We start from the raw sequence: 144,179 nt of genomic DNA on the forward strand, positions 1-144,179 counted from the left end.
AAAACAAAAATTCGTTTTTACTCTCAGATAAGCGAATTTATTTTTGTTTGTTGTTACTTACGATTTGAATAATCGTATAGTCTTGGAATATATTTCCTCTTAAAGTTTTTTTTTTGAAACAAGAAGGCTTTTGAATGTATATATGGTTTGGAGAACCATGGAATAGAAAGGCACTTGATTTTGGATTGTTAAACATGGAGATTTTTTTGAATATGTTATACATGCACCATGTGCCATCTTTTGCCTTGTGAGTTGTTGGAATCTGAAAGCAGGTTTTCAGGTGAACAAGAGACATTTTGAAATGATGGAATTGGCATTATATGGTACATATGATGTGAATGGACACATGTATATGAGAATCTTTTGATGTTTGTGCTATGCTTACATGTGATAAGTTTGAAGCATTTGGAAAAAGAATCAGAAGATCTATGCTTAGAACTGGACATGCTCTTGACACACAATTTACGTGCAAACATCAAGCTGAATGTGGGAATAAATTGAAGTGATTTGGCACATGTACATGTCAACAACAATGGTGATGTCTTATGCTCCTTGAAGAGCTATCTGTTTTGATTCCTTGCTGGGATTTTGGAAGCTACTCTCACAGCTAGAAGTCTCGCACTTTCCCAGCGACACCGCCCACGTCACGACAGCGTGCTGCACTTTCCTCTTACATTGGGTGTTTTGTGTGGGTGTTTATGTAGATGTTGGTCTCAAGGTGTTGTTGTATCAAAAAGAACTATTTCTTTTGTGTTTTTGCCTCCACGTCCGAATGGGTTAGTTACTCGAGGTCAAGATCATAGATGTATGGTGGTTGAGGGGGACTATAGTGCCATTGGGAGAGATTTCTCCCTAGGTCTCAAGAACCGAGTCTACATAGAGATCCATGAACATGTTTTAAGGCATGTTGGTGCGGGTGTACGAGCAGAGAAGAAAGGTAGATCTGTCTCTTGGGCAGTGGATTTGATTTTTCTTCATCTTCCATTCGGGGGTGTACATGTTGGGATATGTTGAGAGAGGACCATGTTAGGTACGACTGTGAAATGGCTTCTTCTTCACTATCGAACTCCGGATGGCTCTTGATTGTTGCATCTTCTTCGAGTATTGCTATTGAGAAACTATTCTTCATTTATGTTTTCTTGAATGTTGCTTGGATTACAAATAGAGTTTGGTAGTGTTGCTTTGTTTGGTAGGTTTGGGGATTGGGTTGATTGATAGATATTGTCAAGTTTTCGGCTTGCAAATTTGGCATCGAGTAACTGTGGTTCATCACTTGCCTTACAATTATGTAGATATTGCCGACATGAGGACTGAGGTCACCGATGCTTACAAAAGACTAGATGAAGGATGTGGATGACCCATTTCTTCTGTGATTGATGGGATACAAAGAGAACTTGGGTGATTGGTGGGATATAAAGAGAACATGTCATCATGATATAATTGAGTGCTAAGTTACAAAGTCAGATGTTACCTTGAGGTGAGAACTAATATCATTAGGATGAATGTGACTGCAAAAAGGATAGTTTTCTTAATATTATTTGTTTTTATAGTTGGATAATTTATTACTCAGTGTGACAAGCTCAAAAAAATAAAATAAAAATCATGTATATATATATTAGGGATAGGGAAATGCTCAACCTAGCTTAAAAGGATTGCCTTGGGTGTGTGAGTTACAGTCTGCTAGGATCTAAATTATGCACTTTGCATTTTGGAATTTTGTAAATATCTATAGCATAAGTATTGTTGTGCTTTTGTACAATAGCTCAAAAGTGATGACATACTCTCGTTCCTTTCCTTCACTTGACTTCAAAGGTTTCTGTAGACAGATGAAAGCCTATGAATGGTGTGCTGGCTTGATACAAAATGGTTATGGAGTTGTGTATAGGACTGGCCAGGATTATCCCATTTGAAACACTCTTGTGGGCTAGCTCTAATGTGGAAGAAAATGGCCATGCGAACAAGCGCTTTTAACTTAGGATCACAAAATTAATTATTAAGGCTTATACCTTAGAAGAAATGCTTTTATAACTCCATGGGGATGATTTTGTTTTATAAATGTATGCCCTTTGGTCTTTCAAATGCTCGTGCACATTATCAACGAATGGGTGAACCAAGTTCTATCACCCTACTTGGGGAGGTTTTTACAGGATTTCATAGATGATTTTTGTATTCTTAGCAGCAGGGCTAATCATTGCAAGCAACAAGCTTTCTCTAACTTTCAAAAAGTATGATGAAAGTGGAGGTCGATTGAATCCTAAAAAATGTCATTTAACTCAACAAAGGGTGAAGTTGTTCCGCCACATTGTATTAGAAAATGGGATTGAAGTGGATCTTAACAAGGTTAGAGATTTGGTGTTGTTGCCATCTCCCAAAGATACCAAACAGTTGGCAACCTTTATCCAAAAGGTAAAATATATGTCTCGTTTTATATCTCTGGTTTCACAATTATTGTATCCTTTGCAAAAAGCAACAAGAGTTGATCCTTTGGATTGGACCGAAGAGTGTGCAGAAAATTTTCTTTAGATAAAGGAGGTATTGGGAGCTTTGCCAGCTCTGCCATGCCAGATAAAGGAGGTATTGGGAGCTTTGCCAGCTCTGCCATGCCAGATTTTGAGTAAACATTCTATGTAAACCCTTCCATGCGTGAGGATGCCATTGGTGCTATGTTGCTGCAAAAGGGAAAAAATTCGCATTACATGAGGCCTATCCATTGTGCGAGTAGAGTCAAGATGGTTGTCGAAAGGAAATCATTAGGAACTCAATGGAGTCTTCTTGGGTCCTTTAATTTGGACGTTTAGTGAAATGCTTAAAATGCTAATCTATCTTTGACCAAGCCTAGAGGCCTAGTCCTAAAAGCATATATTTGATTTTTCACAAAAACAAAAAATAATAAAAAAAAGGAGATATTCTTAGATCTGGCAACCTAGGTGACTTTAAAGCTCTGTAATGGGCTGTCAGTCAGTTATCATAGCCTTCTCTACCTTTTCGAACTCCAAACATTCCAAAAATTCGTCACTTTCTTCCCCCCTTTTTTGTGTGTGCACCAGATCTCTTTCTCTCTCTAAAACCTCTCTCTAAAACGCCCTGCACTCCTTCTCCATGGAAAAAAGCGTCTTTCTCTACTCCAAAAGCCATAGCTAGCAGATCTGTACTCCTAAATGAGCCTTCTCTCTCCAAATCCACAGTAGTAGCCATGGCTTGCAAGGAAGAAGCTTACCATGAGCATTCTCTCTACAATACTTGGTGCTCTCTCCATAGCTAGCAGGTCTGTACTCCTAAATGAGCCTTCTCTCTCCAAACCCACAGTAGTAGCCATGGCTTGCAAGGAAGAAGCTTACCAGGAGCATTTTCTCTACAACACTTGGTTCTCTCTCCAAACCCACAGTAGTAGCCATGACTTGCACAGAAGAACCTTTTCATGATGTATTCTCTCTCTATATTGCTTAGCAGCCATAGCTTGCACTAAAGAAGCTTCCCATGATGCATTCTCTCCTTTGCATTTTCGTCTCACCATTGCCAACCCTCTCTATGTTTCTTTGGCTCCCTTTCTGGCTTCTTTCTCTATCCACAATGCAGCTCTAGAGAAGCAACCCTCATCTCCATTCTTCCCATTATTTTTTGATACCATATCCTGCTCCTTCCACTCCTATTCAACCCAAGCTTACAAGCCTACTTTCTTGTAGATGGCACTACAAGACATCACCAATAAGCCTTCTAAGATCTGCCTTCAGGTTGATTTGGAGACAGAATATGCAACCCTACGCAGTAGGCATGTTGCACCCAATATTTCATACGATCAGCTTCGAATGCAAGGAGCAAAGGCCATTGATCTTTGGATTGATGAAAATCTTTATCCACCAGATCCAATATCTGGTGCCCCTCCACCATTCAAAAGCATTACAAGTTTTTTTAAGTTTGTTGGTGATGGTTTCAATGGGCTTCTTGGCTATTGTAGGAGATTACACATGTTGTGGCTAGATAAGGCAGCTGAAAAGAGGCAAACACAATTTGCCTTCGACCAGCTTCAAGCGGCATCGACTAAGCAAATCAATAGTTTGATGCAGAGGCTTAAAGAGCTCTCAGAGGAGCTTGAGGTGCAGAAGAATAATCTAGCGGATCGTGTGCGCACAATAAATCAATTTACCGATAATTATGTTCGTCTTCAACACTCCACACGTAATCTTCGGCGTCGTGTTCACCATTTCACTCACCTTCCCGTTGGATATCACGCAAGGCAAAGAAAACGTAAAGCTGTTGGGTTACTTTCTAAGACAGCAGGCGCATGCAAGAGGCGTAAACAAACAACCAGGTAAAATTTTTTGTAGGAATTATAGCAACTTTGAGAAGCAATTAATGAATAAAGCATCTCTCATGGGTGACTCTCTTGCGATTGTAGGGCATGTGCAACAGCTATACTAGGATGTAAGAACGCTGAGGACAATGTTAATGTCTCCCTTCTTCAGCATGTCCTTCAGGAGAAGGATATCATGGAAATGATAACAGGTTCTGGTAATGATAAGCTGCGGGAGACCCTTCGTCAACATTTCTTGAAGGAAATCAAAGAAATTGTCACACCCAAAGAGATGCTTGATATGTGTGACTCAGCAGGTATTAGCCAGAAAGGTTACAGAGCAATGTACAGGTCAATCACTGTAGGGTTGCGAGCAAAGGGAGTTACGCAATCCTTGCTTCCAACACTTTATAGCTTACAGATGGCAAAGAAGTGTGCTAATGGTGATATTGCATCCATGTTTAATGGTGGGTACAAGTGGGTTGAGGATATTATGCCAATGCCAACAATCAAACCCTTTGAATACAATGCATATAACATGTCTACATTGACATGGAAGTGCTACAAAAAGCAATGATTCAGTACTATGGCCTCACACTTGAAGAGACAGGTGGAAATGCCGTGTTTGTCTTGAAGCTGGATGAATGTCAAGTGGTTAAAGGTCAAAGACTGGAGCGTGTTAGTTTAACCTTGATGAGCCGAGCACTTAGAGGAAAGCCTTTAGAGACCCAAGAGTTGGATGCAACTGAAGACAGCAACAATAGGGGTCAAGGGCATAAGCAAGACTACTACGGCATTCAATCAGAGAAGAACATCTGGTGGCAAGCAGCATGGGTCCTCCCAAAAGAGAACCATGATACCTTGAGGTGGTATTTTGAACGGTCTAGCATTCAACATGTCGTCTCTTGTCAGGTCAATGGTCAAAAGCTTGATGTTCCCGAAATAGGCTGCTTTAACATTGAATGGCACTTGGGTGGCGATCTAAAAACCTTAAAGTGTATGTTGGGTTGTAAAACAGGTGCGAATACTATATTCTCATGTGTTTACTGTTGTCATTCCAAGACAGCAGTAGACTCAAGAGTAAAAGGGAAACAACCTAGCAAAGGCAAAAGTCAAAAACAGGTGGGTGCAAAAAAAGCAGTCGTTTTTAGTGCTGAACAGAGGAAAGGATCAAAGGTATGGCATAATGGCATATTAAGTTGTGACCAGAGCAAGCCACCTAGTCGTGACCAGGAGGACAATGCTTGGAACCCAATCTTGGACATTCCACTATGTCAAGTGCATGTGTGCACATTACATGCAAGACTCAGGATTTTGGATAAGCTATTGATGCTCCACATAAACTATGTCTAGAACATGGAGCGTGAAGATGGACGAGAAGAGTCAATATGTGCACTAGAGGGTGTACTTTCCTCTATGGGATTACATGCTGGAGCAGTGGTCTTGACAAAGGACAAAAAATCAAACCCTACACAAGACAACCCTAATAAAATTTGCATGGGTGGATCAAAGGCAAGACACTTGCTATCAAACCACTTGGGTTCTCATAGCCACACTGACTTTGAAATTTGGAAGAAGATATGTGATGTTACAACATATCGAGGAAATGATGCCAGGCTTGGCCTAAAACGTGCACATGTATGGGAGGCGTGTAATAAAATGGTCGATCTTCTAGAGCGACCTCACTTGGATGACCATGGTATTGAGGCACTTAAACAAGCCACTTGTAGATTTACAGAAGAAATGGTCGAGGCATGGGGAGAAACACACATTACTCACTACATGGTAATGTTATATTTCTTGTGTCCTTGTAGTATGTTCTTCATACTGTTTGTTGACTTTTTGTAATTTTCTATATGCAGCATATATTGTATGCACATGGGCCATACTTTCTCGATAGATATGGCTCTTTAGCACTTTGGAGCAATCAAGGCATGGAGAAATCACATTACCAAGCAAAGGCCGTGTATTTTAAGGGCACTCGCCATGGTGGTGGCAAAGTCAAGAGTAATGCGCTCCATGAAATGTTCAACTGGTTCTATCGCGTTTTGGTTGGCAAAAAAAGGCAGAAAAGTCGCGGTAATTTGTCTCTTAGGCGTCAAATAATGAAAACTGTTAATGCAAGAAGAACTGAAGGATACAACAGATCAAATGCTAGGGAGAGACTATGGCAGTGGGTAGCAAGCAAGCGTCGGTGTGGTTCCTCATGGGCTTAAACTCTCTGATTATAATCTTTTTGTGTTTTTAAATTTTCTAAAAGTTTTAAAAAATTATATTTATAGACATATTTAAGTCATTTTTCATTTATAGCCACCACATTTCAATTTCTTCTTTGTGCTCTACTCTCTCTTGCCCTCCCACTATCTCTTGCACTCGTACATACCTAGGCCATGCCAGAAGAACAGGAGCAAGACTTGCGGTTTTTCGATCAACTCGGCCCACTACCTGCTCTACAGCAAAAAGGACAAATCTACCTATAGTAACAGAGCAAGAGGCAAAGGAGATGAGAGAAGAAGAGCGCAGGAAGGAGGCTGAAGAAGCGCAACGCAGGAAGGAAGCTGAAGAAGCAGAGCCTAGTAGAGAAGCAGAAGAAGAGCAACGTCGAAAAGAAGCCGAGGAAGGTCAAGGGCAACCACGGGAGATTGTTATTGAGGCCGACACCCTAGAACAGCTAGAGGTTATCTTACAGAACAGGGAGGTCGAGCTCTTGTCCTATGGCATCACGAAAGATACCATTGACAAAGAGTTTGCTCTTGTGAGGGCGGCTTGGGAGACAGAAATGCAAAAGAGACAGCAGCCCAAAGAGGACGCAAGGAGGGCAAGCCAAGCATAGCCACAAGCAGCCACAACATCTAGACGTCCAGTCAAGAAGTGTGGCAAAAGAATGGAGGGCAAGTTTCGGGACCAGCAAGAAGAGGAAGAGCGTGCACAAAAGAAAAAGAAGTTCAGGTTTGAACGACCACCGTGGGAGAATCAAAGACCACCACCGCCTCCACCAGTTACAAAGAAGAAGAGAAAATGGAGGCCAGGGACAGTCGCGCTACGAGAGATTAGGAAATATCAGAAAAGCATAGATCTTCTCATTCCCAAGGCACCATTCTCTCGACTGGTGAGAGAAACAATAAGTTAGGAAGCGTGAAATGATACAACTAAAAATAATTTGCTTTACAACTAAGAAGTTAGGACATACCTCAGTTGCATCATCACTTGCAACTAGTTGCTCATTTGTTAAGTTTATGCTTCCTTGGTCTTGAGCATCGCCAGCAACCAAGGGCATGTGTGGTTCAAAGGCAGCTACGCTCTCATAGAATTGCACATCTTGCTTTATTTCAACAAGCGCTTTGGCCACTACATCTTCCAAGGAACTGCTACCAATATCGTATGCAAGCGCTTTTGTGAGGTTGTCATCTTCAAAAGAGATTTTCACTTTCCCTTTGTCTTGACCCCCAGCATTCACGGCAATAATAGACAGTGCCTCATCCTCGCGAAACCCGAGTGTCTTGGCAATGTCATCCAAAAACAAAAATTCTTTCCCATCAATAATGATTGGATGCAAAGCCATGATAACAAGGTCTGGGACCTCCTCAAGTACTTCATCCCCCTCTAGAACTAGGTCCGGAACCTCCTCGGGGACATTCTCTTGTAGAGCCACCAATGCCATTGAGGCCTCCCATTGTTCTGTAACATTCTCTTCCTCAGCATGGGCCTCTTGGACCTGCTCCATTAGCTTTACTTTGCCCTTTTCTTTTTCCTTGCCACTTTCTTTCGCCACACCCTCTTGTAACAGAAGGACCAAAACCATGTCCCAGCTCAGGAAAGAAGTGCCGATGTTGCCCATTTGTAGATCCAAGAGTAAGTCTTCCTCCTCATTCCTGTAGTCCTTTTCTGTGAGGGATTTTAAAAACCTTGTTAGGCGAAATCTAAAATTCTTGTCTTCCCTGAATATGTACTTGTTGATGAGGTCAACTGGAACCCATAGGCCCTCATCACCCTCAAACATGATGGAGCACGTGTTTATGTGTTCATCCATATACTGAATGATATCTGTAAAAGCATCCATATACTGAATGATATCTGTAAAAGCATCCGCGTGTAGATGCATTGTTGCACGCACATCAATTGCTCCCTCAAACATAGGGACGATCTCATTAACCCTATGAAGTAACTCAAGCTTTCCTAGCTGTGCAATAAGTGCGTCAAGTAGAGGTGCCATGACTATGAGTGATTGCAAGAAATAGAGAGTGTGTGATACAGAAAGGTGTGCGAAATTGAGAGCAAGTGTTAGGAGAGAACGATAATTGTCAATTGATGAAAATGAGTAAAGTATCGTTTATAAATGGGCGACCTTGTTATAAAAATTTTAAAAACTTTTAAAATTTTTAAGTACCAAAATTTTTTTAAAAAATGGTATGCGAAAGCAAGAACGTATCCTTCCATCGCAAGGTCATTTCTAATTTACTAGTGGCTCTCAAGCCACAGATGCTTGTGTGACCAACCTTACACTATCACAAAAAAATAAAACCTGCACAAGACAATTGAAAAACCTTAATAAGACAGTGAGGCAAAAAAATTGAAATTGTATTTACTTCAATTCAAGATTACATATCCAGTGGTTATTTGATACCTACACAGCCAGGGAAAGTAATTTCTCTACAAAGAAAAGATCGTTCCTGCTTTTTGCACACTACTCTACCATTGATTATCAAAGAAAAATCACCACTCAGTGAGAATCGAAGAACTAAGTAGTCACGTAAGTTGGCAAGGGACCAGTCATCATTCACAGCAACATCTTCTACATCCCCACCTTGCATGGATATATGTAGCACACCCTGTTCTGTAGAGGTTGTGTCGGAGTCTAACGCCTCTCATTCTCCATTTGTAAGCTTCCATCGCCTGTAAGGAAACGCAATGGACAATTGTTGCTTGGCAATATGGTAGCGCATCACAACCTTCTCAACTATTACTCCGCATCTGATGGTGTCTGCATTGTGTTGAACAACTTTTTTATCCCATGCAGGTGATAAGAAACAAGTCAGAGCTCTCTCCCCCTTTGCAATCCATAAAGTTGGGGTACGATGTGTGTCACTTGTACGGAATAGGTACACAAAGAGGTGTAGAGGTATGAAGCAGGTTATGGTTGCTTTGTGAGATCCATATGTGCACTTCATAGCATTTTGCACCTTGCTTTCGATCTGCAAACAAGCCATGGCCACTGAAGCATTGTCTGGAATTGGCCATTCAATAGATGTGAGAGTTGGTGTAGGTTTTGGAACTAATTTTCCAGTACCATTTGCTGTCGTGGGAACCACATATGTATCCTCATAGAAGAAGATGTTTCGTGCAAGAAGTTGTGCAGCTGGACACCCTCCAAAGATTAAACTACCAAGCTCCACATGGTATGCTTCGAAGGTTCCTGAAATTGCCTCCATAGGCTCCCACTCACTATAGTTTGAGGGAAAAATATCTACGCAGAGGAACCCAAGAACAATCAAAGCAGTGCTCAATATACCATGATTAGCACACAATTGATTTAAAAACAAGAATATAAAGTGGTGAAATAACTTATAATTTGCAGGAAATCGTTGACGTTGGTCATGGTCTGCTAGTTTCAGCTCTGTTGCCTTGTAAACATGTTGGACCTTGGCTAGCTTTTTTCCATCACGATCTTGTTTGAGCTCCAATATCCGCCCTTTCCAATGGTGACTTTGTATATCAACGTATCGCTTTGACACCTTGTGGGTTCCTCTCTTGTACTAGGCTGCATCGTAATCCAATTCCACTTCTCGTACTATTTGATGTTCCAATGTCCATCTTCATCTTGACCACTGCTACAAGAGAGAGATTGAATACTAATCGGAGGCCTTCGAGCTCTAAAAGAAGACATCAGATGTATATATTAGGGAGATTATAAACCTTGATGGCAAAGGAAAATAGAATGGTGAGAAAAAAACTTAGACTAGGGAGATGTACAATAGAGAAGGAGTTGTAGAGCAAGTTCCAAGGGCTTGGCTGTGCTATTACTGCACTTTGAAAGAGGATATTAGAGGGGGTGAGAGGAGACAATGAGTAAGATTATGAGAGCCAAAGCATTTGTAAGTCAAGCTTCTATAGCTTGGCTCCACTGTTACACTCTGTAAAAGGAGGTTGGACAAGGTAGAAGGATGAAGTAAGGAAATGTAAGTGAGGATCAAACTTCCATAGCTTTTGAGAGGAGGTTGCAGATCAAGCTTCCATAGCTAAGCTCTGCTGTTACACTCTATAAAAGGAGGTTGGACAAGGAAGAAGGATGAAGTAAGGAAATGTAAGTGAGGATCAAACTTTCATAGCTTCTGAGAGGAGGTTGCAGATCAAGCTTCCATAGCTAAGCTCTACTATTACCCTCTGTAAAAGGAGGTTGGACAAGGAAGAAGGATGAAGGAAGGAAATGTAAGTGAGGATCAAGCTTCCATAGCTTCTGAGAGGAGGTTGCAGATCAAGCTTCCATAGCTATAGATCTAGGCTTCTGAGTGAAGAGAGAGGTAGATAGCTAAAAGAAGTAGTCTAGAGAGTAAAAAACGCCTTGCTATGAGAAAGGGGGAAGAGAGAGCGTTTTGGAGGGAACGTGGGAGAGAGGGATAGTGGAAAGTGAAGGGGAATGTGCATTGATGAATGCATGGGAACTCGTTTTTGGGCCTCTATCACTTTAGAGACCTTACTTAACGATGGCTGCAGGCTGCAGCTATCCTTTTCTATAAAAAATAGGGGAAAAATTCATATACGTATAAAATTTTTGAGTTTTAGTTGATTTTGAAAATTAAAAAAGAGCCTATTTAGCCTATTATTCTAAGTTTGACCACTACCTTCTAGGCTCTTACAAACCATTGGTTTCAGTCCACATGTAATCTCCCTATTTGTCTATTTCTTAATCACCTCCATTAGGCAATGGCAAATTAAAGGGCCCAAAAAGACTCCATTGAGTTCCTAATGATTCGGAAGCTGAACTTGTGATGGCCCAGTGTGGTTTATGCATGTAAATAATTTAGGCATTATCTCTTGCCTAGGCCCTTTGTATTTCTCACTAGTTATATCTCTTCCTCAGTTGATAAATGAAGTGCATATGTCAAAAGCTTTTATGAAGTGGGTCTTCAAGAGTTCCAGTTTTCTTTCCTTGTGGAAGAAAGCACATGACATTAGGAAAAAACGGAGCTCATTTTGGGGCCCTGTAAGAAATTCACTATTTTTTGATTTATTTCTCTCCTAAAAGATCTCAAAAATAATAAAATATGGAAACGTGGCTCAGAACTGTCAGTAAGGACCACTGAACTGTCAGTTCAGAAAAGAATAAGATAATCTTTTGTCTAACTAACACGATTTTGCATTAAATATCTCCTTAATTTTTTTTGTTTCTCGAAGATTTCGCATCTCTTTTGACGACGTGTGCAGGCCTCTCATAAAGAATCCATCACTGAACTTAATGATTGTATGGATACCGCCACACTTCCACAATTCATTTTACAAAAAGACTATGAGATTGACAAGCCAACTTTGCAACCTCAGAAGCACAAAAATGGCCGATACTAGTGAGTTACAATCTCAGAAGAAACGATTATATCATCTTCACATCGACTTAGAAGAACAATATGCTCCAGCACAAAAAAGACGAAAGGATACGGTGCTAAATGCTCAACAACGGGAAAATATGAGAAGAGAAGGGCTCCAACATATTGACTTATGGTGTGATGGAAGTATATATCCAAAATGTCTAGTACAAAACTCTACATCTCCATTTGTCAATCCAACCACACTATTGAGGTTTGCGGGCGATGGACAAAATGGACTTCTTGGTTATATTTCAGCACAGTCTGCATTTGCAGAAACATATAAAACAATGTACCTACAAGAAAAGGGAGCCAGGATTCAAGAGATAGCTATTCGTGCAAAATTGGAGCAGCAGTTGTTGCAGAATGAAATTGAGGAGCATTCAAAGAGTAAAAAAGAGTTAACAAGATCAAGAAGGAAGAGAACCATGCTTGGAGACAGACAACGAAGTAGGAAGATTAAAAACATTGTAAATTTGAAGGCTGGGACTGGTGGATGCAAGCGAAGAATTCAGGAAGCAAGGTTAGTTTGTAATTTTTTATTTTTTAAACTAAAAAATGCTCTCAAATGACTATATCTATTTTGTCCATTAATGCAAAACAGGATTGGAAGTGTTGAATAATATAGGCATATTGTGTTGTTACTATATTGTTACTATAGGAAATTATTGGAGCTTGCAAAAGAAAATATGGATCCCAACCTTCTTCCAGTTAAACAAATGAAAGGATTGCTTTCTTGTGGTGTAGCAAAAGGTTTGATTGAAGAAAAAAAATACAAAACAATCAAACGCAATGTTGTAGAGGACTTTATATCCAATAATCAAGTTGATGGTACTATAATCCAAGAGGCTCTTGATGTTAGTGGAGTTAGCAGGAAGGGATATAGTTCGATTTTCCATGCGATATCCTCAACTTTGAGAGATCAAAGGATTAAACGAGTTTTACTGCCAAATCCAGCAAACAGTGTGGAAGATAAGAGGTCATTTGAATGAAAGTATAGATGAGTTTATTGGACCATATATCCATATTGAAGAAATATTTCATGGTGCTAAAGGAACCACTGTGTATGACCCTTGGAACAATATATTTGTAGATCTACAACAACTTCAAAGAAGAATGGTCGAGTTTTATGGAATAACATTTGAAGAGTGCAAAGGCATTTTGAAATTTGTTATCAAACTGGATGAGTGTGAGGTTGTAAAGGAAAAGAAAATGGAAAGGATTACTATCACATTGATGAATGGAGCACTTGATACATCATTGAATGAAGCGAGTTTGAAGTATTTTAGTGTGCAGTCGGAGAAACACATATGGTGGTTGGGCTCATTTCAGGTATGATCATTTTTTATTTCGTACTTGATTTTAGTCAATGTTTTCAAATCTTTTATAGTAAGACTTTTGTTTTGTATAATCACAGGTAAAGACAGAAGACCATGAAACACTAGATTGGGTGTTTCACCACACGGAAATACCAAGAATAATTAAAAGACAAGTGCAAGGAGAGAATCTCCATGTTGCAGGAAAAGGTGATTTTCAAGTAGAGTGGCACATGGCGGGGGATCTTAAAACACTTAAGTGCATGTATAACGTTAGTAAAGGAGGTAACTCAAAGTCTCCTTGTCTTTACTGCAAAGAATCAGCGCAAGTAATGGATTCTAAATGGTGGAAGAGAGCACCTAATAGAGATAAAGTTGACCCTGACTTCAAGGCCATTCTTGACATTCCACTATGTAATGTTCACATATGCACATTGCATGCTCTATGTCGAATTATTGAGAAATTGGTATTTTTGTATATTGGATTTGCTTGGAAACTCCGTCCTGAAAGAAATAGAAAGGATGCTCTTCATGCATTGGAAAAAGTGTTATCCGATATAGGTCTTCATGGAGGTGATGTTCATATCACAAAGGATTTTAAAAAGTCTACCAATGGCAAGGAGGTACCAATCAAGCCCTCTATTGGTGGTGTTAAGGCAAGAAGATTCTTGTCTCGACCCAAACACAATAGTAAGCAAGTAAGGCAAGGTAGAACAGTTTCAAGGATTAGTTATGGATTGTGGAAGCAAGTCCATAATGCCGTGAAAGATCATGAGGCAGATGGGGAAGTACGAAATGTGAAGGCAGAGGTGTGGAGGTCTCTTGATCAACTCTTCATGTTCTGTGACAATGTAACATGGACAAAGAGTGATTACAAGAACTTTGAAGAGGCAATAAAACATTTTGGGAAGTCAATGAAAGACGCATGGACAGCCTGCAATATAACTCACTACATGGTAAAGTGATGTCTTCTTCTTTTGCTTAAGTGTGATCCTCTTTTCTTTTATAACTTACTATGCATTCTTATGTCTTTGTGAAAACAGCATATCATCTACAACCACCTTCCCTATTTTGTCAAAAAGTATGGATGCCCAGCAATTTGGTCTACCCAAGGCATGGAGAAGTCTCACTACATGGCACATAATGCATTTTTCAGACACACACAACACTATGGAGGGAGTCAAAAGGCAAATAGTCTGAAGGAAGTCTTCCAATGGTTTTACCGAGGCATTCTACAAAGGCTGCATGCTAAAAGAAAAGTTGCTAGCTCCAAAGTCAAGCTTGCTTTTATTCTAGCCCAAAAGCAAAGACGAAGACAAACTTTGGACAATTCAATGGCAGCAGAGAGACATAGACAGTGGAGGGATTCGAAGATATTTAGAAACCATAAATGGAAAAGTAAACATGAATAGCAGTTTGTAACTTATTGGTGTTATGTCCACATGTTTTCAAACTCAATCAATAGATTTTTATTCTGTGGAACAAGTGACTCTTGGTGTAATGCCTATATGTTTTGAGACTCCATCAAAAGTATTTCTTTTGTGAAACATGTGATCTATATTAACAAGCATCAATACATCCATATATTAACACACAAAAAATTCAATCAATACTACTTAATTATGCTAGACATACTGTTGATCCTTACCAATAAAGTACTGAGTGTCAAACACTTTTAGAAGCTTTTGAGTGTGGGAAGAGTACTGAAGTGTCGTACGGTGATGGGACAAATGCAAAAGGGTACTGATCGTCCGTACGGACAAGGAACTGATGAGGATCAAAGACTTTATAAATCAGTTCAACTTCAACATAATGTTTGTGCTATATTTGATGACTAAATCCTATTACTCCCAAGGCTTGCGAGTCGGAACTCTCTTTTTGAACTTGATTGGACTCTTTTTCTTCCTTATTGGCTTGATGTTGACTTTCTGTTCATCAATGCTTGCCTCTGTTGCTTGTCTGAGAGGGGTATCCTTGTCTTCAGCTATCTCCACGTGTTCTTCTTCTTGGATTGTGTGGCCTGATGCAATCATGGGTGGCTCTCGAAACCTTATGAGCTTGTGTTTTCCATAGCCCTCTAGACATTTGGGCTCCTTAACACCACATGCTAATGCATAAGAAGTGTAAGACAAAAAGTAAGAGGCCCTAGAGGCCTGCTTATTCACATAATCCCCAAATATATCTATGGCGGACAACCTCTCTATTAAAATGATCTTTTCCTTTTGCCATGGAAGATCATGTCCACCTAAAACCCTAGACAAACATTTAAAGAAGTAAATAATGGCTTCTCCATTGTTGCTCAACTGCCTATGGTAAATCAAGATCTTAGCACTGCCTAGATCATGAATATAATGAGCTAGGCTTGACATTTTGCCAAACCTAGCCGGCCTGCTTCCACTTGATCTCTGGAGGAATGTGTCATCCTCAATTTGTAGCTGCCATGTATCAAAAGATTATAGTGAGACAATGATACATAACTACAAAACATTTAAACACAAGATAAAGTATTTGATTTGAAGTAATAATATCATACCCTCTCATTTTCATCAGCAACAAGAAGTTCATCTTTCCAAAGATTTATTCCTCTCCCCTCTAGTCCAGCCTCTTCTTTAAGTTTTTCCTTATGAAGTGATGAGAGATTCATAGCTTCCTGGGTGAGCTGGAAGGCAGCTTCATCTGGCTCTTGGAAACTTTCAGCCTCTTTGAAAAAAATAGTAAGGGCCTCTGCAGGATCAAAGGTTGTTTCCAAAGCTAGCAGTGAATGGTCATCCTCTATGCCAACCTCCTTGTCAAGCCTTGAAGCCTGGGCAATAAGGGAAATGGCATAGTCCTCCCTCAAATTGAACATACACTCTATATCATGGAGGAAAACATAATCTTTACCACCAATCAAGACACCTGGAAGCATGGGCACTGCATAGTTGCTGCTCTGAACATACAAATCTTCAACTGGCTGTGCTGCCCTAAGAGTTTCAGTCCTCAGTTGAACAAGGTCAAGAGCAGCCACTTGCAGCCCCTCATCCTCGAGGTTGATATCTTCTTCCTGCTCTGCCATATCTGTTGCCATAGGAATATCCTCTTTTACCTCTGCTACAGATATATCTTCTTCTTCTCAGTCTCCTGCCCTTGCTCTTCTAGAGATTGCTGTTGAAAGACAATGTACATAAGGAATGCCATGTTTTCCTCAAGCACTCTACACTTTCTGGTGTGCAAGTTACAGCTGAATTTATATTCCTCAGGCAGGCTGTCAAACCTTCTATTCACATGGTACCTCAGCTTGTCAATGGAGACAATATGATTTAAATGCACAAAAACCTTTTCACCTTCCACAATCCTTCCTGCCTCTGTCAGTTGTTTGAAGGTATCCCAATGGTCTGAAAGGAAATCTCTGTGATGGTCCAAAAGAGAGCTCATAGTGAACTCCCTGTTGAAAATACTGTGGTATATGTGGAAGTTCCTCTGAGCCTTGCACTTGTGAAGAAATTCAAATAGGAGCAAATCTGGAGATTTGTCCTCTTCTGGTTCCCTTTGTTTTGAAAGGGAAGACTCACCTTTCTGCTCTAGTCTCTTGCTTTTGCCTGAACCAAAATTTATATAACATGAATTCTATATGCTCACATATGCAATCAGATAATGTATAGGATATCACCAAACAAAACTCTTCATAAGCACATATGAATCACCTGGTGATTGCTGTGGTCTGAGTATAGCAGCAGAAAAGTCCAGCTTCCTCTTGAAAGGAGGGCCCTGAGGATCAACTGTTCCAAAGCAAAAACCTTTCTCATCATCAAGAAAGACATCCCCATGGACATAGAAAGCAAAACAATGAGCAAACAGTAAAAATCAAAAGAGACACAAGACTTTGCAACAAAACACGATGCAGATCCATTTGAAAAATGTCAAGTGCTCTCCTCGCATTTTGTTGCAAATTCTAACTTTCTATTGACATCCATTTCCAATCAAATGCTAGGGATATCTCACAATGTTCAGGACAGTAAATGATACCAGGAGGAATTCCCCAGGGCAAAAGAGATTAAAAGAAGGAGGAAAAAATAAAAACTAAAACAAATATCAAAATTTGCAGGAAAACGCGATTTGGAGCATTTGGAAAATGTAAACCACTATAATCGCATTTTGTTGCAAAATTCTAAATCCTACTCATATCCATCTCTAATCAAATCCTAGGGTGATCTGCTAGATTTCTAGGCACTGAGATTCAAGAATTCTACAGATGGAAGAAATATATATCAGAAAACATTGGAAAGGGTATAGATCTCTGACCTTTCTTTTCCTCTTCCATACTGTTGGAATAGCCCTGGAGATTCTCCTGCTCTCTTCCAAAACTGAGCTGTAGCACTGGTAACCTGGAGATCTGGTAATGGTAGTAGTCTTCAGACAGGTTGCAGAGTGGATGGAGTGTGTTGGGTAGAAAGTGATCAAAGTGGGGAAGAAAAGGATGATGGGAGGGTGCTGGCAGGGATGGAATACGGGGAGGGAAAAGTGTTAATGGATCTAATTATGAAATCATGATTGGCACAATTTCCAAGGCAAAAAGTGACCCACAAATTTCAAATTCCAAAAGATCTGGTGGGACCACACGTGTTAAAAAACGACTATATTTCACACGTGTGGTATTTAATAACTCCTTTATTTGTATTTTGTAATAATCTACTCTCCTAACTCAGTTCTCTTGCATCTCTACCTCCCTACTCTACACCATCAGCATCCAGACCAGCAGAGCAGAGGTTCATACCCAGCACAGGATACTCATCATCAGCACAGCACACTTGCAGATAGCTTCCAGGTTAGTAAGAAAATCTTTCTCCTTTTCTTCTTGTTTAATAGTATATTAGAGTAAGGAACTGATTGATGTGATGTAGGTTACATATTATGATAAATATTATATGCATTTTTTAGATTTTCTCCACTGCATGTAGAAGCAGGAAGACTTTTTATTTGGGCCTGTTGAATGAGAGTTTGATCACTTCTTGATGTCCATAGGCTCAATCCATGTTGCACCAAGCTCTGCATACACACTGAAATGACTAAAGGCATGCTGAAGTATGCTGTCTCTAGAATTTGCAGCAAAACGCGAGGAGAGGATTTTAGAAATCTCAAAATAGTCCAAATCGCATTTTGTTGCAAATTTTAAAATGCTTCTTCATCCACCCATTTCATTGTGATTTTGTAAGTTTCTAGGCTATTCAAGGCTGCATAGTTCTTCTATAAACTCAATACATATGGTTTATAGTTGAAAAGATAGAGAATTCATTATAGGGATGCAATAGCATGTTGTTTCAAGTATTTGCAGAAAAACGCGATTTTGAGCTGTTAAAAATTTCAAATCATCATAATCGCGTTTTGTTGCAAATTGTTCAATTTTGCTTTATCCATTTTGTCATCACCTTCTTTTATCATTCTATGTTCTCCATGTTTCTAATCTTTTTCTATTGCTTTGTATGGACCTTTTCAGAGTGATGGCAAGAACCAAGGCAACTGCAAGGAGGTCTGGTAAGGGGCCAGGGCTTGCACAGCAGCAGCAGCTGGGGCTGATGTCAAGGAATCTAGTGTGCCTCCAAAAGGAAGAGTTGCACATGGCAGGAAGGGGAAGCCAATGAGCATGCTGCAGCAAAAGTCCAAGAGGTTAAAGCATTCTGCTGGTGTGCTAAAGGAGATCAGGAAACATCAAAAAGCTATAGGCTTTGCAATCCCCAAGGCACCTTTTCAGAGGCTAGTGAGAGAAATTTGTGATAGCTGGCACCTTGGTTTCAGGTGGAACAGGACTGCCATTCTTTCCTTACAGGAAATGGCAGAGGATTACTTGGAGAAGTACTTTGAAGATGCAATGCTTGTAGCAGCCCATGCTCACAGGGTAACTCTGATGGCCAAAGACTTCAACACATTGTCCAGAGTGAGGTGGAGGTATGACAAGCTGGTCCATCCTGTGGAATGGCGGCAGGACATTAAAATGAGAGATATTATTAATTCCACCTACAAGGAAATTGAAGTCAGACAAGGTGAAGGTTGTTGAAGTGACCCACTCAATGAGCACACCAGAGGGAAAGCTGCTTATGAGGAGTCACTGAAGCAACAAATAGAAGAATCCAAATCTGCTATAGATGTGGAGACTGTACAGATGGAGCTACATATACAGAGAAGGTTGTAGGAGCTGGGCCCTAACATAGTTGTCCATATTGAAGATGATTTTTCAGAGAATAATTTTGACTTGACAAAAGCATGCTTGGCAGCATTGGCTCATAAGAATGAGTATTGCTCAGATACTATCATTCTTGCAATGCTCTACTAAGTGTCTTTTATTTTACATTTGTTTGCAAAACAATCCTTATTGTACCTCCTCCCTTACACCTTACCTTAATTATTGTTTTGTCCAATGTAGCATGATGAGAAGCTGGCTGAACCATGCTGTACAGCATACAGTTTATATTATTGATCCTGCAATTTCCTTCAAGTTAAGAGATCCAAAGGAAACTCCCATGGATATTTCCAATTGGTTCAGACACTGTGATTTTGATCATGTTGATATTTTGCTACTTCCATACCATAACAAGTATGTGTGTGGCTGCTTCTTTTTGGATTTTCCTTCAAGATTGAGTACTCTTGTAGCCTTTGATTTCTTAATACTTTTTTCCTTATGCAGTGACCACTGGAGCTTTGCTTCTATTGACATCCAGCAGAAGCAATGCTTTTTATTCAACTCTCTTAGAAACACACACAGAGAGGTTAAATTGTAAGTGGTTTGTGTGCTATTTTTAACTTTAAACTTCATTATTTGGATTTAATGCACACTAACTGAATTATATGTATTGCAGTTGTATTAGAAGACTTCTAGATGCATTGGATCAGTGTCCTCCTAATGTCAATCTTGTGGATTCAATAGAGCCAATAGATTTAGAGGTAGAAAGTTGTTCCCTCTACTGATGTCTATTTCATGCTATGCCTTTGAACTTATTGAATAATTTTATTTTGTTTAGACATTAACAGTTTCTAACATATCTTTCCAACTATCCAGACACCACAACAAGATGATTCAAGTAGCTGTGGGCTGGAGAGTGCTGATTAGTGCCAAATATATACTTTCAAGCTATTTTGAGATAGGACAGCCAGAGCTTGTAAGAAAAAATAATTTTCATTTAGCTTCAAAAAATTTGATATTGGTACAAAGTGTTCTAAATCATCATATCTCATTGCAGATGAGAGAAGATAGCTTCAACTCGAGCTATGTGTATAGTTTCAGAGCTGATATAATTTGGAAGTTTTTGAAGTATGCCTTCCCCAAACCTATTGTACCAGCTACTGTCGAGTTAGGTGAGAGCTCTAAAGTCCGAGAAGGTGTCATACACCTTGATGACACAGATGATGCAGATGTGGTGCCACAAGAACAAGGACCTAGTGCTGATGAGGAGAAGCCACAAGAACAAGGACCTGCTGCTCTGCTGATGTTATTGAGGAAATGATGGAGCAGCAGCAAACAGATGCTCCAGGGGCAGTAGAGGAGACAATGGAGCAGCACCAAGAGACTGTACACGACAAGATGGAGCAACAGAAAGTAGATTCTCCAAATAAAGATGATACGGTGAGCTTGGACCATGTAGAGCAACCTCTAGATCAGCCTGTAGATAAATAGAAAATTGTTGTCAAGAATATGTTCTACATATGTAATTAAACACTTCTGTACAGAATTTTACATTTCTGAATATAATACCTTTGTTTATGGAGTCTGTGTTATCTCAATTTTCAAATTTTCAATGTCTTTGCATTTTATTGATCTCTCTCTTCTTTTGAGCACCTGCAAAAAAGCAATATGAAACAATAGGGTAAAGTAAACTAATAGCAGTGCTTAATGAGACTAGGATAAGTCACATGGTATACCTTCTTATTCTTGTAGATAAATAAAAAGTCCTTTGAAATAGAACCTTCTGTCTCAAATAGAATGTCATTGCGCAATTGAGCTAGGGAGCAACATTGTCTTAATGTGATATTGACTAGCACATCACCATTCTCAACAACATCAATATCAAGAAGTTTATTTTCTGCACCAAAAGAATCTTCATCTTGATCCATTGGGACTAGTTTTGTACCTAGCATTCGACTGCGCTTATAATAAAAAGAAAAAATGAAATTTTGTGATGCAACCATGTACTTCAGTTGCATAGAAGGTTGGACAACCTCACAAAACACTGAACTACGTATGTCTTCTTATCCCAACCTTTATCCAAAAATTGTGGCATGCATGCCAGACTTGTTGCTTTAACTGTGAACATTGTTTTTGAAACCTTCACTGGAAAGGTATTAAACAAGTCTACAAAAACTGTGAGAGGCATGCACAAAGAAATTTTTATTATCCTTGTGGCAATATTGGGTCTCAGAGCTTTCTGTACTTCTTTGAAAAGCTTGGCTCTATATGCCTCTGTAACACTAAAATGTGGGAGAGGCCAATCCACAGAATTCCATGTTGGAAGGTCTTGTTTTCTTAACACACCATGTGTGTTTGCATTGTCCAGCAAACTGATAAAAATGATCAGTAAAAAATATACCGGATTGAGCTAGCTCTGTTGCACATCGACCTTCGTATTGTTGTTCTCCTATCGATCCATGCAAAACATCTATAAATCCCAGAATACAATCGATGTTTTGCCATGTCTCATACGATGAAGGGTATAAATCTAAAATAAAATAACACAAGAATATCAATAAGCAAAGAAAGAAAGCTTTGTCTTAAAAATCCATGCACCTCATAAAGAACAAAACCACAATAGAAAAATATACAATTAGGCCTGTGTTGCGGAAGATCATTTGGATAGTCTCGCAAGACAAGTTCTTTATGCATGTACACATGCTGAATCAAAACTTCTTTCACCGATATCTTTCCTCTGGTGATTTTAAAATCTCGTACTCTTCCCTTCCATGATGCCAAGAAAATATTTTTTGTCTGGGGTCTCTTTCTTTTACTAGGTTGCATGAGCACCCATGCTCCTTTCGAAACAGTAAACCTTTCCCAAGTTCCTTCCGTTTTGACTGTACTTGAATTCTCTATCGAAGAAATAGAAGAAGCAGGTCGACGGGGTAAGGATGTGTGGTATAATTCTGCCTTCATAGCATTATCATCCACCACAGAGCGTCTTCCCACAAGAACGACCATAGTTTTTATTCACCATGGATACCTTGTGAATTTGTAACCACAGCAAAGTAATGTAAACAAGATAACAAAGTGAAGTTTCAAGAAAGAGAAAGTAGGCAGACAGATAGTTGACAAGAAACATCTTACTCTAAGCCAAACTGGATCAAGGGAGCAGTTTTGGAAAAGAAGAGGTTGCTGCACAATGAGGCAGTGGTGTAGAATGTTAGACCTTTCGAAGGAAAGGCAGCACAACAATTCAAAGTTCAAAGGGAGGTGGAAGCGGGAAGGCCCTTGTCAGAGAAAATGTCAGACTAGATTCTATCTTCATGTCCAAAGATCTTGTGAGAATAAAAAACCAATCTCCACATTAATGTAGCACGCTTGTACCTACATAAAATATTGTTTCTTTTATCTATTTTCTTTTATTTTTGTGAATTTCCAATGTTACGTTGGCCCTCTGTTCATTGGTTGAGAGCTTATTTTTCCAAACCGTAAAAGGCCCCAAAATGAGCTCCCTTTTTCCCTAATGGCTACATTGGCTGACTTGCTTACTTACAAGGAGAGTCCTTTGCTTATAAAAGAAGAAGTAGTAAAAGGACCCAAGGTAGAAGAATCAGAAATCACTAATGCATATCTCTTGTTCTTTGATGGCTCTTACAGGAAGAGTCATAATGCTGCATTGGGGGGGGGAGGGGAGTTGTTAAATATGACTCACAACTTACAAGGTGGCCTAATGAAGAAGAAAGGGCTCAAATTGAATGTACAAAGCAATAATGAAGTGGAATATAGAACTCTTGAAGCAGCCTTACGAATGTGTCTTCAGCTTAGTATTCAAAGACTTCGAATTCGAGGGGATGCACACTTGTGGTTGTAAAGCAAATGTTTGGTGTTTGGCAAAGCAAGAATACTAAATTGAGGAGTTTATGCTCTTAGGTATGGGCTCTACTTGAGAAATTTGAAGCCTGGAGTATAAGGCACATTAGGGACTCCAACGAAGAAGTGCATGTTGTAGCCCAGGACATGATTACTCAGACCTTTGTAATTAAGACTGACACGCCGTTATATTTGAGTAGAGAAACTCTGTCCAAGAAAGAAGAGTTCTTGTAAATAGGTGAAATTCCAAAGGAACTAGATAAATCCAGAAGGTATGCTTTTGTAAGGAAAGCTAGCAACAACAAGTATAAGCTTTTGCTGCAAGATGTGTTGTTTATGAAGGGTGCAGATCTGATTCTCATAAGAATACCATGGAAGGAGAAATTTATCGAATCTTAGAGCAGAATCATGAAGGTGCATGCGGAGGGCACTTTGCTATAAAAACAACACTGCATAAAATTATGCAGGAAGGCTATGTCTGGCCAATTATTCAAAAGGATGTGCATCATTGGTGCAAATCTTGTCCCTCGTGTCAATCTATGGGAAAGAAAGTCCTGAAGGCTGAAGCAAGAGGTAAATAGCTTTTGATGTCTTTGAAAAATGGGGGATTGATGCTGTTGGGCCTCTACTTATCACAGGAAGAGGAAAATGCTACATACTTACCACGGTAGACTACCTCTTGCACTGGTAGAAGCCAAGGCGGTTAAGCACATAACCAGTAAAGATGTAGCTAAGTTCATTTATGAAGATATATATTGCAAATTTGGAAGTTTCTTTTAGATAGGGGGCCAGGTTTTCGAGGTGACATTGTGAAGTATTTGTGTGAAAAGTTATCCACAATGTAATGGCTTAAACAAGAGGTTCAATGGTGAGCTTCTCCAAATTCTCACCAAAATGACTCAAAAATATGGGAAGACTTGGGACTTGGAGTTGCCTTGTGCATTTTGGGCATATAGGACTGCAGCAGCAGCAGCAAAGACAATTACATGTTTCTCCCCTTTTCACTTACTATATGGCAAGGAAGCTATTTTACCTATTGAGGTAGAATTACCGTCTTTGAGGATGATGACAAAGCTAACAGAAGAAGTGACCGATGCATTGCAAGAAAGGTTATTGTATTTGCATCACAACTATAACTGGATCGGGTCGTAGCTTTGGAGTATTATGATCGTGTACAAAGGAAAAGGCAAGAAAAGGTTAATCAGGACATCGAGGGTAAAGACATCAAAAAAGGAGACTTAGTGCTTCATTACAATAGCAGATTGGACCACACATTTCAAAAGAAATTCCAAATCAAATGGGAAGGGCCGTTCAGGGTGAGTGGTTTCCCAATGGCACTTATCAATTGGCTGATTTAGATGGAACTTGGCACAAAACCAGTGTTAATGGTTATCGTTTGAAGAAGTACCTTGCTCGGCTAATGACAGTGGTTAAAGAAGATATGCTTAGAACTAAAGAAGATTGGGAATCAGCAGAAGAAGAGGAAGAAGACTTTGGTCTCACATTGAACCAACTTCTTTGCTGCTCCTAAGCATAAATGCTCTAGTAGGCTGAGGGGTGGGCAAAATATGACAGGCTCAAAATAAAATAAACAAAAATCATGTATATATATATTAGGGATAGGGAAATGCTTAACCTAGCTTAAAAGGATTGCCTTGGGTGTGTGAGTTATAGTTTGCTAGGATCTGAGTTATGCACTTTGCATTTTGGCATTCTGTAAATATCTATAGCATAAGTCTTGTTGTGCTTGTGTATAATAGCTGGGAAGTGATGACATACTCTGCTTCCTTTCCTTCACTAGACTTCAAAGGTTTCTGCAGACAAATGAGATCCTATGAATGGTGTGCTAGCTTGATACAAAATGGTTATGGAGTTGCGGACAGGATTGGCTAGGATTACTCCGTGTGACACTCTTGTGGGGTAGCTCTAATGTGGAGGAAAATGGCCATGGGAACATGAGCTTTTAACGAAGGATCAAAAAAATTAATTAGTAAGGCTTATACCTTAGAAGAAATGGGAATTAGAAGCTTTAAAAAGTCGGCTGCATGGGGCGACGTGTGGACAAGAGTAAAGCTGGCCATTTTTAATGGATCATGAATAGTAGAGAACTGTGATGTTGTGATCAAAGTGATAGAGAAGCTAATATAGAGAGGCAGTGTGAGCTCTCCCACGAAAACCTATCATCGGCAAACATTATGTATGTATTTCAGGTGCATAAGATAGAGGCTCTTAATTGGTGATTGGTTGGGTATTCGGAAAGCATATGGTGGTCTACCCACCAGTAATGTGGGGATATGATCCAATAATCTCTCCCATTTTAAGCACTACAAATACCATCAGAAAAAGCCACATCCTGCCACATTTATATTCTACCCATGCACCATCCCTATGGGCATCACCAAGTGTCATGGGGTGCTAATCCACCATTTTTTCTAGAAATGGTGCATGCCAAATATCTATAATCCCAAGGGTTTCATTGCTTTAGACAAGATATTTACTCTTGACCCTATCCAACAATGCCCTTGGCATTGATTAGGAGAGATTCCACTAGCTTTTCAGGGGAAATAATCTTCCACAACAATTGTTGCATGTTAAAGAGAGAAATCGATCCAATGTGGTGTTCAATTTTATTTCTTTCATATCTTCCCACAATTCATATGCAGGGTTGGTTTTCTCACCCTCCTTCTTTTACTAGAGTGTGCTTCTATACGTTCTTCTATCCATTATCTTGCTTTACTAGAGTTTCCTAATGCACAACCTTCCTTTGGAATGTACATAACATCCTTCTCTTGTCCTTGCTTGGAATACAAAATTTTGTGACCACGCTCCATGCCGAATCTCCTTAACACAGCCAATGTGTTCTAATTTTTGTTTTCTATAAAATGAAAAATGATGCTATGCCTTGTTGGAAAGGCTTTCCCCCTCTCTTCATTCTTGAATTTAGCCTTTCTTTATCCTAGATGTGTAATCAAATTGTTAGAATTAAACTTTTCATATTCAGCATTGTCAACACTGCCACTAGTCTACCCTTGACTATTTCTTTGGACTTATGGATTTTCTTCTTTTGGGTCATGCACTTGGATTCCAAATTCAAATCTGAATTTGGGACTTTTTTGTTTGAAAAATCATCCTCTTGGTCTGAATCGAAGGAATCCGTGTTTTTCTTTTTCTTATGTTTCTTAGACTTCTTCAGTATCAAACTTCATTCCAACCTTTAGGTGGCTTCAACCCATCAAAACCATTAATTACAACATTCTCCTAGGTAACTTTTGATTTCAAACTCTTTTGAAGGCCCCGAACAAACCACTCTCCCAAAATAGTCTCTAATGGCTAGTCTACATGGTCCACTCGAACCGAAAGGGTCTAAAATTTTCTCAAAATTTTGATGCATAATCTTCCATCGCCAAATATTTTTTGCTTTAAGATTTGCAGTCTTCCCAACACTTGAGAAGAGGTTTTTTCCTTCTAGAAGCAATGGAGGAAAGCATCGCACATGGTAACATATATGGAAGTGGTTGGGTGCATACTGTGCAAGGAGCTAGTTTGTTGCTTGGCCATCAAAGGCTTCAAAAAAGGCATTATGCTTTTGAGTTGTGTGAACATTCGGTGGCATGCCATTGGCCAACCATATATTTTTAAAATTGGCTATGTGGATATTTTTGCCATAAAAATTGGCCATGTGGATGTTGGGGTCATTCTTCATTTTTGCATAAAGATTAGGAGACACTTGTTACACCATGATTGTCAGCTTTGGAGGAGGAGGAAGTGGACCCACCCCCAAACCTTGGGGAACTGGACAGGGAACTAGACGCTAAAGTAACGCTGATTAAGTACCTAGTCCGATTTGATGAGAAGCAGTCCAAGTAATCAAAATTTGTGTACTACCATCATTGTCTCCAAGCAGATCAATAGGGTCTTGGATCTAGACTACTAGCATCCTTCTCATGGAAATCTTCCTCCTAAAAGTTTTTCCAAACCCAAGTCACAACGCTTGTTGTCCGCCGCTAGCATAGCAAGGTGATGATGCTCCCACCAAGCCTCATAATTTCATTCTTGTTCCATCATAGTAGGAAGCATCTTGCCAAGATGTTGGAGCTTAATAGCAGTTGTTGCCATGCTCACATCAGCTAAAAGAAAAAGATTTAATACCTCTGTCAGAGGAAATGCTAGAAATATGTGAAGAGAAACCTGCACAATAGAGAAAGAAATGACTGAAAACAAGAGAATGCTGATAAAATTAATAAATGAGGCCCAAAATAGGATCACCAAAAATGTAGATAAATGAAACAAAAAGAAAAAAAGAAAGGCAAAACATCATGTAGTCATAGTGCAATTCTCTCCATCTCATCTATTATCAGATTGCCTATTTGGTTACAAACATAATCCATCATAAGCACACAAAACTACAAATAGGCATTTAGAATGTGAATCATTTGGAATCCTAACATAGAATACTATTCCTATGCCAAGGTAAAGATAATCCATCATAAGTGCATAGAGGTACAAATAGGCATTTAGAATGTGAATGTGAATCAAAGAGACACCTCTACTTTGATGACCTTTGGAATCCTAGCAGAGAATACTATCAATACGTATGGTAGTATTTCAGAGTTAACACCAGTCTAATGTCTAATTGAGCCATTCATTAAGCATTTGGTTTCTCTAAAGCCTTTCTCACATTGTCCTCCAAGATGCAAGGCAATTAGCAAGAATTGAGTCACTTTACAGACTTTTGCTCATATAACCAGGTTTACCACAAACAACACTTGTTCTCCACAACGGATGTAAAATTTACTTTACTCAAAATGGGAACCTCGATGGGGAGGCATATGTGGAACAACCACCTTTGTTTGTGGTTCTTGATTCTGAAAGCAAAGTTTATAGGTTATGGAAGGCACTCTATAGGATGAAAAATAAACCCCATGAGCATGGTACTAGAGGATTGATGCTTACGTTTTAGGTTATGGAAACACTCTATGGGATGAAAAATAGGCCCCACAAACATGGAACTAGAGGATTGATGTGAGTATTGGTGTCTTCTGTAGCCTTCCTTCTTTAGATGAAAATTTATATGTCTTTCTATGAGTAGGGAATGTATATGGTCATTGTTCTTTATGTAGATGACCTTAGCTTAATAGGGGATCACCAGAAAAAGATCTCATAAACATAAGAGCAGATGATAAGTGTAGAGCTTGAGAAGACATGTCTTGGGCTCATGCATTATTGTTTGGGAATTGAGGTCTGGGAGGAGGAGTAGGGATAACATTTTCATCTCTTGGTAGAAATATGTAGGTGAGATACTCAAGGCATATGGCATGTGACTAAATGCAAGCTAGTTGGTACCTCAATGGAGAAGCTGTTAGTCAAAGACACTTTATACGTTGTGGAGGAAATCTTACAATGGAAATTGGTTATGGTAGTCTAGTTATATTCTTGTGTAATACTAGACCAGACATTAGTTTTGTTGAGCACGTTCTTTGACAAGTCACAAATCCCAAGACAATCATTGAAAAGAAAATGTGTAGGTGCTGTGATACATCTAAGGTATTAGAAGCACTAATCACAAATCCCAAGCCAATAATTGAAAAGAAAATATGTAGGTGATGTGATACATCTAAGATACTTAGAAGTACTACTTGGAGATATAGCATCACCTATGTTGTGGGCAAGACCCTACATGGATTTTGTAATTCGGACACTAGGAGAACAACAACATGATGTTATTTTTCTCTTGGTTTAGGATGCATTTCTTTGATCGATTAAGAAGCATTTCTTGGACCAATTAAGAAGTAGCCCATAATTACACTTTCATCATCAAAGGATGAGCATGAAGCTACATGCTTTACATCATACGAGGCATTATGGCTGAGGAGGATTCCACAGGATATGGGAGTGGTGAAAAAATATAGCCTATAATATAATAATTTGACAACCAAAGTTACATGGCCATTGCTTAGAATCACGTGTTTCATGCTTGCACAAATCATTGAGATTCATTATCGCTTTGTGTACGAGCTCATCATGTGACAACGTGCATGACCATTACTTGGAATCCTATATTTCATGCTTGCACAAAAACACATTAACATCCTTTATCACTTTGTGCATGAGCTCATCATGTTCAGGGAGGTCGAGATGGTGTACTACCTAACGATAGAGAATTGTGCAAACATCTTCACAAAGGCTATTAGCAAGGACTATATGGAGAGACATCTTCATTGACTCAGAATTAGACCATAGTGGTAGTTCAGGGCCATTGAAGTCTTTGCTAGTATGTCTTTGCTAGTATGTCTTCAGATCCTCTAGTTGATGTGAAGGAATTTTGCCTAGCCCTCTGGATTCACCTCCTCAGAATCCACTTGCTTCAAATGTATCATTTGGCTTTTTGTTTAGCAAGGCATCAAGTCGACATTCATGATTAATTAGAAGCTTGAATTATTCTATATATCCAACACGCATATATTCCGTGAGCTACTTGATTCGGGCCTCATTAGAATCCACATCATTAGCTATTAGCTCATAGACCTCGAGATATTCAGCTGCATCCATGCATCTATCCAGATTTATAAGATTTGAGTCTTGCCTCGATTAACTTTACATACAGGCTTATGTTGATTCTTCATGGTAAAACGATGATGGGTCAATAGATGTTGACATTCATGGGGTAAAACGATGATGGGTCAATAGATGTTGACATTCCAGCTCTGAGCTTGTGTACTTTTACTAGAAATCTAGAATTTCTTCTTGCATCCTAGCTTTATCTGCATTGGACTATGCTAATTCTCTCTGAGAACTTCTACTGTCTACCGCCTCAAGGTTTCCTGTCCAACTACTAAGGCTACTACCTTGTTTTGGATGTAGACTTTTTTGCTAGTTTTGCTTTGGATTTCGTTAGCTCTAGCTCTGGACATATTAAGCGCATTCTATAGAGTATCTTTTTGTGCTATCAATGATGCAAACACACTAGTTGCTTTTATTACACAGTTTGAAATGTATTTATAGGCAACTTGCAACAAGATTGTATCCACTACCTCCACCTCATCCGAAAACCGCTAGTGGATTTAAACTACCTGCCACATAAGGATTTTTCTAGATGGGCTCTCCAATTCCCCATCTGCACTTTTACTTTAAGCTTTCTCTCTAGGGTTCTCTCTTTGGTTGTTTCCTTATGGGGCCCCTCCTTCTTATCTTGAAACTTCTTTACTTTCTTCCAAAAGTGTGGTGTACCTTTTGCTCCTTAGGTAGCTATAATCAAGGTTTGCATAGTGGTTGAGTCCCATGATGGAGAGAGTGTAAATATTGACCAATTTTTATCTTTGAGTTAGGGCCTATACTCTTAATCTCTACTTGAGCTGATTAAGTAATATCATTAACCAACATCAAAGACAAATTTATCTCTTCCATAGGTTGTCTCTTCTAAATTCCTAACAATGCTTCATGATGGCAATGCTTGATACTAGCACTATCATCCAATATCATTGGGATTTCTTATTTATTATGCACTATTCATAGAAATCACAAGATTGCAAGATGTCCCAATCAAGGAAATAGTCATGTGTGGAGACTGTGGAATCAACCATCTCTATCAAAACTACCCATGGTTTCTGGTTGAGTACCTTGCCTTACCCTACCCTCATAGAAATGTCTTCATAGTCTACTCATTGTAGAACACATCGATGCGGGCTACAATGGAGAGGTTACAAGCATTGTTTTTGCAAGAAAAAGTTACAAGTGTCGGTAGTGTTAGAGGAGAAAATCAAGTTATAAATCTGATCTACATGCTAAAGGTCTCAAGGTTATCACTATTATCAAAAAAGAGAATCTAGACTTTGTATCACTATTTGATATTTAAGTAGAAAGGATACTATGATATCACTATTTGATATTGGTGTAGAATTGAATAAAACCCTCTCTTTTTTATTGAATAAAACCGTTTATTTTTTGCATTTTAATGGAATTATGGTGATTTGGCCTAATTTTCTTAGTCATTGATGGGCTACAATAGAGAATTTGTTTTTGCATTTTGATGAAATTAAACCATCTTATTCTGGCATTTTGGATGGAATTTTGGCGAAATGAAAGAGAATTAACATTGCCAATATGGACCGTGCTAGCATGGGCTATCAAAGGCACTTTGTTTTCTCTTTCTAATAGAATAAACACTCTCTTTTTGTCTTTTTAATGGAATTATGTTGTGTGTTTTGGTGAAATTTAATATGGCCAATATGGACACAGTGCCGACATGGGCTATCAAATGGACCTTATTTTTATATTTTTTAAAGAATTAAACCCTCTTTGTTTGGCATTTTGATGGAATTTTATTGTTTGTGTTGTTGAGATTCCAAACTCGGTGATAGCTAGAGCCAGGCACGATATGTGCTGGCATGGTAGACAATGGTAGACAGTAGCATGTGTGTGGCGATAAATGGCCATGTCTAACTAACCACAATGTGTGGACATTAGTTAGGGTTAGGGTTATTTGGTGTGTGAACACAACACATGTAGTGTGTGTTTGTGTATTCTTCTTCTATTATGCATTATGTGAGTGTAGATATGGCTTCCCTCTATGGTTAGGATTACATCAATCTACTAGGGTTTTCTCTTGTGTGTGTGCTCTCTCTCTATATCTGTTTCTTATCATGGTATCAGAGCCTGGTGCTCTCTATTAGGGTGGCCCTACTAGCATGGGAAGAGTGTAGGGTGCAACCACATGCCATGGGGCTTTGCCCTTATGCACTCGAGAGAACAATAGCTCAACTAATAAACCAACAAGTCCTGCCTAGCATATAAATGTACGGTTGGGGTGTGTCACTCACCTCGTGAGCGCAGGTTGCCTGGGATTCTAGTACGTAGCATCACCATGTAGGAGCACCTAAGAACTCCACTCGGTTGTTATCGCCATTACACTCTAATAGAAGCTCGACTCTCTCTCTCTCTCTCTCTCTCTCTCTCTCTCTCTCACTCACTCACTCACTCACTCACTCACTCACACAATGGAGCACATAAGAGCTCAACACACACAAGAGATAAGTAAGGGAGAAAAGGAAAAGAGCACTCACTTAGATTATGCATAAGAGAATGAGTGGTGAGAGTTACATTTTGCCTTTTAGATGTGGCTTTTAGGGTTTACAATCTTGGGAAGCCAAAGTTAAAAATTACATCCTAGGGCCCATTCGGCCATTCTAGCTTCTGTAATCACGTATTCCACAACTAGTACTCTCCACCTAAGATCGTATGGTGCACCTTTAATAGACAAGCGATGATGACATGCAAAATAATAAAATATAAGTACATTTCAATGAAATTTGACATTTCTCTTGCCATATATATAGGCAGTGATGTGTGTGAACACACTTAGGACCGTCGGGGCACTTTTTCCCTCTTTAGGAGGTTTTTTCCCCCGGCTTGTATATACGCCCATCATTCTAGGGCTAACTTATCTTTGTACATTGACACAATCTAATACACTGTGTGTTGTGTGCATTCTTGCTTCTTCTTCTCCAAGATTTGTGTGCTTTCCTGCAACCCTAATTCCAACAATTGGTATCAGAGCAGGCATAGGCTCCCAGGGCTACGACGCTAGCACCCTCCGCCGACTCACATTCTCCGATTGAGGTGAGCTTTCACGAGCACTTGTAGGTCCCTATACTCTGCAAATATACCCGTAGGGCTTTGCGTTCTCAGAAATTACATCTGAGGTCATTTCGGGCTCCGTTTTTGCATTACAAGTTCTGTACAGGTGTTTTCGTCATTTTGTGTAGAAATTTTGACAGTGCAGTTTTTTGCAAAACAGGCATACGTATTCTATTGTGGACCATGCTACATAGCACGAGTTATTTTCTGTTCAATCTTTGCTTCATTACAGGTAGCTTTTGCATCAGTTTTAGTTAGTGGCCATGGTTGATAACAGCAATGATGTATTTTACATGTTGTCTACTGATGACAAATTGGATGGAGATAGCAACTACCCACTTTGGGCATACATGATGTAGCATGTTTTGGTTGCAAAAGGAGTGTGAAACATTGTGCAGGGTATGGATGTACGTCCAGGTTTTGTGGATGTAGGATCTGTTGAGGATGTTGCAGGTTCTAGTAGCTCTACTATTGTTGCTGTTTTACCCACTGCTAAACAAGCTTGTTGGGATGGTAAAGATGCGCAGGCTCATGCCTTGATTGCACTTTCTGTCAAATGTAACATCACTCCACATATTCGTTCAGCTAAAACAGCAAAACAGGCTTGGGATATTGTAGCTGGTTTGTATGTAGGTCGTAACGAGGCAAAAATCTCTTACCTGCGTAAAGAGATAGAATCGAAGATTATGCAGGAAGATGATGACATGAATGTTTTTCTTGCTGAGATTAAAGATCTCAAGGAGTAGTTGATTTCTGCAGGTGAGACTATTCCTGATCACTCTCTTGTGCAGACTATTCTTGATGTTTTACTTGAGTCATATCAAACTTTTGCTTCCACGTGAAGACTTGTTACTGAGGACAGACCTGATGTTGTCAAGTATGATACTTGATGTTTTACTTGAGTCATATCAGACTTTTGCTTCCACGTGGAGACTTGTTACTGAGGACAGACCTAATGTTGTCAAGTATGATACTTTAGTCAACAAGCTCTTGTAAGAAGCATAATCCAGGCAAAATAGGGCTAGGCAGTATGCAGTTGATCAGGCATTTGTTGCTGCCCACCAGAGAAGAAGGTTTGTATGCAGGTCGTAAAACGAGGCAAAAATCTCTTACCTGCATTAAAGAGATAGAATCGAAGATTATGCAGGAAGATGATGACATGAATGTTTTTCTTGCTGAGATTAAAGATCTCAAGGAACAGTTGATTTTTGCAGGTGAGATTATTCCTAATCATTCTCTTGTGCTGCAGACTGTTCTTGATGCTTTACTTGAGTCATATCAAACTTTTGCTTCCACGTGTACTGAGGAAAGACCTGATGTTGTCAAGTATGATACTTTAGTCAACAAGCTCTTGCAAGAAGCACATTCCAGGCAAAACAGGGCTAGGCAGCGTGCAGTTGATCAGGCATTTGTTACTACTACCCAGCAGAGAAGAAGTGGTAAGGCAGCCCCTTCCATTGTTTCTTCTCCTATTAGTAGGTCTGCAACTTCTTCTCCTTCCATAGGTAGCAACAATAGGTCTGAGAAGGCTCTTGATAAAGGTTGGCTAGTCATGGGATAAAACACCAATGTACAGTGCCGTATACCCCTCAGCAAAATGGTGTTGCTGAGAGAAAAACAGGTCAATTATGGAGATGGCACGATGTATGGTCAAGAGTCAAGCTTTGCCACATGCGTTTTGGCTTGAGGTTGTCATGTGTGCTGCATATGTACTCAACAGGTGTCCCACTAAGGCCTTGCAGTCTGTTACTCCATACGAAGCTTGGCATGGCAAGAAGCCTTCTATTGGTCACTTGCGTGTCTTTGGTTGCTTGGCCTATGCTTTAGTGCCGGTGCAACAACATAGAAAATTGGATGATAAGACTGTCAAATGAATTTTTGTTGGTTACAGTGCTGAGAGCAAGGGTTACAGATTGTATCATCCGCAGTCAAAGCATATCTTGATTAGTCGGGATGTTATTTTTGTGGAAGACGTTGTGCAGCCTTTGTTATCATGTACCAAAGAGACAGGTGTGAGCTCACGGGATGTATTTGATACGTTGTTGCCTCTGTTTACAGGTGGAAATTCAAATGTAAGTCCTGATGAGGTAAATATTCAGCCTATGTAGATTTCAAACGACATCATAGATCAGCCTATTTCTGATGCAGATTTACAGGATGTAATTTATGAGGATAGGGCTGAAAATGAGCAGGCTAGAGGTATGCCTAAATGGCTGGTGCCAACCTTGCGTGATAGTAAAATTGATGCACCTATTTCTAGTCGTACTCGTTCAGGTTTTCAGCATGCCTCTTATGCATCAGATTGTTATGCTTTGGCTGTGTCTAGTATGTGTGAAGAGGAAGAACTTCTTTCATTTGTTGATGAGGCACAAAAATCAAAAAATCGGTTGGCTGGTACATGGTCTTTGTGTGATTTGCCTATTGGTAAAAAGGTCATTGGATGTAAGTGGGTTTTTAAGTTGAAACGAAAGCCAGATGGTAGTGTTGATCGCTATAAGGCTAGACTTGTTATGCTCAAGAAAAGGGCATTGATTTTGATGAGACCTTTGCTCCCACTTGTTGTATGATTACCATTCGTAGCATTTGTGCATTGGTAGCTCATAATGGTTGGAATGTACATCAGTTGGACATAAAGACTGTGTTCTTGAATGGAGATTTGCATGAGGAGGTGTATGTATCGCAGCCTCGTGGTTTTGTTCAAAGAGGGTAGGAAAACAAAGTGTGCAGGTTGAAAAAGGCTTTGTATGGTTTAAAGCAAGCTCCACGAGCTTGGTATGAAAAGATACATGCATATTTGACTGCACATGGTTTTCAGAATAGTCCAACAGAAAGCACTTTGTATGTTAAACGTGTGTATGATGTACATCTAATCATTGCTCTCTATGTCGATGACATACTGCTCACAGGACCAAATGAGAGTCATATTACTGATTTAAGGCTGATTTGAATGCCTCTTTTGAGATGTCAGATTTGGGATATTTGCATTATTATTTGGGGATATAATTTAAGCAGTGTGATGGAGGTATTGCTTTGTGTCAGACAAAGTATATTGAGACATTGTTGCAGAGATTTGGCCTTGCAGACTGCAAGCCTATTGCTACTCCAATGGAGACACGTTTGAAGTTGAGTCTTCATGATGCTGGAGATCACTTTGATGTCACACTCTATCAGCTGTTGGTTGCCTCATTTATGTATGCATTACGAGGCCAGACATTCAGTTTGCAGTCTCACACGTGAGCAGGTTTATGCATAGCCTAGGGTCTCAGCATTGGAAGGCAGTTAAACGCATCTTTTTTTCACTACTTAAGTGGCACCATCCACCAGATTTACATGCTTTTTCGGACTCAAATTGGGCTGGTTGCTATGACACAAGAGTGTCCACAAGTGGTTTTTGTTTCATGCTCTCGGTAGTTCATGCATATCTTGGTTGAGCAAGAAACAACCTACTGTGGCCACTTCTAGTTGTGAAGCTGAGTACAAGGCAGCTTTCACAGCTACGGTTGAGTGTGTGTGGCTCTCAGACGGCTTATGGCTAACTTGGGTGTTGACAGGAGTCTGCCACCTCTATCTACACTGACAGTTAGAGCACATTGGCAGTTGCAAGAAACCCATTTTTTCATGCTCGCACAAAGCACATTGAGGTGCATTATCACTATGTCAGGGAGAGACTCTTAGCAGGAGAGATCAGCTTGGCATATGTGCCAACACAGGACAACCTCATCGATCTTTTCACAAAGGCGCTTCCTCATGAGAAGTTTAAAGTTTTTTGCAAAGCTTTGGGTTTGCTCCCCTTTGTGGATTGATCTACTTCGGGCATGGCACTTCCCTATACATGAGTGCCAGCTCTCGTTCACACCATCACTCCCTCCCAGGGGGGATTTGTTGCCATATATATAGGCAGTGATGTGTGTGAACACACTTAGGACCGTCGGGGCACTTTTTCCCTCTTTAGGAGGTTTTTTCCCCCGGCTTGTATATACGCCCATCATTCTAGGGCTAACTTATCTTTGTACATTACACAATCTAATACACTGTGTGTTGTGTGCATTCTTGCTTCTTCTTCTCCAAGCTTTGTGTGCTTTCCTGCAACCCTAATTCCAACAATTTTTTACTTTAGCCAAAAATGTTGAATAGAGTAAGATGACTGGCATCGATGTTATGGATGTCCCTACTGGTAGCCAATTTAACATGCTCCTTTCTTGATGTAAATTCTGATGTCAATGAAGATAAGTCAATGCCATGAGGAAAGAAACAAGGGGATGATCTAGAAAAAATAATTTGCAACAATTCTACATCCCTAGGTTAATTTCCTCTTTTGTGCACCTTGGCTTTCTTGTTGGAAAATCATATAGATCTTGCTATAAAAAGTCCAAGGTTCTCTATTCTATTTGACCTTTCACTCCTTGGATATCAAGGAGGAGTCCTCAAAGACCTTGGTAGAGAATCAAGGTCTAGTCCATTTTTATAAAACACTTTCACTTCCTAGATATTGAGGAAGAGTCCCTAAAGACCCTAGTAGAGAATCAAGGTCTAGTCAATTTTTACAAGACACTTTCACTCCCTAGATATCAAGGAAGAGTCCCCAAAGACCTTGTCAGAGAATCAAGGTCTACTTTTTTTTTTGTAAGATACTAGAAGTGAAGTGGCATTAATAATAGATGGAATTTAGTTAGAGGTAGAGATCTAGGAGTAATACATTGCCAAAGGTATTTTGGGTTTAGATCTTCCAGCTATTAAAAAAACCAAAAGGACAAGATTATGGTGTTTAGGATCTAGGTAAGGAAAACAAGCAAATTTTACTTTTGAGAATATATGCAATACGTAGGAGGAGATATTTCTTTTGTCTCATTGAAATGATTCTTAATCAAATCATTATCACCAACAAAGTCCTTATTTTTAGTATCTCCCTTGCTAATGGATCTAGTCTTAGAGTTAGGAACAATTAATATTTTGTGATCGTACTTTGATATGGTAGATAGAGGTGCTAATATATTAGGCATCGGCATCTTTAATGGTCCCAATACTTCATCTATCCCTTATTGAGTTTTCCTTACCAACTCTTGAGTTTCCACTTTTAGCCACAGATTGGTTAACACATTCCTATGACACCTATGTCCGCACACTTATGTAATGGACATCGGCACTATATATTGTAAATCCCATCATTTGATGAGGAAAATGCCCTAAATACACTCACAGGTATTGAGCTTTGATGGACAAATAAGAGGATCTTGATGAGTTGGCCAAATTATAGAGAAAAGCCTTGTAACTATGTTTTGGGCGTCTCGGGTCACTTACTCTCGGGTGGCCTAGTGGGAAAAGGCTTGGAACTATAAAAGCCAATAGAAGTGGAGTGTTCTCTCTCTCCCTCTCTCTTGAAACTCTAATCTAGCATGTGTGGTGTGCTTAGGGTTAGGTTTTGGAAATGATTAGTGTTAATCACTTGGTCTCTTATGCTTCCCTTTTGCTTGCTCTCTCTCTCTCTCTCTCTCTCTCTCTCTCTCTTGCTTGAGTGATTATTTTACCAATGTGATCCTCTTCCGCGGAGATTCCACATGATCTTTGCGAGAGAGCTTTTATTACACATTGGATTAGAGCAACCGCCTCGGGGTGACAACGAGTGCGGTGTGACGAGTGGCTACGGTGGAGCTCTTGAGCATAGGTCAAGCTCCGCGGTAGGAAGCTTCCCATGATACGTTAGGGTAGGGTTTCCTTAACATCTTTGGTGATGCTGCCAACAAGGAGCACCAATCCAATACTTACCTATGTAATCTTTGATTTGAATCTGATGGAGTCTCCATAACCCGGTGCCAGGAAAGCTCTTTGGCATGCGATTTTTTTATTTTTTGATGTATTTTGATCATGGTTTTTATTCATGTTTTTGTTATGATTCATGTATAGCTTTGTGTTTAGAGTAGGATTATTACTTCTTTGAGTGGAAAAACTTGGGATTTGGGTGATTAGAGAGCCTAATCAAGAGGGTTTTTGCTCAAATCTAGACTATGTTTCTTAATTTTTAGCTTAATCTTGTTTCTTTTTCCTGATTCCTTTGCATATGTAGGTTAGAATTATTAAATAGAACCCTGTTCCATTTACCCCCAAAAAACCATAAACTATCTCTTAATTTTTACTAATTACCACTAATCTATTGGTTAGTGTGATTAGTGGACTTAAAGAGAGCAAAAAACCAAAAAATTGAACCTAATTGCTTGTAATTAATTAGACTAATTAGAGTGGCATTAGTGTTTTAAACACTTGCCTTGACCTAAATCCATGTTTAGTCCACTCTCATTAGGCCTTAAAATTAGCAAGAATTAGCACTAATTTGGTCTCTTTTGTCTAATTTTTTCTCTTTTGAGTGGGTTAATTAGAGACCTAATTAGTGATTATTTAGGGAGTAATCACATCTTTAGATTAGCCTAAACATTACTAATCCACTTTTCAAATTCCCTTGCATAAACTTCTCATAATTAGGAGTAATTAGAGGGAAAAGAAGAGGGTTAAGGAGTGATTAACATTGGGATTAAGAAGATTAATCATTAGTTAAGTTAGAGTGCCTCTAAATTAGTCAAAATCAACTAATTTAGAGATAGCCTCTAACTTTAGCCTTTTTCCACCTACCTAAAGGGGGTCTTAGTTTTCTCCCACTCACTTCCCTCCAAATTTGAAATTCAAATTCAAATTTAAAAATCCAAATTCAAATTTCAACTCGCCTCGGTCGTTCACACCTAAGGCCATGGGAGTATGCTTCTAAGCATACAATGGTACTACGAAGCTAAATTTTTTTTACCACCACTGGCATACCATCCTAAGCATACACCCGTACCATCCTTAGCCATGCCCGTACCAACCTAAGTGTACTACTATACCAATCCAAAAAAAAAGGACAGGAGCGTATGATCCTAAGCGTACACTTGTACCAACCTATGCGTATGGCCATACCAAGCCGTACCATTCTCAAAAATGTTTTTTATATTTTTTTTGCCATGGACATACCATCCTAAGCATACACCCGTACCAACCTTAGCCATGCCTATACACCAACCTAAGTGTACGGCCATACCATCCTCGAGTTTTTTTAAAAAATGCCATGGGCGTACCATCCCGAGCATATGCCCATACTAACCTTAGCCACGTGCATACCAACCTAAGTGTATGGACATCCCATTCTCAAAAAAAAAATTAAATTAAATTTTTTAAATTTCAAATCTTTAGAGGTGCTTTTGGTCTATGTTCCCGACTCACTAGGGTCATTTTTACACTCATAAAATGTCTCAAAAGACCACTTTTAACCTTAAGGGTGCTTTCGGCAAAAGAGAGCTAAAACTCCTATTTTAGGTCCGCATGTGCACTGGTGAAGCTTTTCTAAGTTTCTCCGCACACCATGGACACCTTTCGGTCATGATTACATGCCCCCAATGCCTCCATTCCATTCAGCGGCAACACGACCTCAATTGCACATTCACATGTGGTCGCACGCCACACATGCTTGGCCATGAGGGTGAAACAATTTTTGAAGAGTCCTCATTTGGTGGGGCCCCTCCATACATGCACCCTTGTGTGGATAGATGCCCCATGCATACTCACGTACCTTCTTCTCTATCCACGGATCTATTCCCACCCCCCACCCTTGCGCCACAACTTGACATTCCGAGCTTAGCATGAGCTCTAGGGGAAGGGGATTGTCACAACACCCACAAACATCACATACAAAACCTATGTGGGCAAAAATTTTCAAACTTCTACCAAAATTCCACGGAGTTGGAGACATTGCATACCACATCGAGGTCTTTAACCAAATCTGTTTAGGCATTTGAAAATTTTGATGATGCAACCAAAGTCCATCTCCTTGGACTCAACCTTAAGGTAAGGCCATGAAATGGTTCCAATCCTTGGACCCTTAGCACAAAGGTGCTTTCAAAGCAGTGAGAAAGGCCTTCATAGTTGGGTTTGCACCCTACAGGCCCAAATGGAGCCCCATTATCCAACTGTTCCAATTGGAACAAAAACCAGAGGAAACATTACACGATTACATCACACACATTAAGTACCTTGATTCACGTTGCGAAGAGTGGGAAAAATTGAGTGACAAACACTTAATGGATCGTTTCCTCTTAGGGTTGCACAATCCAAGGCTACACGACCACATCAAAGTTGGTCGAGGACCCCTCCACCTTTGATCAGGCCTGCAAAATGGAAGATCTTTCTCGATGATAACATGCGAGAAAGCTATTCCATGCAATTGGCTGCCGCATCAATAACAACCCAAAGCTCATTTGTAACATTACCTTCCTCTCCTCTCAAGCTCCAAGCCTTACTAGTTGCACCACCCTAAACTAACTACTCACACCCCCAATGCCACCACGTCCTTATCCAGTACCAATATTTCCATTCAACTGTTACCTCTCCAAGCACACCCTATTGCTCATAGAAAGATCCCAATCAGGCCCATTGCTAAACCTATGGAGCCCATGTGTAATATGATCTCTGAGGCACCCCTTGTAAGATTCCTCCCCCAACCCCTTTTTGATGTCTAGTATCTTCCCCTGTAATCAACCCTCTTCAGAAATATAAAGACCTTGTTTCTATCTGTTTTAGCCTAGAGAGAGAAAAATATTCTAGAGAGAGAATATTCAGATTTTGAATATTTTTGGATAGAAAAATATCTCTTATAATTCAGATGAGTTCCCCTAAAATAGAAATTCAAAAAGAATTTTCCAATGTGCAATTGGAATTAATTGGAAATAGGTATAAAGAACCTTAGTCTAAGGGTCTAGATTTTCAGAAATCTTTAGACTATGGTCCAATTAAGGTTCCTATGGGCCAATAGCATCAATCCATGTGTAGGGAGGAGATAAATCCAATTTGAAAAAGAAGATACCCAAAAATGAGTAAATACTCACATAAGATGAAGAGTTGAAAATGTACAAGGTTTATTAGTAAAAAATTATGAGCAATATTAAAAGTATGACATATGTAAGGAAGAGGAGTTCTTTAAAGGAGGTGCATATTTCACATAAGATGAAGAGTTGAAAATGTACAAGGTTTATTAGTAAAAAATTATGAGCAATATTAAAAGTATGACATATGTAAGGAAGAGGAGTTCTTTAAAGGAGGTGCATATTTCACATAAGATGAAGAGTTGAAAATGTACAAGGTTTATTAGTAAACAATTATGAGCAATATTAAAAGTATGACATATGTAAGGAAGGGGAGTTCTTTAAAGGAGGTGCATATTTCACATAAGATGAAGAGTTGAAAATGTACAAGGTTTATTAGTAAAAAACTATGAGCAATATTAAAAATATGACATATGTAAGGAAGGGGAGTTCTTTAAAGGAGGTGCATATTTCACATGCTTGAATGAGTTTTAAACTCATAAAAATTGAGATATTTCATCTCTCCTCTCTCCTCATTCAAGTCTAGTTCCAAAAAGTTAGCCTAACTGACCTAAAAATGGTCAAATATTGACCAAACTGATTTAGAAAATTCTAGAATCAGTTTGTTTGGTTAAGAGCTCAATTTTTCCTATAAATAGAAGCCTCACCCTTGTTGAAAAATATATAGTGTTTATGCATCGTTACTCTACTCCACCTAAGCCAAGAACTGTGAATTCATTTAATAATTCACTAGTTTTTGGAGCTTCCCTCTTTCTTCAATCCCCATTAGTGGCTCCATCAACATACTTAACCAATTCATTGGTTGGGGGCCTCTACCGTGAACAAAGAATCAAGCAAGTTGTAAGGTAATTAGTGAATATTCATCTTTCTATAATTTCTCAATGTTTCTCTCTTCTCAACCCCTCTCAAGCTTGAGAAGTTTAATTGGTATGGTTTTTTTTAAATGCTATTGAAGTTTGAATAGTAGTGAAGAGTTACATAATTTAATAAATGCTATTGAAGTTAATTTTCATTTATGTTTAAATTCTAATGATTCTTATGTAAATTCTCTCTCTCACTCAAGAAATGGTCATACTCATGACCCATTCTCAATCCAAATCAAGCTTTTCATAAAGCTTTTCCTTAACCCAAGATTAAGCTATGCTTGAGGCCAAATTAATGGCTTTTTCTTATGCTTTTAGTTTATGTATATTGATGATTCAATCCATTATGGATTAAGGATTCAATTAGAGAATCATTTTAATTATTTCCTTAATGATAAGCTTTATCCCTTAGAAAAATTGAGATTTATCAGTCATAGCAGCGGAGCTATGGTAAAATTTTTATAAAAATTATGCATAAAAAATTTTCATTCAAAGCATAAAAAGAGGACTTCCTACCATATTCTAGGAATCATCATCCTAGATTAATTGAAAGAATTTCATTATAATCATGGAGAAATTGAATTTTAATATTATGCATAAAGGATAAAATTTTATATCAAAAGTGTTATTTTTACCATTTTTATTTTCATGCATAGAAGTATGCATAATGGATAAATTTTTATATCAAAAGTGTTACTTTTATCATTTTTACTTTCATGCATAGAAGTATGCATAAAGGATAAATTTTTATATCAAAAGTATTATTTTTACCATTTTTATTTTCATGCATAGAAGTATGCATAATGGATAAATTTTTATATCAAAAGTGTTACTTTTATCATTTTTATTTCATACATAAAAGTATGCATAAAAGAAAATTTTTATATCAAAAGTGTTACTTTTATCATTTTTAATTTTCATGCATAGAAGTATGCATAAAGGAAAATTTTTATATCAAAAGTGTTACTTTTATCATTTTTAATTTTCATGCATAGAAGTATGCATAAAGGAAAAATTTTTATATCAAAAGTGTTACTTTTATCATATTGGATTTCATGCATATAGGTATGCATAAAAGATATTCTTTTTATACTAAAAGTATGATTTTCCTCATAAATGGATTTTATGCTTAACTTAGATGCATAAGAGAAATTCTTTTATTCTAAAAGTATAATTCCCTACCAAATTGAAATCATGCATAAGAAGATGCATAAAAGATTGATTTTAATTTCGAAAGTGTTAGTCTCCTTAAATGGAATTTATGTATAAATAAATGTGTAGAGAAATCTTATATCAAATAAAAGAATTCTCTTTAAAAAAAAAAAGATATGAAATGTGATAAGATGTGATAAGAGGTGTATGAGATGTGATAAGAATTGATAAGATGCGTATGGAAAGTGATAGGATGTGATAAGAGGTGATAAGATGCTTATGAAATAAGTTAGGATGTGATAAGATGAATTAAGATGTGTATGGGGGGATGAGGTAAGAAGTGTATGTGATAGGATAAGATGTATATGGGTTGTGATAGGGCGAGAATGGATGTGATGTAAAAGATTAGATGTGAAGGTATATGGGGTTATATAAATGGAATGTGGATGTGGATGTATGTATGTATGTGGATGTAGATGTGGATGTATAGATGTGAATGGAAATGGGGATGTGGATGTATGTGAATGTGAATGTAGATGTGGATGTATGTGAATGTGAATGTAGATGTGAATGTGGAATGTGGATGTATAGATGTGGATGTATGGGAATGTGGATGTGGATGTATGTGAATGTGAATGTAGATGTGGATGTATAGATGTGAATGTGGAATGTGGATGTGGATGTATGTATGTATGTGGATGTAGATGTGGATGTATGGATGTGTATGTATGAATGTGGATATGGGATGTGGATGTATAAATGAGGATGTGAAAATGGAGGTAAGCATGTAGATGTGGATGCATGTATGTGAATGTGAATGTAGATGTGAATGTGGAATGTGAATGTATAGATGTGGATGTATGGGAATGTGGATGTGGATGTATGTGAATGTGAATGTAGATGTGGATGTATAGATGTGAATGTGGAATGTGGATGTGGATGTATGTATGTATGTGGATGTAGATGTGGATGTATGGATGAGTATGTATGAATGTGGATATGGGATGTGGATGTATAAATGAGGATGTGAAAATGGAGGTAAGCATGTAGATGTGGATGCGTGGATGTGAATGTGGATGTGGATGTGGATGTGGATATGGATGTGTATGTATGAATGTGGATATGGGATGTGGATGTATAAATGAGGATGTAAAAATGGAGATAAGCATGTAGATGTGGATGTATGGATGTGAATGTGGATGTGGATGTGGATGTATGGATGTGGATATGGATGTGAATATATGATATGTGATGTGAAGGAATCTGAAGTGAAGAGATGGAAAAGGAGGTGATTGGATGAGTACACATATACATGGAATGTGGAATAAGTAATGTGGATTAATGAGGGATAATGTGGAAAAATGAGAGTTAATATAGAAACTGTATTTGTAAACTGTTTGTAAATGCTGTTTGTAAATGGCTGTTTTATGTCAAGAATGCTGGGGAAGCATTTTGACCGTCTTGTGATTAATGTCGTGGAGACCTAACTGATAAAGTTGCAACTGCTGACGGAGAGTCAATGGAGGACGTCTCGCGTAGCAAGGTCGACCGAGGTCTTGACCAGCCTCGGTTCGATTAAAATGGTGAGCTTCCGGTACGGTGGATGAGGGACCAAGGAAGCGGCCTATGAGTGAAGCGCTAGGTCACCTGCGAAGGATCCTAGAGGGTGCTGACCATACGGTGCTCGGGCTCTGGGTCGCCTAGGATACCCACGCGTGCGTCGAGGAAGATATTGGAACAAGGAGTAAGAGTTGTTTTCTGGAACCGGGCATGGATCTGGTTGACTGACCTTGCTGGTCCTCAACGGATGAGTCCATGGCTCTTTTATATGGATCTGTTGGTTGATCTTGCTGATCTTCAACGAGAGTCCATCTTGATAAGTGATTATATTGTTGAGTATTATGGGCTAGGAACTATTGAAACGGCCCCTGTGTGGACAGGTGGTGAGCGTTCTAGTTGCCAATGATGCCATAGATACTCTGATGAAGGAATGATGGGAAATTATGAATCAACTGGATAATTTGGGAGATTGTGATCAGTGGTACTATGGTTTCATTAAAGGATTGTTTTAAAGTTAGCTGATGCTAAGAAAAAGGCAATTTTCATATTGGGTGTGTAAGTGGTGTGGCTAGTTTTATGTTTGCATGAAATTCCGGCTAGGGGGCCTTGGAACTCTTTTCCTTGGTACCCGGGACAAAACCTAACCAAATTCCAAATTGAATCCCATCACTACAGTGGTTGGGCGGTTGGCTAACCCATGGGATCGGATGGGGTTAGGCTGGACTGATGGATCCGTAAATCGAGACTCAATTTCTGTTATTACGATAGATAAAGTAAATCCCGGATAGTAATTGTTCTATGGATAGGAATCAACGGCTGTGCCTCCTTGGTGGGGAAAAAAGCGTTGATCCCAATGATCCAAGTGCAAGTTTCTTCCTTGATCTGACCAAGTATCTTTATAGATGCAGTCGGATCTGTTTGATCAGTAAGAGTTTTGACTACGTTAGAGTAAAAATTATCCTGGTGGAATCGCCCGTGCTTTCCGGATAAGGGAAGTTTTTCCGGGTCTGGTTTTGGAAAAACCGACGAATTAGTCTTTTGTCCGGATATCCGTGGACGAGGCCCCGAGTGTGGGACCCTGCCTCGCGCAAGAAGTGCTACATTTTCAACTCTTCATCTTATGTGAAATATGCACCTCCTTTAAAGAACTCCTCTTCCTTACATATGTCATACTTTTAATATTGCTCATAATTTTTTACTAATAAACCTTGTACATTTTCAACTCTTCATCTTATGTGAAATATGCACCTCCTTTAAAGAACTCCTCTTCCTTACATATGTCATACTTTTAATATTGCTCATAATTTTTTACTAATAAACCTTGTACATTTTCAACTCTTCATCTTATGTGAAATATGCACCTCCTTTAAAGAATTCCCCTTCCTTACATATGTCATATTGCTCATAGTTTTTTACTAATAATCCTTGTACATTTTCAACTCTTCACCTCATGTGAGCATTTACTCATTTTTGGGTATTTTCTTTTTACAAGTTGGATTTATCTCCTCCCTACACATGGATTGATGCTATTGGTCCATAGGAACCTTAATTGGACCATAGTCTAAAGATTTCTGAAAATCTAGACCCTTAGACTAAGGTTCTTTATACCTATTTCCAATTAATTCCAATTGCACATTGGAAAATTCTTTTTGAATTTCTGTTTCAGGGGAACTCATCTGAATTATAAGAGATATTTTTCTATCCAAAAATATTCAAAATCTGAATATTCTCTCTCTAGAATAATTTTTCTCACCAACTGTAAGATCCCCCTGTTCCCACCGAGCAACGGTTTCGGGTACTAGCAGCGGAAGTAGCACTTCTCGCACGGGACAGGGGTCCCACATTCGGGGCCTCGCCCACGGATATCCGGACAAGAGACTAATCCGTCGGTTTGTCCAAAACTGAAACCGGAAAAACTTCCTTTACCCGGAAAGCATGGGCGATTCCACCAGGATAACTCTTTACTCTAACGTAGTCAAGATCATTACGGATCAACTGATCTGACTGCACCTTTAACGGTACTTGGTCAAATCAAGGAAGAGCTTGCACTTGGATCATTGGGATCAACGCTTTTTTCCCCATCAAGAGGCACAGCCGTTGATTCCTATCCATAGAACAATTTCTATCCGGGATTTACTTCATCTATCGTAATAATAGAAATTAAATCTCGATTTACGGATCCATCAGTCCAGCCTAACCCCATCCGATCCCATGGGTTAGCCAACCGCCCAACCACTGTAGTGATGGGATCCAATTTGGAATTTGGTTAGGTTTTGTCCCGGGTACCAAGGAAAAAAGTTCCAAGGCCCCCTAGCCGGAAGTTCATGCAAACATAAAACTAGCCACACCACTTACACACCCAATATGAAATTGCCTTTTTCTTAGCATCAGCTAACTTTAAAACAATCCTTTAATAAAACCATAGTACCACTGATCACAATCTTCCAATTTATCCAGTTGATTCATAATTTCCCATCATTCCTTCATCAGAGTATCTATGGCATCATTGGCAACTAGAACGCTCACCACCTGTCCACACAGAGGCCGTTTCCATAGTTCCTAGCCCATAATACTCGGCAATATAATCACTTATCAAGATGGACTCTCGTTGAAGATCAGCAAGATCAACCAACAGATCCATATAAAAGAGCCATGGACTCATCCGTTGAGGACCAGCAAGGTCAGTCAACCAGATCCATGCCCGGTTTCACAAAACAACTCTTACTCCTTGTTCCAATATCTTCCTCGACGCACGCGTGGGTATCCTAGGCGACCCAGAGCCCGAGCACCGTATGGTCAGCACCCTCTAGGATCCTTCGCAGGTGACCTAGCGCTTCACTCATAGGCCGCTTCCTTGGTCCCTCATCCACCGTACCGGAAGCTCACCATTTTAATCGAACCGAGGCTGGTCAAGACCTCGGTCGACCTTGCTACGCGAGACGTCCTCCATTGACTCTCCGTCAGCAGTTGCAACTTTATCAGTTAGGTCTCCACGACCTTAATCACAAGACGGTCAAAATGCTTCCCCAGCATTCTTGACATAAAACAGCCATTTACAAACAGCATTTACAAACAGTTTACAAATACAGTTTCTATATTAACTCTCATTTTTCCACATTGTTCCTCATTAATCCACATTACTTATTCCACATTCCATTTATATGTGTACTCATCCAATCATCTCATTTTCCATCTCTTCACTTCAAATTCCTTCACATCACATATCATATATTCACATCCATATCCACATCCATACATCCACATCCATATCCACATTCACATCCATACATCCACATCTACATGCTTATCTCCATTTTCACATCTTCATTTATACATCCACATCCCATATCCACATTCATACATACACATCCATACATCCACATCTACATCCACATACATACATACATACATCCACATTCACATTCACATACATCCACATCCACATTCCCATACATCCACATCTATACATCCACATTCCACATTCACATCTATACATCCACATCTACATTCACATTCACATACATCCACATCCCCATTCCCATTCACATCTATACATCCACATCTACATCCACATACATACATACATCCACATCCACATTCCACATTCACATCTATACATCCACATCTACATCCACATTCACATACATCCACATCCACATTCCCATTCACTTCTATACATCCACATCCATTCACATCTATACATCCACATCTACATCCACATTCACATCTATGCATATATATCTTCATGCATATATCCATTTTCACGTTCATACATCCACATCTACATGCTTACCTCCATTTTCACATCCTCATTTATACATCCACATCCCATATCCACATTCATACATACACATCCATACATCCACATCTACATCCACATACATACATACATCCACATCCACATTCACATTCACATACATCCACATCCACATTCCCATACATCCACATCTATACATCCACATTCCACATTCACATCTATACATCCACATCTATATTCACATTCACATACATCCACATCTACATTCACATTCACATACATCCACATCCACATTCCACATTCACATCCATGCATCCACATCCATTCATATCTATACATCCACATCTACATCCACATTTACATCTATGCATATACATCTTCATGCATATATCCATTTTCATGTTCATACATCCACACTCCCATCTCCATATCCACACATCCACATACATACATCCATTTTCACATTCCCATTTATATAACCCCATATACCTTCACATCTAATCTTTTACATCACATCCATTCTCGCCCTATCACAACCCATATACATCTTATCCTATCACATACACTTCTTACCTCATCCCCCCATACACATCTTAATTCATCTTATCACATCCTAACTTATTTCATAAGCATCTTATCACCTCTTATCACACCTCTTATCACATCCTATCACTTTCCATACGCATCTTATCAATTCTTATCACATCTCATACACCTCTTATCACATCTTATCACATTTCATATCTTTTTTTTTAAAAAAAAAGAGAATTCTTTTATTTGATATAAGATTTCTCTACACATTTATTTATACATAAATTCCATTTAAGGAGACTAACACTTTCGAAATTAAAATCAATCTTTTATGCATCTTCTTATGCATGATTTCAATTTGGTAGGGAATTATACTTTTAGAATAAAAGAATTTCTCTTATGCATCTAAGTTAAGCATAAAATCCATTTATGAGGAAAATCATACTTTTAGTATAAAAAGAATATCTTTTATGCATACCTATATGCATGAAATCCAATATGATAAAAGTAACACTTTTGATATAAAAATTTTTCCTTTATGCATACTTCTATGCATGAAAATTAAAAATGATAAAAGTAACACTTGATATATAAAATTTTTCTTTATGCATACTTCTATGCATGAAAATTAAAAATGATAAAAGTAACACTTTTGATATAAAAATTTTCTTTTATGCATACTTTTATGTATGAAATAAAAATGATAAAAGTAACACTTTTGATATAAAAATTTATCCATTATGCATACTTCTATGTATGAAAATAAAAATGGTAAAAATAACACTTTTGATATAAAAATTTATCCTTTATGCATACTTCTATGCATGAAAATTAAAAATGATAAAAGTAACACTTGATATATAAAATTTTTCTTTATGCATACTTCTATGCATGAAAATTAAAAATGATAAAAGTAACACTTTTGATATAAAAATTTTCTTTTATGCATACTTTTATGTATGAAATAAAAATGATAAAAGTAACACTTTTGATATAAAAATTTATCCATTATGCATACTTCTATGCATGAAAATAAAAATGATAAAAGTAACACTTTTGATATAAAAATTTATCCATTATGCATACTTCTATGCATGAAAATAAAAATGGTAAAAATAACACTTTTGATATAAAAATTTATCCTTTATGCATAATATTAAAATTCAATTTCTCCATGATTATAATGAAATTCTTTCAATTAATCTAGGATGATGATTCCTAGAATATGGTAGGAAGTCCTCTTTTTATGCTTTGAATGAAAATTTTTTATGCATAATTTTTATAAAAATTTTGCCATAGCTCCGCTGCTATGACTGATAAATCTCAATTTTTCTAAGGGATAAAGCTTATCATTAAGGAAATAATTAAAATGATTCTCTAATTGGATCCTTAATCCATAATGGATTGAATCATCAATATACATAAACTAAAAGCATAAGAAAAAGCCATTAATTTGGCCTCAAGCATAGCTTAATCTTGGGTTAAGGAAAAGCTTTATGAAAAGCTTGATTTGGATTGAGAATGGGTCATGAGTATGACCATTTCTTGAGTGAGAGAGAGAATTTACATAAGAATCATTAGAATTTAAACATAAATGAAAATTAACTTCAATAGCATTTATTAGATTATGTAACTCTTCACTACTATTCAAACTTCAATAGCATTTAAAAAAAACCATACCAATTAAACTTCTCAAGCTTGAGAGGGGTTGAGAAGAGAGAAACATTGAGAAATTATAGAAAGATGAATATTCACTAATTACCTTACAACTTGCTTGATTCTTTGTTCACGGTAGAGGCCCCCAACCAATCAATTGGTTAAGTATGTTGATGGAGCCACTAATGGGGATTGAAGAAAGAGGGAAGCTCCAAAAACTAGTGAATTATTAAATGAATTCACAGTTCTTGGCTTAGGTGGAGTAGAGTAACGATGCATAAACACTATATATTTTTCAACAAGGGTGAGGCTTCTATTTATAGGAAAAATTGAGCTCCTAACCAAACAAACTGATTCTAGAATTTTCTAAATCAGTTTGGTCAATATTTGACCATTTTTAGGTCAGTTAAGCTAACTTTTTGGAACTAGACTTGAATGAGGAGAGAGGAGAGATGAAATATCTCAATTTTTATGAGTTTAAAACTCATTCAAGCATGTGAAATATGCACCTCCTTTAAAGAACTCCCCTTCCTTACATATGTCATATTTTTAATATTGCTCATAGTTTTTTACTAATAAACCTTGTACATTTTCAACTCTTCATCTTATGTGAAATATGCACCTCCTTTAAAGAACTCCCCTTCCTTACATATGTCATACTTTTAATATTGCTCATAATTTTTTACTAATAAACCTTGTACATTTTCAACTCTTCATCTTATGTGAAATATGCACCTCCTTTAAAGAACTCCCCTTCCTTACATATGTCATACTTTTAATATTGCTCATAATTTTTTACTAATAAACCTTGTACATTTTCAACTCTTCATCTTATGTGAAATATGCACCTCCTTTAAAGAACTCCCCTTCCTTACATATGTCATACTTTTAATATTGCTCATAATTTTTTACTAATAAACCTTGTACATTTTCAACTCTTTATCTTATGTGAAATATGCACCTCCTTTAAAGAACTCCCCTTCCTTACATATGTCATACTTTTAATATTGCTCATAATTTTTTACTAATAAACCTTGTACATTTTCAACTCTTCATCTTATGTGAGCATTTACTCATTTTTGGGTATCTTCTTTTACAAATAGGATTTATCTCCTCCCTACACATGGATTGATGCTATTGGCCCATAGGAACCTTAATTGGACCATAGTCTAAAGATTTCTGAAAATCTAGACCCTTAGACTAAGGTTCTTTATACCTATTTCCAATTAATTCCAATTGCACATTGGAAATTTCTTTTTGAATTTCTGTTTCAGGGGAACTCATCTGAATTATAAGAGATATTTTTCTATCCAAAAATATTCAAAATCTGAATATTCTCTCTCTAGAGTAATTTCTCTCTCTCTAGGCTAAAATAGTTAGAGAAAAATATTCTAGAGAGAGAATATTCAGATTTTGAATATTTTTGGATAGAAAAATATCTCTTATAATTCAGATGAGTTCCCCTGAAATAGAAATTCAAAAAGAATTTTCCAATGTGCAATTGGAATTAATTGGAAATAGGTATAAAGAACCTTAGTCTAAGGGTCTAGATTTTCAGAAATCTTTAGACTATGGTCCAATTAAGGTTCCTATGGGCCAATAGCATCAATCCATGTGTAGGGAGGAGATAAATCCAATTTGAAAAAGAAGATACCCAAAAATGAGTAAATACTCACATAAGATGAAGAGTTGAAAATGTACAAGGTTTATTAGTAAAAAATTATGAGCAATATTAAAAGTATGACATATGTAAGGAAGAGGAGTTCTTTAAAGGAGGTGCATATTTCACATAAGATGAAGAGTTGAAAATGTACAAGGTTTATTAGTAAAAAATTATGAGCAATATTAAAAGTATGACATATGTAAGGAAGAGGAGTTCTTTAAAGGAGGTGCATATTTCACATAAGATGAAGAGTTGAAAATGTACAAGGTTTATTAGTAAACAATTATGAGCAATATTAAAAGTATGACATATGTAAGGAAGGGGAGTTCTTTAAAGGAGGTGCATATTTCACATAAGATGAAGAGTTGAAAATGTACAAGGTTTATTAGTAAAAAACTATGAGCAATATTAAAAATATGACATATGTAAGGAAGGGGAGTTCTTTAAAGGAGGTGCATATTTCACATGCTTGAATGAGTTTTAAACTCATAAAAATTGAGATATTTCATCTCTCCTCTCTCCTCATTCAAGTCTAGTTCCAAAAAGTTAGCCTAACTGACCTAAAAATGGTCAAATATTGACCAAACTGATTTAGAAAATTCTAGAATCAGTTTGTTTGGTTAAGAGCTCAATTTTTCCTATAAATAGAAGCCTCACCCTTGTTGAAAAATATATAGTGTTTATGCATCGTTACTCTACTCCACCTAAGCCAAGAACTGTGAATTCATTTAATAATTCACTAGTTTTTGGAGCTTCCCTCTTTCTTCAATCCCCATTAGTGGCTCCATCAACATACTTAACCAATTCATTGGTTGGGGGCCTCTACCGTGAACAAAGAATCAAGCAAGTTGTAAGGTAATTAGTGAATATTCATCTTTCTATAATTTCTCAATGTTTCTCTCTTCTCAACCCCTCTCAAGCTTGAGAAGTTTAATTGGTATGGTTTTTTTTAAATGCTATTGAAGTTTGAATAGTAGTGAAGAGTTACATAATTTAATAAATGCTATTGAAGTTAATTTTCATTTATGTTTAAATTCTAATGATTCTTATGTAAATTCTCTCTCTCACTCAAGAAATGGTCATACTCATGACCCATTCTCAATCCAAATCAAGCTTTTCATAAAGCTTTTCCTTAACCCAAGATTAAGCTATGCTTGAGGCCAAATTAATGGCTTTTTCTTATGCTTTTAGTTTATGTATATTGATGATTCAATCCATTATGGATTAAGGATTCAATTAGAGAATCATTTTAATTATTTTCTTAATGATAAGCTTTATCCCTTAGAAAAATTGAGATTTATCAGTCATAGCAGCGGAGCTATGGTAAAATTTTTATAAAAATTATGCATAAAAAATTTTCATTCAAAGCATAAAAAGAGGACTTCCTACCATATTCTAGGAATCATCATCCTAGATTAATTGAAAGAATTTCATTATAATCATGGAGAAATTGAATTTTAATATTATGCATAAAGGATAAAATTTTATATCAAAAGTGTTATTTTTACCATTTTTATTTTCATGCATAGAAGTATGCATAATGGATAAATTTTTATATCAAAAGTGTTACTTTTATCATTTTTACTTTCATGCATAGAAGTATGCATAAAGGATAAATTTTTATATCAAAAGTATTATTTTTACCATTTTTATTTTCATGCATAGAAGTATGCATAATGGATAAATTTTTATATCAAAAGTGTTACTTTTATCATTTTTATTTCATACATAAAAGTATGCATAAAAGAAAATTTTTATATCAAAAGTGTTACTTTTATCATTTTTAATTTTCATGCATAGAAGTATGCATAAAGGAAAATTTTTATATCAAAAGTGTTACTTTTATCATTTTTAATTTTCATGCATAGAAGTATGCATAAAGGAAAAATTTTTATATCAAAAGTGTTACTTTTATCATATTGGATTTCATGCATATAGGTATGCATAAAAGATATTCTTTTTATACTAAAAGTATGATTTTTCTCATAAATGGATTTTATGCTTAACTTAGATGCATAAGAGAAATTCTTTTATTCTAAAAGTATAATTCCCTACCAAATTGAAATCATGCATAAGAAGATGCATAAAAGATTGATTTTAATTTCGAAAGTGTTAGTCTCCTTAAATGGAATTTATGTATAAATAAATGTGTAGAGAAATCTTATATCAAATAAAAGAATTCTCTTTAAAAAAAAAAAGATATGAAATGTGATAAGATGTGATAAGAGGTGTATGAGATGTGATAAGAATTGATAAGATGCGTATGGAAAGTGATAGGATGTGATAAGAGGTGATAAGATGCTTATGAAATAAGTTAGGATGTGATAAGATGAATTAAGATGTGTATGGGGGGATGAGGTAAGAAGTGTATGTGATAGGATAAGATGTATATGGGTTGTGATAGGGCGAGAATGGATGTGATGTAAAAGATTAGATGTGAAGGTATATGGGGTTATATAAATGGAATGTGGATGTGGATGTATGTATGTATGTGGATGTAGATGTGGATGTATAGATGTGAATGGAAATGGGGATGTGGATGTATGTGAATGTGAATGTAGATGTGGATGTATGTGAATGTGAATGTAGATGTGAATGTGGAATGTGGATGTATAGATGTGGATGTATGGGAATGTGGATGTGGATGTATGTGAATGTGAATGTAGATGTGGATGTATAGATGTGAATGTGGAATGTGGATGTGGATGTATGTATGTATGTGGATGTAGATGTGGATGTATGGATGTGTATGTATGAATGTGGATATGGGATGTGGATGTATAAATGAGGATGTGAAAATGGAGGTAAGCATGTAGATGTGGATGCATGTATGTGAATGTGAATGTAGATGTGAATGTGGAATGTGAATGTATAGATGTGGATGTATGGGAATGTGGATGTGGATGTATGTGAATGTGAATGTAGATGTGGATGTATAGATGTGAATGTGGAATGTGGATGTGGATGTATGTATGTATGTGGATGTAGATGTGGATGTATGGATGAGTATGTATGAATGTGGATATGGGATGTGGATGTATAAATGAGGATGTGAAAATGGAGGTAAGCATGTAGATGTGGATGCGTGGATGTGAATGTGGATGTGGATGTGGATGTGGATATGGATGTGTATGTATGAATGTGGATATGGGATGTGGATGTATAAATGAGGATGTGAAAATGGAGATAAGCATGTAGATGTGGATGTATGGATGTGAATGTGGATGTGGATGTGGATGTATGGATGTGGATATGGATGTGAATATATGATATGTGATGTGAAGGAATCTGAAGTGAAGAGATGGAAAAGGAGGTGATTGGATGAGTACACATATACATGGAATGTGGAATAAGTAATGTGGATTAATGAGGGATAATGTGGAAAAATGAGAGTTAATATAGAAACTGTATTTGTAAACTGTTTGTAAATGCTGTTTGTAAATGGCTGTTTTATGTCAAGAATGCTGGGGAAGCATTTTGACCGTCTTGTGATTAATGTCGTGGAGACCTAACTGATAAAGTTGCAACTGCTGACGGAGAGTCAATGGAGGACGTCTCGCGTAGCAAGGTCGACCGAGGTCTTGACCAGCCTCGGTTCGATTAAAATGGTGAGCTTCCGGTACGGTGGATGAGGGACCAAGGAAGCGGCCTATGAGTGAAGCGCTAGGTCACCTGCGAAGGATCCTAGAGGGTGCTGACCATACGGTGCTCGGGCTCTGGGTCGCCTAGGATACCCACGCGTGCGTCGAGGAAGATATTGGAACAAGGAGTAAGAGTTGTTTTCTGGAACCGGGCATGGATCTGGTTGACTGACCTTGCTGGTCCTCAACGGATGAGTCCATGGCTCTTTTATATGGATCTGTTGGTTGATCTTGCTGATCTTCAACGAGAGTCCATCTTGATAAGTGATTATATTGTTGAGTATTATGGGCTAGGAACTATTGAAACGGCCCCTGTGTGGACAGGTGGTGAGCGTTCTAGTTGCCAATGATGCCATAGATACTCTGATGAAGGAATGATGGGAAATTATGAATCAACTGGATAATTTGGGAGATTGTGATCAGTGGTACTATGGTTTCATTAAAGGATTGTTTTAAAGTTAGCTGATGCTAAGAAAAAGGCAATTTTCATATTGGGTGTGTAAGTGGTGTGGCTAGTTTTATGTTTGCATGAAATTCCGGCTAGGGGGCCTTGGAACTCTTTTCCTTGGTACCCGGGACAAAACCTAACCAAATTCCAAATTGGATCCCATCACTACAGTGGTTGGGCGGTTGGCTAACCCATGGGATCGGATGGGGTTAGGCTGGACTGATGGATCCGTAAATCGAGACTCAATTTCTGTTATTACGATAGATAAAGTAAATCCCGGATAGTAATTGTTCTATGGATAGGAATCAACGGCTGTGCCTCCTTGGTGGGGAAAAAAGCGTTGATCCCAATGATCCAAGTGCAAGTTTCTTCCTTGATCTGACCAAGTATCTTTATAGATGCAGTCGGATCTGTTTGATCAGTAAGAGTTTTGACTACGTTAGAGTAAAAATTATCCTGGTGGAATCGCCCGTGCTTTCCGGATAAGGGAAGTTTTTCCGGGTCTGGTTTTGGAAAAACCGACGAATTAGTCTTTTGTCCGGATATCCGTGGACGAGGCCCCGAGTGTGGGACCCTGCCTCGCGCAAGAAGTGCTACTTCCGCTGCTAGTACCCCGAATCCGTTGCGCGGTGGGAACAGGGATCTCACACCCCTAACACCTCATCTCCCTTTGTCGGTGCCTCACATGGACCCTAAACCACTTGTGCACACTATAGGTTCATGTGCAAGGAAACCACCTCCTCTGTGTTTCCTCTGCCAACCAAGGACCCCATAGAGTGGCTGACTGCCCTTCTCAAAAGAAACACTTGCCAGTGACACCACAATGTCATGGATGTGGAATGGACCATTACTTCAAAGATTTCCCTTTGTAATCACTAGGAAAACCACCTTTTATGTGTTTCCTCTACTAAGGACCCCATAGAGTGGCTGAATGCCCTCAAAATAAATGCCTACGCACTAGTGACACCATGATGTCATGGCTATGGAATCGACCACTAATTTAAAGATTTCCCTTTGCAATTAGTTTCTCACTCCACAGTTGAAGGCTTGCCGTCCCTCAACGTGTTCAACGTTCAACATGGGAAGATTTCGACTATCCCATTGAATGTCGTCACACGGTTGCAGGCCAAGCTAAAGAAGGCCACATCCCAAAAGAAATAACACTCTAAGAATGTTGGCCATGGAGAAGATTGGGTTAGCACCTACACTAGCTCAACAAAGACCACATCCTCCTCCTCTAGGAGCGATGATCGTGTCGAACTGCCACTCCCCCATGTAGCCAAGTAAAAACTCACCAAATAGGAAAAACAGCTGGCCACATATACCAATGCCATCCTTAAGAAGCAACGTCTTGAGGAGGCCCAAGCATTGATAGAGCAATACCATGCTTAACTTGAACCACCACCCAGTTTTGTAACTTTTGACCCTAGTGCCTGAGTGTGCGCTGTCCCCCATTGAACCTGAACTTCCACACCAGGTAAGGGAGGAGCCCCCCAAAACTCTCAAGGTTGAGGAAGACCCGTTCACCAACATGATGTTGACAAATGAAGATTTTTCCCCACATGTGTCCCCAAATCCCCTAGTGCCTGTTCCTCAAGCGGCCATACCCAAATCCCACATTCACATTGAACAACTCGATGCGAACAGTGACACAGAGTCCGACAGTGACTCACGAGGTCCACACACCAAATTTTCTGAAGTGTTTTATTCTCCTACGGCCACCAAATCTCGACCTCCACCCTTGTCAAATAAGGACCAAATTGAACTTCCGTATACTATTATTGGTTCACCCTACGATCAAGGCTCTGCCCCTCAAATAGCTCCTACTCATCAATGTGACCTGGCCGGGCCTGGCTGCCTTCCTTTCCTCCCAAATCCAAATGCCCATTGGAGCCTTGTTAAAAGGTAGTCCAAATGCCCATTGGAACCTTGTGAAAAGGTAGTCCAAATTTATGGAATGACCTTCGGGATTGGATGGAACACAAACTACAAGCTTCTATGGAAGCAAGCACTACCTCAGATTCCTTGGATGAATCTGAGCCCCATCATCCAGACTTACTCCATCACCAGAACCTAAAGGTGCACCTGCAATTTATGTAAATGCGCTAGGCCACTACTTTGAGGGCGATCATACCAATGTAGCCTTGTCCATTTCCAATAATGGACATGTGGTCAAAGGCATCCTAGATGGTGGTGCTGGCATAAGCATCCTCATACAAACATGCTAGGAAAATTGGGGCCAACCGTGCCCTGATCCCACCACATTGGTAATCAAGCTTGCGGATAGGAAATCTGCAAAACCCTTGGGCATAGTGCATGACCTCAAGGTAAAAGTTTGTGACATGACATTCCACCTCACATTTGGCGCATATGATAGCATCTTGGGTAGACCCTTGATGCGACATACACAATTGATCCATGATTGGGATAGGCATCATGTCTACCTCCATAAAGGGTATCAAACACTTAAGGTCAATTTATATACCTGGCACTCACATCCCATGGCAAAATCTCCCTTTGCTGAAGACTCTGTGTGACCACCGCCAGGAGCAATGATCTCTTGGTTTGCGATTTGTCATCAAGCCCTTGATGACACGCGGGTGCCATGCATAGTCACTTCTGCCAATAGTGACAAAGTTGACCATGATCTCGGGGGGTGCACTATATGGAAGCCCCTCCTACGACGTGCGTTCAAGGGGTATTTAAAAAACCCCTTATCTGTGAATTTTGAGCTAATAAAACTACCCCTTTTTCTTTATAGACTTACGGCTTTTTTTCCAAAGTACAATTAAAATACCCCTCTTGTAATTGTATTTCTGTAAATTTACCCAATATTTTGGATTAAAAAACCCCACCTGATCGCACGTGGTAGACTTACATTTTTTGAGGTGCACCCCCCGAGACCATGATTGGCTTAAAATCCTTGATACACTTAACACCCTCCCATATCGCAAACTCGGTACATAATTCGTGCTCCCAAACAGCCAAACCCTCCATGAACCCTACAAAGCTATTTCCTCGCTTAACACCCTCCGTGTAAGTGTATCTCCCCAACTTGAAACAACCACCCTTAGCGTCTGGATAGATTTTCCCTTTGGCAAAAACATGCAACGAAAGTGTGCTTTGCTGTTTCCCACAGCTAGCCACAATATTTTGCCATGGGAAGCATGGGCCTCTATGAAAAAACCATCTCTTAAAACTTCCCATGCCAAAATTTAGTTGCCGTGGAAACCATATACAAAGCCTTGGGTCCTTTACACAAGCTCTACATACTGTATCTAACCCATTGGCTTTTAAGTTCTATGTCAATCCCACAGGTGAGATAAAAGAAGCAGTCATCCTCAGACAAAGCAGGGTCTAGGATGTTACAAGTACAATCAACCCAGCTAACAACATAACTACCCTCAAGCTTCCACATGGCAAGGTAGCAATGATCCTCTAGGATGGGGGAGTGCCTTGAATCTAATCCTTTGCCCCCATCAACTGCTTCCACAAAGGGTATTCTTACACCCTCCACAATAATTGCTAAGTCTTCCATTGCCCCTTGAACTATCACTAGAACCCAACCCATCAAGAATATGGATTGGAATCTCGACTAAGAATGGTTTACAATGGTGGCAAGCCCACATATATATTATGGTTCGCACCAATCACATATTCTTAGAGGCATGGAAAGGTCTTAGAAAACCCATACTAACAAAAGAAAACAATTATATTCAAATTTCATATGAAATGTGTTTAATGAGTGTTGGGTATTTTATTCCTAAAATTTCTATAGGAAATAACCAGTTGGAGTGCAGATTTCATATCATTGATGCAGGGGCACTCCAAGGCCAAATTATCATTGGAAAAGAGTGGATTGATGCCACACATTGCCAAATCAATTGGCATGAAGAAATGGCCACCATGAAAATCAATGGCAAAAAGGCCATAGTCCTCTTGTGTCCCCAAGAGAAAATCATACACACACCCTCACCCCCAACTGCCCTTGCCTCTCACGTCCCATCCTCATCACCCGATAGTCTCCCTTGTTCTCACACTCCATGCCGACTTACTAAATCTAGTCGATCGGGCATTGTTGACACCCTCCAACAAGGATAATCAAGCTTTGTCATCGACAATCCCCCTAAACTCTACATCCTTGACCACCCACACAGCAAGCACCCCAACCTCGTACCTTTATCATGCCAATCAATGGTGGGTGCCCAAGAACCTTCTTGCAGCTCAGAACTTCTAACGGTGGCTACACAGTACTAGGTCCCTCTTTAAATTGCCTTATCATCCCCTATCCTCGCATTCACATCCATAGAGGTTAAACCAAAACCAAATGAATGTGGTTGAGGGCGAGGAATAAGGGATGAGACCTTCTCTCGCTCCCGAGTCTCTCTCAAGAGTTCTCTTTTAAGAGTTTCTCAGCTTCTTCTAGCTCATCTCATAGATCTATTATCCCAAACATCCCTATAGAAATAGAATCCTAAGTTGGTTCTATCTATCTACTAAAACACATTTGGTTTTTTTGGACATGGGCTCAAGCTTGTTCTCTGGTTGGGAATCACTTTAAAAACTATGTGTTCTTAGTCCATATACACATACTATCCCATGGAATATATGTAAAAAAACCTTTCCAATTTTGAGATCCCTAGCCTACTCACCTAGTGGAGGTTCACTTAGAGTTTGTCTAGCCCATTCTCCTCAAGTGGAAGGTCTCATAAACGGGTTGGCATCAACACCAGACATCGTGCCTTCTTTCTTGGAAACTATAATTACCACTTTTGGCACAATGTTCTAAAACTAAGAGTCTTTAAAATGAATCGATATAAGTGGTTAGAGTCACTACTTCTAGCATGATATCTTGAAACCAAGAGTCTTCAACGATGAATCAATAAGTGGTTAGACTCACTACTTGACTACTACATTGACAACCTAGTTCTTGAAAAGATGCAGGGGAGAAGAGAGCTTGAGCTCTTGCAAGCACGCACACACTCACAAAACCCTAAAAGACAGCACACAAGGTGAGAGACTGAAAATCTTCTTCTTCTTCACACAACACTCAACACACCATATATAAAGATAAGAGTACACATAATATGAAAAGGTACTCAACCAAATACATACTAGGGTTCTCTATAGTGTGAACCCAACTAAATGAGCTGGCACTATAACTATGCCAGTATCTAGAATGGCTATCACACAGCCTGTCATCCCACTGGCCGCATATCACCCATGATCTCACCAACCATGCTAGTGGTGTAAGTGTGGGGCCTATCCCCCAGGCGGGTCATCAGTGTTCACCGCCTCACTAGATGAGCTCGATATATCTCAACACTCCCCCTCGAGCTCAACTCCATCTCACGTACACCAAGCGAAGCCCTGAATCTACGGAGCTTCTCTGTACCGAATGCTTTGGTGAAGATGTCAGCGGTGTGCTGACATAAACAAGGTCAACGTCTCCTGCCAAAACCTTCTCTCTGACAAAATGGTAGTGGACCTCTATATGCTTTGTGCGAGCATGAAAAGCTGGGTTCCTGGCCAACTGTATACTGCTAATGTTATCACAGAAACTGACAACTTGTCTATCCACTGATAGACGCAAATCTGCAAAGTAGCTTTCTCAACCAAGCTGGGCCTCACATAGCTGCCATAGCAGCACCTCTGTACCTACTTGGCCTCTGGTACTGGATAGAGTAACCGTAGGCTACTTCTTGCTGCTCCAAGTCACAATAGCACTCCCCAAAGAAAACATGAAGCCACTAGTAGATCTTTTATCTGAGATACTACTAGCCCAATCAGCATATCTGTGTACCCATGTACACATATCTCTGTACCCATGTACACATATCTCTGTCCCAGTTTCATAAAATAGTCCACAATGCATAGTAGACCTCACATACCTCAGTATGCGTCTCAATGCATCCAAATGCGGCTTCCGAGGAACGTGCATAAACTAACTCACCAACCCAACAGCATAGCTCAAATCTGTCCTGTTGATCGTCATGTAGATCAACCTTCCTACTATGTGCCTATACATAGTAGGATCCTTTAAAATCTCTCCTGAATCTACACTCAACTTGCCATTCTGATCCAATGGCACTGAGATAGGCTTACAGCTTGTCATACCATACTTGGACAACATGTCCAAGCCATACTGTCTCTGTAGTAATCCAATACCATGTGGTGACCTAATCACCTCAATGTCCAAGAAATATCTGAGCTCCCCCAGATCCTTCATCTCAAACTTCTATCTAAGCAAGATCTTTACATCAAAGATCTCTGCATCACGGTCCCCCGTAATGATCAGGTCATCTACATAGATGACAACAAGCATAACCCCTCTATCACTGTGTCTCACATACAGCGAGAAATCTGCATTGGCTACATGAAAGCCAATAGTGACAAGATATTCAGAAATCTTGTCAGACCATGCTCTTGGTGCTTGTTTTAAGCCATACAAGGCTTTCTTCAACCTGCAAACATGCTCGGGGTGACTCATATCCTCATAACTAGGTAGCTGTAACATATACACCTCTTCCTGCAAATCCCCATGCAAGAATGCATTCTTTACATCCATCTGATGTAAAGACCATTGCTTTGACACAGCTACTGCTATCACAACTCTCACTGTTGCCATCTTAGCAACTGGGCTGAAAGTTTCCTCATAATCAATGCCATATGTTTGTGCATATCCTTTGGCTAATGTAGCCTTGTACCTGCTTATGCTTCCATCACTGTTATGTTTTACTTTGTACACCCACTTGCATCCAATGGCTTTCTTGCCTTCACGAAATTACACTAATCCCCAAGTCTCATTTCCATATAGTGCATCCATCTCCTCATCCATAGCTTTCTCCCAACACACATTTCCAATAGCCTCATCAATGCATGTGGGCTCTACAACCTATACAACTTTTGCCATGTATGCATAGTGATGTGCCACATAACCATCATAGGTAAACCTCTGCACAGGATTCTTCACTCTCCCACATCTTCACAGCTTTGCATTCATGGCTTCCATAGCCTTCTTTACACCAGGTGTTCTCATAGCTGGTATCCCAAGATCCTCATCAACTCTCATCTCTGAGCCACTAGACTCTCCATCAACATGAGAATGCCCTACAAAAATGTCAGGCATACTAAGGGGCTCAACCACTTTCTCTTTGCCTTTATGTGATGTACTAATCACATTTGCAGGACTGGTATTATGACGCAGCATGCCACTCCATGGTCTATTAACTGAACCACTAGATGAGGACTCTCCTGGTCCACTCAAAGAGTGTGATTGTTGCTGACTTGCATTCTGTGTAACCACGTTTCCACTCACACATCAGCCCCAACCACTTCTTTTTCAGTAGCATACCAGCTGCTCATCTCATAAAAAACAACATCCCTGCTTACCCTCAACTCACGTGTAGCAGAGTTATAACACCTGTATCCCTTTTGCTCAAGGGAATACCCAATAAACACACATTTTTTGGCTTTTGGATCCAGCTTAGTTCTCAGCTCATCTGGCACATGCACATATGCAATGCATCCAAAGAATTTCAGAGGAGACAAATCAGGTTTTCTGCCACAGTAAACCTCTCCTCTGGAGTTACATCATGTATGGCTATAGTTGGAGTCCTGTTCATGATGTAAACTGCTGTAGAAACAGCCTCAGCCCAATAGCTATGCGGCATATTCTTCTCTCTCATCAATGCTCGCGCAATCTCAGCAATGTGCCTATTTTTTCGCTCAACAACTCCATTTTGCTGTGGAGTGTATCTACATCATGTAAACTGTCTCCGAATACCATTCTTCTTCAAAAATTCAAAGAACTCATTGGAGAAGTACTCTCCCCCTCCATCAGACCTTAGGCACTTTACATATTTCCCTGTTTGCTTTTCAACCATAACTCTGAAATTCTAAAAATGAGTTAACACCTCACCCGTCTCCTTCATGAAGTATACCCACACTTTCCTTGTGTGGTCATCAATAAATGTCACATAATACCTGCAGCCTCCCATAGACATGGTCTTCGTAGGACCCCATACATTTGAATGCACAACATCTAGTGCATTTCTGCTCACATTTCTGTCACGTGAAAATACATGCTTTGTTTGCTTTCTAAATTGGCATGCTTCACATATTTTCTGCATACCTTCAACTTTAAACTTTGGTAGCCCTATCACAATTCCTTAAGTCTGCATAGACCTCATTCTCTGCACATTCACATATCCAATTCTTTTATGCCAAATGTTTGTGTTTGCAACAATTCTTGAACTATTTGCAAACATCACAGCACTCACTTCAGGCATGTTTACATTCAATGTAAACATTCTGCCCACTCTGTTGCCTTTTGCAACCAACCTACACTTGTCTTTAAAGTCTTCAATATAACAACCATCAGGGTTAAACCGAACCTGCAAACCCTGCTCAATTATCTGGCCAACCAAAACCAGATTCTTTGTTATGTTTGGAACATGAAGTACATCTACAAGGTACTTCACTTTGCCATCCTGCATAGACAATGGCACATCTCCAACATGGGCAATTGGATGAGCAGTGTCATCCCCTATTTCCACAAAACTTGGTCTTTCAATGTTTTTCATCTCTTTGAACCACTCCTCCCATGACTTGTCATGTGGTTCGAAGCACCTAAGAATTAACATACCATACATCATCTTTATGTGCTGCTTCAATATTTTGGACATGCTGCATAACAAACAACCTTTCATTATCCTCATTGTTTCTGCTCGAGAATGCATAGTTGTTTTGCTGTAATTTTTCATTTTGCATGTCAGCCTGCTTCTTATAACAATCTTCCTACACATGTCCAGTTTTACCATAATAAAAGCATCCACGTGTATCATTATACTACCTTTGCCAATTTCCACGACCTCTTTGACTCCCCTTGCCTCTGAATTGGCATCTTCCACCTACGTGTTGTTGTTGTTGTGAATTCTAGGACTGTTGTTGTTGCTGCTCCGCTGGCCATAATTTTAATTACCTATTCGGCCACCTCCTTGGTCGCGTCCACGGCCTCCTCTACCTCGTCCTCTTCCTGAACTTGTGTAGAAGGCCTGCTCTGAACTGTTTTTGTTTTGTGAAGACTGTTGGTGTTCACCCAAGCTCTTCTCTTCTATAATCAACACTCGGGGGGTGCACCTCAAAAAATGTAAGTCCACCACGTGCGATCATTAGGTGGGGTTTTTTTAATCCAAAATATTGGGTAAATTTACAAAAATACAATTACAAGAGGGGTATTTTAATTGTACTTTGGAAAAAAACCCGTAAGTCTATAAAGAAAAAGGGGTAGTTTTATCAGCTCAAAATTCACAGATAAGGGGTTTTTTAAATACCCCTTGAACGCACGTCGTAGGAGGGGCTTCCATATAGTGCACCCCCCGAGAATCAACATAGACACCAAAATCTGTGAAATTGGGAATGTTTTCCCAAGTCTGAATAGACGTCTTGAACGCCTTGTATTGTGGCCCGAGACCACGTAGACACACTTCCACCTTATCATCATCATCTACTGAAACACCAATAGATGCAAGGGATTCCACAATACCCTTGATCTTCAATGCATAGTCATTCACAGACATACTCTTTTTCTCCACAGTATGAAGTTTATTCTTCAACTGTATCTTTCGTGCCTTGGTATTCGTTTCATAGAGGTTTACCAAGGTGTCCGACGCCTCCTTGGGGGACTTGGCATCCTGTATGTGCCCAATCATGGTGTCCTGTATACTGAGATAGAGAGCCAATACATAACTTTTCTGGCTCCTTGGTTCCAATCCTTGAACTCTTTCATATCTGCAGCAGTCGGATTGATCTCCGGTATCTCTGGTGCCTCTTCATGCCTACCTTCTACGTAGTCCCAGTAACCCTTTTCCATCACAAAATTTGTCAACATGAACCTCCAAGCATGGAAGTTGTTCTTATCAAGCTTCTCAGCAAAAATCTGATTTATGCCATAATTTGACATCTTGCCAGACACACAAATTTACCAGAATTAGCACTCTAGTTTGTCCTGCACAAACTGCTATATTTTCTGCACAGCGGTACTGTACTACACTCAAATGTCACAACCAGTGACCTCAATGTGCATACATACACCCAATGGTAAATGTTGACCTCCTTGCAGCACACACAATGTCTGCACAACCAATCTATCTTCCTGCAGTTCTTAAAACAGAGTTCTGCATAGAAACGATGACTTACCCGCAATGCTTGAAATCGCCTGCTTTCTAAAAAATAGAGGTCCTAACGTGCCCGAAATGCAATTTCGACACCAAAAATTCTATTTGATAGGACGTTCTAGTATCCCTATAGCTTTACTCCCGCGAAGAAAGCTCCTCAATCAGAGATTGCTGGTGCCTCCCGTAGAGCTCTCGACAAGGGTGTAGTCGCCAACACAAATAGGGAAGAGTAGATGAAGCTCTTCCCTCGTACCGCTTCCTGTGCTTCTCTTGCTTGTAGCTCAGCCCTTAGCGTGAACCAAGCTCTAATACCATGAAAAGATGCAGGGGAGAAGAGAGCTTGAGCTCTTGCAAGCACACACACACACTCACAAAACCCTAAAAGAGAGCACACAAGGTGAGAGGCTGAAAATCATCTTCTTCTTCACACAACACTCAACACACCATATACAAAGATAAGAGTACACACAATATGAAAAGGTACTCAACCAAATACAATATGAAAAGGTACTCAACCAAATACATACTAGGGTTCTGTATAGTGTGAACCCAACTAAATGAGCTGGCGCTATAACGATGCCAGTCTCTAGAATGGCTGTCACACAGCCTATCATCCCACTGGCCGCATATCACCCATGATCTCACCAACCATGCCAGTGGTGTAAGTGCCCATGGGGCCTATCTCCCAGGTGGGTCATCAGTGTTGTCCACCGCCTCACTAGATGAGCTCGATATCTCAATAGTTCTTAGCCCAATGTCATTAGGTCTGACAAATTTAGTTCCACTACTAGCTATATGAGCTTGAGAAGCTCTATCTGAACCACCAAAAAGAGCACTTCCTAAGACTCTTCCACTATGCAAAGAAATAATTCCCAAATGAGTCTAAACTCAGAGAGGCCTTTGATCAACAAAGTTCCTTGTTGATAACATGTACTTTTTGGACGGGGAAGGTGGGAAATCACTCCTATTTCACTCGATTTTTAATTTCTTCAAAGTAACCAAGGTCTTCGTTTCTCCAAGATTCAATTGCATGTCTATCAGTCTCATCAAAAGAGAAAGGTAATCGGTTAATCGAGTCTAGAAATGGACTAAAATCTTGAAAGGTGTTGCCCTTACATCAACAAAGTATTCTCTTATACACTAGTCTCGAGGATATCTAAAAGCGGTACTGACCAATTCATTGTGCTCTACAATTCCAAAGATGTAGCATAATTGGATGTACACAATATTCTCTTCCTCCCAACCTTGATCATCCCAAGTAGTTTGCTGATAGTAATCACCGAACAAGAAGGTGGTTCTGGTCCCTCTTCACTCAAATGCATATAAGATCTAGGAATCAATTACACTTTTGAACTAGATACTTTTGTGAAAATTCCTTATGCATGCCAATAATGGATCTATAATTACACCATTCATGTGCTTAGTTTGTGAAAATAAATCCAGACACTAAAAGTACAAAATTGTTCAATTTTAGCCAAAAAGTAAGACTTGCTAAAAGTAGTAGACTCGGGAGACTTCCCCTAGGAAAATGTACTTGTTCAATTTTAGCCAAAAAGTAAGACTTGCTAAAAATAGTAGACTTGGGAGACTTCCCCTAGGAAAATGCACTTGTTCAATTTTAGCCAAAAAGTAAGACTTGCTAAAAATAGTAGGCTTGGGAGACTTCCCCTAGGAAAATGTACTTGTTCTCTCAGTATGATTTGGGATAGTCCAAAACCAAGATCCCTAACTTTTTTGGCTTGAAAAACTTGTTCTAGTCTAAGCATGGGTTCAAAAACCTATCCCACTAGGAGGCTACCTTCACAGATTGCTACAAATATCTGTTTTCTATGTTGTCTAAAGATATGGGAATCTTATCCTCAATGAGATTAGCTAATAGCTTGCAAACCCCGTTGTAATTCAAAATCATATTCCTCTTGCGTAGGGGGGCAGTCCACTACTTCAAGGTGCAGTTGTACAAACAAGTGAACATTTTAGAAAGTTATTATTTAAGATAACCTTCTTTAATTAAAAGATAAGATACCATGTGAGGCTAATATATACTTACAAATATTGTTGGGATATTGACTCCTCCTTCACGTGTAACATCACACCTCAAGTTATTTGCCATCTATCCAAGAAAAAACATAAATACTTAAAATTGTTATGCATAGGAAGCTATCAGCATGCATAGGAAGCTATCGACATGCGTTGGTTGCTACCGGCATGCGTAAGAAGCTACCAGCATACGTGGTTTGCTACCGGTGTGCGTAGGGTTGCTACCGGCATGCGTTGGGAAGCTACCGACATGCTTAGGTAGCACCCGACATGTAATGGGAGCTTCCGATGCATTCCGATAGCTACGTGCATACCTAGGTAGCACTCGCTTAATGCATGCCTAGGTAGCACTCGCCTAATGCATAAGTCTTATGCATAGGGCTCATGCATATTATGCATAAGGTTTATGTATAGCATTCATAGCTTGCATGAGGCTACGCATTCGTAGCCTACATAAAGCTATGCATACGCCTAATGCATAAACCTTATGCATAAGCCTTCACATTCATGAGGCTTATGTATTAGCCATATGGATAAGCTTAATACATAAGCCTCATGTATGTGGCTTATGCATGAGCTTATACATAAGCCTCATGTATGCGGCTTATGCGTGAGGCTTATGCATAAAACCTCATTCATAAAGCTTATGTATCCGTCTTATGCATTAGCCATATGCATAAGCTTTATACATAAGACTTGTGCGTATGGCTTTATACATGGCTTATGCATATGGCTTTATACATGATGCTTATGCATACGGCTAATACATAAGCCTCATGCATAAGATTATGTATAAGGCTATACATAGAGGATTACCACTAATGCATAAGCTTTATACATGAGGCTTATGCATGAGGCTTTATGCAAAAGGTTCATGCATAAACCTTATGTATAAGCCTCATGCATGAGGCTTATACATTTTGGTAATGCATAAGTCTTATATGCATGAGGTTTATACACTATCCTTATGTATGAGGCTAATGCATAAGCTTTTTGCACTAGTCTCATACATGAGGCTAAGGCATATGGCCACCTCTAGAGAGGAGCTATGCTATCCATGTAGGGGAGAAAAAATAACAAATCCTAAAACTTACAAACCCTATAACATGTAAAAGCATAAGAGAGGAAACATAAAAGGGAGAGATCTCTTACCTTATGAGGCTTGTATGTGTGGATAACCTACAAAATCAAACCAAATAAAGAAAATAGTAATCCTAATCTTAACCCTAATAGAAAGCATATACAAAACCCTAATCTTAATAGAAATCTTAATGAAAGATTTTTCATAACATAGAAAACTTATTGATCTTTCTTTTTCCCTTCTCATTATAGCTTAACCCTAACCTTAGCTTCTAAATAGAAAACATAATAGAAAGCTTTGATGGGGTCAAGCTTCAATGAGAAGGAAAAAAGAAGAAAAGAAAAACTTAAAAGAGAAGAAAGAGAAGGGAAATACTCATAAGAAAGCTTTAATGGAAAGCTTGTTTGCATAGGAAATGAAGGAAAACAGTAGACATATCTTGCTTGAGCTTGAGGAGGATAGGGTAGGAGAGGTAGAAGTGATAGACAAGGTAAAAACTTGTAAAAAGAACTCAAAGTACAAGTCTATTGTATTTAAAAGTAAAACTACTTGGCGGCAAAAGAAGCGGCAAAAAGTGAGATTTTTTACAGTACAGCAGCATTTTTTCGCTGCTATAGTAGACGTTGCTGAGCAGTGCTTTCTCATTGCTTGGCAATGATGTTGTATTGTTGAGCTACAATTTTTTGCTAAAAGCGTTGTCTAGCAATGAAAAAGCATTGCAGAGTAGTGATAAGTCACTGCTAAGCATCTTGAAAACCCTCGATATTTTCCTTCCAAAAATGCTGCTAAAAACGCTACTATGCTCCCAATGTGTTGTAGTGTATGTTGATGTTGTCAGAGGGGATAGTGATGGTGACATTCATGAGGTGAAGATGCTTCTTAAGTCACCCAAATGAAGGATTTGGGTGCGATACTTCCTCGGTATATAGGGGATTAAGTCACCCAAATGAAAGACTTGGGTGTGGTACTTCCTTGGTATATAGGTGATTAGATCGCCTCAAGGGATTTGGCTTTTGAAGAGGAAGTATGCTTTGGACATATTGTCCAAGTATGGGATGACATGTTATAAGCTAGTCTGAGTGCCATTGGAGTAGAACAAAAAATTGGCTCTGCAGATATACAGGTTATATCTTTTGGAGGTCCATACTATGTAGGAGTTTGATTTACATATCACTAGGCCAAATTTGAGCTTAGCTAGTGAGTCAATTTATGCAGGCCATGAGGAAGCCTCATTTGGATGCAGCTAGGAGAATACTCATATATATAAAGTTCAGTGTACACTATCAGTGTACACTATGGGCACTTTTATGAGGCTAGAGTATAGGTATGGGTGAATGGATATAAAGATACAGATTGGCCTAGTAGAATCTCAAATAGTATCTTAGACAGGAGATCTATGACCAACTTCATACTTTCTTTTAGTGCTGCTAGTTAGCTGGAGCAGCACGAAGCAACCAAAACTTCCAAGTGCCTCCTTAAAACATGGGGGCTCTATCTCTTGCATTTCTTTGTTTATGTATACATAATGATGTTTTTTTTTTTGTATATCCATTAGATATCAACCTGATGTTCTCAACACTACTTAGGCTCTTTATATACTAGATGTAACAATAGCCAAGATTGCAAGCTCCTCTCATCAAGGCTCTATTTTGAGCCACTATCCCCCTGAACAAAGAAATGACTTACTAATACATGTGAATTTATGTTTACTTTTTAGCACATGTAGTACTACCAAATGGTGAGTTTATGCTAAATTTTCAACACACGTAGTGCCACCAAATGGTGAGTCGAAATTCCTAGCATCCTACCTCAACATTCTCAATGAAGGTCTCACAATAGACCCATTGCTAAAGGGATCTCCTAGTCCACTAAGTACATGTAATTGTTTTTGCAACCACATTGTTGATTACATCAGCCTCTGGAACCCTTCACTCATATATACCATCTCATCAAACACAACATCCCTACTCACTTGCATCTCACGCGTAGTAGTGGGGTTATAGTATCTATAACCTTTTTGTAAAATACCTCTTTTGTAAGTATCTATAATCTTTCCGTAAGATATTTCTTTTGTAAGTATCTATAATCTTTCTGTAAGATACCTCTTACCATGTGAAAAATCAAAAGGGGTTTTTTAGGGTGCATATTCTAGAGAGAGAAGTATCCATTAGTGAGGAAAGCTCAAGACCTAGAGAAAATAAATTTAGATAAATAATTAAGATTAATTTTAAGTAAATTAGATTAAAGTGGTGAGTGCATGATTTTATTGGGACCCTACACATATGGACATGTGCACCACCTCTCCCCAATATATTAATTGGATAAAGAGAGAAAACACCTTTACAAAATACTGGAATATAAGTTTAAAAAGTAAATAAAAAATAAAAAATAAAAAATAAAATATTCCCATGCACATTAAAAATCAAACCAATGCTTGAGTGTAAAATATTAGGCCACTACTTTGAGAATGATGACATGAATGCTATCCTCGCTATAAGAAAAGCAAGGCTATGGAGACTACTTTGTATATATATTTGTGTATAAAGCTTGGCACATGAGCAAAAATCTTGGAGGTCATTGAAAGCAAGTAGACGCTACATGAACTATGTCAATAGAGCAGAGCTATAAAATGTTTATGAGCATCCGAATAAAGAGTAATTAACCTGCAGTAGTGATGGCATATAAGCAAGCGGTAAAATTGTAGTAAAGGAATTTTTAAACTCGGAGAGAAAATAAAAGAAGGCAATGTACTCAACACTGGAAGTGGAGATGAGAGGCATCTTTAAAGATGCAAAGAGCACATGGAAAAAACAATTGTTGATAAATAGCCCCATCTAAGACCATGCAACTAAGCAAAGTAAAGAAAACTAATACTGATAAAATTGTAACTAAACAAACTAAAGAAAGCTAATGATGATAAAATTGATAAGGACCTAAGTTTACTTTATAAAATCTAGCCTTGTTTTCGATTGAATTATGGTTTGTATGATAAGAGCCCATGCTCATAATATTGTGAAGAAAGGGAGAAGAAAGTTACATGCTTGAATACTTGAGGTTTTACCCACCTTTTATATATATAAGGATTTACTTGTGCTATAGGTTGTGTTGTAAATGAGCCATTGGCAGTGCCCAAAATTGCAAGCACATGCCATGTGAGGGGTTAGAGAGAAGAGTCACCTCAAATAGCACTGATTGGTTACATATCATGCCAAATTTCAACCAATCATTAACACAATTGGGAGTAGTTACAAGTTTAGTTAAATCCTTAACATCAGGTTCTTAATGTGTAAGGTTATATAAGGAAAACCTATAAGGAAAAATATAAAACTTAAGGGGGAAGATGTGTGTCTATAGTGATCTAGAGGGCTAGGTCAGTGCTTAAGGTGGCTAGCCCATTGCTTAAGGTAGCTAGGGGGGAAGATGTGTGTCTATAGTGATCTAGAGGGCTAGGCCAGTGCTTAAGGTGGCTAGTCCATTGCTTAAGGTAGCTAGGCATAAAGAGCGAGGATTATGCTCGAGGTAGCCAATTTAAAGAGAGAAGGTGTAGAGTACCAAGATAATGTTCAAGATAGCCAATATGGGGAGACATGGCCTAGGAGATGCCTAAATAGAGTGCCAAGGTGAAAGGGCCACAAAAAGGGGTTTTAACCCCTTTTTAGCATCACAAGAAGAAATTAGAAACAAGGCAAAAATTGGGCAAGGGGGGATTTGATATGGCATCTCATTAGAACCTTCAAAGAGGAAATCTATATTGAGCTCAAGGAGGATAGAGCTCAAGGTGAAAGGCTTTCAAGGGGGTTTTAACCCCTTTTAGCATTAAGAAGTAATTAGAAACATGGAAAGAATTGGGCAAGGGGGGATTTGATTAGAACCCTTGAAGAGGAAATCTACATAGAGCTCAAGGAGGAAATGTAAAGGGTGTAGAAATAAGTGCTTGTAATCACTATGAATTGTGTTTGTGTTAGATCAAATCAACAAGCGATTGATCAAAGGCTAAGGTATAGGGTTCCCTTATGGTTATGGCTACTTATGTTTAATTCAAGGGATAAATAAGGCCAATACCATACCATGTTTAACTTATTTAGAATCTCCATATATTGGTGAATGTTATGCATGAGTACATTTATTGCTACTTATGTTTAGTAGTACAACGGCTAAATAAGATCCATAACATGTTTAACTTCTTTAGAATTTCCATATATTGGTTGATGTTGTGCAAGAGTACATTTATTAGTAGGTGTAGGTGGTGACAAATAGACTTTAGTCTAGCTTTCTAGATATTGTAAATGGCATTTAAGAAAGTATTTATAGCTAGTGGTCAAAATCAGGCCACTTGATATCTATCTTTATGAGAGGCAAGGTGAATGAACGTAAGTCTAGTGCAGTGCTAGAAAAAACTGTCCTTTAGTGTATTTTGCACTGGTTAAAATTCAAAAAAAAAAAACGATTGAATTTACTATGGTCTTTACAAAAATCGATAAAATTTATAGGTTTTTAGTTAAAAAACCAGTTAATAATGAGATTTTGAATAGGGAAAACTGATTGCACTCCAACTTGTCTTTTTTCTGACTGGTTGGGGAAAAAACGTTTTTCTATAGCACTAGTCTTGGAGAGGAGGACGTAATGCAAGTATTTTCAAGAGGTAATCAATCCTAGGGTGGCCTCAACAGCTAGCACATTTGGAACCAATTTTGAGCCTTGACTGTGGTGGGGCTGTCATCGAGACTCTGTGTGCACGCAGCACACACATACAGGATTAGTCAATTTTAATTGAATGAGAGTTGTCCGTAGTAGCGTGCGTAAGGGAGGCCCTGGTGCTAGTACTTCATATCTACGGTTGTGATTATCGTTCGCACTCATTGGACCTAGCTTGGGTTGGTGGACCCAGTGTTCACGAAATAGCGAGGTTTAGTGTGAGGTGAATGGCAAATTTTGAAAAATAACCTTGAAATTCCAGAATAACAATTCACAAAAACCTACAAATTTTGAGGGATTTTAGTTATAGTTTTGCTAAAAAAAACTTGCAAAAAATTGAGGTTGAAGGTTTTTTTTTTTGAATTTTGAGGGATCTTAGTTATAATTTAGGGTTAAAAAAACTTACAAAAATTTGAGGTTGAAGGTTTTTTGAATTGTTGGGAAAAATGTTTCTTATTAATAAAATGTGAAAGTACTCTCTTCTTTACAACAACGTTAAAAGCATACGGATTGCTGCACGTGCCGCGAACTTATGACATTGTTTTTCCTGTTGCGAATAAAGAGTGGGGGTTGGTGGTGTGGGGAGAGGGAGGTTGGTGTGGCGATTATGAAAGGTCTGTAAAACAGCAACAGTCGTTTAAGATGCCCTCCACGCTACCCTACATATAATCATTTTGCACGTGCTTCTTACGTCAAATTGGCACATGATAATGTATGCCCCCCATAAAATAATACACACATGATAAAACTATGCGCATTGCGGTTCATCAACTGCAAATTGCACGTGCTTCATGATATTTTGTGAATCGCACATGATAACACCACGTGGTTCATAAATTGCAAATTGCATGTGATTTATATGATAATGATAATTGTGAATTGTATCAGACCGTGCGGCACTCCTCCAAAAAAAAAAAAGCTTTTTTTTTCCAACCCTTAAAATTAAAGGCAATGTTTAGGCTTTATCAGGATTCAGACTTAAAAAATCACTACAAACTACCTAAATGCCGGGATTTATAACTAAAATGTGCAAATTTCATCCCTTAAAATTAAAGGCAATGTGAGATTCCAACCCGGATTTTTGAATTTCAGCCAAGAAAATTACAATACGAACCAAGCTATGTGAGCATTGGTCCAATGCTAAGAAATTGCAAATTGGTCCAATGCTAAGAAATTGCACATGGTACTTTACGAAGTGCACATGATAATATTTGATGCTCAATACACAATTCACAAAATTATAAATGCCCGATTCATAAAATTATAAATTGCATGTGGCTTATATGCACATTAATAACTGTAAATGGCACATGATAATACTCAATGAGAAAACCTACATGGTGCCTTACACTAAAAATTACAAATTCCACATGGTGGTAACGCTAATTGTAAATTGCACTTGATATAATGTTTGATGATAAAACCACAGTGCAAACTCCATGACATGGTTTTTTAGATGCACATGACTAATTCTTAAATGATAAAGCAACGTGTTCCAGTGCTAAGAAATTGCACATTGCACACATGGTAATTATCACAGCTGTAAATTTCAATTGATAAAACTTGATAGTAAAAACATGCCATTCATAAATTACAAATTATGTGTGGTTGATATGCATAATCATAATAGTAAATTATAAATTAATAATATTTTATGACAAAACCATGTGGCCCAATGCTAAGAAATTGCAAATTCCACATGGTGATATACAAGACATGGCTTGGTCCATTTTGAGTTTAAAATCTCTCTCTCTCTCTCTCTCTCTCTCTCTTCTCTAAGAAGCTCCTTTAAGTAATAAACTCACAAATTTTATCAAATTAAATTACTTAGCAAGGAGAGATTGCAATAATGGTTTATCTAAGAGTCATCTTCAAAGGTGATCTAGATTAAACCTTGTGTGGATAAGAGTACTGGAAGATAACTACATTAAGTGTGCCTTTTCCAAACCACTTAGGACTTAAGAACTTAAGATGAGTGTAACTTTTTTTGGCTTCTGTGACCAACTCTTCATTATTAGGGATGTTACCTTCCAAGTATACATTCAACATCTAACTATCAAGCTCCTTTTATCTGAATCCTCACTTTGCTTTCTAATGTCCTTGTTTGACTACCCTTGTTTCATTAAATTGTTTAGATTGTTTAGACATTTATGCTCATTTATCAACCTCAACCTCTTGTTATTTTTCTCCACCTTCATCTTTCCCTTCTAATCCTTTGGAGTTTTGGGTCCATAAAAAAATATTTAACTTGAGAATTCTCCTCTTCCTCCTACCTATCTAAATCCTCTTCCTTTATTTCAATTGGACGTAATATGCTGCTCACCTTGACCAAGCAAATGAACATAATTTAATTGTTATAGTCTTAACTACAAGTGCATGAGTCTCACCACCTCCCCATGGCCAACTGCTTTAACTTGATTTTGAGGGTGTGATTTGTTTTAAGAAACATGGGCATCATGTGTGTGTGTGAAGCTTAAGGTGGATCAAACAAGAGTGAGCTCATGATTAGCAAGAGTGATTAAGATTAATGATATATGATTAAGAAGATGATAACAAGAGAGTACTAGGCGAGTTTATTCATTAACAACAACAAGCGCATTCTTCATTATCATCATGCTCATAATATAGACCTTGGGTTATATTGTGATTGTAGCCATATTTGGTAGTGATGTGTTAGGACAAGTCGGGGCACTTTTTTCCTCTTTAGGAGGTTCTTTCCCCCGTGCTAGTATACAACCATCTTGGGGTAAACTTATCTTCTTTGTATAATAGCACACATTCATTATCTATCTATCATTTCATTGTGTGCTCCCTTGAGATTCTCCACTCTGTGTGTGTGTGTGTATGTGTGTGTGTGTTTCTACAGCCCTATTTCTAACATTTGGTATCAGAGCATACGCTCCTCGTCCCTGTGTTGTTGCCTACCCTTCACCCCGAGTTGCATGTCTTCTTGAATTGGATAAGGAGCCCTTTTGGGAGAAGAAAGAGGACTATGAAGTGTATAGTACTTTGTACTGCAATTTTACAATCAAGTTTTTGTTTCGGGCGCGTTTTAGGAGCTATTCACACAGTTTTTGGTCTTTTGCAGCAGCAGACATATTTGGGGACCGGATTTGCACTGTTCTTCATTAGATTCTAGAATAGTTTTGTTAGATCTACTACATATACGGGTGTGTAGATACACAAGACAGCATCTATGGGATTCACTTCAATGACATTGATCTCTGCATCTTAGGAGTAAAATTTCTACTCACTATTCTCTACATTTTTTGATACACCTTGCAGGTCTTTACTATCAAAAAATTTTACTCACTATTCTCTACATTTCTATCATGCACCTTGTAGGTCTTTATTGTCAACGACCTTATTAATAGCCACCTTGGTTGTATCAAAGAGAACTCATCACTTTGCAGGTTATGTGATTACTTGATTGGGTATTATTAGAAATGACAAACAATGATGCATTTCAGATATTAGTCTGTTGAGGATAATCTTGATAGGACTGACTACCCGTTATGGTCCTATATGATGTTGCATGTATTGGTAACCAAAGGGTTATGGAATGTTGTGGTTGGTATTGAGAAATTCCCTTTGTTCTTCTAATTAACATGATGTAGAATGTACTTCTGTAGACATGGACTAGTTTCACATGGTGCATTACCACAACATAATATACCTCCTACATAGGAACAAACAAAGTGGGATGGAAGAGATATGCAAGCATATGCATTAATTGTTTTGTCAGTTAAGATGAGTATCATTCCTCACATTCAGTCATGCAGTACTACTAAACATACTAGGGATGTACTTGCATCATCGTACTAGGTATGTAATGAAGCACGTGTTACCTATGTACACAAGTAATTAGAGTCAGAGCATATGGATGTGGGAGACTCCATGGACAGTTTTCTTATAAAAATCAAGGATTTTAAGGAGCAGTTGGCCAGTGTTGATGAAATATATTTGGATAGCTCATTGGTGCATACTAATGTCTTGAATGCATTGCCGAAATCGTATCAAGATTTTGCTTCTACCACCATCAAACTCATGATGAAAGGCAGTTCGAATGCCTTGAAGTATGAGGAGTTGGTTTCTTAGCTCTTGCAAAAAGAGCAATCCAAGAAAAAAAAAATGTCATACATACAGGAGATCAAGTTTTTGCTGAGGCAAAGGTAAATCCTTTCCTTAGGGTAGTCAAAATCAGAGGCATTGAGCAAGCCTATAGACAAGGAAGGAGACAAACCAAAGAAAAAGTACAAATGAAACTATTGTAGGAAACCTGGTCACTACATTAATGAGTGCAAGAAACGACTGGAGAAGGAGAAAAAGAAAGACTTAAGTATGGTTGTAAGCATCCAATGTAGAAAAAAAATAATCTACAAACTATGCACATGATGATTGGTCTTTCATTGTGCAATACATTTATAACCCTTTGCATAAGGATGTGTGCATGGCTGTTATAGATATACATGCTTGGTAATTTGACAGTGGTTCTAGTAAGCATATTACTTGTCATCGTAATTTGTTCTCATCACTTGAATCTTCTCCACAGGGAAACACTGTAACATGTGGAAACAACTCCTAATATCTTGTAAAAGGAGTTGGTAAAATTGTTCTCTCACTAATGCAAAAGGTGGAATAATCATGCTTTCAGATGCATTATATATACTAGGGATCAAGAAGAACTTGTTATCTATCTCTGCCATTACTAAGGCTGGCTTAGTGGTTCTGTTTGAGGATGATAGATGTATTGTTCATGATTGTAGTGATGGTAGGATAATTTTTGCTTTTGGTACTTTGTCTCATGGCCTTTATAGAAGGCTAGATGCATATGAAATACAAAGGCATGTTGTATGTATAGTTTCTACCACAAAGGCAATGGGTGATACTAAGCTGAGGCATGCACGATTTGGTCACTTGAACTTTGGTAGTTTGTTGCATTTGCATAGACATGACATGGTGTGTGAGATGCCACATCTTCAAGTCCCTATCAAAAATGTTTATGGAGGATTGTACTCTTGGAAAAATGTAGCGGACATCATTTTCCAAAGATGGTTCAGTTAGAGCTATCCACAAATTGTAGCTTATACATAGTGATGTATGTGGTCCTATGAGGACACCATCTATTGGGGGCTACCTCTATTTTTTTCCCATTCATTGATGATTATTCTAGATAAACCTCGATATATCCATTGAAATAGACATTAGAGGTTTTTATGAGCTTTAGGTACTTTGCTACTATGCTTCAAAATGCTTTTGCATGTAAGATTGGTACTCTACATACTGATCGAGAGAGGGGGAGTATATGTCTAAGGAGTTTTATGCATATATGGCTAGCTGATGATCATGGGATAAAACACTAATGTATTGTGCCATATACACCTCAGCAAAATGGTGTAGCTGAACGTAAAAACAGGTCTCTCATGGAGATGGCATGTTATATGGTTAAAAGTTAGGAGTTACCTCATGGTTTCTGGCTAGAAATAGTCATGTGTGCAACATATATTTTGAATAGTTATCCTACAAAGGCTTTGTATACAATTACACCTTTTGAAGCTTGGAATGGTAGAGGCCCTCTATGGCTCATTTATGCATTTTTAGTTGTCTTGCTTATGCACTTGTGCTTGAGCAACTTCATAGCAAGCGTGATGTGATAAGGTTGCTAAATGTATTTTTGTGGGATAAATCTTGAAAAGTAAGGATTACCATCTATATCATCCTACTACCAAGCGGATTCTTGTAAGTAGAGATGTATTTATGGAAGATGCAATTCAGCCTTTGCTTTCATGTAAAAAACAATAAAATGTATGTTCACGTAGAGGACATATTCGACACTCTCCTTCCATTGTTCAATGCAAGATACATTGATGTAGAGCATTCGGGTAATCAAAGAAATGCTAAAAATTAGCCCACACAGGTTACAAATAAGCATGTTTTTCAGCCAACAAAAAATCAGCCTATTGATGAGGGAAATGTGGATGATGTAGTTGATGAGGAAGAGGGAAATTAAGGAGTCTAAAAGTATGTTAAAATGGCTAGTACGCACACTACGTTGTGACAGCAAATTGGCCACTCCTTTGCTCCAGTAGAACATGTGTAGGCTCTCATCATGCATCTCTTGTTTGATGCAGGTTATGCTGTTATTGCCAATTTATGTGTGATGAAGAGGAACCTATCTTCTTTGATGAAAATTGGATGAGTGCTGTGAAATCTAAGTATGATTCGATATACTAAAAAATGATGCATGGGATTTGATAAACTTGCCTCTTGGCAAGAAGGCTATTGGTACAAAATGGGTTTACAAGCTCAAATGTAAAGCGGATGGCAGTGTTGAGCGATACAAAGCTAGGATTGTTGCAAAGGGTTATGCACAAGAGAAAGGCATTGATTATGATGAAACCTTTGCATCCACATGTCATATGGCTACCATGTAGACTATCATTGCACTTGCAGCACATAAAAGTGAGAATGTACGTCAGTTGGATATCAAAAATATTTCTTGAAATGGAGATTTGCATAAGGAGGTCTTTGTATCTCAGCCTTGTGTTTTTGTTTAGAAAACCTAGGAATCAAAATTATGGGGATTGAAGAAAGCTTTATATGGTCTTAAGCAAGCTCCCAAAGTATGGTATGAAAAACTACATGCATACTTGGTTGCACAAGGTTTTTGTAACAGCCCAACTAATAGTAACCCTCTATATTATTAAGGAGACTAAGGATGTTTTCTTGGTCATTATGCTATACATTGATGACATGTTGCTCATGGGCCCTAATAATGATCATATTTAAGCTTTTATAGTTGATTTAGAGAAGTCTTTTGAGATATAGATCTTGGGCCATTGCACTATTATTTGGGCATTGAGTTTTGGTAGTGTAATGATAATATTGTTATGCTGCAGAGGAAGTACATAGATGCATTGCTGAAGAGGTTCAATCTTGAAGACTGTAAACTTGTGGCTACACCTATGGAGCTAGGTTTACGATTAGTAGGTCTCTTTTGATGTTGGCTTGTATCAAGAAGCTATTGGATGCCTTATTTTTTTGTGTAACACCAAGCTTGACATTCAGCATGTGGTCTCAATATTGAGCAGATTTATGCAGCCCAGGCACAAAGCATTGCCAGTCTATCCAATGGGTATTCTGTTACCTAAAGAGCACTAATCACTTTGGGTTATTTTATCCCAAAAGGGGATATGCATTTATAGACTCAGATTGGGCTGGATGTTATGACACACAAGTGTCCATGAGTGGTTTTTGCTTTCACCTTGGTGATTCATGTATATCATGGCTCAACAAGAAGCAACTCACTATGGCTACTTCTAGCTATGAAGCTGATTACATGGCAGCATTTATAGCCACCACAGTTGATTGTGTTTGGCCTCAAGCACCTTATTTATTGATTTGGATATTGGTGAGTCAGCTTCAATGATAGTCACAGTGCTATGGTAGTGTGAGGAATCGAATTTTTAATGTTTGCACAAAGCACATTGAGGTGCACTATCATTATGTCAAGAAGAGATGCTTTGCAATGGTAATTAACTTGTCTTATGTGCCGATACAAGACAACTTAGTAGATTTATTTATGAAGGCTCTCCCACGAGAGTAGTTTGAAAATTTTTGCAAAGCTTTAAACTTACTTCCCTTTGGGGACTAGTCGCGGCTCCCTATAATCCAAAGGGCCTGGCACATCTCTGGAGGTCTAGTGCCAGCTTACTCCTTGTTCACATCATCACTTCTAAGGGGGATTTGAATCCATATTTGGTAGTCATGTGTGTGAATACACTAGGACCAACCAGGGTACCTTTTTCCTCTTTAGGAAGTTTTTCCCTCATGCTAGTATACACCCATCTTGGGGTATACTTATCTTCTTTGTATAGCACACATTCATTATCTATATATAATCTCATTGTGTGCTCCCTTGAGCTTCTCTACTGTGTGTATGTGTATGTGTGTGTGTGTGCATTCCTGAAACCCTATTTCCAACAGTGAGTGGCTCATCCATATGCCACATCATCATCCTCATCTTTCACATAACCATTACCCTTATCTCATCCATCATAGCACCCATTCACATGGGGCTTCTACATTGGTACACGGGGGCACCACATATTTTAGCACCCTCCCTTGGTGCCAAGTTGGCCATACATACCAAGGGGGATAAGTGGGAGACCATACATAAATTCATACATGGTCATCATTCCACATGAGCTACATCATCGATGCTCAAAGGTGGCATTTCTTCATTATGGCAAACATAACATGGATCTCACACATCCATGTTTCATCACATACATAGACCTCACACATCTACATGTTGTGACATACATATAGGCTACATCATCACTCGCGAGGGTTGCCTAAGCCCATGGTTGATCATACATTAACATAAACATTGTTGACATCCATCATAGTATCATCATGGCATCGACATCCATTTTTGACACGACCATATCATGGTACCACCATCATAACATCATCTACATAGGCATAGACATGGCTTGCATCTTGACATATGGTTTCATGGAAACATACATTGGAGCATTGCATACATTGCTTTACCATAACATGGAGAATCATCATCATTGAACCATATAAGCAATGCATAGCCTCTTCATCCACCATGGCTTCTCATTGGAAAGTATCCATTGAACATAGCATCAACTTGAGGCATAACATCCGTAAGGTAAGCATACCATGTAGAACATTGAGTCTTCCTCATCATTGTAGCCTCCATCTACATTGGTCTTCATGGCATCACTTGTGAGGAGGCAGCATCTATAGACGTCATAACATTCTTCATTGGCATACATAGTGATATAGTTTTCCATAATCATGAAATCTCAGGGGTTGCACTATGAAGAAATCCTTTGTATCATGTGTGGAGCATTTAAAAAACCCTTTACACTTACATACTTTTGTGAATAAAACGACCCCCTTTTTATTCATAAACTTACATTTGTTTTCAAAATTGGTTAAAAATCCCCTTTTAAATGTAATTTTGTAACTTTTTAAAATTAATACACCCCTCTTGATGAACTCACATGCTATACTTACATATTTTTAGGTGAAACCCTGGGGATGAAATGGGTATAGCATTTCATCACATGTTTATCATAGGGATGCCATACATTCATCATGCCAATATTGGATAGAAATACATGGCATTTTATCATAGCATTTGTCTACATATCATTGGCATCCATTATACTTTCATAGACATGCATTGACATAGTGTATTAAGCCATAACATAGGCATGACATTGACACATCCTCATGAGCATGGAGGGGAAACATAGCATAAAAACATTGTGGAATCATGGCATTAAGAGACTTGAGAATTTCCATCATACATGACATTTGCATCATTCTTGGCATACATCATCCCCACTTCAATCATAAAATGGTTAAAAATTATGACTTTTAAAATTTCACAAAGCTTGAACTTACTTTCAGATAGTGGGTAGATTAAAGTGGCCTTTTAGGGGCATTGCCTCTAATAACATGTTAAGAAACATGGTCAGAGTGAGCTCATGATTAGGAAAAGTGATTAAGACTAATGATAGATGATTAAGAAGATGCTAACAATAGAGTACTAGGCAAGCATATTCATCAACAAGCACATTCTTCATTATCATCATGCTCATAATATAGGCCTTGGGTTACATTGTGAGTGTTTTATCCATATGCCAGATCATCATCCTCGTCTCTTCGACATAACTATTATCCTTATCTCCTCCATCATAGCACCCATTCACATGGTGTTTCTACATTTGTACATGGGGGTACCACATATTCCAACAATGATCAACATTAGGAAGGGGATCATGTAAATTGATCCTGGAATGAAGGGATGTAATGCATGAAAAATATGAGTAATCACCATGTAAACATGATGCCTAAGTGTGTTTAGTCTCTCACCAAGAGAATGGAAATAGCCTTCCACAAGCCAAGAGAGAAGCCATGAGCTCCAAGAAACATAAGTTTCCATTTCTAAAAATGATCATCAAAAGTTTCAACCATGGTCCAAGTCCCCTCTTTTATACATGGACTTGTCCCATTATTAACCCTATTGAATAAAGTTCCTACTTTATTACAAACCATCCCTTCCCAAAGATTTTATCCTCAAAATCAATAACATGTACAATCTCAAAGTATGAGACTCTAATGTAATCAATGGGAAGTGGTTAAGAGTTCTCAAGTACATCCAAAGCACATATACAATGAAAATCCGGATGTATACAAGTCCACAAAGCTTCAAGCCCAAAGTGTATGAGTGGGACTGTTATGACAGCCCTTCTAGTCGATGAAGACCCTTGAAAATCCTTCATTTAGACTCCATATATTGGGCTGAAATTGATATGTACACTCAGCCATATGTAGCCCACATCATAATCTTTCATTAGGATACGCCATGAAGCTTGTTGGAGTAGAAAAATAGGCCCAATAGTAGACCTTCCCAAAGCTGTCCAGAAATTACAGCATGTATACTTCTTTGTGTTGAGTTTGAGAGAGTTGATGGATTTAGAGTTGATGAAGCTATGAGTGCTCCCGGAATCCACAAGAATATGTGCAACCCTCCCATTGATGGTCCCCACCAACCTTAGTGTGCTTGGGTTCTTGCAACCCGCCAACAACTCTTGTGAGATAGAGCATATGCAAGCTGAAATTTCTGCATTGGTAGGCATGTCTCCGTCCACAAGGCTTTCCTTAACTCCACCTCCCGGATCAAACGGAAACTCACTATCCTCCGTGATGAAAGAATGGTCTTCAAGTGACTCCTCATGTGCTTCTTCATTGCAATCCTCCCATTCCTCAATGTCATGAGAGTCATCCTTGTTCTCTTCCTCATCCATGAGGATCATAGTGGCCACAATCTTCTTTGATTTGCACACATGCCCGGGTGACCACCTCTCTTTGCACTTGAAACATAGCCCTTTGCTTCTCAACTCCTCAATCTTTGGATCATCCATTCTTTGAGTCTTCTTGAAGGGTTGAAAGGGCTTCTTCTTCATGAAGTCACTACTCTTTTTGGCATCAAATTGATGTATCCCATTCTTTGGCTGTCTACCCCCAAATGATGTAGGAGTTCTTGGATTAGAGGATGGTAATGTAGAGGTAGGACCTTTCCCAAAATTGTAAGAAGTAGTGGTTTGTTTGAGTGTGTCTTTGGTGAAGGTCATGGGCTGAGACCTCTTGTACTTTGGCTCATAGAGTTCGGCTAACCTCATAGCTTCTTTGAGAGAGCTAGGCCTTTGAGCCGACACATCCGCCTTGATGAAGTGTTCAAGCCCATGCACAAACTTTTTCATCTTCATGTCTTCACTCAAGCCTTCCACGTACATTGAAAGCTTCAAAAATCTCTTGATGTAACCTCTCACCATCATCCCCTTTTGAGAAAGCTCATACCATTCTTCATGGTATCGGTCGAGCACTAAGGGTGAAATGAAGGCCAAGTTCATCTCCCGCTTCAATCCTTCCCAAGTTGATGGCGTGTTCCCTTGTTTGACCAAGTGCCTCCACCATTGATGAGCATAATCTTCAATATGTAAGGAGGAAAATTGTACCATATCACGCTCACTTTTTGGGTAAAGTTGGAAATAGGTGTCAAGCTTGGTAGCCCACTCCTCCAACTCTTGCGGAGATGACCCGTCACCTTTGAACTTTGATAGTGAGATTTTGTCTTTGACATCCTTGGAAGATATGTGGGATGGGTTATCATGTTGGGTAGAGGGCTTGAATCTTTGCATCTTCGAGTATGACTCCATAAATTGTGCAAAGTCTTTGTAATCCCTCTTGATGATATTCGACAATTCCATCCACTTCTCGTGAGCATCCCTTTGTCTTTGGGCAAAGGACATTTGATTCCAATCGAGTGCAATCTCCTCATCATTCACAAACACATGTCCTTGACAAGAGGTCTCCGTGCATCCACCATGAATCCCCGAGTGGATGCTCCCAATGGATCCTCTTGTACGGCCTTCATGGAATCCTCATTCAAGACGCCCTTGCCTTTTCTTTGCTCATAGTCACCATAATTCCCATGCTTTTCTTGTGCTTGAGACTTCCCAAACTTGTCCTCCACCACACCAATCCGTGAGGATAATGTTTCAAAATGAGAATCAAGCTTGGAGCCTAAGGTCTCCAACCGTTGTACAAGCATTTGCATGAGGGTGTCATGGTTAACCGCCGCTTGTGTCCCTTGAGAAATTTGATTATATACATTGCCCCCATTGTCTTCATTGATGAATGCATCCCTTGCATCCATATTACCTTCCATGTCCTCATCACCAATGATCATTTCTTGCACAACATCCCCACCCTTGCGTGGTCTTCCCTTCGGCATAGTGAAGAAATGCAAGATGTTGGTAGAATGCCCAAATGATGTCGGAATTGGACAAAAGAAGGTTCTATGGGTAGGTAATGGTGTCTACTATCCTCCCAAATGAACACAGTAAGAATTAGGTGTGGGCAAGTACTCTCTGTTTTAGGGTTTGTGCGGGACAGCTGAAAGTAGTAATTTGGCTCTAAAACGCAAAATATATGTCGGAATTAGGATTTTGACGGCTCTATAGAAAGCTAACGGAAGATAGAACCTACCCCTAAAAGCATTTTGATTCAGTCAAAGTGGAAGTATATTCTGTTTGACTTTGACCAGAAAGTCAACATGACTACTTTGACCGAGATTGTGATATCCGATTAAGGGGTTCTATGGCTCATTTGAAAACTCTCAAGGAGTAGAATAGAGTCGTGTAATCACTAGGACCTAATCCCAAAAACCCTAGGACTGAATTAGGGTTTTGTAAAATCCCAGAAATTCCCAAAATTCGGTCCCAAAGCTCAATCCGGCTACAAATGATTGGTGTTTCTCCCCTTGGTAGTTGTGAATAACTCTTCAAGTGTATCCATGGGATAAAGCTCCAATCAATAAGCTTGTTTGGCTCCCTTGTTGGAAAAATTCCGCCAGAGTCTCCTTTGTAATTGGAACCAAATCTCAAATGAAAATGCAACTTCTCAAATCACAATGCAATACTCTTTGTATCCCACAATGTCATGAAAGATCATATGCACTCTTTGTCCATCAAAGCATTTGCAATATCCACACAATATGATGGAAAAGGGGCCCCATTGCCCAAATGCATCCACAAAGTCGATGGTGAGGATTGTTGAGGACGCGCGTTGAAGCTTGCCGATCTCCCGGCCAAGCTCTTCTCACCCCTTCACCGAGTTTTCCTCCAAGGTGAAGGTTGAGGCCATTTCTTCACACCGGTGTACCTAATCCCCCTTTGTACCGCTTTACCAAGCAATCACGGCACAAAGAGTTCAAGCCATTCTCCCCTTGGCCTCTCCAACCAATGCCAAGGTACCCTCACACATTGCTAGATTCTATAGAAACTTGAAGTGGTAGCAATGGTGAGTGTAGGTACAAAATGATGTGGATAATATCAAATGATAGAACAAGTTTGTTGGCTTACAAGTATTGAGCATGACTCATGCCCTTTTACAATTTAGAACTCATCAATAAAGCATGGACTCATGCCTCAATCCATCATCCAAAAGCTCCAACTCAAACCAACAATTCACAATGCCCTCACCATGGCATTTGCATAAGCATTTGTTAACCACAATCAAGGCATTTGCAATTGCATTCCAACAATCCCTTTCACATCATATTGACAAATGCATGCTTCCAAAACTTATGCTCTCTTATGCCCATGTGTAAAACATAGCATTGGCATGGCTATGTATAGCATCCATAGTGTCCATATGGCATCAAGATGAGCATGAGGGACTCCAAAAACATTGCATAAGCTTGCTATTCCATCAATGGCATGCCAAATGAGACATAATGAAGAAAATCTCCCAAAATGTGATCTATGAATTGGCCAAGCTCATGTGGAATCAATTCCTTTCACCATTGCCATCAATAATGCATGGAGAAGCAATATTGGCATGTGAATGGTCAAGCTTTAATGGTTAATTTTTGAAAATTAGGGGAGTTTGAATGTGTCCAACCCTAATCCATTTGCAAGCTCCACCAAATGGTTCAAATTTGCAAGAAATTGATCAAACCACTCACCAATGTCATCCGGAAAGCTTTAATTGGTAGAAAATGTTGAAGAAGCCTCTTGTTGAAGAAAAACGTAGCCTCTTTTTGCTCCCTGATTTGCAGCCAAAGAACACCATTTCTCCCTCTCCATTGGCCATGAAATGCTCCCCAAAATCTCACCAAAAAGGGCTAAAACACTTAGCAATCCTTCATAAAGCTTGTGGCTAAGCTTCATAGCTTGGAGGAGGCATGGAAGAGGCGACGAAAATCAGCGAAAATCAGCCCCAGAAGTGAAAATTTAGCCCCATTGCTAGTCTCCATGCTCATTGAGAGAAGAAATCACCATAATATGATGCTTGCAGCCATCTATGTTGAGTAGAACTTGGCAATGAAAGCTCAACTTTCAGCCATGGAGAAAGGTTCACAAGCTCCCAAATCTTGAGAAAAAATTTGCAAGAAAGAGGCTCAAATGAAAGATCTCAAGAAGCTCTACAAAAACCCTAAGGTTTGGCATCAAAACGGGTAAAGGAAGAGCATCCCATGGCTATGGAAAGCTTGAGGAAGAAGAAGATGATTACTAAACGTGATTAGCAGAAAAGTTAATTGCAATTAGTCACTTGCCCTAAGTTTTGGCCCGACTGCCCCAAATTTTTGGTCCAGAGGCCCAAAATTTGGTCCAAAAATGGCAAAATTGGCCAAAATCACTCAAAATTCAAGCAATTTCCATGAAATGCTCACCATCTCCATGAGATTAAGCAAGATTAGAGAAGATTTGTCAAGAATCACTCAAGGATTACAAGAAAATGAGAAAAAAAAATGAAAGAAACTCAAATTTTCAAGCAAATTTTCCCAACAACCCATGCATGCCCATGATCAAAACCAAGAGCTCTGATACCAATTGGAATGAAGGGATGTAATGCATGAAAAATATGAGTAATCACCATGTAAACATGATGCCTAAGTGTGTTTAGTCTCTCACCAAGAGAATGGAAATAGCCTTCCACAAGCCAAGAGAGAAGCCATGAGCTCCAAGAAACATAAGTTTCCATTTCTAAAAATGATCATCAAAAGTTTCAACCATGGTCCAAGTCCCCTCTTTTATACATGGACTTGTCCCATTATTAACCCTATTGAATAAAGTTCCTACTTTATTACAGATCCAATTAACATGACAACCCCATTAATACAATATCCATGCTTCATATGCAATTATAGAGAGTCTTATTGTAATCTTGTCTTTTCTATGTTGTAAGCACTATTCTCTCATATCATCATGCACATTAAGGTCTTTTATATGTTATATGCACTCTTAAGATTCTATCATGTCATGTACACAAAGTTCATAAAATGAGGAACCCGGTTTATAAGCCTATAACTAGTCATGGCCACACCTTGGGTTACTTACTCTTAACAACCTAGTGAGAAAATGATTATGAAGTATAAAAGCTAATCTCCTATGTTTGTAATCATATTCTTCCATTTGTGCAATAGAATGACTGTTCTCTCTAATTTTTCATAGATTGTCTCATAAACTAGGGTGTTAGAGAGCAATTGGTGTTAGAAAACACCACCCATTGATAAAGGAAACATGATGGTGTGTGAAAATGTACATAGAAAAAAGAAATGTGATGGACACAACTCTCCACATGTAAAAATGGTTCTCTTAAGCTTGGTTCAAGCTTAGCCCCTGTGACACATTTGTTTAGGAAAGGTAAGAGTGTAAATCAACCTAACACCCTATTATATTTATGCTCCTCTTCACTATCAACATTGTTGTTAGTTGTTGACAATATAATTTTTCTAATTTGAAGTTACTAATGTTGCCATTCTCAGACTTTTTATTACAAAAAATGCTTAGGTTAATGTCTCCTAAGATTTCTAGATTAACGAATCTACCTAATTTTAGATTCATGGATTCTAATTTGGGATTTCTTAAATATTTTAATTATTGAAACCTTTAATATATAAATCTAAAAATATTTCCTTGGAGGTTTTAGTTATTGGCACCTACAATCTATGAGTTCGAAAAGGTTTCCTAGTCACATCTTTGGTTGTGGTGATGTATTTAGTAGGTTGCTTGTGGGAGTTACGACTCATAAGTGCTTTTTTCTTTTTCCATTTTTAAATACTTAGGAGTTACTTCCTTTGTAAATGACACAAAACATTGTTACTTGGTCTTTTAATCATGAAAAATGATGTTCAGCCTAAGGACTTTATAATGATTTGCTCGTATTCCTGGGTTATGTACCATGGTGCTACTTTTGTCCCATGCAAGTTGCTATTCGTGGTTATTAGGCCTATTACCTAATGCCCCTCCCCTCCATAGCATCACCTTATACCCTAGGATTGAAAAGATTGGGAGAGAAGAGAGAGCTTGAGCTCTTAGAGGCATACACATACTCACACAACAATGGATAAGGCACACACAGAGATGGAAGGCTAAAATTTTCTTCTTCTTATTGCTCTCAACAAAAGGTCTACAAAGAATAAGTGAAAACCAATATAAATACTAGAGTACTATGTAAAAGAGGTCCATAATGTGAACACACTAAGTAGGTGAGCTAGCAAGATAAGTATGCCATAACTCGGTTGGACTAGGTAGGTGTAGTTCAGCATAGAATCATTGGCAAAGATCTGTAATGTCAGCTGTACCAAATACAATAGTGTTGTAAAGGTGGAATGGTTTTACCTAGGCATATCATGAGTGTCAACCTGTGCTGAGCTTTACATCTCAACACTCCCCCTTAAGCTCAACCCCGTCTCCACCAAGACTTCAAGCATAGTGTGAAATATGCGAAGCTTCTCTACTCCCAAGGCCTTTGTGAAATTGTTAGCCTACTTGCTCCTCTATGCTGATGTACATGAGATCAACATCTCTTGCCAGGACCATATCTTTGAAGAAGCAAGAATGAACCTCTATGTGTGTGGTCCGTGCGTGAAACACTAGGTTCTTGGCCAACTGTATGCTACTAAGGTTGTCGAATAGATGATTACATGCCTATCCACATGTAACCCCAAATCTCCAAGTAGCTTACGTAACCAAGCTACCTCACATGCTACCATTGCATCACCTTTGTTACTCTGTCTCTGTACTTGACAAGGTAACTATCACTCCTTCTTGTTGATGCTCTATGTAACAACACCACTCCCAAAGAAAAACATATACCCGGTAGTAGATCTTCTGTCCAAGACGCTACTAGCTCAATTTGCATCAATGTATCTATACACCTGCAATATATACTAGGCTCATAGAAGAGGCCATAATCCATTGTGGACCTCATGTAGCATAGTGTGTGCCTCACACTATCCAAATGTGGCTTCCGAGGGACCTGTATAAATTGGATCTCCAATCCAATTGTGGAGTTCATGTCTGGCATGGAGATCATTCATGTAGATCAAGTTTACCACTATCTTCTTGTACATAGTGGCATTCTCCAAAATCTCACCTATGTTTGCACTCAGCTTGCCATTCTGATCCAACAATATAGAAATGGTTTTAGCAGCTAGCCATACCATATTTTGACAGCATGTCCAATGCATACTATCTCTGTAAATAGGGTTTGACCCTATCCAACTTGCGTGGTCTTTGGTGTCCTTGCATTGTTGCCATAGCATTCCTTACACACCAGGTGTCCTAATAGTTGGAATTCCAAACTCCTTATCAAGCCTCTGCTTTGAGCCACCACTAGACTCTCCATCAACATATAAATGGCTTGCTGAAATGTCAAGCATACCAAGAAACTCATCAACCTTCTCTTTACCTTTGTGTGGTGCACTGAACAAGTAGGAATAATTTTCTAACACAGCCTACCACTCCATGGTCTATTAATGGACCCACTTCTAGAGGATTCTCTCGGTCCACTCAATGACTCTGATTGCTAACTTGTATTCTATATAATCACCTGCTCTTGTGCATCAGTCCCAATCGAGTCTTTTACAGTAGCATACCAACTTCTTATCTCATCAAAGACATCCATGCTTACCCTCATCTCACGTGTGATAAGGTTATAATATCTGTACCAACTACTCATCTCATCAAAGACAACATCTCATCTCATCAACGACAACATCCCTTCTTATCCTCATCTCACATGTGACACGGTTATAACATCTTTACCCCTTTTTTCTTCAAGGGAAACCATGAACATACATTTTTTAGCCTTTGGATCCAACTTACTACATGCATATTAGGAATGTGTACATATATAATGTATTCAAACAATTTAAAATGTGAAAATTTTGGTTTTTTGCTAGTATAATTATCCTTTAGAGTCACACCATGTTGTTGTGGGGATCCTGTTCATAATGTAAAGCAGTTGCACAGTTCTTCACCCCAATATAATGGGAGGCATGCTCTTCACTGACGTTAATACATAAGCAACCTCTGTAAAATATGCGTGTTCTTCCTCTCAATAAAACCATTTTGCTGTGGAGTGTACTTGCATGTGAATTACCTCTGAATTCCATGATTTCTCAAGTACCCATCATTGAACTCATTGGAGAAGTACTCTCTTCCTCCATTTGACCTCAGGGACTTAACTTGCAAACATGTTTTTTTTTCAACCAACATTCTCAAATTATGAAATTGAGTAAACACTTTGCTTTTCTCTTTTATGAAATAGACCCACAACTTCCTTGTGTGGTCATTAATGAAGATACATAGTTTAATGACCCATAACTTCCTTATATGGTCATCAATGAAAGATACATAGTAATCACATCCTCCCATTGATGTCGTCTTTGTTGTCGGCCCCTATACATTTGAGTGCAACACATCAAGTGCTTGCCTACTTACATTCTTGTTATGTGGAAATACATTTTTTGTTTTCTTTCTTATTAGGATTATCACTCCCCTTCTTGGCATCTTTGCTAAAAGATTGGTTGATTCTACCTTTTTCTTATAGTTTCCCTAAGAAGGCTTTCTCTTTACCTTTTTTGACTGGCAAGAGAATGCATTTTCAACAAATGCCTATTCTGCCACATACATACTAGTTAAATTTTTTAAGGATTTCTCTTCTTGTTTGTAAGACCAACTCATAAAATAAAGGGAATAGGGATTCATGAGCTAAAGTGTCAATGCAAAACTCTGGTACGAATCTGATAAAGCTATAAGGATAGTAGACACCAGTGAAATGTTTGAATATGCCTCATCAATATGTGCAATCTGCTCTCTAAGATCTTTGATTCTTGTGAGGGACTCATCCATTCTATCTCTCATTCATATGGTCAGAATGTACGAGTAGGCCACTCATGCCTCGTTACACACCTAGTAAAGTGTAGCAAGTGCATCCCAAGCCTACTTGGTAGTCTTAGTGAAAATGAAAAATAATTATCCTTTTCCTCATGGAAAGTGCATGTGCCTATGCATCCATGCCATCCCACTTGGCTTATTCTATTGTGATAGGTGTGGAGGTTAATGCCATAGCTATATCTAAACAAGTATCACCATCCAAAGTACCTATACTATCCAACTTAGAAAGATAGGGTGTGCTTTAATTCCATAACAACCTTCCAAATCCCTTTGGAAACCGATATATGATGTATCATACAGGACCATAATGGGTAGTAGGTCCTATCAAGATGATCCTCACAGTAGGACATTTTGGAGGTCATTCATAGGGTCTTGTAAGAAAATGGTCGATTCTTATTTTCTCTGTCTAGAAAAATTCTTGAAATATTAAAATAAAGAGAATGTAAAAGTCATAAAAGTGTAGTCTCTAAGTTAGAGAGGTAAATTTTCTCCCACACGGCTATCTTAAAGCTCATTGGAACCGTCTTTGAAATGATACATTCAAAACTGCAAGAATAAAGTTAGTTCAGGAGGATACTATTGTACGGAAGACAGTTTGGAGGGAATTAGAACCTTCATCTCCAATTTCAAAACACAAATACAAGCCTTCTCTCACCATAGCCAGTCCTATTCTTTCACTCTGCATCATATAGTATGCTTACTCATTCCTAGAACACTCCAATGGAAAACAATCATGTACACACTCATTCTATTGAAGAGTCCAATCATGAAAGCATTAAGAGAAAGTACCGTCTGCACATTGATCTAGATAGTGCATATGTGCCCATTCAAAAACGCAGAAGTGGATAACTATTGCTCTCATTAGATGTTAAAGAACATATGAGGTTGTTGGGGAAGCAACACATAGACCTTTGGTGTGATGGCTCCATCTATCCTATTGACCCCTGTACTGCTTCACATCCTCCCTTTTCAAATCCCACAACTCTCTTACGTTTTGCAGGTGATGGCGCCATAGGCGTACTAGGATATTGCAAGTCAATTTCTTACATGCAAGAAATAGAAAGGCATTATTCACAACACTTAGCAAATGAGCTTCTTGGCTTGTCTGGTGAATGCAAGACACAGAAAGTTAGATTAGAAGAACAAGAATATCAAATCAATAAACTAAGAAGTGACCTTCGTAAATATAGAGAAAAATACACAATCGTTGAACGGCGCATACGGAAAAGAAAGCTCAAAAACATGAACTTGAGGCTCGATTTTGGAGGCCTGAAGAAGAGAATCCAAGCCATAAGGTAAGATTGCACTGAATGCATTCCCATTCACATGTCTTTTGTGTTGGCAGTTAATATTATTTTATTTGCTGGGCTTCTTTGGGATTTACATGTTCTCTACGTTAGTAATTAGTGCTGTATTTATAGGGTTGTCATACATCCTGACAAAGAGAATATTAATCCTAATCTTAATCCAGCAAAGCAACTGAAACCATTCATGACATCAAGAATGGCAAGAGAAATGATAAAAGAGAAGAAGTTCAAGGTGGTTCAATGAGATATAGTGGATGAATTTGTAACCAACAATATAGTTTCAGCTATGGATATTCAATCTGCCATGGATTCAAGTGGAGTCAGTGTTATAGTGCCATCCAGAAGTTAGTGCCATCCCTCCTTGAGGCCAAAGGCATTAAAGCAAAGCTACTTCTAACACCTAAAAAGGTTTGGAGACATAGGGAGGAATTAAACACAGAACGGCTTCACTATGTTGGTCACTCATACCACATTGTAGGAGAGTTTAGGGGAGAAGGTGGCAGCACATTCTACAATGAACACAACAATATATTCATGGACTTAGAGCTCTTGCAAAAGAGAATGGTGGAGTTCTATGATATTACATTTGAAGAGGTAGGAGGTGTAATTCAGTTTGTCATCAAGCTTGATGAGTGCGAGATTATCAAGGAGAAAAAGACGAAAAGGGTCACAATAACACTTATGAATAGGGCTCTTTGTAATTGCAGTAGGGATGATCCAAAGTATTTTAGTGTGCAGTCTGAGACAAACATCTGGTGGTGGCTAGGTTCATTTGAGGCTTGGGGAGTTCACCTCAAAAATTTTTAGTGTACGACGTGCGATCAAAAGGAGGGGTATTTTAATTCAAAATTTGGAAAATTTTTAACAGGATTACAATAACAGGAGGGGTATTTTAATTCAACTTCAAAAAAAATCCGTTAGTTCATAAGTAAAGAGGGGTGGTTTTATTGAGGGAAAAAATTTACTTAAGGGGTTTTTTAAATGCCCCTTGAAAGCACATGATACATATATTTTTTAGAAGTGCACCCCTCGAGATTTGAGGTCAAGAAAGAGGACCATGAATCCTTGTTTTGGATATTTCATCAGACACATATCCCCAATCTCATCAAAGAATAGATGAATGCACACAGGATGCTCCATGTAGAGAAAAGGGAAAAATTTCAAGTCCAATGGCATCTTGCGGGTGATTTGAAGACTCTCAAGTACTTATTTTAATTGCAGCAAAGGGGCCAATGCAAAGTCTCCATGCCTTTAGTGCATGGACTCTGCAAGGGTGATGGACTCTATGTGGTGGAGACGACCATTGAACAAACAAATTTTGGATGAGAACTTTAAACCAGTGTTTGAGATTCCGCTTTCCAATGTGCATATATGCATGCTTCATGCTTTGTGTCATATCATAGAGAAACTGGTATATCTCCACATTGGCTTTGGTTGGAAGATCAAGAATGTAGCAGAGAGGAAAGAAGCCATCAGTGCATTGGAGAAGGTGCTATAAAAAATTGGACTACATGGAGGTAATGTCCAGATTCTAAAGGACACTAAAAAGTCATCAAATGAAAAGGAAGTTTCAATGAAGCCCTCCATTGGAGGTGTTAAGGCAAGAAGATTTCTTTCTAAGCCAATGAATAATCAGCAACACAAACCTACAAAGTTAGGAAAGTAATATACAACAACCTACACAAGTTGAATCGAATACCAACAGTGGAAAAAGCATCATAATGCAGTGAAAGACCGTGAAGGTTCTTTAAGGAATATCAAAGCAGATGTTTGGCATTCAATTGATACTCTATTCCAAATGTGTGAGAAAGTCAACTACTCCCAGTAAGACAAAAAGATCTTTCAAGACAACTCACAAGCGTTCAAAAAAGCATTCAGAGTTGCTTGGACTGACACTAACATTACACACTACATGGTATGTTTCTAGCTTTTTCTTGTTTCCTAGCCCTCGATACTAACTTACATTGTATGTTTTCTTATGCAGATTATTCTCTACAACCACATGCCTTACTTTATCAACAAGTATGGAGATCCTAGCATTTGGAACACACAAGGACTTGAGAAATCACACTATATGGCTCAAAATGCATATTTCAGGCACACACAACATGGTGGTGGAAAAAGTAAGGCAAACATCCTACAAGAAGTGTTCCAATGGTTCTATAGAAGGATACTACAACTACATAAAAAAGAAACCTTGAGGTCATCCAAACTGATATAGATACTCAGACATATGGAAAGGAAGAGATTGAAGCGTTCTGAAGCATTTAAAAACTCAGATGCCATAGAAGCACAAAACAAATGGAGAGAACAAAAGATTTTTATTAATCATCGTTGGACAGATAGATATAACACATAAGTCTTTTAAATGTATCTTTCCATTCTAATGACTTTGGCAATTCCAATGAATCTGGCTTTTGTTATACCTAAGCAAACGGTGTTTGCCATACTTTTAGTTCCTCTGGGTTCTTTATGCCTAGAGACAATGCTACTGCAGCATATGTATGAAAGTAACCCCTTTGGTTGTTGCCGGAATAACCAGGGTAGCATCCAAAAATTTCTAAGGTAGCAGACTTCTCTATCAAAATAATCTTCTCATAACTCTTAGGAATAATCATTGCACCTAGGAACAGGGACAATGTCTTTAATACAAAATTTGCAACTTTCCCTTCCTGGGGCTCATGGCATTGTGTGGTAGACTATAATCTTTGCCTCAGACAATCTGCTTAGGTAGTGGGAGAGAGTTGCGTCTTAGCCACAATACTCCCTTTTATGCCGCTGCAAGAATTTGTCTTTGACTTCAAATGTACTCTGCAAAATAAAATAATTAAGGAAACATAAGTCTACATATCACATTCACACACACACAGACACACAACACACAAATATACAAAGAGAGAGAGAGAGAGAGAGAGAGAGAGAGAAAGAACCCGAGTCTCATGTGTCTCACGAACAGTTGGTCTTGCCAAAGGTTAATAGAACTTTTAGTATCTTTTCCTACTTTGTTCATAAACTCCTTTGTGGAGTCATTCAACTTATCAAAGCCATATTTGGCCTGCAGCTCCATGAAGGTTTTATCATTTGGCACAAATCCATCCTCTTTGAATTTCTGTGCTTTGCCCAAACAAATACTGGGACACTCTTTACTCTTATAATTTTCCTCCAATGCTAAGTCATCTAGATCATCTTCCGAGACAAAACCACTACCCTCTTCCTGAAAATTGGCAATAGCAGATAAAGCAAAATCTTCCCTCAGGCTGAAAATATTATGAATGTCAGCCAACAGCACATAACATTTGTTATCAAAATAACGAATTCTGTGGCAGCACTGGCAATACTAGACCACACTGCTCCACTTTGAAGAGATCTACATCCAGTGGTCTCTGTATTGTTGACATCTTTAGAGCAACAATATCCATCGACTTCACCTCCTCTTCCTCCTATACTAACTCAATATCGTCCTCAACTTCTGTCTCCTCGGAGGGTAACCTATCTTCTGGGGGAATTTCATCTTGGATAGTACCTTCATACAGTAGTTCTTCACTCCTTTCAGGAAGGTCTTTATAGAGGCACTGCAGGTAGCATAGGAATCCAAATGGCGCATAAAACAGTCTGCAACAACTTAAGTTCAAGGTACACCAAGAAGGCTTGCAAGAAGATAGGAGTTCCTGGTACTTCTTGTATAGAAAACTATTTGCCTTCTTGCTTAGTACACAATCTAGCAAGTGCACATAAGCCTAATTGTTTAGCTGCAGCCTTCCTTTGGATACTAATTTTTCAAAATCGTCCCTGTGTTTCGACAAGTACTCTGCATGCTGATGCAAAATTGACTCCACTTGCAAAGGCTTATTAAACATCTCTGCAATAATGTGAAAGTCTCTTCAGCAGCTCCCGCATTACAGACAAAATCGAAGAGTTTCTCATCAATTAGAGCTAGATCATTGCTCTCAAAAACTTCTTCCTTCTTTTCCTTCATGTTAGTGCTAAGACGTTGCTCCTTCTTCTTCTGCTTCTTCCTCTTTGGCATCTCTTCCTTAGCCTCTGTTGAGAAATCCTTCTTAACAGAGAGACTCTAGCGAGTAGGTTGCTTAGAAAGGGACACTAGACTAAAAACACCTGCTTTTTCTTGTTCATCTGCCTCCACATCTAGGTCTTCTGAATGGGTTTCTTCATCACTATGATCCTTTACAAAGTAAACGGGGTAACTTGATTCTCCTGGCTCCACAGTTGGAAACCCTTGATCTTCTGTCTGTCCTCTCACAAGCTGTGGCTTATCTATCCTTGCCATAACTTTTGTTGGGTCATCAGTGGTGGTGGAGTCAATAGATCTTTTTTTTTTGTGCTCAATCATCAATAGCTTTGCAGACTTCATCCGCATGTCGCTCCTACCCGCAACACTAAACTTAGGATCCAGCGCAGTGACTCCCCGCTTAAGCTTTCTTTTTTCTGAGAAGTAAGAAACTAGCATAAATTAGAAAAGGGGAGTAACCCCTTATTGTATTTGTGCAATTTGGCGCGATAAAGCAAATCCATTATCCCTACAAGGGTTATATTGCACCAAACTCTACAAATCTCTCTCTCTCTCTCTCTCTCTCTCTGTGGGTGTACTGTATGTGTGTGCTTGTGTGTTATATGGTTCTCTATGTGTGTTGTTGTGTGTGTGTGTGGGGATGTGATATAAGTGTATATGTATGTGGGTGTATGTATGTGCAATTTGGCACGATAAAGCACCTCCATTACCCTTACAGGAGCCATATCGCACCAAAATGCACAAACTTCACACACACACACACACACACTCTCTCTCTCTCTCTCTCTCATTGTGGGTGTACTGTATGTGTGTGTCTGTGTTGTATATGGTTCTGTGTGTGTGTGTATTTGTGGATGTGATATAAGTGTATATGCATGTGTGCAATTTGGCGCGATAAAGCATCTCCATTACCCTTACAAGAGCCATATCGTGGTCAACTGCACAAACTTCTCTCTCTCTCTCTCTCTCTCTCTCTCTCTCTCTCTGTGTGTGTCGCTCTCTCTCTCTTTCTTTGTGAGTGTACTGTATGTGTGTGTCTATGTTGTATACTATTGTGTATTGTGTGTGTGTGTGTGTGTGTGTGTGTGTGAGAGAGAGAGAGAGAGAGAGAGAGAGAGAGAGAAATAGACTGTGTCTATTTGTTCATACATATCTGTGTGTCCCTGTGTGTGTGTGTGTGTGTGAAAGATTGTGTCTGTCTGTGCATGCATGTCTGTGTGTCTGCATATCTGAGTGTGTGTGTGTGTGTGTGAAAGATTGTGTCTGTCTGTGCATGCATGTCTATGTGTCTACGGATCTGAGTGTGTGTGTGTGTGTGAAAGATTGTGTCTATCTATGCATGAATATCTATTGTCTGCATATCTGACTATGTGTGTGTGTGTGTGCAAGAGAGAGAGAGAGAGAGAGAGAGAGAGAGAGAGAGAGAGAGAGAGGAGCAAGAAAACTTACCTATTGCCATTGCTTTGTGGTTACGTGGGCGTGGATGCTAGATTCTCTTTCTATCTATCGCTGGAATCTCTCTCTGTCTGTGGGTTCCTGAAAAATTGGGATGCTCTCTCTCTCTCTCTCTCTCTCTCTCTCTCTCAAATATGAGAACCGTTAATAGTGGCGTGAGGGACTATGAACTGTACAAATCAGAGGTCAAGCCTGTTCAAGTGCCCAAGCAAGGAGACTCACACTTCTGTGGATGGAGATTGATGATACATGCAGAATATATTCTCTAGAGTCTCTTCTCCATAAATCCCTTCATGTCCAAGGCAAGTGGAAGAATCATCGACGAGTGGACATTGACTTAGCTAGATTTGCGGTCTAACATTGCGAATTTTGTTTTTTTAGACCGCATTATAGAATTATGATAGGAACTATGTGGAGCGGTACTAGTGACCATGATACGATTAATACTAAAGAATAGCACAGAGATGTCTAAGGAGAACCAGCCAGAATTCCCTGATTTTGCAGACGTCGAGGTGCTCCTTCAGGCTATAGGGGACGAGCCAAAGCCCTGTGAGCACATATAGAGGCAGAGCCAAGATCCAATGTGGAGGTTAACATTGAACATCCCAAGGCTGATGAGGTAGAGCAAGCTGAAGAGGCAAAGCTGAAGCCTGAAGAGAAAACAGATGAGAAGCAGACTGCAGAGGCCAAGCCGGGACCTAGTAGGGAGGCAAACAATGAAGAACCTAAGTCTGATGAGGATGCTAAGGCTAGTGAGGATCCCAAGCTTCCGAGCCTAATTTACCTGATGTAATGTAACCAACTCAATTTTAAGAATTGTTTCTATTAGCTGTTTTTGTCCCTTAACAATGATTATAAGTTTCAATCATATTCACACTGATTAAATGTCAATAATGGTTTCAGACGCTGAGGAGGCTTATCATCTTGGATGTTAATGGATTGCTGCTCAAAAGACAGCCCAAGAGCTTTGGACCAAGTGCTACAGGGAATTACAAAGTCGGAGAAATGCATGTCATGCTAAGGGGTCCAAACTGTATCAATTTATCAACTTTGTAACTAAGCAATTTAGATTGGCCATCTGGTCCTCAATGATGATGCATAATTTGAGGCCTCTTGTCACACTAGTTTTGAGAGAATCTAAGATTGAGGAAATAGAATTGTATTTCGTATATGACCAAAGGCACTGTTACATTGACCCAGGTGTTTTTCATCCCAACAAACCTGGGGTGCCCTTACTTATGAAGCGCTATGTGGATGTCCAACACCCGTATAGTCCCACAAATACATTATTAATTGATGATACCCCTAAGAAGGCTATGTACAATCCCATGGGAACATGGATATCACCCCTTCCTTTTGAAGGTAATGTAGATGATGTTTATTTGGAAGAACAATTGATTCCATATTTAGATGGATTGTATAAATCAAAAGACTCTGTACAAGATTATGTAATGAGAAATCCTTTTTTGTAATGTAATGTCTTCAACTGCTCTATTCTCACTCAAGTAATGTGTCTTGGAAAAAATAGTATACATTGTATTGTTTTTTGAAAGTACTGCATCGAACAAAAGGCTCTTGATTAATTATGTTAAAAGAGTACATTCAAATTTGTAATGTCAAGTAGGAGTGTCATTAACAAGATAGACTTGATTAATTATGTCAGAAGAGTACATTAGAGTGGGTATTGTCAAGTAGGAATGATCTTGACTCTGGTACCCAATTCTTTACATTGTATTAGTTGCTCCCTTTCTAAGGAGGACCTTTCTTCCATTGTGAATGAAATTAAAGTGTGCTAGCGTGTCTTGCAAGGATTCTTCGGCAATATCCTTAGTTGTTTGTAAATTACATTTTCCTCATATAGAAACAATTGTCATTAGTGTTGAAGCTTCATCAATCACTTCAATGTCTATGACTTTGTCATCCATTGCACTTGTGGCTTCCTAATCCATTGGTACCAGCTCTCCATTGATGTAACATGACCTACTATACCAGAAGGACAAGATAAAAGTTTGAGTTGCAATCATTTACTTTGCAACTACTGTCTCGTGTAATGTTACAATGGATATCGTCAAAAACTTTACTCGGCCATCCCTCACCAAGAAGTCTTGCTAAGAGGAATGTGTCCAAATCTTTGCAGACAAGCATGGTTCTCGCTATCTTCACTTGAAATAAGCTAAAAAGTTCTATGAACACAGTATTTGGTAGTAGCTAAACAATAATTTTTACTACACGAGTTAGAATGCTCCCTTGTAGAGAGCGCTGCACATCCTTGAAGAGCTTGCTCTTTGCTGACTCCATTACTAAGGGGTCTGGGATAGGCCAATCCATGTAGTTCCACTCAGCTTCTTACAAAGGTAGCTCTTCCAAGTGGCCACGATTGTGTTTCTTCTTGAGCAGACGGTAGAAATGATCATAGAAAAAGATTCCTGCATCTACAAGGCTTTGTTGCTCCTTCCCTCATACTCTAGCCGACCAATGTGTGCGTGAACCACATTCATAATTCAAATGATGCACTAAACTGGCTCCCACTCCTCATATGATGAGGGGTACACATCTGCAACCATAGACGTGGACAGTTTACACAGTCCATTAGACCATTATGAGAAAATAAAAGATTGACAAGCGATAGATTTACTTATAGTTTTATCTATGCGAGGGTAATTTTATGTCATCTGGATTCTCAAGCACAAGCTCATTATGCATATATATATGCTGCACTAGGACTTCCTTGATGGTTGTCCTTCCAGTCTCTATCTTGAAGTCTTTTACTCTTCCTTTTTCCATGACGCCCTAAATGATTAGCACTTCAATCCACTGATTTTGCACAATGAGAGAGTTGGATACAAGTATAGCAAACACTGATGATCTTGGTCTCCTTGCCCTAGGAATTGAATCATCTATGATGGCATTAGGGGGGCAAAATCAGGATGATATAAAACGAGATTTGCTACCCATCTTTTCAAGAAAGAATGGAGTACGAAAGCCTGAAGCTTCAGAAAATGGAGTGCAGTAGAAGGTAGAGGAAATGAAAAGAGCGTGAGATATTGTTTAAGGCTAAGAGGAAGTTTGAGACGGAGGGAATTTTTCCTCCTTTGCAAAAAGGTATATTTGATACATGGATTCAAATAGAAGTTTCCCTCCCTACAAAAGTGTAGGAGTGTTTAATGCATTCAGGTGTGAAAAGTGACTATCAAGTGTAAGTAGAGTACATTTTGAGGTGAGAAAGAAGAGTTTTTGGATTTAGAAAAAAGAAATAACCTATTTTTTAACATAACGTTGGATGCGTTCCTTTTTCTCTCTCTACTAAAAGGCCCTATGAATGACCTCTAGAATGTCCTAATGGTGGAAAGCATCCCAAATAGATCATTCCCTGTTATTTCAGTTTGTAAATGTTAATCCATTTTGGAGTTAACAAGAATTTCCACTATAATTCTACATCAAATATCAAAGATATAGACACTAAAAACATGTATAATCAATCTATAGGGCAATGGTGTCCAAATCTATAACTTGGATGGGCACTCAAAAATGGTATGATAGAACACCTATGGTGATTCCCACTCTAAGAGTGTGTGGCAACAAGTTGGAATGGATTCCCTCTTGATGTATTTCACGCACGTAATATGAGATTAAGAATTGTACAAGAAGTACGCCACTTATAAGCCTTGGGCACCCAATCAACCATAGCTTAAGTGTGTGAACATTTATGGCTTTATTTATAAGTCACTTTCTCTCATAATACAACCTACTCTCCCATTGTGTAATAGAGTCTTTGTCTTGTGCTAATCCTCTTTCTAATCTTTTTCTCTAATGTATTCTAGTAAGCTTGTATGAGTGTTATGAGGTGAGAAGAGGGATGAGGGTCCATAGTCCAATATGATAGCTTGATAAAGCTTGCATGGGAGATGGTGATGGAAAGTTCTCTCCAAGGAGGTGTGCAACTTGGAGACCTTGAGGGTTATGAGCCTGACCATTGGTGGAAAGATCCCCATGATGATTGTAGCTTACAAAGGTAATATCTTTTGATTGTGTTTCTAGGAAAGGCTGAAGTGAGAAATAACATTTTTAGCATGCTATCGGCGGGTAGTAATCTATTGGAATTTTTCATCGTTTGCTCTCTAAAGCTACACGAACCCATTGCCAATACTTTCTAGTAGTAGATTCCCACGGAAAAGAGTTTTAGCTTATTGTTGACTTAATTTGTTGTTTTTATTGTGTTTTAGCTTTTTGTTTGTCTTAATTTGTTGTTTTATTGTGTTTAAATTGATTTAAATGGTTCATTTAGCATTTACATAGGTTAATGTAGGCTTAAAATGCAACATTTATTGCATTACATTAAGCATTAGGAAGCATTTTAGTAAAATTATTCTTTTTTGTATTTTTACCATAGATTAATTTAGATGCTAGTTTTTACGCGTTTAAGAGATGTTTAATGAGTTTTTTGATATATTGGAGTAGATTAAAGTGTCAGCATCGATTTTAGTTAGCTTAATAATCAAAGAAATAACCTAAAAAACTCTTAATTTTCATTGATTTCACTAATTGGATTGGTTTTTTGCATTAGTGAAGAGAAAGACTAGGAAAGTGATTAGTGAAGAGAAAGAGCAGAAAAAATAGAGGTTTTAGTGATTGTTGGGTTACTGTAATAAGCTTAGAAAAAGAGAGTAGGAGTACATAGAGTGCATTTTGATTCATCATTATACCAAATAAATACACACAACTCACAAAATTAAGGACTCTAGGTTTTAGCGATTGTTGGGTTACTGTAAGCTTAGAAAAAGAGATTAGGAGTGCATAGAGTGCATTTCGATTCATCATTATACCAAATAAACACACACAACTCACAAAATTAAGGACTCTAGCTTACTTTTCATAAGCGAGACAATGATTTGGAGATTGATTAATTGTTAACTCACATATTAGGTATGCACATACCTTAGCAATTCATTGTTCAATCCAAACATATGATTTATTATGCTAATTAGTGATTAGTGGTTAACAAAGACTCCTTAATCAATCCAAAAGAGAGAAAATTAGTGAAAGGATTAATCTCAGATTAATCCCTATTCTCTTTTGCCCACAACTTATTAGCAACTAATGATCATTCTCAATGTGAAGATGCCTTGCGAGTTGGACAGAATCCACGTTTGGGTGGCATTCATGACATGTGCAAGAGGGCATCATAAGATTGTTGACTTTTGCTTCCCACTTGCGTTTCTGGGAAAATTTCTTACACAACCTAATTTGAAACTCAAAACCACCCTCTCCACACAAACTGGATTTCAAAAACCACTATAAAAAATTAAAATTTTTAAATAAGGAGATAATTATGTCGATAGTGGCATAAAAACCCAAATATTTACGTGTAAAAACTCATTTTTTCACAACCTTTTCATGGCCGTGAAAAAATGAATTAAAAAATTAAAAAATCAAAAAATTGAGATATTCATGCTAACCCACTAGCATAAAAAATCAGAGAAATTCATGCCCAAAAAATTTACGAAAATCACTTTGTGACTGCTGGAATTGCCTCACCAATCAAGTCTAAACAACCTTATTCTGAAAGCCTTATTCTCAAAATTTGAAGACAATTTGAAGTGAAAAACTAGACTGATTTTTCATGGTTATGAATTTCTTGAGAAATTCATGTTAAAAATTTCACAATATGGAGCTGGGAAGGTGATCAAATGATAGAGAGTAACAATTAAAATAATTGGAAGCAATTTTGATCCCAAAATTTGAAACTATTTTGGCATGGAAAACCAAGTTTTTCATGGTCATGTGATTAACTCGTCTTTCAGGTTAAAAATATTTTTTATTTTTTGAGGTTGGTAAGATGATAACCTATTTTGGACTGAGTGTTAGACTTTAGTGGAAGCAATTACGAAGCCAAAATTTAAAAAATTTTGGTGTAAAAATTAGAGTTTTTACGATTGTGCTTGTGTTTGTCACATTTAAATTTGTTTCTTTTTTAAGGTTGTTGAGGTGTCTACATGATCTAGACCGCTCATCTAAGTTCATTGGAAGTGTTTTTTGAACCCAAAAATTGTAAATTTTTTGATGTGAAAAACCAGGGGTGGGAAAAAAGTATAAAAAGTAGCCCTACTCATGAGCCCGAATCTTCCAAACCATGAGGTCGGTGAACGTGTTCTAGTGCTCATCTCGAAGATCTTTCTAGGCTTTTTAAATCTTTCCTTGAGCAAACCAAGACTATTACCATCATTTTGGGCCTCCAACCAACTATTGCAAAAGTTAACCTGGGAATTGAGGCAAAAAAACATGCTAAAACAGACAAAAACAAACTCATGGAGGATCACGTTCGAACTACAATTTGAGAGACCAAATGAAAGAATTTCAATAGGATCAGGGGAGAAAATTTGTAGCATTCCAAAAATATTCATAGAATTTTGTGTGACACACATTCAAAAGAAGGGCTATAAAATTTGAAAAAAGTCATTTTGACATTTTACAAAAAACATGCATGATTTGACAGTGATGGAAAATAAGTTTTGTGACCTTTACCATCTAGGAAACTACTAGTGTGCACACTTTTCGAGAAAATATACCCTAACACCTAAGAAGAAACCCATGTAAATGGACACTAATAGACCCTCGTTTCAGGCCTAGGGGGGTAGACTAGGCATTAAAAGGATTGTTTCAGGCTAGAAGGAAACCCACACACACACACACACACACGCACACACGCGCACGCACACACACACACACACACACACAAATGATGGATCTAATGGTGAACATAGGGGGGTTAAATGTGCCAATATTAGAACTCAATCCAATAAACCTACTAGCTCCTCGTACCCCATGCCTCAGAAATAACCTCCAATCATATCTTCCATACATTGGACCAATCTTTTACCTCTAGTTGTACCACCAAGTTTTAAACCCCATGGTGATGTCAATTCGCATGGTGATTGGTCCTATGCCAAATACAATAACTGGTCCTACTTTATTGTAAATTCTCAGTGTTGGTATTCCACCAACCTCGTGATACTCAAACTCTAGCAATATTAAACGATCTAGAAAGAGGGGTTGCACAAGGATTGCATGCTACCTTAACCAAAAGACCTGCACATATCCCAAAGGGAGTTATCTAGACTCCTATCCATAGAAATTTCCAAGCTCATGGGGAATTATGATGGATCTATTGATCCTATTTAATTCATAAAAATATTTAAGGAGTGATCTGAAGCATTTGGAAATTTGAATTGACCTGCCAAGGTATGGGCATTGAATCTATGGTTAGTGGATAAGACTAGTAGATGGTTCATCACATTGATGCCTATAATAAAGGTAAATTTTAGAACGCTAAATATTGTCTTTATCTATGGATTCTCAAGACAAGGTCCTAGGTGGAGTGGTGAAATAGAAATCTACAGAGACCTGAGAAAACCATATGAGATTACATCATATGCATAAAAAACATGAGTTCACATTGTGTGAGGACTAGGAGAAACTAAATAATGCACAAATGAAACGATGTTTTCTCATGGAATAAAAGAAAAACATTTTCATAATTTCATCATAGTCTCAAATCGTGATTCTTTGGATTAATGTTGTAGCGAAGAAATCCATTTAGATGATAACATGATGGAAGATCCCCTTGATATGAAATCTTCCTCATCTAAACCAATGAGATAAAGGAGCGATAAGACATTAATTTTAGATATATCCATTACAAAATTCTATGATGTCTTGAAAGGGAATAGGCTAAATTGACAGCAACCCTTGTAACCCCTTTCTCTTGTTGACCTAATGTGTTGTGCACAATGTGGACACCACCATCCCAATTCACATTGCATATATCCTAAGCCAATGTTTCTATATTTTTGTCATTGCAAAGCTTTCAGACATGATATCTCATAATGTGTGCGTAAGATTATGATTTTTTTATATGTGAATATCTCAAGATATTACTGATCGGTGAAAAAGCAGTCTGGTTTTTTGTACTAGAGGGAACCCTTCCAGATCATTATAGAGGCCTGTAGATCATTTGATTGCATTACAAGAAGAATAAAAGAAACAAGAACAAAAAAAAAAGAGAAGGAAAAAGGGAAAAGAAGAGAAAAATAGAAAAAATAGAGAAAAGGAAAGAAAAAATATTTGAGATGACTCCTACCAACCATGCTTCACTCATATCTCCAAGTCACACACCAAAGAGAATTTCACAAGTTACATGATTGCAATACTTGGAAGCAAGGTCAACTATTATCACATCAATAGTAGCCAATCACAATTTTCTAGGAGAGGCCAAAGTGTGTAATAAAAACAAAATAACAAATCTCAGACACAAAATGCAAATATCAGAAGCTTACTTGCAGTAGTAGGACTATTCACATCCACTAAATGCAACCAAGATGGCCGCTAGTAGATCCCTAATGAATGAAGAAACCTGCAAAGTGTATGAAAAATCGTGGAGTATACAGTGTAGAAAGTAAGGATACAAAAGTGGAGGATAATGCTGGTGATGGTGATGACAAAGCTGTTGATGATGAGCTCGAAGATACGATATCAATGATGGCCATTTCTATACACCAAATGTGTAGGCTACTACAATGTATAAAACCTAAAATCAAACAAAGACAGTTTGAATTGACACTCCCCCTAGATATTTGTGGAAACCATACTGTATGCGAATGAGTCCCGAAAATCCTCCCAACATAGTCAAAAATCTGAGATAATCACAAGAGTAGCTTGAGGAGGAGATGATGAGGGGGTGATTGATCTTCTTCATCGTTGGTGTCATCCTCGAGGAGGAAATGATGAGGGGTTGTTTGATCTTCCTCATCCTTGATTTCATTGTGTTTTGAAATCCATGTAGGCAGAGATAAATTCCTTTCTCAATGTGAAGCCTTATATGATGATGATGATATCCATGCCTTTTAAAAGATCATGCAATAAATATGCATAAGGGGGTCTTAGCCTTATCAATGGCCAGTGTCTTGCCCTTGTAAAAGTGATTTATGACCATGATTAATGAATTATATGATGCATACAAGCTCAAAAATTCCACTGTCCAAAGAAATGGTAATGTAGATTTATACCCTATATCTTCTTCAAAAAAGCTTAAAGGGTCAGTAATAGAAGTGTGTGAAGATGTGATTTGAATCCTTAAACACTTTATTTGACACTTTAATAATGCTTTAATCTCCATTCTACCAGAAGAGCTCCTATGGAGAACTACTAGTTTTTGGCAAAAACCGGCTCCATGGTCATGTAGAGCACCTTCTGAAACCCCTGGGGCTTGAAGGAATGCTTCAATTTGAAGCACTTAGCCTAATTTTAGAGAAACCCCCAAAAAAATGCTACTTCTGCAAATCATTTGCTACTGGTGATGATGCACACAAATCTGGCTATATGAGTTTATGATGGGTTGTAGAAGCTAGGTGCTATGGAGAAGCACCAATAAGTGGCTTGCTCAATAGTGGGGTGTGGATAAAGAAATTAAATCTCCATTAAGCATGGGTTTAGGAGAAGATGATAAAGAAGCTTAAAATGTGATGAAAGCTTAATTAGGGATTAAGCTATGTGATTAGTAGATTACTAAAAGTGAGCACCCACTTCCTAGTTTTGAGGGAAATCAAGATCCTTTTTAACTTGCAGTAGGTACCTAAAGTATACTGACATTGACCTTACTACACAATATGTATGATGGCTATAAGAACTTTGACCATACTACACTATATGTATGATGGCCTATAAGACCTTTGAACCATATCGGGCCCCTATCCCGAATGTCAAATGTATGATATTTTGGTGTATTATTTCAACTATATATGTTTCTCATATCAAGGCACATGCCTTGCATGACCCTTAGAGAAAAAGGGTGGGAGTGTGTATGCTAGTAGCATTAGGGGCATTCACCGGTTCTTGGAGACAGATCTCGCCATGTGAATATAAGACAAGTCGACCCCCTAAAATGTTTCCTTGGCCCTCATACATGGTGTATGCATAGCAAGATTAGAAGCCCAAAATTAATGGAAAGGTGGCATTTTGATACCCATAAGAAATGGTAAAAGTGTCACTAAAATTTATGTGAAGTGTAGCCTTAGGCTTCAAAATTAATGCCCGTGCTCACCTCACCATAGTGGCTAGCCTATGTGTGCGTGCTTGTATAAAGTTGTAATGTATTGACCTAGCTTTACTTTATTGTCTTCCTCTGAATTTTTAAAGTGGAAAAGATGCTTGCCTTGTGTTTGACAAAATATAGTGAAATCCTGCATCTATGGGCTGGGTTTGATTAGTGCTGATTATTAAGGTTTGTGTAAGCGCTTAACAATGCTGTTGGAACTTGAAAATGTGCTTTAGAAACCCTAGCTTAGTATAATCGCGCAAAGATTAGCGAGGTTAAGGACAAAAAGGGAAGTGGTTGGAGAAGGGTGATGATGATGAATAATTATTATTCGCCCACCAGTTGGTGGTGTTGGGAGGCGCCCACAAGTAGTTTGTCTAATCACAAGAGTCCCATCGAAAGCAAACGCTTTTAGTCTTATCATCATTTAAATAATAATAATAATAATATGAAAACCGAAATTCATCGGAGCGTAACTACATTTATATTAGTGTGGAGAAACAAAAAGCCGACTTGCCACCATAGTATAAATTTGAGATTTTCATAAAATTACCATTGGTAACATATTTCAAATTTTGAGTTACAATTTGGTAATTTTCTAGATCTTAAAGTTTCCAAAGATCTCTTCATTTCTTTCATACATGCTAGAGTTTCAAAAAATTAAAGCTATTTCTATCAGTTATTGAGAGAACTTGGAAAAAATAGCAAGATATTATAGTGATTTCTACTTGGTGAGCCTCAAGTTATCAATTTGAGCCTTGTTAAGCATGCATCATATAGGCTTATAGAAAAACCCTAATGGTAATTTTTCTTAAAAGGTGAGTTATCATTTGATAATTTTTTACTAGTGCAAAGTTACCAAATGGTAATCATCAATCTAAATTAGATTACAATTTGTAACTTTTTAGTCGTTTGGTTCTAAGGTGGTTACCAAATTTATACTGTGCTTGCCACCCGCCGATGCTTCAGCTTGCACGACAAATTGCCCAGCGCATCAGGTACCTTATAACCGGCCTCACCCAAAATTAAATCAATTATATACAATCTCTCTCTCTCTCTCTCTCTCTCTCTCTCTCACACACACACACACACACACACACACACCCCCCCCACACACACACATCACCCCAACACACCCCCCCCCAAATCAAATAATCAATTCAATGACATATATCCAAATCATACATACATAAACCATACCTCCAACAAGCTCCAATTAGCATTAGCATTAGCATATATATGTTCCCCCCAAAACCAAATAATCAACTCAATGACATATACCCAAATCATACATACATAACCCATAGCTCCCACAAGATCCAATTAGCATTAGCATATATATATATATATATGCTAATCCCTCCCAACTGCACAGTTGTCTATGATCTCCAAATAAAGCTTATTGAGAAATAACATTAACTTGACCATCCCATAAATTGTACTTCAAATTCAAAGCTTTTGGATGAAACTAAAGTCTAAGAAATTCCTGTACATAGGTTTCAAAGTACATAGTTAAGTTATGGTGTATCAAGAGACCATACAGAGTTGTCCAATCATTTGTAATCCATTCCCAGGCAATCACAAGAAAGTTCCAAAGTACAAAATATTGCATAGTTAGGTGGGATTAAGACATAAACTAAGATATGGTTCAATCAGTTATCCAGGTTCGGACCATAAAATTTGATGTGCCCAAGTTTCAAGATAAGTAGAATTTAAAAAGCTCCGAATCCCAAAGGCCATCAAGTGAGATATATTTTTTAAAATAACTTGAACAATATAGAATGTCCAAAAATTATAGAACCAAGCTAAGACAAAGTGATATTTGGTCTAGGAGTGGAAATTGTGTAGACTTAGCCACTGGACCTAAAAATAGTAGAAGAGCTATTATATTAGCGAGGACGGGCTACTAATTAACTCAACGAATCAATCACACAACTCACAAATCTCGAAGCTACCGGTTATCCAATAGATACCCAATATACCCAGCAATAATCCAAAATCTCCTACACAGTTGGTCACAGAAGCTTTTTGATAGGCATTGGCAGCACTTGGTCGTGCAAACCAGAAACCTATTAGCGAGTAAGAACGCATCCCTACTAATTCCCAGAACACATAAATGTCATTGAATATTTGGCACACAACTAATTGCTAAACTCCTGTGTGGTGTGTTGGCATGTAGGGTTTACATGGAACAAACAATGCATAAATGAAGCATATAATAACATGACAAGATTCCCATCATCATCCATGCATTGAAATTCACAACATGTACTTGTGAAGCAGTGCCATTAATTTTATAATTTGGAGCTGTATCACAATGTAAATAAATAGACCATCCCATGGATGTGAAATTCATGTACCAAGTATATATGCTTTTTAAATAGACCATCCCATGGATGTGAAATTCATGTACCAAGTATGTATGCTTTTTAAATAATTTGTGACCATGGTCAATCCATGCACAATATATTAGCTTGTTTTATTTATAAGTTCAAACTATGTTCAAAGATCAATCGATGAGGATGATCATTGAAGACTACATAGACTATTATGCTGCATAACCACCAAAGGCATAGACTAGTATATTGCATAACTACCAAACTTTATATAGACTAGTATATTTCATTATCATCGTTGCCAACACCATCACCATCATCATCACCACTATCCAAGCATTCATCATTACATTATGTGTGCAAGTGTATTTTTATGATGTTTAGCCGTGTAATGAATCTAGAAATGCATATTCTAGATCAATCCATGGGCTTTGGAAGGCTACTAGACTACATGCATGCATACATTATAAAAGGGGGGGAATAAAGAAGTAACAAATGAATTAATGGAAAGATGAATATAAAAGGCATAAATGGGGAAGGTTGAGGAAGGGGATTGGAGATTGGATAAAAAGCCACGTGGGAAAGGGCAAGCACACAAGGGGAGCAAATTGCAAAGGGTGTGTCAGAGGGAGATTGGTACTCTTGTGGGGTGAACAGTGCTAACAATTGAGGGGACAAAAACACACCCCCTTGGCCTTTGGGATCACCCCCTTTGCCTTTGGGATCACCCCCTACATACATATATATATATATATATATATATATGGTACCAGTATATTAAATAATAATATCGAATAAACATCTCCAATTACTTAAAAAAAAGGCATTGCTGCTTCTTCCCATTGCTAATAATATATTCATTGTCCCCCTATCCTTCTTTCACATATTTGGTACTATAATGATGAATAAACAATGTTACCTTTCATTATCCTTTCAAATTTTAGTTGGCATAGTAGTGAAGAATTTTAATTTTTTGGTCACTCGAAAAAGAAATTGTTCTTTTAACAAGCTTTGTGGCATTCGTTTTTTTTTTGTTTGCGAGGAAGAAAATAGTATTATTAATTACATCGTTCCTAAGAGGAAAGAAATGTTCTCCCCCAAATGGATAATTTTCTTTGCTTTTTTTAAATTTTTGGTCAGAATATAAAAGGAAGTGAAATGATTAATACATTGATTTTAGTCAGTGGTAAAAAAGAAAGATTATTAAAATTTTAAAAAGATTTTGTGTCGTTCTTTTTGAAACAAACCCAGCAGGGAAGAGATAAATAAATCAAGTAATATTAATTTAAACTATCCCGAACTAGCTAAGTACAACACTAAAGTTGGATGTGAAAGATCTTGCTATTGTGATACATGATTGATTTTATATAGTTTGAAAATTTAAATATAGTTGGCAACTTGTGCATGCAAGCAAATCTGTTTTCTTAATAATAAAAAACTGCACAAATTGGGGACATTTTTGGAGGTTTGCAGAGTACCCGAAATTGCAAATGAGGCACACCATGACGCATGATCTGCACATTAACAGCTATCCCTGATAACCCTACATATATCGAAGTTGAATTTTCAAATTAAATAATCCAATACATAGTGCGAATCTATGCAAACATTATTTTAATTTAATTGGGCCCATGTTGAAATAATTCATAACGTGCGCCCACACCGGCATCTGCAGCTGCTTGTTTGAAGCATTGTGTATGCAGCTGCTCGGAATGATACATCAATCACTTTTTGTGTACAAATTATTAACAAACTTTTATGATATTACGTAATCAAATTAAGAAGCGCTTATGAACGAGATTACGAATAATAATCCGATTTTTCAAGTTTATTCAAGCCTTCAGCCAGATTAATTAAGGTTGGGCTAACCCCTCTCTGAGTTTCAAAAATCCAAGAGCTAACTGAATAGCTTAATAGGTGCTCCTTAACAAATCATTTATTTCCATATCAATCCTATGTAATTAGCTTTAATATGATGAAATTGAAGCCTCTGTCAGAAATTCTGCAAATTTTAAATGCTCATGTGGCTTAGTGGGGCTTTAAAAAGAATCGTGATGGTGGTAAAGGCAGCTTGCGGCCAATGTGTCCCATCACCCTGTAAGTACAAGAAATGCAAATGATATTAGTTAAATAAAAGGGTACTTAAATATTGGATGCTCCAATGTGAGAGTATGATAGATCCAATTACTCATCAATAATCTCTCTTATAAGTTTAACTCAGTTGATTATATGCTAAGCAAAATACAGTTAGTTTTATGGTTTTCCTGCACACTCCCATTTCTATAAGGACTCTCTCTTCTTAACATGCTGCCATGCTTCCGCCCTCTTTGCCTATAAATTTTGCTCCTTGTCAAGAGAACGTCTGCTATTGGTATTTAGAAATCTTCACTTGTGAATGCCAATGGCTGCATCAAGCCCATATATGATCTCATGCGCCCCTCCTAGAACACACGTCAACCCTTCAATGAATGTGCATTGTGCTGCTTTGGTTTCTAATCCCCACCCTAAACTGGAGATTAGAGATAATTCCTTCCCTAGTCTCCAAGATGATCAGTACTCGTCGGGAGATTATATTGCTCATAATAGGCTAGCAAGCTGCTCTAATCTTGCCGAATTTGTAGCGTTGGCAGCTCAAAGCAAGCTAATGGATTACAATAATGACATGCAGTATAATGCACACTTGATTAATGCTGGTTGGCTTGAAGATGAGGAATTGATCTTTAATGCAGCTAATACTGCACCGTCTCCAAGTTTGTCTCATAGCAGAGGATCATTTGTGCTCGACCATCAGTTATTTAATCATGATCAGGGTGGTTATATTTGGAACGTCGTAGAGCAAATCAGCTCCAATTATGATCAAGCTCATTCAAGGGAAAAACCTGTTGGGATTAGTGGTGGAGATGTGATGTATGACCAAATTGACTGCTCCCCGTTGCCTTCGCAATTGGAAATTACTCAGAAACCTTCCGATTTGCAATATTTTGAGCAAAATTCAGTAGCTGTTGACACTGGCAATGATGCCTATAATCAAGTCCTTAAGCAGTGTTTAACAGAAGAGATTAGTGGCCCTTCACTCCAAAAAGGTGGTAACATACACATTAATACCAGTCATGATGTTGAAGTGTTGGGTTCTTCGATACCAGCAAAGCAGTCAATTTTCAATGATGCTGAAACGAAGAGAGTGGAAGACGGGTTAATTGTGCAAACTACACTACCTAATCCTGCGATTAATGCAAGATCATGGATGATTAATAAAGGTGTCCAGCAAGAGGTGAAGAGGTTAAGCATGGGTCAGGATGAGGTTAAGCAAGCGATGAAGAGCTGCAGAAATGTAATCAAGCCACCAACTTCGGGAAGGAAGCGTGCGAGAGAAGCTAGCTGCAGGGTGGCCGATACACTCATGGCCGAATCGGCCCTGCCCGTGGATGTCATACATGTCCGGGCAAAAAGAGGCCAGGCAACGGACAGCCATAGCCTGGCCGAAAGGGTAAGCTAAGCTCATGCAATTAACATGATTACATCACATTTCTCCGAAAATCCGCCATTTACCAATATCATTTCCCCCCCCTCCTGTTACCTTAAGAATGGCTAATCTTCAATCTATGGCCGCTAACGCAATTGCCGTAATTGCACGAAATCATCCATAGGCATTTTACATCTAATTAGGCAGTGCACCATGCGTTAATCAATCCACTTATCTCTCAAATTATAGCACTAACTAGAGTTGCTTATTGGACCTGCAGGTGAGAAGAGAAAGAATAAGCCAACGTATGAAGCTCCTTCAAGACCTTGTACCCAGCTGTAGCAAGGTAGCTGCTTAATTATGTCCTAATATAGACGCACTACTATTGACTAATTAGAAACTTGATTGGATTTAATTGCCCCTTAGAAAATATCAATTTGTCTAGTGTTTTCTACAAGGCTATTAATAAGGTCTTGAGAAGAAATTAAGGGCACCTCTAAAAATCGGTTGATTAGTGGAAACTTAGAAATGGCCAAACAGAACGTCTCAATTCATGACTTCTACCTTGGAATCGTGGCAGTTTTACCTTAGAATCGATAACTAATTAGCAATTAATTAAACTCATTTGTATTAAAGAAGACTGTAACGTATCTTGCAAGGTGTGGAAGGTTGGTTGAATATTGATTAGTACAATGCTGCATGCTTATAATTCATAAAATATATGTAGGTGCTGGGCAAAGCTGCAATGTTGGAAGAGATCATCAATTACGTGAAATCACTTCAACAACAAATAGAGTTCTTATCCATGAGACTCGCGGCTTCAAGCGTTAGGCAGCTAGATAACAACCAGGTAATAATACTGTAATTTAGTTTAATCTTCATAATTAAGCTAAGATAATGTTATATATAACTGCATGCCGCATTGTTATGAATCCAATTTTTAGAGCTATTTTCAATTGCAGGCGCATGCGTCCTTCGATTGAGTCATTTAATTATTAAGCGAAGCTACTCATTTGATTAAGCCATTCTTAGTGATTATGTTTGTTTTGGTTGGACAGAAGAGGATTCGTTTCTTTGAGCCGGACGTTAAGTTTGGCGAGTCCTTTCCTTTCGTAAACCCACTTCACCCAGCTTGAATGTATTTTCACTTGTAACCTATATGCAAGGCAATAACAACATGACCTTTTGAACTCAACATGGGGTCGCATATATATTATTTCACTCAAACGTGTGGCATATGACTATGTTATGCTGTATGAACTAAAAGGCATATGACTATGTTATGTTGTATGAACAAAAAAAAAAGAAATATATCAAAAGTTATGTATTTCCATCTTCTTGTCTTCCATGTGAGTGCATAGAAAGCATTCATTTTATGAATATGATATAGGGTGCATTATGATAACCTAATTTGGTACTTTTAGCAATTAGCTTAGCCATAATCAAACTCAACATTACCACTAGTTGAGGCCTCATTTTACAAACTCAAATCTATTGATGTTGATCCTATCATCATTAAATTACATCTAGATTATTATTAATGTGGACCGTGTTGATACCAACTCCACAATTCACTTAATAAACTCCATAAAACCATGGGCAAGGAAGAACATAGGCTCCTAATGGCTCCTTATGCTAGAAGATGTGCACGAGTCGATGCTAAGCCTCTACCTTTCTATGGTGGTTTGGGCGAGTGCAGGTAGGGGGTTGGGGGGTAGCATTGTTGCCAATGACAAACCATCCCGTTCAATATCTATTGTGAGGTCAAGAGCACTAGGGTAGCCAAAATCTTGAAACCATAACATATTCTCAAAATTTGTTCTAAATTTAGATGTAATAAAACTACCCTTTTTTGGAGCAAACCAAAAATGTTAAATTTTAAAAAAACCCTTATGTACTTCCATGCAATCTAAGTCCCTTTTATTGAATTTATGTGAGCTATCTCTATCTTACTACATATTTGTGGCTAGACCTTGTTAAACCACTTTTCTAGTTAACATGATTTTGTCCGCCCATCTTATTGTAAAGCACTTTGCCATCTTACCTACTTGAACGGGCACCTATCTTTTGTAAGTCGGTAATTATCTTTTGTGAGACGGCGCTGGAATATATAAGCGGCCTTACCATGAGCTTAATGTTATCATTCAAGTGTGACAAAAGAGTGAGGACACGACGATATCCACATGGCAGAGTTGCATTATTGTGGCTCGAAGCGAAGACCCTGCGACACTTCATTGCCTATTTCATAAAAAATCGTGCCTAGCATATAAAAATCGAATCATGAGCCGACATGTATGATCCCATGAAGCATGATATGAGTTTATCTCACCAGACCTCTATGAGCCTATTTGATACCAGGAAAAAAAACGTGAGCCTATAGACGTGAATCTAGAGGCATGAGTATAGAGGCCTAAGCCCACAAAGACATGAGCCTATATTCATGAGTCTACAGTGTGAGCTTAGCAAAAATGAAGAAGTAGTTCAAAAGTATAAATAAACTAAAACTCAATATATATGTATTTGTATATATATATATATATATATATATATATGTATATGTATATGTATATGTATATATATATATATATATGTACACACACACACACACACACACACACACACACACACACATTATAGCTTGAATTTATTTTCAGACATGCTTCAGGAAAGCACTAGCGAATGTTTCACTAGAGAAACCCTTGATGTGAATTCGATCCAACTAATTGTTAGAAATGACAATATAGTCAAACGAGAGAATTTCAAACAACACCTCCTCAAATCCACCACCTTCAAATTTTGGAAATAACTAGCACTTAATAGAGTATTTCAGCGTTAAGAAGGTAAGTCTCCTTTGAATGTACCTCAAATTAGGAGTTTCCGACAAGATGAGCTAATTGAATGCAAATATGAGTGAAGGAACATTGAAATCCCTTGAAATGAGAGTCGCCACCGCCCTTCGAGCCCCACATTCACCAATTGGTTTTGTAAACACAACCATCAACTTGGTGAAAAGAACATTAACTTTCTCTACCTTTGGGAAAATCTCTAGTGAAGGAGCAGGAGCAAGTTTTGATCCCTAAAGAAGTGTTTAAACTATGTTAAGTTGCCACAATGTTTCAAATGTGTGGTGTCAATCCTGTGGTGGCCATGGCCAAGTAGCCCAACATTTGTAGGTATGACGTTTAGGACATGTTTCTTTTATTGTATCATTATAGATAAGAAATCCACAAAACACCCAGTAGAGATAAGACTTCCACCCTCGCTAGTTCATCAGGCTGGATCACACTTGTTTCCACAAAGAGACATGGTTTGTTCCTTGCCCTTCTTTCCACAGAGAGACATGGTTTGGTGTGTAATTTTTTGTAAAAACTATACAAGAACAGAGTTTTTGTTGCTAAAGCCTAGATACCAATATTATTTTACTTATTACCAATGTAACATAAAACATGATATAGCCCATTGTTGGAACCAAGGAAACCCTATAGGGTGGACTTTGACACATAATCTTGTGCCCACTTATGAGAACCCTTTACTAAGAGGTATGTATGGATTGTCACATTGAGAGGGATGTATGGATAATCACCGATGCCATATCCACATCCAGTTTTACTACCCTAACTGGTTCCTTCTAATCCATAATCGTTAGTTGATTTAAATCATAATTTTACATTGGAACTAAACATTCCTCTTATGTAACCAGTGACCAGTATAGGTAATGAAAGAGAGTATCATCCTTGGAAGGGAATGGATTATAGCCCCATTGATTGTAAAATGAGCTGGTAGAAAAGAACTTCAACACTCAAGCCTCCCCATGGAATGTTCCTCATCATATCCCTGGTGGATGAGGACAGTGCAAACCTTTCAACATCCCAAGGTTCTTTGTCCAATTTTAGGCCATAACCTCAGGTAAGGAGTAAACACTTCTCTCACCTTGCCGTGTCATCACCCACCCCCTGAAACCATTATGGAGATCCAAAATCTCATGGTGAAAATGAAGACCGCCCTCAAATATCAAACCTCAATGGACCTTTAGGAAGGTCCTAAAAGAAGAAGTGGGTACCAAGAGTACCCTAGATAGCCCTCGGGGGGTGCACTACTAGAAAACCCTAGGTATCACGTGCGTTCAAGAGCTATTTAAAAAACCCCTTAACTAAAATTTCCCCCCCAATAAAACAACCCCTCTTCACTTATGAACTAAACGATTTTTTTCTAAAGTTGAATTAAAAACCCCCTCCTGTTAATGTAATCATGTTAATTTTTCTTAATTTATCTAATTAAAAAATCCCTCTTGTTGAACTCACGTGGTACACTAACATTTTTTGAGGTGAACCCCCCGAGAGATAGCCAAAGAAAGTATGATGTCTTCGAAGCAAAGGACTTGGAAGACAACATTTGGCTAGAATCCTACCTAAAGAAATCCTTGATTCCCAAGCAAAGACTTGGAAGCCAACATTTGGCTATAAGCCTACCCAAAAGTATCTTCGCTACTACTAGTAGCCAAGGAAAGTAGGCATGATACCCAAGCAATGACCTGGTAGCCACCATTTGGCCATGAGTTAAGATCTGCTAAGTGGGAGTCCTAAGGAATAGATTTTTTACCTTACTATAAGTCTCGATGGATCCCATCAAGATGTTAAAAACTTAAGGCTTCTATGTATTTAGGTCTATAACCTTCATGATCCATACCCCAATCTCGAAAGTCAAAGAGAGTTAAGGAGCAACGTGAACCCCAATTCGTATGTAGCATATACCTCAAAGAGAGTTAAGGAGCAACCTGAACCCCAATTCATACTTAGCACATATTTTGTTTGGTCCCAATCAAGGTGCTAGAAATGCAAGGTTTCTATGAATAAAATTCCTACATTTGGGCTCCAAAGTCAAGCAATCTTGCACCACAAGCCTCTATAACCACAAATGCTAAAGTCATGTACCTTGTTGCCACTTGTTGAGGCCTCATTATGAGGTCATATCTATTAATGTTAATCCTATCATCATTAACTACATCTAAATTATTATTAATGTGGACTGTCTTGATACAAACTCCACAATTCACATAATAAACTCCTTAAAACCATGGGCAAGGAAGAACATAGGATCCTAATGATTCCTTATGCTAGAAGATGTGCATGAGTCAATGCTAAGCCTCTACCTTTCTATGGTGGTTTGGGCAAGTGTAGGTAGGGGGTTGGGGCGTAGCATTGTTGCTAGTGACAAACCATCCCGTTCAATATCTATCGTGAGGTCAAGAGAACTAGGGTGGCCAAAATCTTGAAACCATTACATATTCTCAAAATTTGTTCTAAATTTGGATATAATAAGACTATCCTTTTTTGGAGCAAACCAAAAATGTTAACTTAAAAAAAAATCCCTTATGTACTTCCATGCAATCTACATCCCTTTTATTGAATTTATGTGATATCTCTATCTTACTACATATTTGTGGCTAGAACTTGTTAAACCACTTTTCTAGTTAACACGGTTTTATCCGCCCGTCTTACTATAAAGCACTTTGCCATCTTACCCACTTGAATGGGCACCTATCTTTTGTAAGTGGGCAATTTTCTTTTGTGAGACGACACTGGAATATACAAGGTAGAGCGTACAGACATGAGTCTAGAGGTCTAAGCCCACATACATGAGCCTATATTCCTGAGTCTACAAGTGTGAGCCTAGAAAAAATGAAGAAGAAGTTCAAAAGTATAAATAAACTAAAACTCAATATATATGCATATATATATATATATATATATATATATATATATGTACACACACACACACGCACACACCCACACACACACACAATATAGCTTGAATTTATTTTCAGACATGCTTCAGGAAGCACTAGCGAATGTTTCACTAGAGAAAGAACTCGATCCGACTAATTGTTAGAAATGACAATATAGTCGATGAGAGAATGTTAAACAACACCTCCTCAAATCCACTACCTGAAATTAGGCTTTTGGGACAAGAAGAGCTAATTAAATGCTAATATGAATGAAGGAACATTGAAATCCCTTGAAATGAGAGTCACCACTGCCCTCTGAGCCCCACATTCACCAATTGGTTTTGTAAACACAACTATCAACTTGGTGAAAAGAACATTAAATTTCCCTACCTTTGGGCAAATCTGTAGTGAAAGAGCATGAGCAAGGTTTGATCCCTGAAGAAGTCTTTAAACTATGTTAAGTTGCCACAATGTTTCAAATGTGTGGTGTCAATCTAGCACTAGCCATGGCCAAGTAGCCCAACAATCGCAGGTATGACATTTAGGACATGTTTCTTTATTATATCATTACAGATAAGAAATCCACAAAACACCCAATAGAGATAACAATTCCACAAAACATTTGGGACATGTTTCTTTTATTGTACCAGTAGAGATAGAAATTCCACAAAAACATCTAATAATAGTAAGCACATACAGTGTAAGAAAGAGTCCCACCTTCTCAAAGAGCCCATTATAAAAGCTTCTTTAACATGGAACAAAGTTTTAGTTCCTTTCCATTTGGATGAGGAATAAGGAACATGGGGGGGAGGGTAAAGATCTAATGACTAGGACTACCTCAAGCCCAAGGGAGCTATAAGATAAATCACATAACATGTCCTCCGCCCCATAGCAAGCCTGTAACCTTAAAGCTAGGCTAGTATAAGGACATGTGCCATTGGAAACTATACAACCCAACCCAATGGGGTAAAAAATTCCAAATCTTGAGATAGAGGGCTTTGTACAATCTTTCCCTTATGTTCCACTATTAGGTGAATATGCAAAAGATATTCTTAGGATGGCATTTGAAATGGGAAGGGGGGTTGCTACAAACATAGTGCCTGCCTAGAGGCTTACATTTGGGTAAAACAAATATCTTAAGAATGATCACCAAATTTGATTGAACTACTAGATATCCAATTTAGTACCTAAAAAAGTTGAAGCAAGTTTATGAGGCCATGGAAAGGGTTGATAATCCCACCAAGATCTATTAATTTGGACTTTACCTTGAAGGAATAACATGCTAGTGATTTAGAGCACTAAACCTGCTTAAAAGGGTCAGTTATTATGATGCCTTATGACACACCTTCATTGTGATATTCTCACCCACTTGAAATGGTCCAGCAATGATGCCTTGCGACACACCTTCATTGTGGTATTCTCACCTAGTGGATCTAGATGGAGCCTCATTGCACATATCTATAACCTCACCAAGATGAACAAGAGACAATGTAGGACTACATTTATAAAGCCAAGTATCTTCACATAAGATGCAACCCCAGTGAAATACTAGATGATTTATCACTCATTGATGGATTTATGACCGGTCTCAAGAGCAAGGGGTTTCATGACTCTACAAGTCTAGACACTGCATCTTTGATGAGTGCTACCAAAGTTATCAATCCAAACCAAGAGATAGGGGACCCATCATCCAAATCTTCGATGACTAAGGGAGCCCAATTAGCACTTACAAGAGTCCTAGTCAAGGAACGTTAAGGCCAGCCCTAGCTAGTTCCTCAGGTCGGATCACACTTGTTTCCACAAAGAGACATGGTTTGTTACCTAGGTCGGATCGCACTTGTCTCCACAAAGAGACATGGTTTAGTGTGTAATTCAATTGTAAAAACTATACAAGAACAGTGTTTTTGTTGCTACTACAGCCTAGACATCAATATTATTTTGCTTATTACCAATGCTATGTAAACCATGATATAGCCCATTGTTGGTACCAAGGAAACCCTATAGGGTGAACACATAATCTAGTGCCCACTTATGAGAACCCTTTACTGAGAGGTTTGTACGGATTGTCACATTTGAGAGGGATGTATGGATAGTCACTGATGCCATGTCCACCTCCAGTTCTACTACCCCAACTAGTTTCTTCTAATGCATAATAGTAGTTAGTTGATTTAAATCATATTTTTATATTGGAACTAAACATGCCTCTTATGTAACCACCATAGGTATAATGAAAGAGAGTATCATCCTCGGAAGGGAATGGATTACAGCCCCATTGATTGTGCAATGAGTTGGTAGTAAAGAGCTACAACACTCAAGCCTCCCCGTGGAATTTTCCTCACCATATCCTTGGTGTTGAGATGTAAAGCTCAACATGAGCTGACACTCTCGAGGCACCTGCATGACCGTTCGACATTTATATCACTGGTGGCGGGTTTTGTAGCTAGCACCGACATATCTTCGCCAGAGATTCGACACCTGGACTACACTGACTAGTCCACATCTACTCACTCCTCTTAGCATGTTCACATTATGGACCGCTTGTATATACTCTATTATGTGTGTTAGTCACTTTCTCTTCTTTGTAGACCTCTTTTGTTGAGTGAAGAAGAATAATTTTCAGCCTCTCACCTTCTTTGTAGACCTCTTTTGTTGAAGAAGAAGAATAATTTTCAGCCTCTCACCTTGTGTGTTCTCTTCTAGGGTTGCGTGAGTGTGTTCTTTTTAACTTCTTCCATGGAACTACAAGAGAATCACTGTTCTCCGACGCTTAGTTTCCACGCCTAGTCTTGTCATCGATATATGCATCGAAATACGCTTAGGTATATCGATATATAGCACTCTCTGCTCGTTTCTTTGCCTCCTTCCACTCGTGTTTGTGCGCAGTGGTGGCAGGTTTCTCGGCAGGATAGCCACCCGCGCAGCTACATTTAGCCCACGCATGTACTCCATTACCTCTTTCCCCCTCCATCCATCACTATCCCGCCCCTATCCGTCACATCATAGCAGATCACTCCCTCCACCTCTCTCATCTCCTCCTCTTCCGAACTGTCTCCTCTAACTCTTCTCCCTCTATCTCTTCTCTCACCGCGTGCCCTACTACCTCCCCCACCAAAGGACCCACCGCATCCTCCACTCCCACTCTTCCTACTGCTGCGGGTGGAGTCACGACTGGGGGATTGTCTACGTGACGGTGGCTGTGAGCCCTGATGTGACGGTGGCTCTGAGGGAGTACGTGATGGTGGCTGTTGTTGAAATTTGAGCAAAATGATGAGCTATGGTGGATCAAACACTAGAATCAACATCATTAACAAAGTGATTAGCAAATGATTAAGATGTAATTAGTGGGTAATTAACAAATAGATTAATGTAGGCATGGATACTCAAAAACCAGCAAATTCTCATTAGGGCTATGCCTCAATTTATAGAGTTTACATCAAGCATCAAATCCCATTGATTTCTCCATGATTCACTCCCAAAATATCTCCACCTCTTGCCTGATTCTCTCCACCTCTTCTCTTTTCCCTGAATATCTCCACACTCCTAAATTCTCCCATGCTACCCTTTATTCTCTCCCAGAATAACTCCACACTCCTAAATTCTCTCATGCTACCCTTTATTCTCTCCCAGAATAATTCCACACTCCTAAATTCTCTCATGCTACCCTTTATTCTCTCCCAGTAGATTCTTCTCACCTTTTCACAGGTTCTTTCACAATTACATCTCCTCTTTTACAGCCTCTATCCCAAGAGCTTGTTCCCACACACACCCTATTCACTTGTATTTTCAACACCACCCCTCAACAAGTGAATAATCCTAGCACACCTGGACCCTATACCAAGTTTCCCTCTTACTTGATAGCCCGCGACCAGTGCCTCAAGTCCCTAAACTCCATAGTCCTTGACACTCTCTCTCTCAATGTGTCCAAGGCTACTATAAGTGCTCGCAACCTTGACTAAAGTGCTCACACATATATCTACCATGTGGCCTACATCATCGGTGGCTCAGAGGTGGTTTTACTTTGTTGGGGCAGGTTACATTGGGTTGTGGGGTCTCTCTCTCTCTCTCTCTCTCAGAAAAGATGATCCGACTCCACTTCCTTTGGAGCCTCCATGAAGTTTGCCGATGTCATTCCTTCTTCACTGGGTTTGCTGTAGCAGTATCTCGCCATGTGTCGTGGATTTCCACATTTGTGGCAAGTGAAGGTCCTCCCTCCTACTCTGCCTCTTCCTTGTCCTTGTCCTCGAGAGAATCCTCCTCGGGTGAAGAATGCTTTTTCCTCTCCTACTGTTGAGTCGAGCCCTTTCTTCTCTTTGCCTCTGCTCTCTTGCTCTAGTAGAGCTGCTTCTATCTCGTGTATCTTCAATTCAGGTACATTCTTTAGTGTTGCTTCATCATCTTCTACCTTTTTGCCAATAGCTGCCAGCTGTTGCTTAATGCTTTTATATTTGTTCAAGTGTGTGATTAAAGGTTCACTTTCCTTCATGTCCAATTTGTAGAATTGCATTAACAGATTTATCTTGGGATTTTTTGCTTATGTACCAAATAATTTATTGAGTTCATCCCATGCATCTTTTGCCCATTGTATCCCTGTGATGTGATGCATGATTTCATCATTTAAACTGAGTGCAATAAGTCCCAATGCTTTTTCATTCCTGCTCTTCCACTCATTTTCTCCTCTCTCTGGGCATTCATCTCTCCCTTCAACTAATCCCCACAGATTTTTCCTCATCAGCAAATACATGGTTTTTGTCTGCCATGTATAAAACTGTTCCCCATTAAATTTGGCTATTTCCTGTGCTGAACTCATGGTGATGTGAAGGGGGTCTTACCTCTTGATCCAATTTCAAGATTCAAGGACATTGTCTACCCTTTTACAACTCAATCTGGTGTTTAATAGATGATTACAATAATTTTATCAGCATAAAATCACCAGAAATTACATTAAATTAAGGGTAACCAATTTGTACGGGATAGTTGGAGTATCAAACCAACTCTGATTTGCAATCTGAAGCTATAGGGATCTGTATCAGATACCTAATGGTTAATTTGAACCCTCAATTGCACCAAAATACAGTGATTAGCATTGATTAATCATTGATTAGCAAATTAATGCTCTATTTTGTGTGCAAAAAACAGAGTATACGGGGAGTCCAGATCTGGTGCCTTCCACTTCAAATGAGCTCAAATGCTTTCAAAGGCATCAATAGCAATGCGTCTAGTAGAGGATTAAGCCAAGAAACACAAGATTTGACCAAATATTGAAAGCTTAATCTCTGTTTTACCAAAGTCACCTGCAGATTTTATGAAGAGCTTGGATCTCACTGTAGACTTGATGAAATTGAATTCTGTCTTCACCAGCTTGTAGAGCATGCTTGAAAACCCCCGGGGCTAAGAGGAATTGAAGAAATTTGATTTGATGAAGCTGCAATGTTCATTTTCCTCAGAAAAAAACACGCCTGTAGAATCGTCAATTTCTCGTGAATTCTTCGGCGGTTTGCTGTGCCGTTTGGATGGGCTTGTAGCCAAGTGTGTTAGCTAGCTAATGTTAGAAGGGCTTGCCCTAATTCTATGTGTGCAAGAAGCTGAATGGAGTCCTCCACGGCTGGGGGTGAAGGGGGAAGTGAAAAACTAACTAAAAATTTGATTATTTGCTAATTATCTACTAATCCTAATTAATTAACTAATAGGCTCATAAACCTGATGGATTCTAGGCATGGCTCTGATACCATGTTGAAATTTGAGCAAAATGATGAGCTATGGGGTGGATCAAACACTAGAATCAACATCATTAACAAAATGATTAGCAAATGATTAAGATATAATTAGTGGATAATTAACAAATAGATTAATGTAGGCATGGATACTCAAAAACCAGCAAATTCTCATTAGGGCTATGCCTCAATTTATAGAGTTTACATCAAGCATCAAATCCCATTGATTTCTCCATGATTCACTCCCAGAATATCTCCACCTCTTGCCTGATTCTCTCCACCTCTTCTCTTTTCCCTGAATATCTCCTAGAATAACTCTACACTCCTAAATTCTCTCATGCTACCCTTTATTCTCTCCCAATAGATTCTTCTCACCTTTTCACAGGTTCTTTCACAATTACATCTCCTCTTTTACAGCCTCTATCCAAGAGCTTGTTCCCACACACGCCCTATTCACTTGTATTTTCAACAGCTGTGAGCCGCCCTGACGTGACGGTGCTTGGGAGGGTGTGCGTGAGTGTGTCTGGGACGAGGTATGTCTCCTCGGTGGGCGTGGAAGAGGAGAAGCTGCATGCCGTCTCGTCGAACTCGTAGGCATAGATGGCAGTGGAGTGCCCTGGATACTCGCGGTAGGGGTATAGACACCAGGCATGGACGGAGGGGGATGGGCATACATGTACTCTATAAGCTCAACTGGACCAGGATGGCGCCCAAAATGATTTAGCATCTCCATCAGCCAATTGCTGTACGCAAATGGATCGGATGAAGAACCTGGAATATCCATAAAGAATCTGTAAAAATAAAAGTATATACATGATTGCATCAAAGCACAAATGCAAGCTAGGCGCACATATGATTGCACGGTTATCTTCAAAGGTTGCACACACATTATTGCATGCATGACTATCACCATCCTCATGTACATCATGGGCTGTCTCTTGACTCACACAAATATCATCATCCAAGCCACCTATCAGCCTGCAGACCATAGAATGGGGAAACACAGTCTCGTGTATACACCCGTCCAGAAACGCGTGTATACACCTGTCCAGAAACGCGTGTATATGCGTGTGAACCGTCTGTGCAGACAGGATACACGCAAACATACACGCGTTCCTACACGCGACATGCAAATTTTTTTTTTTTGAAAGCGACCGACCTCCGACAAATCATCCTTATAAAAGGCCCACTGTCGCCCCTGTCAGAATCGTTCACTAGATGGCAACCAGAGACGGAGAAGGACGGAGACAAACCCATAAAGGAAAGAGACAATAGCATAAACAAATATGAGGAAAGAGACAGGGCAAAGGACAAACTGACTCACCTCTGAAAAAGTGAGTCTTCTTTTTGGGCGGTTTCCTTCACCGCATGTTTGCTCCTTGTCTGCTCCTTGCACTTAGGTTTAGTGCTCTGTTGGAAGAGGCGACAACGAAGGAGAGCAGATCTATTTTTTGAAAATGTTTATTTGGGAAAGGCGGGTTATTTTTAGTTTGAACAGGTCGTCGCGTGTAAAAACGCGTGTATTTTCGCGTTTATGTGATAAATTAGCCGCGTTTATACACGCGAATTTTAGAATCTAGCCGCGTTCATACACGCGATTTTCAGGATGTAGCCGCGTTGATACGCACGATTTTCAGGATGTAGCCGCGTTAATAAACGTGATTTTTAGGATGTAGCCGCATTAATACACGCAATTTTTAAATTTTCATTAAAAACTAATTATGATTTTGTGTTTTCTGGTTTGTACATAGGATGTCATCAACCTCCTCAAGAATGCGTCATCGTAATCGCGATGTGTGGTTGGGACAAAGGATCAAGTGTATGTGTAATCGATGTCAAGGATGCATTGTACGAGCACGTCGAATTACCTTGAATCACATCTCCATGTATGGAGAATGGAATCAAACAGGTTTAGAGGTGAGTAGATGTAAATTGATAGTATTCAAATGACTCATGGTATCCAAATTAAATTAATGGAGTTGTAATATATATACTCTAATTGAAGCAGGATACAGTACCACACCCTAACATGGTACCCTACGCGCGGCGAGAGCACGCAAAGCATCGACGAGATGATGCTGGAGCTTCGGGATCTATTGTCAGAGATGAGTGGGAAAGGGATGACAATAGCCCTGCACCCCACGAAGTTGTGGAAGAGGACGTGTTTGATGATATGGTGCGGAATCTTTTTAAGGATGATCCCAAAGGTATGGACGACGATGATATGGAACAAGAGCATCTTTACAAGGCTTCATCGACACCGGTTTTTGAAGGGTGCACATTCTCTATTTTACGTGCTTCACTTGAACTACTCAATATACAAACAGTTTATGGATGGAGCAATGCAAGTCTTGACGCATTATTGAAGTAAGCATTCTAACTTGCAAATTTGAATTAGTGGTTTAAGGTTTAGGGTTTAGGACTAATTGATGATATTGGATGCAGGCTATTATCAAACATGCTTCCAAAGGGAAATAGACTACCCACCTCATCAAGAGACATAGTGAGGCGCTATGTGACATCTCTTGGAGGATTGGATTATAATCGCATACATGCATGCGTCAATGATTGCATTCTCTTTCGTGGGACGCATAAAGGGGCTTGACATTGTCCCACTTGTGTGGTGAAGCAAGGTATAGAACAGATGTGAAGAGTTTTGATGTACCTCGTAAAGTCTTGCGACACTTTCCTATAATTCCTCGCATTAAACACATGTTCAAGTGCAAATCCATAGCAGAGCTCATGTCATGGCATTCCTCACATCGATCGGATGATGGCATGTGGAGAATTCCCGCAGACACTCTTGCTTGGAAGCATATTGAAGATGAGTGGCCCAGCTTTAAAACAGAGCCCAGAAACTTGAGACTTGGCCTAGGTATGGATGGAGTGAATCCATTTGGTTTCAAAAGCACCGCATACAGCGTGTGGCCAGTTGTGTTGGTGAATTACAACCTTCCACCATCAATGGCGATCAAGAAGGGACATCTTATGTTATCCCTTCTAATTCCAGCGAAACATAAAGTCAAGCATATGGATGTTTATCTCGAACCGTTGATTGATGAGTTGGAGGAACTATGGAGAGGTGTTGCGGTGGTGGACATTAGTAGGCCTCCGTCCTCTCGACACTTCGACTTAAAAGCAGTGTTGATGTGGACAGTGCATGACTTTCCAGGATACAGCGATTGTTCTGGTAAGAATTCTAATTACCTCCCTACTCTAATACTATTGGCTATATTAATTATAAATATTGACTTTATTATTCTAACTTTTATTTATATTTTAACAGGTTTGAAAACATCGGGTAAAAATGCATGTCCTGTTTGTGGCCCTTCGTTAGTACTACATGAGTATGCTGACGGTTTGTGTAAGACCATATTCGATAATCATCATCGATTTCTCCCCTCAGATCATCCTAAGTATGTTGCTAGTAAGAGTAACATTCCTCCACAAACACTTCGTGCAAAATATTGGAAGCATATTTGGGAGTCTACAAATATTCTTCCTCCAGATGGCATGAACAGGTATAGTAATGTTTTTCAATCTTGTTTTGTGTAGTCTCTAATTGGATTAAAGGTCACATAGAGCAATCCCTTGTGTAGGTACTCCATTTTTTTTCGGCTACCATATTGGACCCATCTTAAGATCTTCTTGATCCCATGCACATCTTCAAGAATGTGGGATCTGGTATTTGGGAACATGTTATTGGTAAACGAGACAATGTTAGCGTACGAGAGGACTTGCGGGTCGCAGGACGTATGCGTCAAGCTTGGCCCACGAGAGGAGGGTGGGCACGTTCGTCTTCCGCCTGTACCATGGATTATATCAAAGAAAGAGGAGAAGCAGGTAAAGCAGGCCATCACCACTTTGCGTACTCCCACTGGATGCATGAGATCATTGAAGGGAGCCTTTACAACCACTAAGAAAAGAGGCGTTGAGCAACTATATGGGTTGAAGTCCCACGATTGGCACAAGATGCTCCAAGTAAGTGTTTTCCAAGTCTTGTACGTTGAAATTAAATTTTGTAATGCCATAAACCATACATACATGTGCTCTTATGTGCGCAGTTCATACTACCTACTAGCATTGACCATTGTGCAAATAAGAGTTTGAAAAAATGTATTTATAAGATGGGCAAGCTTGTGAGGTATGTAAAACCCATGTCAGATCACCCTTCATTATACCTTGCAAAATGAACGTGCATGAGGTATAACGTACTATTTATTTATTTTTCAGATATGTTAGTTCCAAAGCAATTGATCCAGCCACGTTGGATGATGCGCGTGTTATGGCAGTGGAGGTGGTTTGTTTGGTAGAGGAGACTTTTCCGCGAACCATTCTCACAAGTCAACTACATCTCATTGTGCATTTAGTGGACGAAATTGCTTTATGTGGCACTGTGCATGCACGTTGGATGTTCTTCCTAGAGCGCTTCATGAAGACCTTAAAAGACTTTGTGAGGCAAAGTGCAAGGCCTAAAGGAAGCATGGCCGAGGGTTGGTTGATACAAGAGTCTCTTGTATATATTTCAGAATTTCTTGGTCAGGTGGACAGCTCTTTGCCATACTATGGAGCAATGAAGAGGACTTGAGGATGACCTCTATTGTGCTTCAAGGAAAAGGATAGAGTAAAGTAATTGACAGAACATTGATTGATGATCTCAATTTCACTTGCATCCTTAATAGTGATGTGATGAGCAGATGGGTTACAAGATATGAGGATGCAAAGACAAAAAGGCAAGCAGAAAGAGCTCTCTTTCGGAGGCAACATGGCTCTCGTAAGGCGTACCCTAAGCATCTGGTAACACTTCCGAATGATATCCATGTTGATTGGTTGCATGAGGAAATGGAGAGAGCAGAGAGCGACGAGGGGCTGCATATCACGGCGGAAGAATGGGAGTATGCACGAGGATGCATGTTAAAGGTACATAGAACTAATGTTTTGCATTAGTTGTAAGTGATTTGCTTTTAATATTTATTCACATTGCTTACACAAATATTGCTTCTATTTTGGTCTAGTGCACTATGTTCAATGCTATATGGTGTGAAGACAAGCATTTTCGAACACAAAGAATTGATGAAAAGAGGAATACACAAGATTGCGGTGTCATTAGTAGCTTTGAGGGAGCTAATGGAAAAATGGATAATTATTGTGGCACAATCCAAGACATATTTAGGCTTGACTTTCGTCGCTTCTTTGTGTATGTTTTGGATGTCAAATGGCAAATGAACGTGGTGGAAAAAGGGCCTAATGCAACGATAAAACGCCATGCAAGTGGCTATGTAACTATTGACTCTACAAAGTTTTGGCAAACAAAGAAAGATAGGCTCGTATTGCCACAACAATGTGAGCAGGTATGCATTTTTTTACTAATGTGTTTCATGTACATATATATCTAAGCTCGCGTACCCCTTGACTTTTGATATGCTAATTAATTACTGCAATATGTGTATTTGAGTTGATTATCTATCTGCCAATGGTGCATGACATTAAATGGTGGTACGTCATCCCTATTGCACCACGTTCCAAAGTGATGTATAATACATTCACTGATATGGAGCATATGGAGGATGTAACAAGCCGCAATGAAGATGATGTTGAACATGCCAATGAAGATGTTGTGATCGATGATCAAGAAATAAGAGATGATCATGATAATGAGGATGAGCGTGCCATTTCTCATGATCATGAGATTGAAAATGTGCATTGGGTCAAGAAGATGGTTCACTAGAAGGTCATTCCAGTATGGACGTTGATGGAAAATAAATATACGCTTCATTCCTGGAGGTGTGTAGGTTGGATCCAGCTCCCATAAGGTCCTCCAATCACTGCTCTTCCATATGTGAGGAGACCTCCCTAGAAATCCCTCACGCAAAGGATGGTTGTCACGGAGATACTTCTTGTGGCCCTCGTATACTGTCTTCTTCATAGACTTTGAGTATCGAGCCTCAAGTTGTGGCCCACATAATGGACATCCATTATACTGAAAGCCTTGTAGAACATCAAAAAAGATTGTAGTAGGTAAGTTTGGATGACAATCATGCCTTAACATAATATGTTAACAAGCTACAATATTACCAGAGCACTCTCCATAGCCAAGCCAATCATGCATAGTCCACATAAGTATTCCTCTCAATGTTAGCGCACGTTGTCCGTAGTCCATGCCAATTGAGTGCAACATTTGGACAAGTATGGTGTGTGTTGTAGTCCAATTGCAACATTGTTTTTGCTCGACTAACAGTCCTTTGGCATCTCATTATCTTCTGGAAATATTTGATGTTTTAATAAGCTGTTACACAAAATAGACAGGCTAAGAAAATGCATATAATGGTACATAAATCACTAATTGCATATGATATCATCACTTACGCAAAAAGTTTTTAATACGCTCATATCATACCATCTACTAAAAATCGATTGCAAGTTCAATATGGATAGGCAAGCGCGTAAAACAGACACATGTGCTCCACAATATAGTGGAAGATGAGCAAGCCTGCATAGCTCTTTCTCGTCTTGGGAAGCATATTCCACACGTCGTGTGATTTCTTATATCCCTTCGTGTTCCAAACCACGATCTTCTGTTCCATCATGTAAGGCATTTATCATGTCATCCATGTCATGTTCTAATATTTGCTCCGAGTCCTCTGCCTCAAGTTCCTTGGGTTGTTGGATCACCTCGTTTGTGGCTACTCTTGTTGGTCTCCATCATTTAGGCCGGATATCCACTAGTTCTTTATTGTTGAAGTGCGCATTGCCACTAATTAGATGTTCCAATCGCTCCACCAATATTTCCCATTTTTTTGTATGATTACAAATTCATCGACGTCGAGCCACTTGGTATTTGTAGCAAGTACATGGGCAAAGTGTCTTCTCCTCTAAATCAACAAAATTTGAGGGTGTGATGTCGTCCACGGTTTCCATATTGATTTGCAATGGGAACGAATGCTTATTTTTGGAGGGGGACTCTCCCTTTAGTATTTGTGGAGGGTGGAAGTCGGTGATTTTAAATTTGAAATGTTGGGGGCACGTAAGATCTGAAAAGATTTTGAATTTGAATGAAAAGTAGCAACTGTCAAAATAAGCATCGAAAATATTGCCAAATTAATTGTCGAAATAAGCGTGGGAAAGTGTTATTTTTTGACGCTTATTTTCACGTTTTCGGTATGCACTAAATTTTTTTTGATGCTTTTTTCGACACTTGTTTTGATGCTTTTTCGACACTTATTTTGACTGTTCAGGTTTTTATAGTTTAACAGAGCCTCGCTTTTTACACATTTTTCTGCGTGTATTTGTTCATCCCTCAAGAAAAGAAGGTTTGCTCCCCTCTCCCAGCACACTCGCTCTCTTCTTTGCCCTCCCTCCCCTCTCCTCTTGGTTGCATGTGCGTGTGTTGTGAGATGTGTGTGTGTGTGATTTGTGCTAATGTTTTTTTTTTTTAACGTTCGTTTTTGTTTGGCAGGTTCTCTCTGTCTTTCCCAAGCTCTACTCCATTAGCTCTCCACTTCCTTACCACTCCTCAGTGCTTCGATCTCACGCCGGTAGTAGGTGCTCTAGCATCCAGCTTTGCATGGTTTTTTCATGTGTATGCTCTTGTTCAAGTGCGTTGATCTTTGTTTTGCAGGTTCTCTCTCTCTCTCTCTCTCTCTCTCTCTCTCTCTCTCTCTCTCTCTCTCTCTCTCTCTCTCTCTCTCTCTCTCTCTCTCCCAAGCTCTACTCCATTGGCTCTCCCCTTCCTTACCACTCCTCAGTGCTTTGATCTCCCACCGGTAGGTGCTCTAACATCCAGCTTTGCATAGTTTTTTCATGTGTATCCTCTTGTTCAAGTGCGTTGTTCTTTGTTTTTTGCAGGTTCTCTCTCTCTCTCTCTCCCAAGCTCTACTCCATTGGCTCTCCACTTCCTTACCACTCCTTAGTGCTTCGATCTCACGCCGGTATGTGCTCTAGCATCCATCTTTGCATGGTTTTTTCATGTGTATGCTCTTGTTCAAGTGCGTTGTTCTTTGTTTTGCAAGTTCTCTCTCTCTCTCTCCCAAGATCTAATCCATTGGCTCTCCACTTCCTTACCACTCTTCAGTGCTTTGATCTCCCGCCGGTAGGTGCTCTAGCATCCAGCCTTGTATGGTTTTTTTATGTGTATGCTCTTGTTCATGTGCCCATGTGGGCTTTGTTATGTCTGTGTAGAGACATGTCCCGCACTCCAGATGAGACACCAGCTTACTCTCCATCCCTCTCTCCATACGCCATGTAGCCTAACCAATTTATAGGTTTTCTAGCATAAGCCATGCTCGAGCAAAGAGTGATGGCATAATAATTTTTTGGGGGAGGGGCGGGCACTTCGGCCACACCATTGGGCACCACCACCGCTAACCCTAGTTCACCAATAGAAACCTAATGGCTTCTCCATGCTCTCACAATAAGAGAAAAACCAGGCGCCTACTACTGGTTCTCCTCTCCATGAAAGCTTGCTCAAGCTTGTGTTAATAGTGATTCTCTTTCACTAATCTCCTCTATTTTGCTCTAATCACCTAAGTGATCTTGTGAGGGCTTGTTGCTGATCTTATTCTTGATTTTGAAGCGGTGGCCAACCACATGAGGTATTCATGAGCCTCATTCTCATCAAGCTCCATCATCAATATCATCTTCAAGTTCTTAAAGCTTTTCAAAGTGTGCTTATGAGCACTAATAGTGTTGATTAACACTAATGAAGCTTTTAATCCAGCAAAGGAGAGTTATTCCAAAGTGTTTTTAAACACTAAGAGTGTTATTAAACACTAATGGTGAATCTAATCACCAATACAAGTGTCATTAGATGCTAAAAATGTGCTCTTAAGTACTAATTATATTTTTAAACACTAATGGTGATCTTAATCACCAAACAAAGTGTTCTTTAATACTAATGAAGCTAATCCCCATCAAAATTAGTAATTTGGCACAAACCCTAAGTGTTAAACCATAAAATTTACTATTTTAATCTCCTATTTATGTAACATCCTTGATTTGATTAAGGGTTGTTGCACTCTCATAAGCCTTTCTCTTTCTAATTAAGCCTAAATATCATAAATTTTTGGTTTTTTCTTCTTCATAAATCAGTCCATTAATTCCTAATAACCTCCTTCAATACCCAATATCAAAGGACAATACTCAAATTAAGAAGTTCTCGGGAGAGGGCTTCCACACTTGGCAAGTCCTTGTCAAGTACAAGATGATGTCCAAAGGTTTTTGGCCATTCATCTCCAGCACTAAGGTTATTGATCGAACTAAGGCTGAAGATATTGAAGATGATGAGAGGGCACAAACCATCATCATGCTTCATCTTGATGAGGCTCTCATTCACCATAGCTTCCGACTGCAAAGGAGAAATGGGATGAGCTTGATAAGCTCTATGGAGCTCGTGATAAGAATTCCAAGATCTCACTCAAAATTGAATTTTTCAGCTTGGAACTCAAAGAGGGAGACGGCATTGGAGCCTTCATCTCTCACTTGAAGGGTCTTATGGCTCAACTTGTATCAGTGAATGCGAGAATGGATGAAAATGATGCAGTGGTTGTTTTGCCAAAAGCAGGTGTACCCCACCTTAGTCACCACTTGAAGAACATACCTAATCCCACCCTTGAAGGAGTCATTCAATCTTGTCTTGACGAAGAAAAGAGGCCAAAGGGAGGAGCTGAATCTTCAAATGCAACCACTTCATCGAATATCGAACAAGCTTTGTCACATCAAGTGGTCAAAGTAAGATGTGCCCATTGCAAAAAGGTGGGTCATTTGGCAAATAATTGTTGGATCAAATATCCCAACAAAATGAAATGTAACAAGTGCAAACAAACGGGATATATCACTTCTAAATGTCCTAACAAAGAGTCAAAGGCTAACTTTGTATCAGCCTCTAACTCCGCTGAGAAATTGTTTTAATTCTCAATGTAACCAAACCTATATTCCAAACCTTGTACGCTTAATGTTATAAAGGCGTCCTATGTCCAATACCACCTATTCCATTCTTTCATAGTTGGTATTGAGGGGGGGTATTAAGAGACTAAGGTTATGTAAAAGGGGAAGAGAAGGGTGTGTGTGTGAAGGGACTTAAAGTCCACTAGCTCATCTATTAAAGGTGGAGCTAGGAGGCATTTTGTATTGAGCAAGAAGCCTAGTTATATTTGAGCAACTTAATAAGCAAGATATTTTTCTTGTATTTTGTGAGTCTCTCCTCTCCACGCACTTGATCTAGCATGAGCACCATGAATTCTAACATTCCTTCCACGTACTTTTTGATGCTTTTTTTTCACGCTTATTTCGACGCTTTTTTCCACGCTTATTTCGACGCATATATCAACGGCGCAGGTTTTTACAGTAAAACAGAACCTCTCTTTTTTCTGTGTTTTTTTTCGTGCGCGTGTGTTTTGCTTCCTCACCAGGTATGCCTCCTTTTCTCTCACTCCCATCTCTTGGTTACATGTACATGTGATGTAAAATGTCCGTGTGTGTAATTATGAGTAACTTTCTTGTTTTTTTGCTTTCTCATTTGTTTTGCAGGTTCTTTCTCTCTCCCAAGCTCTTCTCCACCTCCTTCTTTGCCTTACCTCCCCTCCCCTCCCCTCTCCTCTCCTCTTGGTTGTTAAATTGTTGTAATGTGTGTGTTGAAGGATAAACCTCCTTGTGTATCCATGCTATTCACACTTTTAGGGTTTTATATTACTAATTCTTTTCTTAACTTTTTGTTTTGTTTTGTAGGTCTTCTAATCCTCTCTTTCAACTTCACCAAAAAGAGGTAAATTCCTTTCTCTCTTTCCTCTCTTTTCGATTTTGTATGTATACATTAGGTTCTTAGGGCTTTTGTATGTATGCATTACTAATCCTTTCCTCACCCTTTTGTTGGTTTTATAGGTCTTCTAATCTTCTCTTTCAACATCACCAAAAAGAGGTAAGTGCTTTCCTCTCTTTCCTATCTTTTTATCCTCTCTTTCCTCTATTTTTATCTACCAAAAAGAGGGGTTTTGTTTTGTAGGTCCTCTATGTATAGAGCTTAATGCACATGCATAGAGATCTAATCACAGAGCTTAATCTATGCATTAAGCTCTATTCGTATAGCTTAATGCATAGATTAAACTCTATGCATGAATTCATAATGCATAGAGATATATGTATAGAGCTCTATGCATGCATTCAGCTCTATCTATCCATGCATTAAGCTCTATGCATAGAGTCCAAGTAAGTGTCGAAATAACCATCGAAATAGTAGTCAAAATGTCAATCGAGATAGTCGTCAAAAAATTCGTGGTAAAAATACGTTTTTCGACTCTTGTTTCGACGCTTATTTCGGTGCCTATTTCGATGTTTCTATTTCGACAGTTTTTTCGACACGTATTTCGACGTTTCTATTTCGACAGTTTTTTCGACACGTATTTCGACGTTTAGGGGATTTTAAGCCTAGTTCTAAAGCGTCAAAAAAAGCATGGATAATGACCTCGCCTCTTGTAGTGTATATATATTTAGGGAGAGAGAGAGAGAGAGAGAGAGAGAGAGAGAGAGAGAGAGAGAGAGAGAGAGAGAGAGAGAGAGAGAGAGAGAGAGAGAGAGAGAGAGGATGAAGGAGATCCAATTGACTAATTGATGATTTATTTTGACTTGGATTTTTCTGGTTTAGGACATGTCTTAATAAAGTGCATTTGTGTAGGACAAAGATATGATGTGTGAGTTTGAGATAAGGTAACTTTTTTTTAATGAAGCTGTAGAAAACTCACTTGTATAAGGGGTTTTTGGATTCAAAAAGGTAAAAAATCCATGCATGAGGAATATATTATTGCTTTCAAATTTACGAAAGTGGTGTCTTTAAAATCCATAATAAAGGAAAGTTTATTTTACTCCTTAAACAACTATATAAGGTTTGAATAGAATCAACCCCCTTGCAACAAACACGACAAACAAATATATTAGTTGATGTTTTTCTAACACTATAATAAAAGGGCACCATAATTGTCTCGAGGTATTCAAGAACCTTGCCAAACACATTTTTCGGCATTTGGTTCTCAGCTACCATCATGAAGAATGTATGGACACTCTTGGTTAATGGTGATTTGGCAACTTTTATCATATGGGAACAAGAGAGATAAAAAGAAGCGCATTTCGTTAATAGCTTGTGCTAGTCCATTTGAACCTAATGTAGAATCATTGTTCAAGTCCCTAGAATGTCTTATTGTAGCTATAAGAAGTACATTCTCAAAAAGGAACCAGAAGAAAATCTTACTCTCCACCTAGATATCATTTCTATTTGGGCTTATGGGATGGATATTTGGAAGAAAACTTTCGAGCTTGGGTTTGTCATAATCCTACATATCTTTTGCATGGAAATGGCTTCTAATCTTGCAAAAGTTTAGGTAATAGCAACACATTAATGTAAACCTTGTAGATATTGACTTATATTTCATTTCACACCCATTTTGTCCCACCATTTTTTCCTAGATAAAAGCCCTTATCAATTTCAATGGGAAAGGGTTGAACATCCAAAAGTGGGACTTATGGGCATATTAACTGAGATGCCAATGCATTGTATGTGTTATATCATGATGGAAAAGAGAAGTGCCGGCTCCTATTCACCATACTTTGTCTCGCATGAAAAGAGAAGTGCTAGCTCCTATTCACCATACTTTGTCTTGCATGAGAAATCTTTGCAATTTCAACCCACTTTGAGTATAGCTTTACACATTTGCAATTTTGGCCCACTTTGAGTAAAGCCTTACACATTTGCAATTTTGGCCCACCTTGAGTGGATTTCTTAACAGAAAGAAGGGGGGGGGGAGGGGGTTGGTAGATATGGGAATGTTTGAATGAGGGCTCCTCCAAGAAGGTCCACCCATTCATGATGAGAGCCGTGTGTGAGATCCTGAGAGAGAAAGAACATCAGATGGGATTTAAAGTGAGATGGAAGATATGATCGTGGTAAGGCCCCTCCCCCCTCCCCCCAAAAGCAAGTGAGGTGATCACTAGAGAACACAATAACATGGAAATGTATGTGAAATTGCACACGTGAACTCTTATCTTGTTCGCGTGAACTTCACGTGCGCACGTTGAGTGAGTGTGCTGGAAACACAAAGAGAGGTCGCTTCAACAAGGAACAAGGGCTACCACATGGAGCTTTTTTTTTTTTTTTTTTTTGGGGGATGACAAGTAGTAAGTAGACGACCATGGAGAAGTGACCTAGGGAATCTTTATGCTTTGGTAGAAGGAAGGAAGCACAGGCGTCAAGAGAGAAGACTACGGCTTCACCTTTGCTATTGCACTCTGTGGTACAAATGGGTCAGCTTCTAATGCTTTTTAGTCGTGCTCCAAACACTCGCAGAGTGAGTGCCTGTGGGGCGTGGACCCTCCCTTACATAAAGCTCTTCAAACCTCAAACGCCAAGACCTTAAAGCCTTTCGTCGTACAAATGTGCATCATCCTGTCTACTTATACCACGGGCATCCTCGCCCTTCAAAATTGATGCGTTTGGTGAAATATAACAAAGTTCTTCTTTAAAATTGTATTTTAGTGTTTTTTTTGGCTAGCATCTTAATTTTTTGTACAATGCAATTGTAACCAATTAAACCATTAGAGACAAGAGCTTCGATTAAGCCTTACCCTTGATTAGGGCTTATAATGTTAACCACTAGGAAAAGCTTTTTGAACCTTACATCAATCCAATTTGACCAAGCATTTTATTCAAGTTGAACTAGCTACTAGGACCTTTTGATTTATCCTACATACATTGAACAAGCATCTTATTCAAGTTGAACTAGCTAGATATGACACCAGGACCTTTTGATTTATCATCTTATTGAAGTTTAACAAGCTAGAGTATGACACTAGGTCCTTTTGATTTACCAACTTTTTATTTATCCTACATACATTTACTTGCATGGTTGGGTCTCATAGGCTGTATTTAACCTCAAAGAGACAGTAATATAATCTATCTAACTCTCCCCCTTTTCTTTCTTTTCTTTTTCCCTTTATGTTTTTACTTCGATTTCACCTCGTTAATTTTCATAGTAGTTAATTTATGTATTCAACAATTTATTAATGCTACTTTATAACACTCATTTCCTAAACAAATGTATTTCTCTATAAATTTCATCTTTGGTGGTGGAGAGAGAGAGAGAGAGAGAGAGAGAGAGAGAGAGAGAGAGAGAGAATTATATTAACATCTACAAAAGACATAAAGGGTCTATAATACTAAAGTGGACTAGCAAAATTGGGAAGAAGCACTACCTAAAAAAGAAAAGATCTTATTCACGCATTCCATTCACATGTGTTCATGAGATTTTCTCTTATTGTTACACTAATCTATGTAATGCAAAGGTGGCAAGGTGTTCATATGGAGACCATGTGAGAGATACTATTTTCCTAGCCATGGCATCGCATACTAAGTCATGTCCCTGGCCTATTATTCATAGGGATGACTCTAATGTAATCCTTGGGAGTCTGTGTCTATGCAAAGTTGTAGTAGTGGTATAAATATCATTGCCTCAAAAAGTACATATACTACAAAAGGTGCCACTCCAAACTCTACTAGCATCCTCGTGGGATGTGGTATGGATAATTTACTCTAAATAACATGGGAGAACATCATAATGTAAAGCCTTTGAGTCCTCTAGTTCAAAATCTAGTCCTTAATGTCATATTATCCAACGATCCAATAAAGTGTCAAATAGTTGTCCCTTAGTATTGGGTTTCTAGGAGTGTGCTTGGAACAATTTTATGTGGAGGAGGGCCATACTAGCATATCCGAGCATTAAACTAGCATGGATTACTAGATGCATGGTGAAATGTGATCCAATGAAGGTAATGCCCAAGTAGACATAGGATGTGACCATCTCCACTAAACCCCTACCTATATAAAATAATATCTAAATGCTACTAGGTGTGATGGGTTAAAGATCATGAACTTGGTTTTGCCAAGGTTCTTTGCAAGGTCTCATTTCTCACAAAAAATATGTAGTGCCCCCTTTATTAAGTTCAAGAAGATGAGCACTAATCTACATACTCGGAGGGGGGAGGGGGTTCACTATGTGTAAACCCTCTATGGGAAGAAGATGAAGACAAAGATGAAGAACAAGAAAAAAAGACAAAGACAAAGGTAAAGAAGATGATAATGATAATGATGACGAGACGATGATGATGAAGAATAAGAAGAAGAGGAAGAGGAGGAGGAGGAGGAGGAGGATTAAGAAGATAAATAAGAAGAAGAATACAATGATGAAAACAAGGAGGAGAGAGAGAGAGAGAGAGAGAGAGAGAGAGAGAGAGAGAGGAATGCTATTTATACCTTGGGAGGTCTGAGTAGCCCATGAGACCAATGATGATATGATATTCATGCGTATATGGTGCGAGCGTCTACTGTACCCTAAAGAAATTGTAGTGAGAATGAAAAATAGACAAAAATCTAGGGCATGACAAAAAGAAGACACCTAGGGATAATAAAGGCATGACATGTTGCATATTTGTTTCAAGACCTCATCCATAGTGATGGACATTAAGGGAATCAAAGCTCATGGACCAACATAGAATCAAAAAATCATCCTTTATCCCTAAGGAGGAGTGTGTGTTAGAGTGTCATGTCACATGGAGTGTGATCTCTTCTATTGAGTGGGTTAGGACGTAAACGAAAACATGTGAACATGTTAATAACATATGTTAATAACACAAAAAATCTTGTGATCACATGTTATCTTCACAAAGCTTTCACAAGGGCCTTAAAAAATTATCTTTGTCGGGCATTAAAAATCTTCTTAGGTGGCCACTGACCTGCT

The 144,179-nt window shown here is 38.7% G+C and overlaps 1 protein-coding gene and 1 pseudogene across 1 annotated transcript; both read left to right on the plus strand.

The window, feature by feature from the left end:
• The first annotated feature begins 26,670 nt into the window (after window positions 1–26,670).
• Window positions 26,671–97,955, plus strand: LOC147631659 (uncharacterized; annotated as a pseudogene).
• Window positions 97,956–115,795: 17,840 nt separating this feature from the next.
• Window positions 115,796–118,106, plus strand: LOC147631660 (uncharacterized). Its single transcript, XM_086807947.1, has 4 exons — window positions 115,796–116,994; window positions 117,251–117,316; window positions 117,698–117,820; window positions 118,029–118,106. Exons 1-4 carry the CDS (start codon window positions 115,903–115,905, stop codon window positions 118,104–118,106), a joined length of 1,359 nt encoding a protein of 452 aa, XP_086664073.1. The 5' UTR covers window positions 115,796–115,902.
• Window positions 118,107–144,179: the final 26,073 nt, after the last annotated feature.

This window comes from Cibotium barometz, chromosome 14, assembly GCF_041138505.1.
Source record: "Cibotium barometz isolate CiBa-2024 chromosome 14, ASM4113850v1, whole genome shotgun sequence".
Lineage (NCBI taxonomy): Eukaryota > Viridiplantae > Streptophyta > Polypodiopsida > Cyatheales > Cibotiaceae > Cibotium > Cibotium barometz.

What these genes read in the sequence shown, in the direction of transcription:
- LOC147631660 (XM_086807947.1), top strand. Translation starts at nt 115,903, where the DNA reads ATGCCAATGGCTGCATCAAGCCCATATATGATCTCATGCGCCCCTCCT. An exon ending in GCCATAGCCTGGCCGAAAGG is followed by an intron (nt 116,995 to 117,250) that starts GTAAGCTAAGCT and finishes TTGGACCTGCAG; the next exon opens with GTGAGAAGAGAAAGAATAAG. An exon ending in TTGTACCCAGCTGTAGCAAG is followed by an intron (nt 117,317 to 117,697) that starts GTAGCTGCTTAA and finishes AAATATATGTAG; the next exon opens with GTGCTGGGCAAAGCTGCAAT.